Source organism: Panulirus ornatus, chromosome 58 (assembly GCF_036320965.1).
Source record: "Panulirus ornatus isolate Po-2019 chromosome 58, ASM3632096v1, whole genome shotgun sequence".
In the NCBI taxonomy this organism is placed as follows: Eukaryota; Metazoa; Arthropoda; class Malacostraca; order Decapoda; family Palinuridae; genus Panulirus; species Panulirus ornatus.
Window position 1 is genome coordinate 3,321,168 of NC_092281.1, and position 144,179 is coordinate 3,465,346.

Consider the following 144,179-nt stretch of genomic DNA (forward strand, 5'->3'; position numbering starts at 1 on the left):
CTACCTAACCCCTGTTGAACACGACAAAGGAGGCTGCTTTACCCCTGCTGAACACGACAAAGAAAGCCTGACCCCTGCTGAACACGACAAAGGGAGGTTGCTTGAACACCTGGTGAACACGACAAAGGGGGGCTACCTAACCCCTGTTGAACACGACAAAGGGGGGCTACCTAACCCCTGTTGAACACGACAAAAGGGAGCTGCTTTACCCCTGCTGAACACGACAAAAGGGAGCTGCTTTACCCCTGCTGAACACGACAAAGGGGGGCTACCTAACCCCTGTTGAACACGACAAAGGAGGCTGCTTTACCCCTGCTGAACACGACAAAGAAAGGCCTGAACCCCTGCTGAACACGACAAAGGAGGCTGCTTTACCCCTGCTGAACACGACAAAGGGAGGCTGCTTTACCCCTGCTGAACACGACAAAGGGAGGCTTCCTAACCCCTGTTGAACACGACAAAGGAGGCTGCTTTACCCCTGCTGAACACGACAAAGGAGGCTGCTTTACCCCTGCTGAACACGACAAGGGGGGCTACCTAACCCCTGTTGAACACGACAAAGGGGGGCTACCTAACCCCTGTTGAACACGACAAAGGAGGCTGCTTTACCCCTGCTGAACACGACAAAGGAGGCTGCTTTACCCCTGCTGAACACGACAAAGGGGGGCTACCTAACCCCTGTTGAACACGACAAAGGAGGCTGCTTTACCCCTGCTGAACACGACAAAGGGGGGCTACCTAACCCCTGTTGAACACGACAAAGGGGGGCTACCTAACCCCTGTTGAACACGACAAAGGAGGCTGCTTTACCCCTGCTGAACACGACAAAGGAGGCTGCTTTACCCCTGCTGAACACGACAAGAAAGGCCTGACCCCTGCTGAACACGACAAAGGAGGCTGCTTTACCCCTGCTGAACACGACAAAGAAAGGCCTGAACCCCTGCTGAACACGACAAAAGGGAGCTGCTTTACCCCTGCTGAACACGACAAAGGGGGGCTACCTAACCCCTGTTGAACACGACAAAGGAGGCTGCTTTACCCCTGCTGAACACGACAAAAGGGAGCTGCTTTACCCCTGCTGAACAGACGAAAGAAATGGCCCAACCCACCCCCATACACATGTATATACATACACGTCCACACACGCACATATACATACCTATACATTTCAATGTATACATATATATACATACACAGATATATACATATATACACATGTACATATTCATACTTGCTGCCTTTATTCATTCCCGTTGCCACCTCGCCACACATGAAATGACAGCCCCCTCCCCCCTCATGTGTGCGAGTTAGACGCTAGGAAAAGACAACAAAGGCCACATTCGTTCACACTCAGTCTCTAGCTGTCATTTAATAATGCACCGAAACCACAGCTCCCTTTCCACATCCAGGCCCCACAAAACTTTTCATGGTTTACCCCAGACGCTTCACATGTCCTGGTTCAATCCATTGACAGCACGTCGACCCCGGTATACCACATCGTTCCAATTCACTCTATTCCTTGCCCTTCTTTCACCCTCCTGCATGTTCAGGCCCCGATCACACAAAATCTTTTTCACTCCATCTTTCCACCTCCAATTTGGTCTCCCACTTCTCGTTCCCTCCACCTCCGACACATATATCCTCTTGGTCAATCTTTCCTCACTCACTCTCTCCATGTGACCAAACCATTTCAAAACACCCTCTTCTGCTCTCTCAACCACGCTCTTTTTATTTCCACACATCTCTCTTACCCTTACGTTACTTACTCGATCAAACCACCTTACACCACATATTGTCCTCAAACATCTCATTACCATCACATCCACCCTCCCCCTGGCATGTACTTGGAAAAACTCAAGTAACAGAATACCTGGCATGTACTTGGAAAAACTCAAGTAACAGAATACCTGGCATGTACTTGGGAAAACTCAAGTAACAGAATACCTGGCATGTACTTGGGAAAACTCGAGTAACAGAATACCTGGCATGTACTTGGGAAAACTCAAGTAACCGAATACCTGGCATGTACTTGGGTAAACTCAAGTAACATAATACCTGGCATGTACTTGGGGAAACTCGAGTAACATAATACCTGGGGTTATCTGGCACGCATATCTACTAGCGGACAATACATGGGTGTAGGTGAGACAACACAGATAAGAGATAAGGTGGTGGTCAAGTACGAAGATATCTGCTCGTGGGAAGGAGAGATAACAGAAGACCTGATGGATGACTGTGACCTTATCTGCTGGATGACACATCCACCAGTGTCTTGTATACCTGGTCACGGTGTGGTGGATTGAACTAGGTGCACATGATGTGTGGGTGTCGTGGGAGCTACAGGTCCTGGTGTGTGGGTGATGTGGGAGCTGCAGGTCCTGGTGTGTGGGTGATGTGGGAGCTACAGGTCCTGGTGTGTGGGTGACGTAATAGCTACAGGTCCTGCTGTGTGGGTGACGGAGATACAGGTCCTGGTGTGTGGGTGATGTGAGAGCTACAGGTCCTGGTGTGTGGGAGATGTGGTAGCTACAGGTCCTGGTGTGTGGGTGACGTGTGAGATTCAGGTTCTGGTGTGTGGGTGATGTGGGAGATTCAGGTCCTGGTGTGTGGGTGACGTGAGAGCTACAGGTCCTGGTGTGTGGGTGATGTGGGAGCTACAGGTCTTGGTGTGTGGGTGATGTGGGAGCTACAGGTCCTGGTGTGTGGGTGACGTGGGAGCTACAGGTCCTGGTGTGTGGGTGATGTGGGAGCTACAGGTCTTGGTGTGTGGGTGATGTGGGAGCTACAGGTCTTGGTGTGTGGGTGATGTGGGAGCTACAGGTCCTGGTGTGTGAGTGACGTGGGAGCAACAGGTCCTGGTGTGTGGGTGATGTGGGAGCTACAGGTCTTGGTGTGTGGGTGATGTGGGAGCTACAGGTCCTGGTGTGTGGGTGATGTGAGAGCTACAGGTCCTGGTGTGTGGGTGACATGAGAGATACAGGTCCTGGTGTGTGGGTGATGTAGTGGCTACAGGTCTTGGTGTGTGGGTGACGTAGTACGCTACAGGCTCTGATCGTAGTAAGATTACACTCTATTGAAATCTTGGTGCTAGAATTAGACTTTGTTCAAATCTGACCGTGTTCAGCCTGGTTAACTCTGGGTGTATTAGAATTGCACTGTTCAAATCTGACAGTGTTCATTGTCCAGGACTGTAATCATCATTCCGGAGCAGCTTTTTATCTCCTTCACCTCTTTAGATTTTACTAAAAATCAATTTCTGGTTATATGAAAGTTACTTATCACAAGCAGATCTCTGAGTGTGGTACAGAGTAATGTACCATTGTCACTGAGGAATATAATCATAGATATTAGTGTTGTCTTTCATTTAGTTTAAGTGTTTTCTGATAGGTTGAGTTTGCACATATTGTATTTTAAGGGTAGCTAAGCATTTGGCTTTGGGCACTGCCTTCTTGCCATTTTTATATTACATATTTGTGCGTAGAGGGAAGGACAATGCTTAACTCTGCTTATTTTCCTTTTATGTAAGTTTTCCTTTGATGTCACATTTTCTTCCTCTTGGCTTCACTTGCAACTTGAGTCCACAATTCAGGGATGTTGGAGAAATTCTTCCTCACTCCCCCGTGTCTCTTGTTTTGGACACTCCTCTTGCAGTAAAGGACTGTCTGTGATATCATGGCTTCTTAGAAATCTAAACATAGTTCTCATTTCTCCCATTACTCCAACTTCTTCCAGGATGGGTAGTTTGAAGGGTTCTTTGTAGTTCATTCCACTCAGGTCTGGCAGCAGTCCTGTTACATTTCTTTTAGGTCCTTTTCAGCAGTTGTATGCAGCTTCTCTTGGTAAAAGAGACCGGACTGTACCCTTATATTCCAGCTCGGGTTGAGTCAACTACTCATCGTGTATATCTTCCTGAAACATATCATTGTACTTGTACATGATAGACATTTTAACATTTGATAAGAAATAGTTTGCCTCCTTCACAGTCCTTTTTACTCAGTGCTCTGGTGACAGAAACTGCTGGTCCCTCTTGTAGAATGGCTCTAAGATCATATCTCTCCACTTGTGGTACTCACCTTTTGGTCTGTTTAAACTGCTTTTCATCTTTATGACTATTAATCCCAGTTGAAATCATTTTACCTTTAGCCCGGCCAATGCTGCACCTTATTCAACCATTTTTCCATGCAAACCTTTGCAGTGCTTGTGGATTTGCACTTCTTTTCATAACTTTAGAGTCAAACTTATTCAGGAATGAGTTCATCTCATTGGGCTGACCATTTACATAAATCAGAAATAGTACTGGTATAATACTAAGCCCTGTGGGACCCCACTTATTGAATTTTCCTAGCTTGAACAGGCTCCTTTTATGTTTCCTCTCAGTAAATCCATTTGAACAGCCTTTGACCCCAGCTTGGACATTTAGAATTGCCATCTGTGATGTCCCTCTAGCACATCAAGATCTTTATAATCCACCTTCTTATCTTTATTTTCAAAGATGTTCCTTACTGTCCTTAGAAATCCAACATTATTCACATTTGTGTAGTCCAACTTGTGTACTAGATCATCCTTTAGCTATGACACTGCCCTAGAATGCTCTTAATGTCTGTATTCCCATGAATATTACAGACTTTGTCATCCTTGGCAAAATTTTCTCATGTTCTCTAACTTTTCAGATCTCATCCAGAGTGTCCACAACCCCGCTCCCACTGTTGCATTGGACGCCCCTGCCACCTTGAGACTGGGAATGCTGTCTTCACCTGTAAGTCAATTGCTGATGCCAAGTTGTTCCCCTTCTCAGCTTTGGTATTTCTCATACTATGAGGTAGTTTCCAGTTGTTTTACATTATCAGCAGTGTTTATTACCGTCCCATTTCTTCACTTGGTTTCTTAATGTTTAATGCTGGAGTTTTCACCAATTCAACTCATCCTTAACCCTAGTTAGCCCTGCCCAAACATTGTGCATACCCTCTCTCTCATTGCCCCTTATGTCATGCATCATCTAGGTGGGTAATATACCTTACCTGGATATCTGCTTTTCGTGTCCTGTTCTTGATAACTGTGGAGGAGATATCTCGTACATGTTTTAGTCTGGTTGATGACATTTGCTGCGTTTTCTCCAGTTTTATTTTTTCAACCATGATGCAGATCTCTTGAAATCTTACCATTTTGTTGACTCATTCAGACCAGTCACGATATTGTATCCAGAGAACATTCCTTTTTTTTTTACTTTCTTTTCGAGACTAGCTCACTAGATTTTGCTTGTGACCGAGTGAATGCCTTGTTAAGCTTTGAACGTGTACAGATCTTTGGCATTGTTGAGGCAGCTATAACTCTTCACCTGCACAGCTCTGGTGACATCAATTAACCATTATCATTTTGCACTGTCTCTTTCCTTGGCATTCGTAGACAATTATGTGAAGACCACATTAGAAATAAGTATAGGTAATTATACTTTGTGCTATCCTCAGTGAAATCAGAAGGCATATTTTATGTAATAGACCTAATTAGTCAATCAATCAGATATATACTTTTGTTCATTTTTTTTATATCAAATCTTATCTATCTCTCACACGTATTTGCTGTTTCCCACATTAGCAAAGTAGTGCCAAGTACAGATAAAGAAAAGGCTTCATTTGCTCATTTTTATTCTCTGTCTTGTGTACTCCACTAAAATCACAGCTTCTTATCCACATCCAGGCCCCGTGGTCCTTTCCATAATTCTCCAGCTTTTCAACATCTATGGTTCAGTCCATTGAAGGCATGTAAACCCCTGTATATCCCATCATTCCAACTCACTCTACCCTGTGCATGTCTCTCACCCTCCTGCACGTTCAGGTTCTGAGCACTCAATATTTTTTTTGATATACTCTGTAATTCTGTCTCCAATTTGGTTTCCTTTTCTTCTTGACCCCTCCACTCCTAACATGTATATCCTCTTTCACAAACTCTCTTTTCTCTCAGTCTCTCCCTATGTCCAAAACATTTCAACACACTTCCTTCAGCTTTTACAATCATACTCTTCTTATCACACTAAACTTTTACCCCATTGTTACTTAATTGACCCTCCTCAAAGCACATATCATCCGCCAACATTTAATGTCCACCCTCTTCTGTACATTATCCTCTGCATCCCATACCTTTCATCTATAAAACATTGTTGAGGCTGTTATACCTTCAAACATTCCTATTTTCACCCTCCCAGATATAGACCAATCTATCCACACATTTCTCAATGCTCCTAGAACCTTCACTCCCTCACCCACTCTGATTCATCTTTGCTTTCATGGTTTCATTTGCTGCTGTGTCTACTCCCTGGTAACTAAAACACTTAATTTCCCCCAGTGATTCTCAGTTTAAACCCACAACCTAACTAACCTGTATCTATGCTCAGCTAAACTTAATAACCTTCCCTTTACTCACATTTACTCTCGACTTCTTCCATTCACATACTCTCTCAGACTCAGACACCAGCTTCTGCATTTTTTCACTGAAACCTGCCACCAGTACTGTGTCATCAGCAAACAAATGACTCACTTCCAACCCCCTTCCCTCACCACTACAGACATCCTCCATGACCCTTACATATACCTCCTCCACCATCTCATCCACGTACAGTTTAAACAGCCATGGTGACATCAAAGACCCCTGCCACAGACCAACCTTCACCTGAAACCCTCACCCTCCTCTTTACCAACTCACATTCATGCTTTACCCTCTTCATAAAAACTCCTTACTGCTTCTAATAGCTTCCTTCCCATACCATATATTCATAACACCTTCCACAGCATCTTTATCAGCCCTATCATATGCTTTCCCCAGATCCATAAATGCTACCTACAAATCCTTCTGTATTTCTCTTACACAGTCTTCAAAGCAAACACCTGATAATCACATCCTGCACCACTCCTGTCATCACATTGTTCCTCCCCAGTCTGATGCTGTGTGCATACCACCACACTCACTGTCACCACTCTTCCATATAACTTACCAGGAATGCTTAACACTTGCACTCCTATGATTTGAACACTCACATTTGTCCTTTTACTTTTTTGTACTGGCATTGTACATGCATTCAGGCACATCCCCACGATCTGATGTTGAAGTTCTACCAAACCAGTTAGCAATACCGTCACCCATTGCTTATGAAATTCAACTTTAATACCATCCACTTCAGCCTCCATGCCACATTTCATTTTAGCAAGGCTTTCACTATCTTTCCTGTCTTCACTGAACAACTTGCCCTGACACTTGCTCTGCATACCTCCTTAACCCAACAACCCTGCCAGTTCATATGTCCCCTTCACCGATTATTTACCTCTTTCCAAAGCATCATTTTATTCTCCCTGAGTTTTGTTGATACTTGTTCACCCCAACTCTTACTTGCCTACTTACTCTACTCCTGCACCTACTACTTAACCTCCCGCCACTTTCATGTACATCTTCCAGTTGTTTACACTCCTTCCCTGTAAGTACTGCCCATACACCTCTTTTTTTTTTCTTTCATTAGCATCTTTACTTCACTATCCCACTTATATATATATTACCCTTTTTCAACCTGCCCATCTGCCAACTTACGAGTTCCTCACACTTCTCTTGCACATGCTAACAGTTCTTCCCTAAATATCTCCTATTCCTCACCCACTCCCCTAGCTTTGTTTAGTATCTCATTTTGCCATTTTGCACTCAATCCCATCTGGAATATACTCACACAAGGGTCTTTTCCAAGCTTATACTTTCACCATGCCCTTCTCATCTCCCATTACTTCTTGTCTTCTGAAAACTCCTTAAGATCTTCATCCTTGCATCCAGTAGGTAATGAAATGCCTTCCCACCAGCTGTCCCTCTCAGCATATTCACATTCAAAAGTCTCTCTTTTGCATGCCTCTTAATTAATATGTAATCCAATATTGCCCATATATCATCTTTCTCAATCATTCATGTATACTTATGGATGTCCCTCTTTTCAATCCAAGTATTGCCAGTCATCAGTCCTTTTTCAGCACAAAACTCCGCCAATTGTTTGCCATTTTCATGCGCCTTACTAAATACCCCTTGCCCCCATGTATATATGTATACTATTTTTCATACATATTCGCCATTTCCCACATCATTGAGGTAGCATTAAAAACAGAGGATTGAGCCTTAGAGGGAATATCCTTACTTGGCCTCCTTCTCTGTTCCTTTTTTTGGAAAAGTAAAAAACAGGAGGGGAGCATTTCCAGCCCCCGGCTTCCTCCCCTTTTAGTCGCCTTCTACAACACGCAGGGAACATGTGGGAAGTATTCTTTCTTCCCTATCCATTAACAACATGTCAACCCCGGTATACCACATTGTTCCAATTCACTTTATTCCTTGCACGCTTCTCAACCTCCTGTAAGTTCAGGCCCTGATCGTTCAAAATCTTTTTCACTCCATCCTTCCAACTCCAATTTGGTCTTCCGCTTCTCCTTGTTGCCCCCACCTCTGATGCATATGTCCTCTTTGTCAACCTTTCCCCACTCACTTTCTTCATATGTCAGAGCCATTTCAGTACACCCTCTTCAGGCCTCTCTGTTATATACATAATTTCTTTTTTTCATACTTGATTGCTGTTTCCTGCATTAGTAAGGTAGTGCAAGGAACAGAAAAAGAAAAAAATGTCTGAATTCCCTTACACCTGAAACCACAGCCCCTATCCACAACCAGGTCCCACACATGCATGGTGTCCCCAGCTGCTTCAAATGTCCTGGTTCAGTCCATTGATTGGACCCCTCTAAACCACCATCCAACAGTTGTCTCCTTATACCACATATCCTTAACACATTCCATAAAACATTCCACCCGACTTTGTCTTAAACTTTTTCCAGATCCATAAAAGCTGCATATAACTTCTTACTTTTTGCTGAGTACGTTTCCATGGTCATCTTTACTACAATAATCTGATCTACACATCTCCCACCTTTCCTAAAACCCCCTTGCTCTTCACGTATTCTGCATTCAGTCGCTTCCTTCTCTCTACCATACACTTTTCCTGGTATAGTTAACAGACTTATTCCCCTGTAATTGCTACATACATCCTTAGCACCTTTTCCTTTGATTAAAAGGACGAAAATAGCTTTCACCCAATCCTCAGGCACAGCCGTCTGTTTCCATGCTAAATTACATATAAGATGCATCCTCCACTATCACACTTTCTCCTCCATACTTCAGCATTTTAGCTATAATCCCATCCACTCCAGGTGCTTTTCAGCCTCATTATTGTCCTTCTTACCTCCTTTTTTGCTATAGGTTCCTGCACTTGTATCCTATTCCTTCCATCCTTCATACCCATGCATGTAACAACTGCTGCCTTTCCTTCTCCCACATTCATCAATTCTTCAAAATACTCTTTCCTTCTTCCTTTCACTCCCTCCTTTTGATTCAGTAATTCCCCTTCCTTACTTCTCACACCAACATTTCCACTTTTACATCCACCTCTTTCCTTTTTTTACTTCCTCCCAGTATAATTTCCTTTTATCCCAAAACTTCACTTATCTTCCTTCCAAAATCTTCATCAGCTCTATCTTTGCTTTCCTCTCTCAGTTTCTTAACATTCTGCTTACATATTTTGTATTCTTCCCCCTCCATTGCTGAATTTTTCCCGTAGCACATTACTATCAAGCAGTCTTCCGTATGCCTTTCTCTTCTCCTCCACAGCATTTTTAATATCTGCTGTCCACCATGCATTGCCCTTTTTATTCCTGTATCACTACCTTGTATCCAACTGCTGATCCTGCAACCTTTCATAGTATTTCTCTAAACACATTCACACATGACTGCATTCCTGCATTCACTTCAGTTTCATTAAGCTTTCAGTTACCTTCCTTTCATACTCCTTCCTGCATTTTTTCTGATTCATCTTCTCACTTGCCAACACTTTTACTTCTCCCTGATCCTCATCCCCACAAGAACCACAAAATGATCAGTCTCCAAAGAATCCTCTCACGACTCTAACATCTAGCACGGCCTTTCTCAGTCTATCATCCACTGCCATGTTGTCATTCAAAGCCTTTTGCTGTTCTCTTCCATCATTCCTCATACATGTATATCGATGGATCATTGTATGCTGAGCAAAAGGTGTTTGCAAGGAATAAAGTAAGTGTTTCAGATATCTGGGATTGGACTTACCAATGAATGGAACCATGGAAGCAGAAGAGTCATGGGGTGGGGTTGGGGGCAAAGGTTCTGGGAGTGATGAAAAATGTGTGTAAAGCGAGAAGATTATGTGTGGTAGTAAAAAAGTGTGGTTTAGAGGACAGAAGAGGGTGTGTTTAAATGGTTTGGACATATGTAGAGACTGAGTGAGGAAAGGTTGAAAAAGAGGATATTAATGTCAGAGGTGGAGGGAACAAGAAGCTAGAGACAAAATTGGAGGTGGAAGGATGGAGTGAAAAAAATTTTGAGTGATCAGGACCTGAACATTACATTCATACACATGTACATATTCATACTTGCTTGCCTTCATCCATTCCTGTCACTATCCCGCCCCACAGAAAAACAGCATTGCCATCCCCTGCTTCAGCGAGGTAGCACCAGGAATACTGACAAAAAGTCCACATTCATTCACACTCAGTTTCTAGCTGTCATGTGAAATGCACCAAAATCACAGCTCCCTATACACATCCAGGCCCCACAAACCTTCCCAAGGTTTACTTCAGACACTTCACATACCCTGGTTCAGTCCATTAAAAGTACGTCAACCCCAGTATACCACATCATTCCAGTTCACTCTATTCCTTGCACTCCTCTCACCCTCCTGTATGTTCAGGCCCCGATCACTCAAAATCTTTTTCACTCCATCCCTCCACCTCCAATTTGGTCTCCCACTTCTTGTTTCCTCCACATCTGACACATATATCTTCTGTCAAACTTTCCTCACTCATACTCTCCATATACCCAAACCATTTCAACACACCCACTTCTGCTCCATTTCAACACACCCACTTCTGCTCTCTCAACCACACTCTTTTTATTTCCACACATCTCTCTTACCCTTACATTAATTACTCGATCAAACCCCCTCACACCACATACTGTCCTCAAACATTTCATTTCCAACACATCCACCCTCCTCCATACAACCCTATCTACAGCCCATGCCTCGCAACCATACAGCATTGTTTGAACTACTATTTCTTCAAACATACCCATTTTTGCTCTCTCAGATAATGTTCTCCCCTTCCACACATTCTTCATCTTTCAAATACGTTCGTCATTTCCCACATTTGTGAGGTAGTCATCCTCTCTTGGCCCTCTTCTATGTTTCTTCTTTTGGAAAAGTAAAACAGAAGAGGAGGATTACCTCAACAATGAAAACTGTAAGTTAGAAAATTATCCTTTCTGTAAAGAATATTCATACCTTAATGTATTGAAAACTGGTATCCTTATTCCTTGAATACTGAAAATCAAGTTGCGTTCAATATGATTTAATAAATAATGTGGATTTATAATTTGGGCACATTTCTATACATAAATATATGCTATAGGACTAGAAAAAATCAGGGAACAATTCAACTACACCAAAACTCCCAACAACTTCAAACTTAACACAGAATCAGAACTAAAGAAATTATCTTAATTCTAACAACATTGAATTTTCCTCTGATATTAAGAACAAAGACAGATCAGCATCATCAGATAATAAGGAACACAAAAGGATACTTTTATTAACAAGTTCTTTTAAACTCTTATAAGATTACATAGGCAGTTCACATGCATGTCCTTAAATAGGCATTTTTATTTGTTAATGTTATAACTATTTTAAGATGAAATTGCTGAAAATTACTTTCGCATGCTATAATTGTACTGACTGGTAATAGCACAGTTCATTTGTAAGATACATTTGTACTATATGGAGTGTGCATATAGATATACATGTGCACAATACACTCACTATTTGCACTAAATTTTCTTCAACAAAGTTTGTTATTCAAATGTTGAAATTCTAAGCAGTACAACAAATTAAAATCATATAAAAGCTAAATATCCATAACTGGTACACACTTGCTTTGAGACCAAAGAATGATTTAAGATAAAATTGGTGTATTACAGTTGAGTAAATATACCATGCAAAGTCGGTAAAAAATGGGATCTATTTTATTTCATTTTTCGAAGGTGAAATCAGTCAATCAGATAATCCCTTACCCTCTCGTACAACAACATTGTCCCATTAAATCTGGTCATGGCTTCAAGGCCGACTGACAAGCTACCCTAAAAGGGTAATTTCCCAATTTCCTTGTAGCAGTGAGACAAAACTCAAATCCTTAACTGCAACTAAGGTGTACTATCAGCCCAATGAAATGTTAATGGGCTGAACCCAGGTATGTGAAGTGGTTAGGGTAAACCACTGAAAGGATTAAGGGGTCTAATTGTGGATAATGGTCTCTGGTTTTAATGCCTTATATATGTTATAGAGTGGATTTGAGTGAGTGAGGTCTTTTCTTCTTTTATTCCTGGCACTATCTCTCTGACATGGGGAATTGCAATTACACATGACAACTAGAGAATGAGTGTAAACAGATGCAACCTTTCTTCATCTGTTTCCTAGCACTACCTCGCAGATGCAAGGGGTAACAATTGGGTGTGGTGGAGAATAAAATGCATGTGTTATCCTTTCTTCTTTTCCTTCATTCATTTTTGCTGTTTCCTGTGAGCAGGGTGGCCAGCAACTGTCATTGTGGGGAAGAGCAGTGTGGTTTCAGAAGTGGTAGAGGATGTGTGGATCAGGTGTTTGCTTTGAAAAATGTATGTGAGAAATACTTAGAAAAGCAAATGGATTTGTATGTGGCATTTATGGATCTGGAGAAGGCGTAGGATGGAGTTGATAGAGATGCTCTGTGGAAGGTATTAAGAATATATGGTGTGGGAGGCAAGTTGTTAGAAGCAGTGAAAAGTTTTCATTGAGGATGTAAGGCATGTGTATGTGTAGGAAGAGAGGAAAGTGACTGGTTCTCAGTGAATCATGGTTTGCGGCAGGGGTGTATGATGTCTCCATGGTCCTTTATTTTGTTTATAGATGGGGTTGTTAGGGAGGTAAATGCAAGAGTTTTGGAAAGAGGGGCAAGTATGCAGTCTGTTGTGGATGAGAGAGCTTGGGAAGTGAGTCAGTTGTTGTTCGCTGATGATACAGCGCTGGTGGCTGATTCATGTGAGAAACTGCAGAAGCTGGTGACTGAGTTTGGTAAATTGTGTGAAAGAAGAAACCTGAGAGTAAATGTGAATAAGAGCAAGGTTATTAAGTACTGTAGGGTTGAGGGACAAGTCAATTGGGAGGTGAGTTTGAATGGAGAAAAGCTGGAGAAAATGAAGTGTTTTAGATATCTGGAAGTTGATTTGGCAGCGGATGGAACCATGGAAGTGGAAGTGAATCATAGGGTGGGGGAGGGGGCAAAAATTCTGGAAGCGTTGAAAAATGTGTGGAAGTTGAGAACATTATCTCGGAAAGCAAAAATGGGTATGTTTGAAGGAATAGTGGTTCCAACAATGTTATATGGTTGCGAGGCGTGGGCTATGGATAGAGTTGTGCGGAGGAGGGTGGATGTGCTGGAAATGAGATGTTTGAGGACAATATGTGGTGTGAGATGGTTTGATCAAGTAAGTAATAATAGGGTAAGAGAGATGTGTGGTAATAAAAAGAGTGTGGTTATGAGAGCAGAAGAGGGTGTTTTGAAATGGTTTGGTCACATGGAGAGAATGAGTGAGGAAAGATTGACCAAGAGGATATATGTGTCAGAGGTGGAGGGAATGAGGAGAAGTGGGAGACCAAATTGGAGGTGGAAAGATGAAGTGAAAAAGATTTTGAGTGATCGGGGCCTGAATATGCAGGAGGGTGAAAGACGTGCAAGGAATAGAGCGAATTGGAACGATGTGGTATACCGGGGTCGACGTGCTGTTAATGGATTGAACCAGGGCATGTGAAGCATCTGGGGTAAACAATGGAAAGTTCTGTGGGGCCTGGATGTGGAAAGGGAGCTGTGGTTTCAGTGCATTATTACTGACAGCTAGAGACTGAGTGTGAACGAATGTGGCCTTTGTTGTCTTTTCCTAGCACTACCTCGCGCACTTTTGGGGGGAGGGGGTTGTTATTTCATGTGTGGCGGGGTGGCGATGGGAATGAATAAGGGCAGACAGTATGAATTATGTTTTTTTTTTTTTTTTCATACTATTCGCCATTTCCCGCGATAGCGAGGTAGCGTTAAGAACAGAGGACTGGGCCTTTGAGGGAATATCCTCACCTGGCCCCCTTCTCTGTTCCTTCTTTTGGAAAATTAAAAAAAAACGAGAGGGGAGGATTTCCAGCCCCCCGCTCCCTTCCCTTTTAGTTGCCTTCTACGACATGCAGGGAATACGTGGGAAGTATTCTTTCTCCCCTGTCCCCAGGGATAGTGAATTATGTACATGTGTATATATGTATATGTCTGTGTATGTATTTATATGTATACGTTGAGATGTATAGGTATGTATATTTGCGTGTGTGGATGTGTATGTATATACATGTGTATGTGAGTGGGTTGGGCCATTTCTTTTGTCTGTTTCCTTGTGCTACCTTGCTAACACGGGAGACAGCGACAAAGCAAAATAAAATAAATAAATAAATGGGCATTTATGTACATATATATATATATGTATATGAGTGAATGGGCCATTCTTCGTCTGTTTCCTGGCGGTACCTTGCTGACGTGAGAACCCGCAATTAATAATAACAGTTTTCCAAAAGAAGGAACACAGAAGGGGGCTAAGTGAGGATATTCCCTCAAAGGCCCAGTTCTCTGTTCTTAATGCCACCTTGCTAATTCAGGAAATGGCAAATAGTACGAAAAAATGAATATATATATTGCGCGTTGAAAAATATGTAGAAGGCGAGAACCTTATCTTGGAGCAAAAATGGGTATATTTGAAGGAATAATGGTTCCAACAATGTTATATCGTTGTGAAGCATGGGCTATAGATAGGGCTGTGCAGAGGAGGGTGGATGTGTTGGAAATGAGATGTTTGAGGACAATATGTGGTGTGAGGTGGTCTGATCGAGTTAGTAATAAAAGGGATGTGTGGTAATAAAATGAGCGAGGTTGAGAGAGCAGAAGAGGGTGTATTGAAATGGTTTGGTCACATGGAGAGAATGAGTGAGGAAAGATTGACAAAGAGGATATATTTGTCAGAAGTGGGGGGAACAAGGAGAAGTGGGGGACCAGAGTGTAGGTAGAAGGATGGAGTGAAAAAGATTTTGAGCGATCGGGGCCAAAACATACAGGAGGGTGAAAGGCGTGCAAGGAATAGAGTAAATTGGAACGATGTGGTATACTGGAGTCGATGTGCTGTCAATGGATTGAACCAGGGCATGTGAAGCGTCTGGGGTAAACCATGAAAAGTTTTGTGGGGCCTGGATGTGGAAAGGGAGCTGTGGTTTCGGTGCATTACACATGACAGCTAGAGACTAACTGTGAATGAATATGACCTTTCGTTTTTTCCTAGCACTACCTCGCTGGGGGAGGGGGGATGCTATTTCATGTGTGGCAGGAAGGCAAAGGGAATGAATAAAGGCAGCAAGTATGAATATGTACATGTGTATCTATGTATATGTCTGTTTATATATTCTTTCTTCTTTTCTTTCACACTGTTCACCATTTCCAGCATTAGCGAGGTAGCGTTAAGAACAGAGGACTGGGCCTTTGAGGGAACATATATATATATATATATATATATATATATATATATATATATATATATATATATGTATATATATTTTTTTTTTTTTTTTTTTTTTCATACTTTGTCGCTGTCTCCCGCGTTTGCGAGGTAGCGCAAGGAAACAGACGAAAGAAATGGCCCCCCCCCCCATACACATGTACATACGTCCACACACGCAAATATACATACCTACACAGCCTTCCATGGTTTACCCCAGACGCTTCACATGCCTTGATTCAATCCACTGACAGCACGTCAACCCCTGTATACCACATCGCTCCAATTCACTCTATTCCTTGCCCTCCTTTCACCCTCCTGCATGTTCAGGCCCCGATCACACAAAATCTTTTTCACTCCATCTTTCCACCTCCAATTTGGTCTCCCTCTTCTCCTCGTTCCCTCCACCTCCGACACATATATCCTCTTGGTCAATCTTTCCTCACTCATTCTCTCCATGTGCCCAAACCATTTCAAAACACCTTCTTCTGCTCTCTCAACCACGCTCTTTTTATTTCCACACATCTCTCTTACCCTTACGTTACTTACTCGATCAAACCACCTCACACCACACATTGTCCTCAAACATCTCATTTCCAGGACATCCATCCTCCTGCGCACATCTCTATCCATAGCCCACGCCTCGCAACCATACAACATTGTTGGAACCACTATTCCTTCAAACATACCCATTTTTGCTTTCCGAGATAATGTTCTCGACTTCCACACATTTTTCAAGGCTCCCAAAATTTTCGCCCCCTCCCCCACCCTATGATCCACTTCCGCTTCCATGGTTCCATCCGCTGACAGATCCACTCCCAGATATCTAAAACACTTCACTTCCTCCAGTTTTTCTCCATTCAAACTCACCTCCCAATTGACTTGACCCTCACCCCTACTGTACCTAATAACCTTGCTCTTATTCACATTTACTCTTAACTTTCTTCTTTCACACACTTTACCAAACTCAGTCACCAGCTTCTGCAGTTTCTCACATGAATCAGCCACCAGCGCTGATATGAAGTATGAAGTCTGTTGGGGATGAGAGAGCTTGGGAAGTGAGTCAGTTGTTGTTCGCTGATGATACAGCGCTGGTGGCTGATTCATGTGAGAAACTGCAGAAGCTGGTGACTGAGTTTGGTAAAGTGTGTGGAAGAAGAAAGTTGAGAGTAAATGTGAATAAGAGCAAGGTTATTAGGTACAGTAGGGGTGAGGGTCAAGTCAATTGGGAGGTGAGTTTGAATGGAGAAAAACTGGAGGAAGTGAAGTGTTTTAGATATCTGGGAGTGGATCTGGCAGCGGATGGAATAGGGATAGGGGAGAAAGAATACTTCCCACGTATTCCCTGCGTGTCGTAGAAGGCGACTAAAAGGGAAGGGAGCGGGGGGCTGGAAATCCTCCCCTCTCGTTTTTTTTTTGTTTTTTTTTAATTTTCCAAAAGAAGGAACAGAGAAGAGGGCCAGGTGAGGATATTCCCTCAAAGGCCCAGTCCTCTGTTCTTAACGCTACCTCGCTATCGCGGGAAATGGCGAATAGTATGAAAAAAAAAAAAAAAAAAAATATATATATATATATATATATATATATATATATATATGTTGAAATGTATAGGTATGTATATGTGTGTGTGAGGACGTGTGTGTATATACATGTGTATGTGGGTGGGTTGGGCCATTCTTTCTTCTGTTTCCTTGTGCTGCCTCACTAACGCAGGAGACAGCGACAAAGTATAATGAATAAACATAGAAGAGGTAGTGAAAGCTTTGTGGAAGATGAAGGCTGGCAAGGTGGCGGGTTTGGATGGTATTGCAGTGGAATTTATTAAAAAAGGGGGTGACTGTGTTGTTGACTGGTTGGTGAGGATATTTAATGTATGTATGGCTCATGGTGAAGTGCCTGAGGATTGGCCGAATGCATGCATAGTGCCATTGTACAAAGGCAAAGGGGATAAAGGTAAGTGTTCAAATTACAGAGGTATAAGTTTGTTGAGTATTCCTGGGAAATTGTATGGGAGGGTATTGACTAAGAGGGTGAAGGCATGCACAGAGCATCAGATTGCAGAAGAGCAGTGTGGTTTCAGAAGTGGTAGAGGATGTGTTGATCAGGTGTTTGCTTTGAAGAATGTATGTGGAAATACTTAGAAAAACATATGGATTTGTATGTAGCATTTATGGATCTGGAGAAGGCATATTATAGAGTTGACAGAGATGCTCTATGGAAGGTATTAAGAGTATATGGTGAGGGAGGCAAGTTGCTGGAAGTAGTGAAAAGTTTTTATCAAGGATGTAAGGCATGCATACGAGTAGGAAGAGAGGAGAGTGATTGGTTCCCAGTAAATGTCGGTTTGCGGCAGAGGTGCGTAATGTCTCCGTGGTTGTTTAATTTGTTTATGGATGGGGTTGTTAGGGAGGTGAATGCAAGAGTTTTGGAGAGAGGGGCAAGTATGCTGTCTGTTATGGATGAAAGGGCTTGGGAAGTGGGTCAGTTGTTGTTCGCTGATGATACAGCGCTGATGGCTGATTCATGTGAGAAGCTGCAGAAGATGGTGACTGAGTTTGGTAAAGTGTGAAAGAAGAAAGTTGAGAGTAAATGTCAATAAGAGCAAGGTTATTAGTTATGGTAGGGTTGAGGGACAAGTCAGTTGGGAGGTAAGTCTGAATGGAGAAAAACTGGAGGAAGTAAAGTGTTTTAGATATCTGGGAGTGGATTTGGCAGCAGGTGGAACCATGTAAGCAGAAGTGAGTCATAGGGTGGGGAGGGGGCAAAGGTTCTGGGAGTGTTGAAGAATGTGTGGAAGGCGAAAACATTATATCGGAAAGCAAAAATGGGTATGTTTGAAGGAATAGTGGTTCCAACAATGTTATATGGTTGCGAGGTGTGGGTTATAGATAGAGTTGTTCGGAGGAGGGTGGATGTGTTGGAAATGAGATGTTTGAGGACATTATGTGGTGTGAGGTGGTTTGATCGAGTAAGTAATGAAAGAGTAAGAGAGATGTGTGGTCATAAAAAGAGTGTGGTTGAGAGAGCAGAAGAGGGTGTATTGAAATGGTTTGGTCGCATGGAGAAAGTGAGTGAGGAAAGATTGACAAAGAGGATATTATGTCAGAGATGGAGGGAACGAGGAGAAGTGGAGACCAAATTGGAGATGGAAGGATGGAGTGAAAAAAATTTGAGTGATTGGGGCCTGAACATGCAGGAGGGTGAAAGGTGTGCAAGGAATAGAGTGAATTGGAATGATGTGGTATACCAGGGTCGATGTGCTGTCATAGAATTGAACCAGGGCATGTGAGGTGTCTGGGGTAAACCATGGAAAGTTTTGTGGGGCCTGGATATGGAAAGGGAGCTGTGGTTTCAGTGCATTATACATGACAGCTACAGACTGAGTGTGAATGAATGTGGCCTTTCTTGTCTTTTCCTAGTGCTATCTCACACACGTGCGGGGGGAGGGGGGGTGTTCATTTCATGTATGGCGGGATGGCGACAGGAATGAATAAAGGCAGCAAGTATGAATTATGTACATGTGTATATATGTATATGTCTTTGTATGTATGTATATGTATATGTTGAAATTCATAGGTAAGTATATGTGTGTGTTTGGACATGTATGTATATACATGTGTATGTGGGTGGGTTGGGCCATTCTTTTGTCTGTCTCCTTGCGCTACCTCGCTAATGCGGGAGACAGCGACAAAGTATGATGACAATAATAATAATTATAACATATCCATACTTGCTGCCTTCGTCCATTCCCATCACCACCCCACCACACATGAAATGGCACCCCCCTCCCCCTCCATGAGCTCGCGAGGTAGCACTAGAAAAAGACAACAAAGGCCACATTCGTCCATACTCAGTCTCTAGCTGTCATGTGTGATGCCCCACAAAGCTTTCCATGATTTATCCCAGATGCTTCACATGCCCTGGTTCAATCCACTGACAGCATGTCGACCCCGGTATACCACATCGTTCCAATTCACACTATTCCTTGCACACCTTTCACCCTCCTGTATGTTTAGGCCCTGAGAGATCAAAATTTTTTTTCACTCCATCCCTCCACCTCCAATTTGGTCTCGCACTACTCGTTCACTCCACCTCTGACATATATCCTCTTTGTCAATCTTCCTCTTTCATTCTCTCCATGTGACCATACCATTTCAATACACCCTCTTCTGCTCTCTCAACCACAATCTTTTCATTACAATACATCTCTCTAACTCTTTCATTACTTACTAAATCAAACCACCCCACACCACATATTGTCGTCAAACATTTAATTTCCAACACATCCACCCTCCTCCACACAACCCTATCTATAACCCACACCTCGCAACCATATAACGTTGTTGGAACCACTATTCCTTCGAACGTACCCATTTTTGCTCTCCGAGATAATGTTCTCTCACAAATTCTTCAATGCTCCCAGAACCTTCACCCCCTCCCCCACCCTGTGACTCACTTCCGCTTCCATGGTTCCACCCGCTGCTAAATCCACTCCCAGATATCTAAAACACTTCACTTCCTCCAGTTTTTCTTCATTCAAATTTACCTCCGAATCAACATGTCCCTCAACCCTACTGAACCTAATAACCTTCCTATTATTCACATTTACTCTCAACTTTCTTCTTTCACACACTTTACCAAACTCAGTCACCAACTTCTGCAGTTTCTCACCAGAATCAGCCACCAGCTATGTACCATCAGCAAACAACAACTGACTCACTTCCCAAGCCCTCATCCACAACAGGCTGCATACTTGCCCCTCTCTCCAAAACTCTTGCATTCACCTTCCTAACAACCCCATCCATATACAAATTAAACAGCTATGGAGACATCACGCATGCCTGCCACAAACCACCATTCACTGAAAACCAATTGCTTTCCTCTCTTCCTACTCGTACACATGCCTTACATCCTTGATAAAAACTTTTCACTGCTTTTAGCAACTTACCTCCCACACCATATACTCTTAATACCTTCCACAAAGCATCTCTATCCACTCTATCATATGCCTTCTCCAGATCCATAAATGCTATATACAAATCCATCTGTTTTTCTAAGTATTTCTCACATACATTCTTCAAAGCAAAAACCTGATCTGCACATCCTCTACCACTTCTGAAACCACACTGCTCTTCCCCAGTCTGGTGCTCTGTACATGCCTTTACCCTCTCAGTCAATACCCTCCCATATAATACTCAACATAGGAATACTCAACAAATTTATACCTGTGTAATTTGAACACTCACCTTTATCCCCTTTACCTTTATATAATGGCACTGTGCATGCATTCCACCAATCCTCAGGCACTTCACTATGAACCATACATACATTGAATATCCTCAACAACCAGTCAACAACACAGTCATCCCCTTTTTTAATAAATTTCACTGCAATACCATTCAAACCCGCCGCCTTGCTGGCTTTCATATATATATGTGTGTTTCTATGAGTCCATGGGGAAAATGAAACACGAAAGTGCAGTTAGGAACTTATCGTGTTTCATTTTACCCGTGGACTCATAGGAATATACTTGATCATGCGCAAAATTGTGATACTTTCCAACCATATGTGTGTGTGAGTGTGTGTGTGAGTGAATGTATGTATATTTCTTCATCTGTTTCCTAGTGCTACCTCTAATGCACAAAAAACGATTGTGAAAAAATGTAAAAAATAAAAAGATATATCATTATCATCTTTTATTATTATACCTGATCGCCGCTTCCCGTGTCAGCAAGGTAGCATCAGGAAAACAGATGAAGAAAGAATGGTCCATCCACTCATATACATATCAACACATACACATATTCATACAAAGACATATAAATATATACACATGTTCATATTCACTCTAGTGCATGATGATAGTATGAAGGTGAAATCGCACTTCATTAGGAGTTCATACAATTTCATTTAACATGTAATTTTTCTGTACATGTGACACTACATGTCTCGTGGAGACAACCCACCTCATCAAGGGCCAGTACTTAACAAAGTTATTTGAATCACAACATCACACTTGATTCTTGCTGTCCAACACCAATCTTTATAGACCTAGCACTATCTGCTTTGTCTGGCCATAACTGTTGTAAGGGAGAGTGATTAAGGGGGGTCATGTGGAAGGAGTTGGCCTGGGTAGCTGGGTGTGTCTTGAACAACTTTTTTTAAGTTTTCATGTCTTGTCAATTCTCATAATGATTTGGTTGATGCTAAGATGGGCTTTAAAATTGCCTTGGGACAAATAAAAGTTCTTTAGTATGAGCAATTAAGATAGATTCAGTGACATGCATAGCATAATCAGCAGAGGGGCATGAAATAATGGAATTTTCAAGATCTATGGGGTGATTGTTTTCACGACAGTGTTTAGCGATTGCATATTTGTGGTCATCCCTGTGTACTGAATGGCGGTGCCAATAACACCTCTCCATAACAGTTTTTTGGACTGGCGTATATAAATATATTTACATGCCTTGCATTTGATGGAATAACACTCCTAATTAATAAATAGTAGGTCAAATCATGCTGTCAAATGCAAGGCATGTAGATATATTTATATAGGCCAGACTGGAAAAACTGTAATGGAGAGATGTTATAAGCACTGCCATTCAGTATGCAGGGATGACCACAAAAGTGGGATTGCTAAACATTGTCATGATAAAAATCACTCCAAGATCTTGAAAATCCCGTTATTCTATACCCCTTCCAAACATATGTCCCACTCACATACACATACTCAAGTATGTCTTTCTTTTTAAACCAGGTATTCTCAATCTCCAGACCTTTTTCAGCACACAACTCCTCAAGCTGATCGCCATTTCCATTCATAATACTGAATACCCCATGCCCCCCAATTGTACCCACATGTGCCATGTTACACACCTTTGCATTTATATCACCCATCATTAATAACTGCTGACATACTTACTCAGCTGCTTCAAAAACACTTTATTTTTTACTTTCTTATGTTGGCTGAGATGGCACGGGAAACTGAGGCCCTAATCAAGGCCAGCCCATTTAACACTATATGAGAGGACCCAGGAAGTGAGTCAGATATTGTTCGCTGATGATACAGGTGACTCGAGTGAGACTGCAGAAGTTGGTGACCGAGTTTAGAAAATTGTGTGAAAGGAGAAATGTGAATAAGAGCAAGGTGATTAGGTTCAGTAGGGCTGAGGGACAAGTTAATTGGGATGTAAGTGTGAATGGAGAAAAATTAGAGGAAGTGAGGTGTTTTAGATATGTGGGAGTGAACTTAGCAGCAAATGGAACCATGGAAGCAGACATGAGTCGCAGGGTGGGGTAGGGGGTGAAGATTCTGGGAGCGATCAAGAATGTGTGGAAAGAGAGAGCATCATCTCGGAGCAAAAATAGGTATGTTTGAATGGATAGTAGTTCAAACAATGTTATACGGTTGTGAGGCATAGGGTTGTACGGAGGAGGGTGGATGTGTTGGAAATGAAATGTTTGAGGACAATATGTGGTGTGAGGTGGTTTGATTGAGTAAGTAATGAAAGGATAAGAGAGATGTATGGAAATAAAAAGTGTGTGGTTGAGAGAGCAGAAGATGTGTGAAAGTGGTTTGGGCATATGGAGAGAATGAGTGAGGAAAGGTTGACAAAGAGGATACATATGTTAGAGGTGGAGGGAACAAGGAGAAGCGGAAGGCCAAGTTGGAGGGGAAGGATGGAGTGAAGATTTTGAGCGATTGGGGCCTGAACATGCAGGAGGGTGAGAGGCGTGCAAGGAATAGAGTGAACTGGAACGATGTGGTATACCGGGGTTGACAAGCTGTTAATGAACTGAACCAGGGCATGTGAAATGTCTGGGGTGAACCAAGGAAAGGTCTGTGGGGCCTGGATGTGAATATGGAGCTGTGGTTTCAGTGCATTACACATCACAGCTAGAGACTGAGTGTGAATGAATGTAGCCTATTTGTCTGTTTTCCTAGTGCTACCTTGCTGAAGCAGAGGGTAGCGATGCAGTTTCTAGTGGGATGGGGCAGCGCCAGGAATGGATGAAAGCAAGCAAGTATGAATATGTACATGTGTATATATGTATATGTCTGTGTGTGTATGTATATGTTGATATGTATATTTTTTTATTTTTTCTCATACATATTCACTATCCCGCATTAGCGAGGTAGCATTAAGAACAAAGGACTGAGCCTTAGAGAACATATCCTCACTTGACCCCTTTCTCTACTCCTTCTTTGGAAAGGTAAAAATGGGAAGGGAGGATTTCCAGCCCCCCACTTCCTCCCCTTTTAGTTGCTTTCTACAATACACAGGGAATTATATATAATAAATAGATAAAAAAAACGAATTCATAATATTTTTATTACACTTGATTGCTGTTTCCTGGGTCAGCGAGGTAGCACCAGAAAACAGATGAAGAATAGCCCATCCACTCATATACACATATATACACATAAATGCCCATACATACATATATATACATATACATATACATATCAACATATACATAACACATACACAGACATATACATATACATATATACACATGCACATGTTCATACTTGCTAGCCTTCATCCATTCCTAGCACTTCCCCACCCCACAGGAAACAGCATTACTACTCCGTGCTTCAACGAGGTAGACATATTTATACTTGATTGGCGGGCCCCATGTCAGCGAGGTGACACCAGGAAACAGAAGAATGTTCATACAAGTACATACATATACATATCAACTTATACATTTATACACATGTCCATATTTATACTTGCTTGCCTTTAATCCATTCCCAGTGCTACCCCTGCCCCAAAGGAAACAGCATAGCTACCCCCTGCTTCAGCGAGGTAGCACCAGGAAAACAGACAAAAAATGCCACATTCATTCACACTCAGTCTCTAGCTGTTATGTGCAATGCACCAAAATCACAGCTCCCTATCCACATCCAGGCCCCACAGACCTTTCCATGGTTTACCCCAGACATTTCACATATCCTGGTGCAGTCCATTGACAGCATGTCAACCCCAGTATACCACATCATTCCACTTCACTCTATTCCTTGCACACCTCTCACCCTCCCCTATGTTCAGGCCCCGATCGTTCAGAATCTTTTACACTCCATTCTTCCACCGTCATTTAGTCTTCTTCTCTTTATTCCCTCCACCTCTAACCCATATATCCTTTGTCAACCTTTCCTCACTCATTGTCTCCATATGTACAAATCATTGCAACACCTCCTTCTGCTCTCTCAATTACACTCTTTTTATTACCACACATCTCTTACCCTTTCACTTAATCACACCACCTCACACCACATTTTGTTCTCAGACATTTAATTTCCAACACATCCACCCTCCTCCATACAACCCTATCTACAGCCAATGCCTGGCAACCTTTACAATATTGTTGGAATTACTATTCCTTCAAACATACTCATTTTTGCTCTCCAAGACAACGTTCTCTCTTTCCACACATTCTTCATTGCTCCCAGAACCTTTGCCCCCTCCCCACCCTGAGACTCACTTCTGCTTCCATGGTTCCATTCACTGCTATAAGGCCACTTCCAGATATCTAAAACACTTCATTTCCTCCATTTTTTCTCCATTCAAACTTACATCCCAATTAACTTGTCCCTCAACCCTTGCACTTCACATTTACTCTCAACTATCTCCTATCGCACACTTTTCCAAACCCTAGCTTGAGCCAGGTACCCATTTTATCGAACAACCCCAAAAGGTAGATGAACAGCTGGGTTGAGTGGATTGACTGCCGCAACCATGATTCGAACCTATGCACTCGACCCTAGGCGGCCCATGTATGCATCACGGTCAGGTTCATAAGCACTAACAATTGCCGGTCTCTCGCCATCCACCTCCACTTTTATCAACATGAATCAAGAATTCACTCCCTTTCACTCTTTCACACACTCCCACAACTCCTGCTCATACTCTTATCAACCCCTGACTTTACTCTTAAAACATTTTCAAACTTAATTCCTACCCCAAGAGTTCATTCTATATTTATGAGTCTCCTGCAGTGCTCAGGAGGCTGGCCATGTCCACCAAACAAAACCAGAAATCATAAAGTGTAGTGATGTTGTGTATGCTTGTTTATGTGCTGAGAGTGCAGGACAATTAAGAAGTAAGTGCCTGGTGTCTTTGTTATGGTAGCTACATTGTTGACATGAAGGGTCATGGGGTATGCTGAAATGGTATTTGTAGTGTTTTAGGGATGGGTGATGTCTATAACACAGACAAGGAAACAGTGACTCATGCTTATCTGGGGAATGTGTCTTCTAATGGGGTATATCTAATGGGTAGTAGTTGATGATTGAGTTGGGAGGGCATTTGTTTAGTGCTTATTGGGCTATTTCGGTGTGTTGTGTTTTGTCAGAGGTGAGATCTGTGAGTAGAGGTTACTGAAGTGTTAGGCATGGGTAAGCATTCCATATTTACTTGGGGTTTGATGATTAGTTATGGAGTGTATTGGGTGGGAAGCGTCTAGTTTTGCTGAGTAGAAATGAGTGCCGTGTATGTTGAGGTGGGATTGTATTGCGAGGATTTTTGTTTCATTATGGTGTTTAGTGTTTGTGGTTGCTTGAAAGCCAGTGATTGTTCAAAATTTAGTGTGGTATGTAGCTTTGATATATTTGCTTTAGAGAGGACACAAGACCAGGCAGGTGAGACATATAGTTGAGAAGATGAATTGGTCTTATAGGATGTTGATGGATTCTTTTTGTGTTGAAGTTATTGGTGTGCGAGTAAATGTAATTTTTTTGTCGTATGAGATGCCTAGCACGGTTGGTGTTTTGTTCAGTGGGAGTGACTGTCTATTGAAGGTGTGAGCTGGATATGTATCTGTCTGGGGTCAAAAGAGTGGTTGAAGACTTTGGAGTTGCTGACATTCTGTTCTGAGTAAGCCATTATTCCAATTGTGTAATGTAGTGCCGAATTTTCACTGTTGCTAATGTGGTATCAGTGTTGTCAGGTCATCTACATATGAAAGAACCTTCATGTGGCTTGCATGAGGTACTGAGAAGTTGTGAAGGAAGAGACTGAAGAGCTAAAGAACTGTTCCTGGGGAACTCAGCTGAAAAGTTTGTGAGTGACTGCCATGGCAACTCATGAAATAGGTCAACTACTTTTTCCCCTTATTGTGGAGGGTGGTGGTAATAATCTTTGTGAGGATGTATCAAAGGACAGTATCAAATGCTTTGTTTGTGTACTTCCACTAGCATTGTGTGGGAAAGGGTACTGTTGTTGGTCTGTCTTTTAGGATATGTTTTGTGGGGTTGTTATACAGCTTGGTGGTGGAGAGGTTGGGTCTGAAGCTGTGTTGTGTTGTTGAGTGCTGGATATGTTGTTTGATTCTGTCATGGATCAGTCTTTTAAAAGAATTGTATACTGGAGACAGAAGTGATAAAAGGCCAGATGTTTGGGATTTTATTGTGTGGGTAGGAATGGATGGAAATATATGCAAATGCTTGGATAATAAATGGGTCAAGTATTATATATGAAAGCTTAATGTGTTGTCAGGGCTTGTAGCAGAGTTCTTTAAGGTTTTAGTTGCACTGCTTGTATGAGTGGGAGTGATAGGTGGGTAGGCACTTGTTTCTGATGGATTTTGTGCGAGTTTTTCACGACTTTCCTGTTTAAGTGTGTGGTTGGTTTGAGGCTAATTTTGAGTAGTCTCATGAGTATGTTTGTGTGATCTTTGGAAGAAGGAACATCATTGGAATGGATCATGATGCTTCTTAAGTGGAGGTTAGATTGGTTTGGCAAGTGTGAATCTTCAATGACTGCCGGAGTTGGCTGCTGTAGGTCTTGTGGTTCATTGTGGAAACGAATGTGTGCCAGTTTTCAGTTTGCCTTTCAGTGACCAGGTTAGTAATGGTGTTATTTAGAGTTTGGATTTGTTATTTGATTTCTGTCTCTGGTGAGTGGTTTTGTTTCAGCTGGTGTCTTAACTTTATGAAGTGTGTAACTTGTGGGAAGAAATTTGGGTTATACTGCTTTCCATGCCCTTATGGTATGTGCCTTTCGCTTACTTGGCTGATGATGCAGATGAAGTGTGAAACAGCATGTTATAGAGATGGGAAATAAACTTTGATGAAATTTTGTAGCTTGGATCTTATATACTGTATGAAAGCTTGCCAAACTGTATTCCTGTAGTCTGTGAGTCTTTTTGGTGGCTGTATGGATTGGGTGGGCCAGATGGATTGCTATCGGAATGGGTAAGTGGTCAGGGGATAGCTCTTCTAGTGTGATCCAGGTGGTTCTTGTGTGCAAAGCTGGTATGTAAAAGATGATGTCTAGAGAAGATGGCATCTGGAGCAGGTGGAATGGAAGTGTGGCTGGATGGTTGAAAGACTGCACAAGTTTAAGTATGTCACCTGAGAGATCATGGATGAGAGTTGTTGAGCCATGCAGGAAGGAGAGGATTGAAATCTCCAGAGACAGGTGTTTGGGATGTTTGTCAGTTTCTGCAAATGGGGAATGTATCTGGCAGGGCATGCTACGGGGAGTACGTATGTAGGTACCAACTACATTGTGCTTTGTGCCGTAAAGTTTTATGCCAAAGGCTATATTTCTAGAGTAGTGCAACTGTCTACAAGCTTTTTTGTGCTGTAAGTTGTCAAGGAATGGCATGGCTTGGTGGATAAGCATTAAGAGTTTTCTTCCTTGTCCCTGTTATGTCTTGTCTTAGGGTTGCGTAGTTTCAAAAAGGTAGTAGTGTGGATCTGGATGCGAGTCTGGTTTTCTTGTATAAGGGCTATGTGTATGTTGTGTTCTCGGGGTTGGTTGAGCAGTTCTGTGTGTTTGTTTCTGATGTCATAGGTGTCGAGTTTTAGGATGTTTAGGTTGAGGTTGGAGTTCTGGGAAATTGTAGGGTTAGTTTCTGAAGAGCAGGTTTGTCTACATGGTACTGTTTATTTGGTGTTTGGGCGAGGAGTGTCAGGGTTTGCAAGAGTGCTTTAGGAGTTTTGTCTATGCAAGGAGTTTCAGGGTTTGTGAGAGTGCTTTAGGAGTTTCTGTCTGAGTATCTATACATTTCCTTTATGAATGAAAATGATGTGCAATGGAGGTGTATCACTAAAGAAAGTTGTAGTACATGATGGAGTCGTGCTTTTTGGTGAAGGGCATTTGGCACTGTAGGCTCAGATGCATTGGTGATCTGAGGTTACAGTTAATATCAACATCTTGCATTAGTGGTTGAAAGACGATGACTGGCCCATCATCTTCCAGCAAAGCAAAGAAAAATGTAATTGTGTAAGGTATTTGGGAACAGCTCGAGGTTGAATGTTATTGGAATCCACCTTCATGTGATTACACTGCAAGTGAAAAGTCACCTTCAGCAAAGTTGTATCATCTTTAGTGGAAAAGGATGAGCATAACTATTTGGGAACTTAGAACTCCAAAGGAGTCAGTATTTGTTCCTACTACTGATTGTTGCACAGCCTTGAAGCCCCCATGAAAGGGGTCCTAAGGTTATATAATAAAAAAGAATTATTCACATATGTAATGATTTTTTCCAAAGTAAGCCTCCATGTTACGAGTAAAAGAAACAAATAAGAACTGCTAACTATACTTGTATGAAAGACAAAAACTATCCATAACAGTCAATTTTTCTTATATGATGGTGAATCATCATACAAAGCTATCCTAATAAACAAACACGCATAAAATCTTTACAACAGTACATAAAACAATTTGAGATTAATCTGAAAGCATGAAAATGTAGCCTGGAGTCTGTGTGACAGTACTCAGGGGATCTTCTGGAGGAGGACTTGACCGACCACACTCACTCTGATGATTACCCCAGTCTCTTCTTTGGCAAAAGTCATTGCAGTAGGCTCGGTTATGACAACCTGAGCATTCATATCCACTTTCACGGTTGCAGTTAACACACTGTTTAAAAAAGTTTATTATTACAAAAAGTGAATGCAAAATCTAAGTAAAAGTTAAGCATAGTTGACTCTAGAGCAACTTAGGTAAAGAAGTATGCAACATGGATAGCAGTCATAATAACTATATACACATAAAAGTCATTACAAAAAAATTTGATCTTTATTTCACAGCAAATATTCACTTCTTTGAAACAATACCTAACATTTTGCTTCATAATATCTAAACGTTCCATGTTTAAAATTGAGAATGGTGCAAATATGAAGGAATACAAGACACGTTAGAGACAAGGTGTTTGATAGGGATTCTGCATGAGCTACTTTCTTCAATACAAAATTAAAAAGGTTTTATTATAAACAGAGTAAATTCTACACATATATACAAATAAGCTATGATCAAAATGAAATCCAAAAATGATAAACCATAATTTAGTTACATGACAAAATTTTTTAGGGCAATGAGGATAGCTACTGTACTGCCCTAATATTTAATATATGTCAAGCATTTGTAAGGTGCAAAATTCTGATTTTATACCTTAACTCTATCCTATCTATCTGTCTTTCTGTATCTCTGACACATGTTCCCTTCTAGAACTCCCTCAAAGGAGTGGCCATAGCAACAGGGTCTCCATAATTAGTGAACTCCAGTGCCACTTCTCAGCCTTTAGTGCCTCATCCTAAGCAGGTCACTGGCAGAGGGCAAGTTAAGTGCAATGTTCTGACTGACTACTTCTACCTAATGCTCATGCCTAATGTTTCTACTTACTACTTCTACCTAATGCTCCTACCACTTTGCCAAAAGGCATGGCTAGCATATAGTGCTCACCAAAGTATAATCTAGAGTTATGATGAATGAGCTATTTGCATTAAGTGTTGTCGAGCTGTGTGACAAGAAGAGATTGTATGTTTGATCACATGTGGGTGAGACAAAAAGAAAATACAGCTACCTTGGTCAGAGAAGTGCAACTTGACAACCAATGAAGTGCTAGCTCACTACACAGTTGTCACAAAGCCTCCTGATACCCACGCAAGTTAGTACTGGTAATATACCTCCCAGGTCATTGGCTATCTACCAACTACAACCTACCTAACTCAACCCTCACCCTTTACTTACCTTTTTCCTTACACCATTAAGAGGAGGAGCAGGATTAAGTCTGGGTACATTGGAGATCAAAGAATCTAGCATAATGGGTTGTAGGGACTGACTGCCATCATCTTCCCGCACTTGGACAAGAAATCCTTCAGATGACCTATAAATGAGCCAAGTTAGAGTAGCATATCATGAAGGTATCAGAAATAGATTCTTATAATTATCTATAATGACAGATAATGAAGAGAAACTAAGAGATCCCCTGAAATATGAGATCTACAATTTATCAGAATCCATAAGCAACAATAATGATTCCAATAATTTAATCTCCAATCAAAACCCCTGCCATTGCTTAAATTTTTTCTCGGCTGGAAGTAAATGTATCTAATACATTACTAGATATATTCCCCTTGAGTGTCCCAAGTCTTTTCTGTTTTTGTGCCTGGTTGCCTGTCCTGCCTTAGTGAAGTAGCAACATGAACAAACAATGGACTCATTTGTGTAAATACACTTTTGAAACCAAAGCCTACCATCCATAGTCAAGCCCCACAGACTTCTCCATGGTTTACCCTGACCACTTCATACGCCCTGGTTGAGTCCACTAACAGCACACCACTCTCCGTATACCATGTCAACCCATTCATTTCATGCTATACATGCCTCTGACCCCCTGAATGTTCAGGTCTCCTTATCCAAAAGACTTCTTTACTCCATCCTTCTGTCTCTTTCCCAGTCTCCTCCTTAACCTAGTTCTCTCCATTTTGAACTCATGAACCCTCTTGATCGGTCTTTTGCACTCATCCTTCTCATACATCCAAAACTATTTTAGTGCACTTTGGTTGTCCTGTCCTACCTCTATTACAGGGGAAAATGTTTTGTTTAGACCTAGTAGAGGTTGGCACGCTGACCACACCAAACGGGCCGTTGAAGTCAGGGCAGGGCATATTACATGTCACAAATGGGAGGTCGGATCAAATCCCCTCCCCACCCCACCACACTACACAGTGATGTCAAGGATGCAAGTCATGAGGGTTCTTCACAACTAGGTCTAAAAACAGCCAGTTACCAAATCATACCACCAGTCTAATACATAAATCACTCAAAGAAATTAAATGGACTTTACATTTATATACGATCCATCCAAACAAATAGCTGAAGTGCATGGTTTGGTAAGCAGTGAACACATAAATACCATTGGTCTAATAAAAACATTTCTGAACAGAAAAAACGACCTGAATAATTAGTAAAATCTACCAGACAACAAATTATTTGCATGGGACAGAGATGGTCAAGGATGGTACTGCACTGTATGTAAAATCTTGCCTAAAAACCCAATTAAAATTCAAACTAAAACATCTGCTGTTGTGGAACACTTGTGTCTTCAGATTGGCACAGACTCTTCCAAACTTTACATAAACATCATTTATAAATGCCCAAGTCAGCCAGCAGATACTGACACTCTCATGTACAAGACTTTACAATGAGCAATGCAGGATAAAGATGCAATCATTCTTGGGGATTTTAATCTTCCAGAAAGCAACTGATGCTCTATCATAGGTGTAAAGAGTGAATCTTCAAGACTCATCAACTTTGTCGATAATTTTCTCTACTACACCATTACCGAGCTGATGAGGGAAGCCAATATACTTGATTTAGTTCTTGCATCCCAGGAGTTCTTAGAAACTAATACTCACGCTGGATAACATCTCGGCACTTGTGACCACAACATGGCTAGGTTTGACTTAAATATCAAAACTGACTCCCCTAAAACCAGTACTATTACCCCTAACTTTAAAAGGGCTAATTCTAATGGGCTGTGTGACGCATCAAAAAGTCTCGCCCTTGGTTCATGCCCACAGGAATTATGGGCCAGTTCTAAGGGTCAGTTTATGCACCATCAAGTCGTATTCATTCCCATGCATGACAGAAACAATAAAACCAACAACAAGCCTGACTGGTACTTCCAAGATATTGCAGGAGCTATACAGCACAAAAATAAACTCTATAAGTTTAAGAAATTGGACAATGACCCAGATACTGCAACACAGTACAACACAATTAGAAGACAAGTGAAAGCTCTCATAAAAATACCAAGAGAGAATACAAAGTGAATATTGCAAGAGACAGTAATAGAGATCCTAAAAAAGATTTTATAGATATACCAAAAATAAGTTTCCCCTTTTAGAAACTGAAATACAAGAAGGGGAGGGTTTCCAACCTCCCGCTCTTGTCCCCTTTACTTGCCTTCTACAACACGTGGGATGTATTCTTTCTCCCCATCCCCAGGGATAGCGAACGCGGGGAAAAAAAGCAATCAAGTATAATGAAAAAAATATGTGAGAAATATTATTAATAAGAAACACAAGGAGTAGAAGAGGACCCTAAGTAAACAAGAATGGAGAAACAACTGTGGATGATAAAAGCATTGCAACAACCCTGAACAAGATATTCAGTTTTGTATTTACACTAGAAAGCAAAGACATGAATTTTGAGACAGTGATGAATAGCACTCGCACAATACAAGAATTCACCATCACAGCTGGTGACCGAGTTTGGTAAAGTGTGTGGAAGAAGAAAGTTAAGAGTAAATGTGAATAAGAGCAAGGTTATTAGGTACAGTGGGGTTGAGGGTCAAGTCAATTGGGAGGTGAGTTTGAATGGAGAAAAACTGGAGGAAGTGAAGTGTTTTAGATATCTGGGAGTGGATCTGGCAGCGGATGGAACCATGGAAGCGGAAGTGGATCATAGGGTGGGGGAGGGGGCGAAAATTCTGGGGGCCTTGAAGAATGTGTGGAAGTCGAGAACATTATCTCGGAAAGCAAAAATGGGTATGTTTGAAGGAATAGTGGTTCCAACAATGCTGTATGGTTGCGAGGCGTGGGCTATGGATAGAGTTGTGCGCAGGAGGATGGATGTGCTGGAAATGAGATGTTTGAGGACAATGTGTGGTGTGAGGTGGTTTGATCGAGTGAGTAACGTAAGGGTAAGAGAGATGTGTGGCAATAAAAAGAGCATGGTTGAGAGAGCAGAAGAGGGTGTTTTGAAGTGGTTTGGGCACATGGAGAGAATGAGTGAGGAAAGATTGACCAAGAGGATATATGTGTCGGAGGTGGAGGGAACGAGGAGAAGAGGGAGACCAAATTGGAGGTGGAAAGATGGAGTGAAAAAGATTTTGTGTGATCGGGGCCTGAACATGCAGGAGGGTGAAAGGAGGGCAAGGAATAGAGTGAATTGGAGCGATGTGGTATACCGGGGTTGACGTGCTGTCAGTGGATTGAATCAGGGCATGTGAAGCGTCTGGGGTAAACCATGGAAAGCTGTGTAGGTATGTATATTTGCGTGTGTGGACGTATGTATATACATGTGTATGGGGGGGGTTGGGCCATTTCTTTCGTCTGTTTCCTTGCGCTACCTCGCAAACGCGGGAGACAGCGACAAAGTATAATAAAAAAAAAAAATAGTTAGAAAAGTACTAACACAGATAAGCTGAAGCCTAGTAAAAGCCCAGGTCCTGATCATTTGTATCCATGAGTGATTAAAAATATCAAACACAAAATTGCTGAACCATAAACCCAGATTTTCAATAAATCACTCCTAGAAGGAATTGTTCCACAGGACAACATATAAAAAGAAAAGCTGTAAATTGTTTGGTAATTACCATCCTTTTAACCTCACATCAATAATATGTACACTTCTGGAGTCAATTATTTAAGATATATTCGTAGCCTATCTGTAACAACACAGCCTGATCAATAAAACACAACATGGTTTTAGAAGACACAGATCATGCCTTACAAACCTCCTTGAATTTATTGTACATTATTCAATACCTACGACACGGCAAAACCAATACCTATAATATTTCTGGACTTCCAGAAAACATTCGACAAAGTATCTCACATTGAAATGATGCACCAAGTCCAGGACTTGGAGATTACTGGTTGCATAGGAAATTGGATAGAAGCCTGATTATGTGACAGGAAGCAGAGAGTCATAATCAATGGGAAGTCATCGCTGTGGTCACCCATTACTAGTGGAGTCCCCCATGGATCCATATTTGGGCCTATACTTTTCATCATTTATATTAACAATATTGACGTAGGGTTATATAACCTAGTGTCCAAATTTGCAAAGGACACAAAAATCAGCAGTGCCATTATAAATGAAGAAGACAGGCTAAGATTACAAGAGGATCTAGATAAAATTGCTGTATGGTCTAGTAAATGTCACCTGCTACAAGTGGGAAACCTAGACAAAAATTTTTGTTATGAATTTATGGGCCACAAGATATAGGACACCCCAAGTGTGAGTGATCTAGGGGTCATTGTCTCCTATAATCTCAAATTCTCCCAGCACTGCAAAGAAGCTGCCAAGAAAGCAAGGATATGACATTGCCCCTATAACTAAGTCTAGTTAGATCACACCTCAAAATATGCAGTAGGACCTTCTTAAATTGGAAACAATTCAGCAAAGAGCAATTATGCTGCTTCCCTTCTTGTGTAATGAATCATATGAGGAAAGACTGTGAGAATTAAATTTGTTCTCCCTAAGTAAGAGGTACCTCAGGGGTAAATCAATAAAATGCTTCAAAATACTTAAAGCATTCAACAACGTTGAGATTTGAACTTTTCTTTACAATAGCACTAGCATTACTGACAAGAAGTGGATTAAAACTTAGTCACTGAGTTAGTCTGGACTGTACAAAATATTTTTTTCACTAACATTATTGATGCATGGAACAAGCTCCCAGAAAATGTTGTTCAGAGCAACACCCTTAATATCTTCAGAATTAGGCTTAATCATCACTTGTCACTCTCCGATAAAAAATAATTAATCTAATGTCATTAAAACGCAGTGGTGTATCATGCTACCTTCTCAACCACTGATCTCTCCCTGGTCATGTTGCATTATTATACTAATACTGACTAACCCATGTCATCTGCTTTGAGAAAGTGATTGAGAATTAGTCTTATTCTTTATCACGAATAATATAGGCATGGTAAGCTAAATTTATCCTTGGTATAGCCTTTCTAAGAGAAGGGGTGCATGTCATTGATGGGATGCATGACAAATTCATGTTCATTCTACATTATGACATTCCTATAAAATTTCCTTCAGGCTTATTAATCCCGCAAGCTTTTTTCTACTGTTTTCCTGCTGGTTTGTGCCAGAGAGAGTGGAGGGTGGGGGGAGAGCCTCTGCTTTACTAGCCTTTTCTTCTACTGCTTACAAGGAGGGGGCTTATTTTCTTTCTTTCTATTTTTGCATTGAAACCAGACCACCTTGATTGGATCTTGGGTCTCTGTAGCTACATAACTCTTCCTCTCTTTTCCATTTGAGGTATATGACTCACATCCATATAACACTGTCAGAACTACAATACCTTCAAACATACTCATCTTTGCCCTTCCAGACACTGACCTTTCCTTGTACATGCTCCCCTTCAACCTCACAACCCACTACAGTCTCTATGGTTTCACCCCCATGTGCATTCCCATATACATAGAGTACTCCACTTCCTCCAGGTCCTTCCCATTCAAACTTATACTTGAACCATCTCCCTGCACCTTACTTTTTTCTTAGTTTCTGTTAACATTCTCCATTCACACACGCTCCCAAACTCTGTCTAGAATCTGCTACCAGATCAATGTTATCTGCAAACAGCAACTGATTCACTTCTAATTTCCCTCAAACCTGACATATCATAGACCTGTCCCTCGCTCTAAGACCTTTGCATTAACCTACCCTATTGATCAATTTATCCTATGCCTTTTTCTTCTCTTCCACAGCATTTCTAATATCTACTGTCCATCATGCATTGCCCTTTTTATTCCTTATCTTACTACCTTGTATCCAACTACTGCTTCTACAACCTTTAATAGTATTTCCCTAAACATTTTAAACACCTCATTCACACATGGCTGCATTCATATATTTACCTTCCTTTCATACTTCTCGCTTGCCAACACTTTTACCTATCCATTCTTCCTTACACCATATCTCTACTTTTTCCTAATCTTCATCTCCACAAGACCCATGAAATGGTCAGAGTCTCTGAAGAATCCTCTCTTAACTCCAGCATCCAGCAAAGCCTTTCTCAATCTTTCATCCGTTGCCACATAGTCAATCAAAGCCTTTTGTACTGTAGAAAAAACTATATTAATGACATACTTGGCCATGTTAGACAGCTGCGCCTCAAGCTTCGCCTGTGCCACAGCTTCAGCCTTCTCTTGCATCAGCTTCTGCCGGACATCAAGAGTTTCCTGTCTTGTTCTCTCTCTGAGCTCCTCCAAGAGTACTCGCGCTCCAGACACACTTCTCTCTAAACCTAAAAGCACCTGTTGTGAGAATAAAGATATCCTTTCTATTAATATACTGTACCAAGTATTACATAAACACAGGAATATACATACATATAGTAGAGTGCAACAACTTGCAATAACACAAATTAATGAGCATGATGAAAACATCCTAACCTCTCTGTATCTGGAATAGCTTAGCCTTGTGGAAGATGAAATCCGGCAAGTGATGGGGTTGGATGGTACTACAGTGGAATTTATCAAGAATGGGGGTAACTTATGTTGTTGACTGATTGGTAAGGATATTAAATGTATGGATGGATCATGGTGAAGTGCCTGAGGATTGGCAGAATGAATGTATAGTGCCATTGTACAAAAGCAAGGGGGATAAAGGCAAGTGTTCAAACTACAGAGACATAAGTTTGTTGAGTTCCTGGAAAATTGTATGGGAGGGTGAAGGCATGTATGGAGCATCAGATTGGGGAGGAGCAGTGTGTTTCAGAAGTGGAAGAGGATGTGTGGATCAGGTGTTTGCTTTGAAGAATGCATGTTAAAAATACTTAAAGAAACAGATTTGTATGTGGCATTTATGGACCTGAAAAAGGAATATGACAGGGTTGATAGAGAGGCTTCGTGGAAATCCTTAAAAGTATACAGTGTGGGAAGTAAGCTACTAGAGGCAGTGAAAAGTTATTATCAAGAGTGAAAGGCATGTGTATGAGTAGGAAGAGAGGAGAGTGGTTGGTTCCCAGTGAAGGTTGGTCTGCAGCAAGTGTGTGTTGTCTCCATGGTTGTTTAATTTGTTTATGGATGGGGTGGTTAGGGAGATAAATGGAAGAGTTTTCGAGAGAGGGGCAAGTATGCAGTCTGTTGGGGATGAGAGGGCCAGGGAAGTTGTTGTTCGCTGATGATACAGCACTGGTGGCTGATTCGAGTGAGAAACAGCAGAAGTTGGTGACTGAGTTTGGAGAAGTGTGTTTGAGGAGAAAGTTAAGAGTAAATGTAAATAAGAACAAGGTTATTAGGTTCATCCAAAGCCACATATCCATTTTACTGACAAACCCCTAGGGATGGATGAACAGCTGGGTTGATTGTGGACCAACTGCCACAACGAGGATTCAAACCTATTTGTTCAACCCTGGCCCATAAATGCATCACAGTCTGGAGTGCTAACAGCTACAGGTCTCTATGATGTCTATATATTCAGAGTAATTTTCTTTAATAGCATGAGGTTTATGCATCAAGATTCATAAAGTCTACACTAGAGGACGACAAAGCAGACCAGTACTTTTACTTTTTCATTTAAAGTAAATTAGAATAAGAAGCATAGTTACTAATGTTTGTAATCTATTTATCTCTGATACCCTTTCCCTCTGGAAACTCCTATCAAGGGGTGGCCACAGCAAAAGTGTCTGTACTTATTCCTGTCTTTAAATGCCTCCCTTGCAGACACCATTCCACACATTCTTCTGCCATTTCTCTCCCCCCAGTATTCTTCCACTCTATTTGCCCATGTCACAGGAGGGTCTTCCTCTCACACCAACCCCTCTAACTGTACTATCATACTCTCGCCCTGTAAACTCCCAGCCTTGCATTTTCCACATGCCCAAACCACCTCAAAGTATTACATTTCACCCACTCTACCATTCTACGATTCATTCTCCTAGCATTTCCTGCCATATCACATACACTACTCTATTTCTTTCTTCATTCCATCTAATCACGTGTTCTCACGTAGCTCATTTCCACAGCCTGGATTCTTGACCTCTGTAACACATTCCATGTCCATCTTTCGGCTGCATGGTCAAGGTTGGGAGGACTATGCTGTCCCTTAATCCTCTCTTCACTTCTATACTTTCACCTCTACCCTTCATTATTCTATTAAGGGACCCTTCTACCTTGTACTGCTCTCTCTCTCTCTCTCTCTCTCTCTCTCTCTCTCTCTCTCTCTCTCTCTCTCTCTCTCTCTCTCTCTCTCTCTCTCTCTCCTACCTCTCCTTCCATATTACAACACTTACCCAAGACAGCTCCTAAATACTTAAACTCTCTCACCTCTTCCAGTCTTTCTCCTCCCATATCCAAAGCACAATTTCGTACACTTTCTTCTTTTACTCTGTATGGTTTTACAAAATCTATACTTCTACTCTATTTCCTTTCAAACACCATCACTTTACTTTTACTTGCATTTACCTTGAATTACTATGCTTACACACATTATAAAACATGCTTACAACCTTCTGTACCTCCTCTTGACTCTCAGCAACCAACACAGTATCATCCATAAAACAGATTTGCCACTAGTCACCATATCTCACTACCACACTCAGTCTCTGAACCCCTAAAGTTTGGCTTTCATCTTTCTTATCACTCCATCCATATGTATATTAAAAAACCACAATGACATCACACGGCCATGCCTCACACCCAAATGTATGCCGAAACTTTTGCTCAACTCTCCATCCACTCTTAAACAAGCATTTACTCTCAATAGAAGGCTTGTACACCACCCAACAGTTGTCCCCGTACCCCCAAATATCCTTAACTCATTCCATAAAGCATTCCACTCCACTCTTGTCATATGCTTTCTTCAGATCCATAAATGCTGCATAAAACCTCTTACCTTTTTCTAAATACTTTTTAAAGGTAATCTTTACCACAAAAATCTCATTTACACATCCCTTATCTTTCCTAAAGCCTCCTTGCTCTTCATTTATTCTACCTTCAGTCACTTCCATCACTTTATTTTAATTAACACTCTTGGAAACACTTTCCTGGTATATTCAACAGACTTATTCCTCTATAATTACTACATACATCCTTAGCACCTTTTCCTTTGAATAAAAGAACAATAATAGCTTTATCCCAATCCTCAGGTACAACCTTCTGTTTCCATGCTAAATTACATAACAGATGAATCCACTCCAAAACACTTTCTCCTTAATACTTCAGCATTTCAGCTGTAGTCCCATTCACTCTAGGTACCTTCCCTACCTTCAGCCTCATTATTTCCCTGTTTACTCCCTTTTTGCTACTAGCCCTTGCACTTGAATCCTCTTTCATCTATCCTCCATACTCATGCATGTAAATAATGCTACCTTCCCTTCCCCAAATTCATCAGTTCTTCAAAATACTCCTCCTATCTTCCTTTCACCTCCTCCTTTTGACTCAGTAACTCCACTCCCTTACTTCTCGCATTAACATTGCCACTCTTACATCAACTTCTTTCCTTATTCACCTCCTTCCAGTAAAGTTTCTTATTATCCAGAAACTTTTCGCTAACCTTATAGTTTCCTATTATCATGAAACTTTTTGCTCCTCTTTCTCTCAAGATCTTCATCTACTCTTCCTTTGCTTTCCTCTATCAGCTTCTTAACAGTTCACTTACATATTTTAAATTCTTCCCTCCTTTGCAGAGCTTCCACTGGTACATTCCTATCGAGCTAACTACCACGTACCTCTTTCTCCCCTTCCACGGCATTTCTAATCTCTTCCATCCAAGATGCATTGCCCTTTTTATTCCTATATCTCACGACCTTGCATCCAGCTATAATTTTAATACCTTTAATAGTATTTTTCTAAATATTTTGAACACTTCATTAACAAATGACTGCATCCCTACCTTCACTGCTCTTCCATCTAGGTTTTCAGTTACCTCCTTTCATACTCCTCCATGCATTTCTTCTGATTCATATGCTCTCTTGCCTACACTTTTCCTTCTCCTTTCTTCCTTACATCATATACCTCCACTTCTCCCTGATCCTCATCCCCTCAAGAACCATGATATGGTCCGAGTCTCTAAAGAATCATCTCACAACTCTAGCATCTAGTACAGCCTTTCTTATCACACATCCCTACCACACAGTCAATCACAGCCTTCTGTTCTTCTCTTCCATTATTCCTCATCCATGAATATGTGTGGATCATCTTATGCTGAATAAAAGGTGTTCGCAAGGAATAAACCCCCTCTCAAAACAAATATTCATAAGTCAACTTTCATTCTCATTTACTCCAAGCACTCTCCATATGCCAACTATCTCACCAATTTCATCACATCCCACTTTCGCATTCATATCACCCATTACGACCATGTTTCTCTCATTCTCAAAATCATTTATACAGTCAATCAAATTTCTTCTGGGAAGCTTCATTTCATCCTTACCTTATCAAGTCTTCATATTCACAGATGCATATATACATACCTATGCATACTTCACGATTCCAAACTTTCCTTTCACCCACATTAATCCTGATCAATTTCATCCATGCTCTGTAACACCCTCCAACACTCTTGGTGATAGCAGAATTGCAAATACTTCTTTTCCTCTTCCTAAATAATTTTGAATCATTCACGTCCATACCACTCCTCCTTCCACGTCCTCCCATAACTTGCATTCATCTTTTCAATTTTCATTCCAAACTCCCTACCCAAGGATGTGGGTTCCCAATTCCCAGCACATCCAAACAACAACTTTTAAACTTCACTAGAAGCTACTTCCTTTTATTCCCACCAGTCATCCCATTTACATTAAGTGCCATCACCCTCAAGTGCTTGTCTCTTTTGCTCCTCGGCATAACTGGTAAACTCCAGTGCTGCTTCTTAGCCTCTTGTGCCTCACTCTTGAGAGGCCGCTGACAAAGCGTACCTCCAAAGGCAGCGAGGCTCCAAAATTATCCAAAAAACCTAAAAATTATAGCACACTTCTGATGTTTGTCTGTATTTACATGGATTGCCCTGATGGAGTTGGGCAATGCCTCCCTCTTTAGTTCCAACCCTACAAGGTGTATCAAAGACATCATCATGAGTCACTTTTCCCTGCTTCTAACAACTTGCCTCCCACACCATATATTCTTAAAACCTTCCACAGAGCATCTCTATCAACTCTATCATATGCTATCTCCAGATCCATAAATGCTACATACAAATCCATTTGTTTTTCTAAGTATTTCTCACATACATTCTTCAAAGCAAACACCTGATCCACACATCCTCTACCACTTCTGAAACCACACTGCTCTTCCCCAATCTGATGCTCTGTACATGCCTTCACCCTCTCAATCAATACCCTCCCATATAATTTCCCAGGAATACTCAACAAACTTATGCCTCTGTAATCTGAACACTCACTTTTATCCCCTTTGCCTTTGTACAATGGCACTATGCATGCATTTCACCAATCCTCAGGCACTTCATCATGATCCATACATACAATGAATATCCATACCAACCGGTCAACCACACAGTCACCCCCTTTTTAATGAATTCCACTGCAGTACCATCTAAACTCATCGCCTTGCCAGCTTTCATCTTCCACAAAGCCTTCACCACCTTTTCTCTATTTACCAAACCATTCTCCCTGACCCTCTCACTTAGCACACCACCCCAACCAAAACACCCTATATCTATCACTGTATCATCAGACACATTCAACAAACCTTCAAAATACTCACTCCCTCTCCTCACTTCATCACTACTTGTTATTACCTCCCCATTTGCCCCCTTCACCAATTTTCCCATTTGTTCTCTTTTCTTATGCATGTTAATTTACGTCCTTCTATAACATCTTTTTATTTTCCCTAAAATTTAATGATACTCTTACCCCAACTCTCATTTGTCCTCTTTTTCACCTCTTGTGCCTTTCTCTTGACCTCCTGCTGCTTTCTTTTATACATCTCCCTGTCATTTGCACTACTTCCCTGCAAAAATTGTCCAAATGCCTCCCTCTTCTCTTTCACTAATAATCTTAATTCTTCATCTGACCACTCACTACCCTTTCTAATCAGCCCACCTCACACCTTTCTCATGCCACATGCATCTTTTGCACTAGCTATCTCTGCTTCCCTAAATACATCCCATTCCTCCCCCACTCCCCTCATGTCATTTGCTCTCACATTTTGCCATTCTGCACTCAATCTCTCCTGATACTTCCTCACACAAGTCTCCTTTCCAAGCTCACTTATTCTCACCACTCTCTTCTCCCCAACATTCTCTCTTCTTGTCTGAAAACCTCTACAAATCTTCACCTTCACCTCCACAAGACAGTGATCAGACATCCCTCCAGCTGCCCCTCTCAGAACATTTACACCAAAAAGTCTCTCGTTTACACGCCTATCAAAATACACATATCCAATAACGCCCTTTGACCATCTCTCCTACTCACATAAGTATACTCATGTATATCTCTCTTTTTAAATCAGGTATCCCAATCACCAGTCCTTTTTCAGCACACAAATCCACAAGCTCTTCACCATTTCCATTTACAACACTGAAAACCCCATGTCCACCAATTATACCCTCAACTGCCACATTACTCACTTTCGCATTCAAATCATCCATCGCTATAACATGGTCTCGTGCATCAAAGCTGCTAACACACTCATTCAGCTGCTCCTAAAACACTTGCCTCTCATGATGTTTCTTCTCATGACCAGGTGCATAGGTACCAGTAATCACCCATCTCTCTCCATCCACTTTCAGGCTTACCCACATCATCTAGAACTTACTTTCTTACACTCTATCACACTCCCATAACTGCTTCAGGAGCAGTGCTACTCCTTCCTTTACTCTTGTCCTCTCAACAACCCCTCACTTTACTCCCAAAACATTCCCAAACCACTCTTTTCCTTTACCCTTGACTTCATTTCACTCAGAGCCAAAACATCCAGGTTCCTTTCCTCAAACATACTACCTATCTCTCCTTTCTTCTCATCTTGGTTGCATCCACACTCATTTAGACACCCCAATCTGAGCCTTCAAGGAGGATGAGCACTCCCCACTTGACTCTTTCTTCTGTTTCCCCTTTTAGAAGTTTAAATACAAGGAGGGGGTGAGGGTTCCCAGCGCCCTGCTCCTGCCCCTTTTAGTCACCTTCTACAACACGCGGGGAATATGTGGGAAGTATTCTTTCTCCCCTGTCCCCAGTATGAAAATATTCTGGTTATATTTTCTTATATCATAAATTGATAATTGTAAACAGGTATCAATCAGTACAAGGAAGTTAAGGATATCTAACATGCAGTACAGATATATCTTAATTGCTGTATGAAATGTTAGCAAAGAGATGGTAATAACATCAATCTAAAGGTCAGATCCAATTAACACATTTGAGGACAAAGATGCATACCTTGTATTTCTGAATTACTTTCGGTTGTTACTTATTAATAATTGTTAACAAATATCAATTAAAGCAAGAAAATCAGATATCCAACATACTGAAAAAAAGAACAGGGATGTCAGTCTCACAGCCAGGCCCAGCTACTACATTCGTGATTACAAAACACTGTGGTGTTACTATACTCCTCCTGCTCAAGGTCTCATCTTAAGTGAAGAGTCACCTTTGTATCACTGTATCAATGGCAAGGCTGTATCACTGGTAGTACAGTATCATCAAAGAACGTTTTACTCCAAAGGAGTCTAAACTTCCCTGCTACTGGAAGAAGTGCAGTCTTGGGCTGCAGAAGCCTTTAAAATGGTCCTTGGTAACAAAAGGACTCTTTCAAAGAAACTGGTTCTGGGGTAATAATAAGTAAATAGATTTTTTTTTTTTTTTGGTTTGTCGCTGTCTCCCGCGTTTGCGAGGTAGCGCAAGGAAACAGACAAAAGAAATGGCCCAACCCACCCCCATACACATGTATATACATACGTCCACACACGCAAATATACATACCTACACAGCTTTCCATGGTTTACCCCAGACGCTTCACATGCCCTGATTCAATCCACTGACAGCACGTCAACCCCGTTATACCACATCGATCCAATTCACTCTATTCCTTGCCCTCCTTTCACCCTCCTGCATGTTCAGGCCCCGATCACACAAAATCTTTTTCACTCCATCTTTCCACCTCCAATTTGGTCTCCCACTTCTCCTCGTTCCCTCCACCTCCGACACATATATCCTCTTGGTCAATCTTTCCTCACTCATTCTCTCCATGTGCCCAAACCATTTCAAAACACCCTCTTCTGCTCTCTCAACCACGGTCTTTTTATTTCCACACATCTCTCTTACCCTTACGTTACTTACTCGATCAAACCACCTCACACCACACATTGTCCTCAAACATCTCATTTCCAGCACATCCATCCTCCTGCGCACAACTCTATCCATAGCCCACGCCTCGCAATCATACAACATTGTTGGAACCACTATCCCTTCAAACATGCCCATTTTTGCTTTCCGAGATAATGTTCTCGACTTCCACACATTCTTCAAGGCTCCCAGGATTTTCGCCCCCTCCCCCACCCTATGATCCACTTCCGCTTCCGTGGTTCCATCTGCTGCCAGATCCACTCCCAGATATCTAAAACACTTTACTTCCTCCAGTTTTTCTCTATTCAAACTTACCTCCCAATTGACTTGACCCTCAACCCTACTGTACCTAATAACCTTGCTCTTATTCACATTTACTCTTAACTTTCTTCTTTCACACACTTTACCAAACTCAGTCACCAGCTTCTGCAGTTTCTCACATGAATCAGCCACCAGCGCTGTATCATCAGCGAACAATAACTGACTCACTTCCCAAGCTCTCTCATCCCCAACAGACTTCATACTTGCCCCTCTTTCCAAACCTCTTGCATTCACCTCCCTAACAACCCCATCCATAAACTAATTAAACAACCATGGAGACATCACACACCCCTGCCGCAAACCTACATTCACTGAGAACCAATCACTTTCCTCTCGGCCTACACGTACACATGCCTAACATCATTGATAAAAACTTTTCACGGCTTCTAACAACTTGCCTCCCACACCATATATTCTTAATACCTTCCACAGAGCATCTCTATCACCTCTATCATATGCCTTCTCCAGATCCATAAATGCTACATACAAATCCATTTGCTTTTCTAAGTATTTCTCACATACATTCTTCAAAGCAAACACCTGATCCACACATCCTCTACCACTTCTGAAACCACACTGCTCTTCCCCAATCTGATGCTCTGTACATGCCTTCACCCTCTCAATCAATACCCTCCCATATAATTTACCAGGAGTACTCAACAAACTTATACCTCTGTAATTTGAGCACTCACTCTTATCCCCTTTGCCTTTGTACAATGGCACTATGCACGCATTCCGCCAATCCTCAGGCACCTCACCATGAGTCATACATACATTAAATAACCTTACCAACCAGGCTTTCATCTTCCGCAAAGCTTTTACTACCTCTTCTCTGTTTACCAAATCATTTTCCCTAACCCTCTCACTTTGAACACCACCTCGACCAAAACACCCTATATCTGCCACTCTATCATCAAACACATTCAACAAACCTTCAAAATACTCACTCCATCTCCTTCTCACATCACCACTACTTGTTATCACCTCCCCATTTGCACCCTTCACTGAAGTTCCCATTTGCTCCCTTGTCTTACGCACTTTATTTACCTCCTTCCAGAACATCTTTTTATTCTCCCTAAAATTTAATGATACTCTCTCACCCCAACTCTCATTTGCCCTCTTTTTCACCTCTTGCACCTTTCTCTTGACCTCCTGTCTCTTTCTTTTATACATCTCCCACTCAATTGCATTTTTTCCCTGCAAAAATCGTCCAAATGCCTCTCTCTCTTCTCTTTCACTAATAATCTTACTTCTTCATCCCACCACTCACTACCCTTTCTAATCAACCCACCTCCCACTCTTCTCATGCCACAAGCATCTTTTGCGCAATCCATCACTGATTCCCTAAATACATCCCATTCCTCCCCCACTCCCCTTACTTCCATTGTTCTCACCTTTTTCCATTCTGTACTCAGTCTCTCCTGGTACTTCCTCACACAAGTCTCCTTCCCAAGCTCACTTACTCTCACCACCCTCTTCACCCCAACATTCACTCTTCTTTTCTGAAAACCCATACAAATCTTCACCTTAGCCTCCACAAGATAATGATCAGACATCCCTCCAGTTGCACCTCTCAGCACATTAACATCCAAATAGATAAACAGATAAAAAAGTACCAAACATAGTAATTTCTTTTTTTCGTCTGTTGCATATCCATTATTGTCAACAACAGTCAACTGTTATTCAAAAGTTAAAGATATCCAACATATGGTGCACTACTATCCCGATTAGTGCTAAGCATGGGTTCTTGCAAAATGGAGCGCTAGCAAAACAGCTCTCTATGGGGTCATTATATATGGAGATGCATTCCTGATGACATCATTTTTTTACGTATGAGATATTTATTTTTCTATATTTTGCTTTGTCACTGTCTCCCGCGTTAGTGAGGTAGCACAAGGAAACAGACGAAAGAATGGCCCAACCCACCCACATACACATACACGTCCACACAGGCAAATATACATACCTATACATCTCAATGTACACATATATATACACACACAGACATATACATATATACACATGTACATAATTCATACTGTCTGCCTTTATTTATTCCCATCGCCACCCTGCCACACATGGAATAACAACCCCCTCCTCCCTCATGTGTGCGAGGTAGCGCTAGGAAAAGACAACAAAGGCCCCATTCGTTCACACTCAGTCTCCAGCTGTCATGTAATAATGCACTGAAACCACAGCTCCCTTTCCACATCCAGGCCCCACAGAACTTTCCAAGGTTTACCCCAGACGCTTCACATGCCCTGGTTCAATCCATTGACAGCACGTCGACCCTGGTATACCACATCGTTCCAATGCACTCTATTCCTTGCACGCCTTTCACCCTCCTGCATGTTTAGGCCCCGATCACTCAAAATCTTTTTCACTCCATCTTTCCACCTCCAATTTGGTTTCCCACTTCTCCTCGTTCCCTCCACCTCTGACACATATATCTATGAGATATATATAGTATTAAAAACAAAGATTATGACAGTAACTTATCTTTACTAATCAATGAATAACAAATAACTGTGAAATACTGTACCATGAATGGCAGTCATTTGATAAATCATTTGTAGTAGAATGAATGACAGAGGTAGCGTGGTGAAAAGACAAGGTCGGTGAAAGGGAGTGAGGAGACGGTGGATATTGTAGAGTTCTGCTACGGCTGAAGCAAATCCATCTCTGCATTACTAAAATTATGAATTAGGTGGTGTTAACAGAGGTAGTGGCAATGACGGGGGCAGTGATGATAGAGGTGGTGCTGGTAGTGAAGGAGATTGTTGTAAGTAGCGAGGATATGATGCATCTATCAGTTTCTTTGGTAAAACCGGACGCAGCACCGCCAGATACTGTTGAACAGCTAATGTCTACCCATAAAACTGACAGTATAAATGAGCAACAATGTATCCCTTTAACATTACATTACATAACATTTTAGATTATGAAGCAAGAAAGCAGAAAGTGGGAGTGATTAACAAAGTAGAAGGGTATGTTAACATGCACCGGTGTGTTGCCAAACACTCATCACTTAGCCTACCTCACTTAGCTACCTTCCATTTTTTTTTAACAAACTACTTTTTGAACAAGTAACTTCACATTTGTCATGACAGAAGCTTTTATCATATCCAGTTTCTTAGTAATAGTTTCAACTGTTGATGTAGCCAATTTGAAATCATCATCAACATCAACCTAACACTCACTAGCTTCCAACCTCCTAAACACTTGTAATTTTACATCCAAGGAGAAGCTATTTCTCAACACTTTAGATGCACTAGTAGCACTAAAACTTGTAGGCTGCCTTCCAGACATGATGGCTAAGAAACAGTCAAAGTAATATAAAAAAAATTGGCACTAAGAAATAGTCACAGTAATATCAAAAAATTGGCAAGTCAGCAAGAATGGGTGCAGTGTAAGCATAGCAAAAATTCATATAGTACTAAATGTTTGAGAGCACTCAGCACTGACTGGATGTGAGCCTATGTGTGTACAGTGCTCTGTTTGGTCAAATGAAAATACACAGCTACTCTCGGCATGTTGCAGATGTTTGGACTTATGACTTTTGAATTCTTTTACGGATTTTCATTGATTGTTTTTCTAAGAAATTAGAGCTCCAAGATACAAGCAAGAACACTATAATGAAATAGCACTCTAAGGGGAAGTGCTAATCTGGATATGAGTAGTGCTAACTGGAGTACTAGTGTACACATTTTTCTTAAATGCTGTATGAAATGTTACCATTCATCTGTTCCTGGCGCTATCTTGCTATTGCAGAAAACAGCGATCAAGTATGAAAAGAAATTATTATTATTATACTTAACCACTGTTTCCCGCATCAGGGAGGTAGCGCAAGGAAACAGACAAAGAATGGCCTAACCACTCATAGACACACACACACATATATATATACATAAATGCCCATACACGCACAAATACATACATATACATATGAACGCATACATACATTTACATATACAGAGACATACATATATACTATAATTTTGCTTTGTCGCTGTCTCCCGCGTTAGCGAGGTAGCGCAAGGAAACAGACAAAAGAATGGCCCAACTCACCCACACACACATGTACATACAAACACGTCCACACAAGCAAATATACATACCTATACGTCTCAACATATACATATATATATACACACACAGACACATACATATATACACATGTACATAATTCATAGTCTGCCTTTATTTATTCCCATCGCCATCCCGCCACACATGAAATAACAACCCCCTCCCCCCTTATGAGCGCGAGGTAGCGCTAGGAAAAGACAACAAAGGCCACATTCATTCACACATATATACACATGTATATATTCATACTTGCTGCCTTCATCCATTCCTGTCGCTACCCAGCCACACAGGAAATAGCGGGGTAGAGCCATGATAAGACAAAAAAAGGCACATTCGCTCATAGTCAATCTCTAGCTGTCATGTGTAATGCACTGAAATCACAGCTCCCTTTCCACATCCAGGCCCCACAGACCTTTCTATGATATACCCCAGCGTCATATTTTCATTTGTTGCACATCATTTATTTAGGTAAAAGATCATTTTGGTTCACATTACTATCAGCTCTGGATATTGAATGATTTTTTTCTACAATGCAAATCTAGTGATTAGAGAACACAATAAGTGTTGCTGAGCATGATTTATAGCACAGGTTCCCAACCTCAGGTCATGACCCATGTCAGGGTCATGTGAGGTCCTCAGCAGGGTTATGGAGAGCCTTTAAATAATTCTTAAAGTGCAACTTTTCATAGATAGATTGTGCTGAAGGTTCAACATCGTAATGTTGTAATCATCATAATAAATCATGATAAATAATATTCAACTAAAATATCTTTAAACTAGAATATTGATGATTGGCATTTATGCACACCTAAAACTTGTACATGTCCAGCAAAGGCTGATCGCCAGAGGCATAATTGCATAAGAAATCCATCTGACTCAAGCATCAGTTAAATTGAGAACGATGCTTATAGATTCTAAGAAGGATTCACTGACCATCAAAGAAATCAAGTGTTACGAGAAAAATCTATTCATTTTGTTGTCACAGTTTTCGGTACAGCTGCAGGGAAACCTATTCTGTCTCACAAGGTAGAGAAAATCCTGCTCCCTTTTCCAACAACCTATCTCTGTGAGGAAAGGTTTTCTAGTCTAGTAATCATGTATACAGCAAGATCCCATCTTGACTTGCAGCATGACCCATGCCATACCCTGGCTACCTATATTCAACCCAAGATATTTTTTGCTGATCAAGAAACTACTACATCTATCTATTTTTACGCATTTATATTTAAGTTGGTCAGCTTTGGTGTTGAAAAATATATGACTATTGTGCGTGAAATTTTTTTCTATCAATACTTCCATGTGGTTTTTAAGTTTTATAGAAAATTAATAACTTTTTTACCTATATAATTGCTTCAGATTTTTTGAAAATGTACCATACATTATCAATTATGGAAATAATTAAAAGGTACAGATTACATATTAACCTGGACCTTGTAATACGATAATGATATCAATTTGCAAATAATTACATATTTGAATATTTATCATATGCCTGAGGGTCAAAAAGTGTGTAGGCATTAAATTTAAGTTAAAAACCACCGAGTTACAGCATAATACTTCATTAAATGGCACTAAATAAGGCAACAGTAATGAGAACTCTTTATATTCATATGAGGAAAAATATGGTGTTCATACCATCAATGATAGAAGCAATAGTTCTCATACAGTAGTAATCTCCTGGATGATGAGGCAAACTGATCTAATACTATACTGCAATGAAATATGGTTTGCAGATTTAGAAGTGTAGTTTTAGTGCTCTTCAGTCATCACCGAATCAACACTGCAAACTAGAAATCAACAAAAAATTGATAATCCTATCTTATGAAAACATCAGTGTTTAAAATGTTGATACCTCATTCATGCGTTCCCAGGCTTTGTCAAGGGGTAGATTGGCGAGGTTTACTGGAGTGGGACTGCTGGCAGTGCTGGCGATAGAGGATGTAGCAGGTGCTGTAGTAGTTAACCCTCCTCCTGATGATGCAGCACCACTTCCTAAAACTATTCCTGGCACCACTGTCAACTCGCCTAGGCCCGACACTGGCAGAGTCACTGGCAATGACATTTCACGTTCAATGAATTAACTCTACTATCATGAAGATTAACAGAAATTAAATCTACAATGGGGAGGCAGAAGAATAAAAAGTATCAACAAAATAAAAAGTTTTAAGCATTACCAAGCCTATCATTAGTCTGAAAGAGATAAAAGAGTTGAAGGTTATTGTAACCATTATTCTTAAAACCAAAATAAAGCCATTAGAAAACATTACACATATAAACTCTAGACAATAGAACAACTTTAGAAAAAACAGGTTAGTCTGCGGCAAGGGTGTGTGATGTCCCCATGATTGTTTAATATGTTCATTGATGGGGTGGTTAGTGAGGTAAATGCAAGTTTTTGGAGGGGTGGGTATGCAGTCTGTTGGGGATAAGAAGACCTGGGAAGTGAGTCAGTTGTTGTTCACCAATGATACAGCCAATTCAAGTGAGAACCTGCAGGAAGTTGGTGACTGACTCTGGAAAAGTTGTGAAAGGAGAAAGATGAGAGTAAATGTGAATAACAGCAAGGTGATTAGGTTCAGCAAGGTTGAGGGAAAAGTTACTTGGGATGTATGTTTGAATGGAGAAAAACTGGAGGAAGTGAAATGTCTTAGATATCTGGGAGTGGACTTGGCAGCGAATGGAACCATGGAAGCTGAAGTGAGTCATGAGTGGGGAAGGGGGCGAAGGTTCTGTGGGTAATGAAAAATGTGTGAAAAGAGAGAACATTATCTTGGAGAGCAAAAATGGGTATTGGAATGAATAGTAGTTCCAACAATATCATATGGTTGCAAGGCATGGGTTACAGATAAGGTTGTGCAAAGGAGGGTGGTTGTGTTAGAAATTCAATATTTGAGGACAATATGTGTTGTGAGGTAGTCTGATCAAGTAAATAATGAAAGGGTAAGAGAGATGTGTGGTAAAAAAAAAAAAGGGTGTGTTTGAGAGAGCACAAGAGGGCATGTTGAAATAGTTTGGATATATGGAGTGAATGAGTGAGGAAAAGTTGACAAAAAGGATATATGTGTCAGAGGTGGAGGGAACAAGGAGAAGCAGGAGAGCAAACTGGAGGTGGAAGGACAGAGTAAAAAAGATTTTGAGTGATCAGGGCCTGAACATGCAGAACGTTGAAAGGCATGCAAGGAATAGAGTGAACTGGAATGATGTGGTATACCAGGGTTGACTTACTGTCAATAGAATGAACCAGGGCATGTGAAACATCAAGGGTAAACCAGGGAAAGGTCTGTGGGGCCTCAATGTGGATGGGGAGCTGTGGTTTCAGTGCATTACTCATGACAGATAGAGACAGAGTGAACAAATGTGGCCTATTCTGTCTGTTTTTTGGCACTACCTCGCTGATGCAGGGGGTGGAGATGCTGTTTCCTGTGAGGTAGAGAGTCGCCAGGAATGGATGAAGGCAAGCATGGATGATATGTACATGTGTATATATATATGCATATGTATGTATATTTATTAACTTTTATTGTATTAACTTTCTAAAATGGGAAACAGAAGAAGGAGTCACGCGGGGAGTGATCATCCTCCTCGAAGGCTCAGAGTGGGATGCCTAAATGTGTGTGGATGTAACCAAGATGTGAAAAAAGGAGAGATAGGTAGTATGTTTGAGGAAAGGAACCTGGATGTTTTGGCTCTGAGTGAAACGAAGCTCAAGGGTAAAGGGGAAGAGTGGTTTGGAAATGTCTGGGGAGTGAAGTCAGGGGTTAGTGAGAGGACAAGAGCAAGGGAAGGAGTAGCAATACTCCTGAAACAGGAGTTGTGGGAGTATGTGATAGAATGCAAGAAAGTAAATTCTCGATTAATATGGGTAAAACTGAAAGTTGATGGAGAGAGGTGGGTGATTATTGGTGCATATGCACCTGGGCATGAGAAGAAAGATCATGAGAGGCAAGTGTTTTGGGAGCAGCTAAATGAGTGTGTTAGCGGTTTTGATGCACGAGACCGGGTTATAGTGATGGGTGATTTGAATGCAAAGGTGAGTAATGTGGCAGTTGAGGGAATAATTGGTATGCATGGGGTGTTCAGTGTTGTAAATGGAAATGGTGAAGAGCTTGTAGATTTATGTGCTGAAAAAGGACTGATGATTGGGAATACCTGGTTTAAAAAGCGAGATATACATAAGTATACTTATGTAAGTAGGAGAGATGGCCAGAGAGCGTTATTGGATTACGTGTTAATTGACAGGCGCGCGAAAGAGAGACTTTTGGATGTTAATGTGCTGAGAGGTGCAACTGGAGGGATGTCTGATCATTATCTTGTGGAGGCTAAGGTGAAGATTAGTATGGGTTTTCAGAAAAGAGGAGTGAATGTTGGGGTGAAGAAGGTGGTGAGAGTAAGTGAGCTTGGGAAGGAGACCTGTGTGGGGAAGTACCAGGAGAGACTGTGTACAGAATGGAAAAAGGTGAGAACAATGGAAGTAAGGGGAGTGGGGGAGGAATGGGATGTATTTAGGGAATCAGTGATGGATTGCGCAAAAGATGCTTGTGGCATGAGAAGAGTGGGAGGTGGGCTGTTTAGAAAGGGTAGTGAGTGGTGGGATGAAGAAGTAAGAGTATTAGTGAAAGAGAAGAGAGAGGCATTTGGACGATTTTTGCAGGGAAAAAATGCAATTGAGTGGGAGAAGTATAAAAGAAAGAGACAGGAGGTCAAGAGAAAGGTGCAAGAGGTGAAAAAAAGGGCAAATGAGAGTTGGGGTGAGAGACTATCAGTAAATTTTAGGGAGAATAAAAAGATGTTCTGGAAGGAGGTAAATAGGGTGCGTAAGACAAGGGAGCAAATGGGAACTTCAGTGAAGGGCGCAAATGGGGAGGTGATAACAAGTAGCGGTGATGTGAGAAGGAGATGGAATGAGTATTTTGAAGGTTTGTTGAATGTGTCTGATGACAGAGTGGCAGATATAGGGTGTTTTGGTCGAGGTGGTGTGCAAAGTGAGAGGGTTAGGGAAAATGATTTGGTAAACAGAGAAGAGGTAGTAAAAGCTTTGCGGAAGATGAAAGCCGGCAAGGCAGCAGGTTTGGATGGTATTGCAGTGGAATTTATTAAAAAAGGGGGTGACTGTATTGTTGACTGGTTGGTAAGGTTATTTAATGTATGTATGACTCATGGTGAGGTGCCTGAGGATTGGCGGAATGCGTGCATAGTGCCATTGTACAAAGGCAAAGGGGATAAGAGTGAGTGCTCAAATTACAGAGGTATAAGTTTGTTGAGTATTCCTGGTAAATTATATGGGAGGGTATTGATCGAGAGGGTGAAGGCATGTACAGAGCATCAGATTGGGGAAGAGCAGTGCGGTTTCAGAAGTGGTAGAGGATGTGTGGATCAGGTGTTTGCTTTGAAGAATGTATGTGAGAAATACTTAGAAAAGCAAATGGATTTGTATGTAGCATTTATGGATCTGGAGAAGGCATATGATAGAGTTGATAGAGATGCTCTGTGGAAGGTATTAAGAATATATGGTGTGGGAGGCAAGTTGTTAGAAGCAGTGAAAAGTTTTTATCGAGGATGTAAGGCATGTGTACGTGTAGGAAGAGAGGAAAGTGATTGGTTCTCAGTGAATGTAGGTTTGCGGCAGGGGTGTGTGATGTCTCCATGGTTGTTTAATTTGTTTATGGATGGGGTTGTAAGGGAGGTAAATGCAAGAGTCCTGGAAAGAGGGGCAAGTATGAAGTCTGTTGGGGATGAGAGAGCTTGGGAAGTGAGTCAGTTGTTGTTCGCTGATGATACAGCGCTGGTGGCTGATTCATGTGAGAAACTGCAGAAGCTGGTGACTGAGTTTGGTAAAGTGTGTGGAAGAAGAAAGTTGAGAGTAAATGTGAATAAGAGCAAGGTTATTAGGTACAGTAGGGGTGAGGGTCAAGTCAATTGGGAGGTGAGTTTGAATGGAGAAAAACTGGAGGAAGTGAAGTGTTTTAGATATCTGGGAGTGGATCTGTCAGCGGATGGAACCATGGAAGCGGAAGTGGATCATAGGGTGGGGGAGGGGGCGAAAATTTTGGGAGCCTTGAAAAATGTGTGGAAGTCGAGAACATTATCTCGGAAAGCGAAAATGGGTATGTTTGAGGGAATAGTGGTTCCAACAATGTTGTATGGTTGCGAGGCGTGGGCTATGGATAGAGATGTGCGCAGGAGGATGGATGTGCTGGAAATGAGATGTTTGAGGACAATGTGTGGTGTGAGGTGGTTTGATCGAGTAAGTAACGTAAGGGTAAGAGAGATGTGTGGAAATAAAAAGAGCGTGGTTGAGAGAGCAGAAGAGGGTGTTTTGAAATGGTTTGGGCACATGGAGAGAATGAGTGAGGAGAGATTGACCAAGAGGATATATGTGTCGGAGGTGGAGGGAACGAGGAGAAGAGGGAGACCAAATTGGAGGTGGAAAGATGGAGTGAAAAAGATTTTGTGTGATCGGGGCCTGAACATGCAGGAGGGTGAAAGGAGGGCAAGGAATAGAGTGAATTGGAGTCATGTGGTATACAGGGGTTGACGTGCTGTCAGTGGATTGAATCAAGGCATGTGAAGCGTCTGGGGTAAACCATGGAAAGCTGTGTAGGTATGTATATTTGCGTGTGTGGACGTGTGTATGTACATGTGTATGGGGGGGGGGGGGCCATTTCTTTCGTCTGTTTCCTTGCGCTACCTCGCAAACGCGGGAGACAGCGACAAAGTATAAAAAAAAAAAAAAAAAAAATGTATATTTATGTGTATGTATATATATGTGTGTATGTGAGTGGATAGGTCATTCTTCGTCTGACCTACCTCATTGATGCAGGAAACTGCGATCAAGTACAATAAATAAATACATGTGTATATGAGTGGATGGGTCTTTCTTTGTTTCCTGGCACTACCTCACTAACGTGGGAAACAGCGATCAAGTATAATAAATACATTGCCCATGCACCTGGTCATGAGAAGAAAGATCATGAGAGGCAAGTGTTTTGGGAGCAGCTGAATGAGTGTGTTAGCAGCTTTGATGCACCAGACCAGGTTATAGTGATGGGTGATTTGAATGTGAAGGTGAGTAATGTGGCAGTTGAGGGTATAATTGGTGTACATGGGATGTTCAGTGTTGTAAATGAAAATGGTGAAGAACTTGTAGATTTGTATGCTGAAAAAGGACTGGTGATTGGGAATGCCTGGTTTAAAAAGAAAGATATACATAAGTATACATATGTAAGTAGGAGAGATGGCCAGAGAGCGTTATTGGATTACGTGTTGATTGATAGGCGCGTGAAAGAGAGACTTTTGGATGTTTATGTGCTGAGAGGGCCAACTGGAGGGATGTCCGATCATAATCTTGTAGAGGCGAAGGTGAAGATTTGTAGAGGTTTTCAGAAAAGAAGAGACAATGTTGGGTTGAAGAGAGTTGTACGTAAGTGAGCTTGGAAAGGAGAATTGTGTGAGGAAGTACCAGGAGAGATTGAGTGTAGGATGGAAAAGGGTGAAAGCAAATGATGTAAGGGGAGTGGAGGAGATATGGGATGTATTTAGGAAAGCAGTGATGGCTTGCACAAAAGATGCTTGTGGCATGAGAAAGGTGGGAGGTGGGCAGATTAGAAAGGGTAGTGAGTGGTAGGATGAAGTAAGATTGTTAGTGAAAGATAAGAGAGAGGCATTTGGACAATATTTGCAGGGAAAAGTGCAAATGACTGGGAGAGGCAAAAGGTCAAGGGAAAAGTGCAGGAGGTGAAAAAGAGGGAAAATGAGAGTTGGGGTGAGGGAGTATCATTAAATTTTAGGGAGAATAAGATGTTTTGGAAGGGGGTAAATAAAGTGCATGAGACAAGAGAACAAATGGGAACATAAGTGAAGGGGCAAATGGGGAGGTAATAACAAGTAGTGGTGAAGTGAGAGGGAGATGGAGTGAGTATTTTGAAGGTTTGTTGAATGGGTTTGATATTAGAGTGGCAGATATAATGTGTTTTGGTCGAGGTGGTGTGCGAAGTGAGAGGGTCAGGGAGAATTACTTGGTAAGCAGAGAAGAGGTAGTGAAAGCTTTGCGGAAGATGAACGCCAGCAAGGCTGCAGGTTTGGAAGGTATTGCAGTGGAATCTATTAAAAAAGGGGGTGACTGTGTTGTTGAGTGGTTGGTGAGGATATTCAGTGTATGTATGGTGCATGATGAAGTGCCTGAGGAATAGTGGAATGCATGCATAGTGCCATTGTACAAAGGCATAGGGGATAAAAGTGAGTGTTCAGATTACAGAGACATATGTCTGTTGAGTATCCCTGGGAAATTATGTGGAAGAATATTGATAGAGAGGGTAAAGGCATGTACAAAGCATCAGATTAGGGAAGAGCAATGTGGTTTCAGAAGTGGTAGAGGATGTGTGGATCAGGTGTTTGCTTTGAAGAATGTGAGAAATACTTTAGAAAAACAAATGGATTTGTATGTGGCATTTCTGGATCTGGAGAAGGCATATGATAGAGTTGATAGAGATGCTCTGTGGAAGGTATCAAGAGATTATGGTGTGGGAGGCAAGTTGCTAGAAGCAGTGAAAAGCTTTTATCGAGGATGTAAGGCATGTGTACAAGTAGGAAGAGAGGAAAGTGATTGGTTCCCAGTGAATGTCGGTTTGTGGCAGGGGTGCATAATGTCTCCATGGTTGTTTGATTTGTTTATGGATGGGGTCGTAAGGGAGGTGAATGCAAGAGTTTTGGAGAGAGAGGTAAATATGCAGTCTGTTGTGGATGAGGGGCTTCGGAAGTGAGTCAGGTGTTGTATGCTGATGATACAGTGCTGGTGGCTGATTCAGGTGAGAAACTGCAGAGGTTGGTGACTGTGTTTGGTAAAGTGTGTGAAAGAGAAAAGCTGAGAGTAAATGTGAATAAGAGCAAGGTTATTAGATTCAGTAGGGTTAAGGGACAAGTCAACTGGGAGGTAAGTTTGAATGGAGAAAAACTGGGGGTATGGAAGTGTTTTAGATATCTGGGAGTGGATTTGGCAGTGGATGGAACCATGGAAGTGAAAGTGAGTCACACGGTGGGAAGGTGGAGAAGGCTCTAGAAGTGTTGAAGAATGTGTGGAAGGCGAGAACGTAATCTCGGAGAACAAAAATGGGTATGTTTGACAGAATAGTGGTTCCAACAACGATAAATGGTTGCAAGGTGTGGGCTATAGATAGGGTTGTGTGCAGAAGGGTGGATGTGTTGGAAATGAGATGTTTGAGGACAATATGTGATGTGAGGTGGTTTGATCGAGTAAGTAATGAAAGGGTAAGAGAGATATGTGATAATAAAAAGAGTGGTTGAGAGAGCAGAAGAGGGTGTATTGAAATGGTTTGGTGACATGGAGAGAATGAGTGAGAAAAGATTGACAAAGAGGATATATGTGTCAGAGGCAGAGGGAACGAGGAGAAGTGGGAGACCAAATTGGAGGTGGAAGGATGGAGTGAAAAAGATTTTGAGCGATCAGGGCCTGAACATACAGGAGGGTGAAGGGTGTGCAAGGAATAGAGTAAATTGGAACGATGTGGCATACCGGGGTCGATGTGCCATCAATGGATTGAACCAGGGCATATGAAGCGTCTGGGGTAAACCATGGAAAGTGTTGTGGGGCCTGGATGTGGGAAGGGAGCTGTGGTTTCGGTGCATAACAAATGACAGCTAGAGACTGAGTGTGAATGAATGTGGCCTTTGTTGTCTTTTCCTAAAGCTATCTTGAGCTCATGTGGGGGGGGGTGCCATTTCATGTGTGGTGGGGTGGCGGCAGCATGTATGAATATGTACAGGTGTATATATGTATATGTGTGTGTATGTATATGTATGTATACATTGAAATGTATAAGTATGTATATGTGCGTGTGTGGGCGTTTATGTATATACATGTGTATGTGGGTGGGTTGGGCCATTCTTTTGTCTGTTTTCTTGCGCTACCTCGCTAACGCGCGAGACAGCGACAAAGTATAATAAATTAAATGATAAATAAACCTTAAAAAGGTCAATTTCTTTTTTCTTTACTCAGCATGTAGCTGTCACTCAGTTAGTTACTCTTGATTTGGGTAAGATCTATGTTCAACAATTTGTTATAAAAGAGATGCAATAACAACAGTCTTTCAAATAGCTTGATTAATTTTAACAAAAACAAGTTTAAATTTCCACAAGAAATCATATTCCATAGGATACTTATCATCTTTATAAGAAAATCAACACCTTATACAAGAAATCATAAAATGGCTATGTAAGTGCAGTAATCCAAAAGAGTAGTATATCCTTGAAATGTCAATCTTCATTCACTGCTTATTCTCCTGATAAGATGTACTATACTTCACAATTACTTTTTAAAAAATTGCTAAAAGTATAAAAACATTCATAACTAAATTCTCAGGTAGGTTTCATTTAGATTAAGGAAAAGAATTCCAATGTTTTTCACGAAGGTAAGCAAAAAGTTGATGAGGGTGTTATCCAAAAAGATGACCCAATCCTCATCCAAGATTTTTCTACTAAAATACTGTCAGTGACATGGACTTACTAAAATCTAATAGAGTGTATTCTTGTACCATAACTGAAATTTCAAACATCATTTCATTGATATGTAAAAGAAAGGAATAAATCAAGAGGAAGAGATAGATGCAATTAAAGTGAGGTACTATTATGCGTTCCTGTTGTATTAATATTTTAGGTAGTTAGTGAAAAATACTAAAACAGAAATTAAGCTGAATAAACCTGTACACTAGAAATGGCATTAAAACTGAGAAGGATTTACCATACTTAAAAGCGATTGGATCAATATGCCACATCACACTAAGCCAACTTAGAGACCCCCCTCTACATAGCCCATCTACAGCAAATCCCCTCCCCCTACTTCTCCACTTGTATTATTTGGTTACCTCTCCATGTAGTCCCACTAATCTGAATCACACATATTTTTCCCTTCCCATATCTATGCAGTACTGCCACATGCCTTAATGGCTTTATCAAACTTTTTTTTTTTTTTTTTTTTGCTTTGTCGCTGTCTCCCGCGTTTGCGAGGTAGCGCAAGGAAACAGACGAAAGAAATGGCCCAACCCACCCCCATACACATGTATATACATACGTCCACACACGCAAAATATACATACCTACACAGCTTTCCATGGTTTACCCCACACGCTTCACATGCCCCGATTCAATCCACTGACAGCACGTCAACCCCGGTATACCACATCGCTCCAATTCACTCTATTCCTTGCCCTCCTTTCACCCTCCTGCATGTTCAGGCCCCGATCACACAAAATCTTTTTCACTCCATCTTTCCACCTCCAATTTGGTCTCCCTCTTCTCCTCGTTCCCTCCACCTCCGACACATATATCCTCTTGGTCAATCTTTCCTCACTCATTCTCTCCATGTGCCCAAACCATTTCAAAACACCCTCTTCTGCTCTCTCAACCACGCTCTTTTTATTTCCACACATCTCTCTTACCCTTATGTTACTTACTCGATCAAACCACCTCACACCACACATTGTCCTCAAACATCTCATTTCCAGCACATCCATCCTCCTGCGCACCACTCTATCCATAGCCCATGCCTCGCAACCATACAACATTGTTGGAACCACTATTCCTTCAAACATACTCATTTTTGCTTTCCGAGATAATGTTCTCGACTTCCACACATTCTTCAAGGCTCCCAGAATTTTCGCCCCCTCCCCCACCCTATGATCCACTTCCGCTTCCATGGTTCCATCCGCTGCCAGATCCACTCCCAGATATCTAAAACACTTTACTTCCTCCAGTTTTTCTCCATTCAAACTCACCTCCCAATTGACTTGACCCTCAACCCTACTGTACCTAATAACCTTGCTCTTATTCACATTTACTCTTAACTTTCTTCTTTCACACACTTTACCAAACTACCTAATAACCTTGCTCTTATTCACATTTACTCTTAACTTTCTTCTTTCACACACTTTACCAAACTCAGTCACCAGCTTCTGCAGTTTCTCACATGAATCAGCCACCAGCGCTGTATCATCAGCGAACAACAACTGACTCACTTCCCAAGCTCTCTCATCCCCAACAGACTTCATACTTGCCCCTCTTTCCAAAACTCTCGCATTCACCTCCCCAACAACCCCATCCATAAACAAATTAAACAACCATGGAGACATCACACACCCCTGCCGCAAACCTACATTCACTGAGAACCAATCACTTTCCTCTCTTCCTACACGTACATATGCCTTACATCCTCGATAAAAACTTTTCACTGCTTCTAACAACTTGCCTCCCACACCATATATTCTTAATACCTTCCACAGAGCATCTCTATCAACTCTATCATATGCCTTCTCCAGATCCATAAATGCTACATACAAATCCATTTGCTTTTCTAAGTATTTCTCACATACATTCTTCAAAGCAAACACCTGATCCACACATCCTCTACCACTTCTGAAACCACACTGCTCTTCCCCAATCTGATGCTCTGTACATGCTTTCACCCTCTCAATCAATACCCTCCCATATAATTTACCAGGAATACTCAACAAACTTATACCTCTGTAATTTGAGCACTCACTCTTATCCCCTTTGCCTTTGTACAATGGCACTATGCACGCATTCCGCCAATCCTCAGGCACCTCACCGTGAGTCATACATACATTAAATAACCTTACCAACCAGTCAACAATACAGTCACCCCCTTTTTTAATAAATTCCACTGCAATACCATCCAAACCTGCTGCCTTGCCGGCTTTCATCTTCCGCAAAGCCTTTACTACCTCCTCTCTGTTTACCAAATCATTTTCCCTAACCCTCTCACTTTGCACACCACCTCGACCAAAACACCCTATATCTGCCACTCTATCATCAAACACATTCAACAAACCTTCAAAATACTCACTCCATCTCCTTCTCACATCACCACTACTTGTTATCACCTCCCCATTTGCGCCCTTCACTGAAGTTCCCATTTGCTCCCTTGTCTTACGCACTTTATTTACCTCCTTCCAGAACATCTTTTTATTCTCCCTAAAATTTAATGATACTCTCTCACCCCAACTCTCATTTGCCCTTTTTTTCACCTCTTGCACCTTTCTCTTGACCTCCTGTCTCTTTCTTTTATACATCTCCCACTCAACTGCATTTTTTCCCTGCAAAAATCGTCCAAATGCCTCTCTCTTCTCTTTCACTAATACTCTTACTTCTTCATCCCACCACTCACTACCCTTTCTAATCAACCCACCTCCCACTCTTCTCATGCCACAAGCATCTTTTGCACAATCCATCACTGATTCCCTAAATACATCCCATTCCTCCCCAACTCCCCTTACTTCTATTGTTCTCACCTTTTTCCATTCTGTACTCAGTCTCTCCTGGTACTTCCTCACACAAGTCTCCTTCCCAAGCTCACTTACTCTCACCACCCTCTTCACCCCAACATTCACTCTTTCTTTCTGAAAACCCATACAAATCTTCACCTTAGCCTCCACAAGATTATGATCAGACATCCCTCCAGTTGCACCTCTCAGCACATTAACATCCAAAAGTCTCTCTTTCGCGCGCCTGTCAATTAGCACGTAATCCAATAACGCTCTCTGGCCATCTCTCCTACTTACATAAGTATACTTATGTATATCTCGCTTTTTAAACCAGGTATTCCCAATCATCAGTCCTTTTTCAGCACATAAATCTACAAGCTCTTCACCATTTCCATTTACAACACTGAACACCCCATGTATACCAATTATTCCCTCAACTGCCACATTACTCACCTTTGCATTCAAGTCACCCATCACTATGTTTCAGTTTTCTAAATTGTTTCTTACATTTTTCATATGTATATATATGTATGTGTGTGTGTGTGTATATGTGCGTGTGTGTGTGTATGTGTGTGTATGTGTATATATATATATATATATATATATATTTTTTTTTTTTTCTTTTTTTTTTTTTTACTTTGTCGCTGTCTCCCGCGTTTGCGAGGTAGCGCAAGGAAACAGACGAAAGAAATGGCCCAACCCCCCCCCATACACATGTACATACACACGTCCACACACGCAAATATACATACCTACACAGCTTTCCATGGTTTACCCCAGACGCTTCACATGCCTTGATTCAATCCACTGACAGCACGTCAACCCCTGTATACCACATCGCTCCAATTCACTCTATTCCTTGCCCTCCTTTCACCCTCCTGCATGTTCAGGCCCCGATTACACAAAATCTTTTTCACTCCATCTTTCCACCTCCAATTTGGTCTCCCTCTTCTCCTCGTTCCCTCCACCTCCGACACATATATCCTCTTGGTCAATCTTTCCTCACTCATTCTCTCCATGTGCCCAAACCATTTCAAAACACCCTCTTCTGCTCTCTCAACCACGCTCTTTTTATTTCCACACATCTCTCTTACCCTTACGTTACTTACTCGATCAAACCACCTCACACCACACATTTTCCTCAAACATCTCATTTCCAGCACGTCCATCCTCCTGCGCACAACTCTATCCATAGCCCACGCCTCGCAACCATACAACATTGTTGGAACCACTATTCCTTCAAACATACCCATTTTTGCTTTCCGAGATAATGTTCTCGACTTCCACACATTTTTCAAGGCTCCCAAAATTTTCGCCCCCTCCCCCACCCTATGATCCACTTCCGCTTCCATGGTTCCATCCGCTGACAGATCCACTCCCAGATATCTAAAACACTTCACTCACTTCCTCCAGTTTTAACGCTACCTCGCTAATGCGGGAAATGACGAGTGTGTATGAAAAAAATCTTGTTAGGGAGGTAAATGCAAGAGTCCTGGAAAGAGGGGCAAGTATGAAGTCTGTTGGGGATGAGAGAGCTTGGGAAGTGAGTCAGTTGTTGTTCGCTGATGATACAGCGCTGGTGGCTGATTCATGTGAGAAACTGCAGAAGCTGGTGACTGAGTTTGGTAAAGTGTGTGGAAGAAGGAAGTTAAGAGTAAATGTGAATAAGAGCAAGGTTATTAGGTACAGTAGGGTTGAGGGTCAAGTCAATTGGGAGGTGAGTTTGAATGGAGAAATATATATATATATATATATATATATATATATATATATATATATATATATATATATATATATATATATATATATATTATCCCTGGGGATAGGGGTGAAAGAATACTTCCCACGCATTACTCGCGTGTCGTAGAAAGCGACTAGAGGGGACGGGAGCGGGGGGCCAGAAATCCTCCCCTCCTTGTATTTTTTAACTTTCTAAAATGGGAAACAGAAGGAGTCACACGGGGAGTGCTCATACTCCTCGAAGGCTCAGATTGGGGTGCCTAAATGTGTGTGGATGTAACCAAGATGTGAAAAAAGGGGAGATAGGTAGTATGTTTGAGGAAAGGAACCTGGATGTTTTGGCTCTGAGTGAAACGAAGCTCAAAGGTGAAGGGGAAGAGTGGTTTGGGAATGTTTTGGGAGTAAAGTGAGGGGTTGTTGAGAGGACAAGAGTAAAGGAAGGAGTAGCAGTACTCCTGAAACAGGAGTTGTGGGAGTACGTGATAGAATGTAAGAAAGTAAATTCTCGATTAATATGGGTAAAACTGAAAGTTGATGGAGAGAGATGGGTGATTATTGGTGCATATGCACCTGGGCATGAGAAGAAAGATCATGAGAGGCAAGTGTTTTGGGAGCAGCTGAATGAGTGTGTTAGTGGTTTTGATGCACGAGACTCAACAAACTTATACCTCTGTAATTTGAGCACTCACTCTTATCCCCTTTGCCTTTGTACAATGGCACTATGCACGCATTCCGCCAATCCTCAGGCACCTCACCATGAGTCATACATACATTAAATAACCTTACCAACCAGTCAACAATACAGTCACCCCCTTTTTTAAATAAATTCAACTGCAATACCATCCAAACCTGCTTTATCAAACTATTTTTTTTATTTCTTTCCTAATATCATATCTCTTAAAATTCCATGGGGGGTCATGGAGTACTGAAGTACCTTGCCTAGGATGGTTTAGCCGACCACAATTCTGAGTAATTCCTTTCCTAATATGGCACCTTAAATTTCCATGGGGGGGTCATGGAGTACAGAGGTGCCTTGCCTATCATGGTTTACCCAACCATAATTCTGAGTATACATATTTACACTAACATACACCAGTTTACCAACCACTGCATCAAGTTTCAAGTATCCATGGTTTACCATGGCACCATCAAAATTCTATCCAAGCATTGGGCAAATGTGAAATGGCCTTAGGCTGCCTGTAAATCTGCTCAGCAGACCAACGTTTCTAGGAAGAGACGGGAGAAGTGTCATAATCAAGCTGTGTTGCTATGACAAGTGTTAGGACAACTTTTTGTGTGGTGAAGCTGACTGCATGCTTGTAGGAATACATAGGCACAGCATCACTGGTGACACTCTGCCATTGTATTATTACTTTTCAGTTTTGTACATACTATCTTTGCAATTTTATGGCAAAAGCGTGTTGTTGTTTCTCATATACTTTGCTTATTTTCAACCATGAAGTTTTCATTATAGGACTTATGGCTTGTATCCCAAGGGTCACTGTCCCTAACCCTCCATTTCCTATAGGCCCTGTACCTTGCCAACCATGGGATCTTCCAGGAGTGTAACCCTAAAGGTCAGTAAGGGACCTCTGCATTCAAGAGGGTGGATGCAAAGGTGAACAGTTTGTGGAGATGAATGTCGAAAAAGACCTGTGATTGGGAATACCTAGTTTAAAAGGAGGGACATATGTAAGTATAAGTGAGAGAATAGGAAATATGGTAAGAGGGCATTATAAGATTACATATTAACTGATAGATATGCAAAAGAGAGAGACTTAGACGAAAGTATACTAATAAGGGCAGCTGGTGGGATGTACGATCATTATCTGATGGAGGAAAGGGTGATGGTTAGTAAAGGTTTTTGGAAAAGAGGAAGTAACAGGATGATACGAAGGTGGTGAAAGTGACGTTGGAAAAGACAAGTGTGTGAGGAAATACTACAAAAGAATGAGTGTAGAATGACAAAAGATGAGAATAACCAAAGCTAATGGAGTGGGTGAGGAACAGATGATAATTAGGGAAGGAGGGCTGGCATGTGTGAGAGAAGTAAGCATCAGTGAAAGGTGGGCAGTTGAGAGAGGGTAGCTAGTGGTCGGATGATAAAGCAAAGTTGCTAATGGAAGAGGAAGTACTTACAGGGATGGATTGAAAGTAATTGGGATATGAACAAAACAGATTTATAGGAGATCAAGAGGAAGGTTCAGGGTTAAAAAAAAGGGAAAACGAGAGTTAGGGTGAGCAAGCACCAGCAAACTACAGGGAGAGTAAAATGATGTCATGGAAGGATTAACAATGTGACAAAAATTAATAAAACACATGGGAACATTGGTGAGAGGGGGTAAAAGGTGAAGTGGTAACAGGCACAGATCAGGTGAAGAGCAAATGAGTAAATACCATGAAGGAGTGTTGAATGTTTTTTATGATAAGGTAACAGATGTCGGGCGCTTGGCTTGAGGAAATAAATATAGCAAGACAGGGTAAGTGGTTTGGTTAATAAAGAAGAGGTGGTGAAAGCCTTGTATAAAATGAAATGTGGCAAGGCTGCTGGAGTGGATGGAAATAGTGATCAGAGTTGAATTTCTTAAGGAAGGGGGTGACGGTGTTGTTGACTGGTTAGTTAGGATTTTCAGTGTATATATGGATGATGGTGAGGTGCCATAGGATTGGCAGAACACATGCAGAGTGCCCTTGTTTAAAGGCATGAGGGGCAAAGCTGAGTTTCCAAACTACAAAGGTATAAGCTTGTTGAGTATACCTGGCAAGCTGAATAAGAGTGGTGATTGAGATTGTTGTAGTATGCACAGATAATCGGTCTGGGTAGGAAGAATGTGGTTTAATGAGTAGAATATGAGTGGATTAGGGATCTGCTTTGAAAAATGTAAGAAATACATAGAGAAAGAGAAAGGTTTGCTTATGGCATTTATGGATTTGGAGAAAGCAGAGATGCTTTGCAGATGTTACAAGTATATGGTGTAGGAGAAAAGCTATTAGAAGCAATGAGATGTATTTATCAAGAGAGTATGCATGTGTGTGGGGAAGCAAAGAAGAGGGTGAATGATTCCAGGGTCTCTGGCAGGATTGGGTTATATCACTATGGCTGTTTAATTTGCTTATGGATGGGTGGTAAGATAGATAAATTGCACAGGTCTTGGAGATAAGGGCAGGTATGAAGTCTCTAGGGAATGAGGGGATCTGGGAAGTGAGCAAGTTGTTTGCTGGTAACACAGTAATGATGGCAGATGTAAATAAGAAACAGCAGAAGTTGGTGACTGAGTCTGGGAGAGTGTGTGAAAGGATAAAGTTGAAAGTAAATGTGAATAATAGTAAGATTATTAAATTTAGCAGTGCAAAGAGACAGGTTAGTTGGGATGTGAGTTTGAAAGGAGAAAAATTCAAGGAAGTGAACTGTTAGTTTTAGATACCAGGGAATGGACATGGCAGCTAATGGGACCATAGAAGCAGAGGTGAGTCATGAGGAGGGTAAGGAGATGAAGGTTCTGGGAGCATTGAGGAATGTGTGGAAGAGAAGTCACTATCTGGGAGAGTGAAAATGGTTATGTCTTGAAGGTGCTGAAGTCCCAACAATGTTGTATGGATGTGAGGCATGGGCTATAGATGAGAATGGACAGCAGAGAGTGGTGTTGAAATGAAATGTTTGAGGACAATATGTGGTGTGAGATGGTTTGATTGAGTATGTAATATAAGGACATTAGAGAGGTATGGCTATAAGAAGGGTATGGTTGAAAGAGCTGAAGAGGATGTGCAGAAATTGTTTGGACATATGGAGAGAATGAAAGAGAAAAGTTTAACAAAGAGGATATATGTGTCAGAAGTGGAGGGGTCAAAGAGATGAGGGTTAGACCTAATTGAAGATGTAAGGATAGAAAAAAGATTTTGAAAGCTCAGGGCCTGAACACACAAAAAGGGTGAAAGGCATGCACGGGATAAGAGTGAATTGGAGGGATGCACTATACATGGGGCAACGTGCTGTCAATGGAGTGAACCAGGGCATGTGAAACAGCCAGGGATAACCATGTGGTTTCAGTGCATTACACATGACAGCTAGAGAATGGATCCAAGTGACTCAGGCATTTTTTTTAATCAGTTCCTGGTGCTACCTCCTAACACAGGAAACACTGAACAAGTATGAAAGAAGACAAATTAAAATATTGTGAATTATCTCAGTCATTTCTAAAACCGTCAATCATTCATTCCTAATCTGTGTTCATAGTATACTCCTGAAAATACCCTCTTTACACCAACAAACAGGCACTCACACTCGTACTTTTCTTAATATACGATAGTCAGCTTCTTACTCAAAAATAAAATTCTACCTTCTTAATTTCAACCTTTCTAAATGTGTGCCCTACCTATGAAAATTCCAACCCTAATATCAGTTAGTTCAATGAAACTTCAAATTAAGATTTCTTTTTCAAAGAACAAAGCCAGATTAACATTTCCCTCCAACACAGAATATGTTCATACTTTCACTTACTGACCAAAGCTGCTACTCCTCTACACCATCAAATCTCCAACTAAAATCTCTGCTCTTGTTTATACTGCTCTAAGGGCAGTGTCTGTGGCTATTGTAGAACAAAAACACCTATTGCTCAACCAAAGGAGCTTAAATTTTCCAACACTGAGGCCATTTTGCTCATAAACTTTTTTCATACTTGATCGCCATTTCCATTAGTGAGATAGAGCCAGGAGACAGACAAAGAAAGGCCACATCAGCTTACAGACACATATATTTACATATATGCACATACACCTACACATACATCCATACATATACATTTACATACATACATACATATATATACATACATATACATACTCATGTACATATTCATACTTATTCACCGTTATCCATTAACAACACCCCACCCCACGGGAAACGGCATAAATGCATGAAAGAAAAAATTATATATTTACATTCTTTTCTTCTCCCCCACACCGGATTGCTACACCCTGCATCAACGAGACAGCACCAGGAAATAAATAAAGAAAGGCCAAACCCACTCACATCCATACTCAAGCTCCCAATCCACATCCTAGCCCCACAGACCTTTCTATGGTTTACTTTCTCCTTTCACTTTAGACTTTTCTACTGTCTACCTCCTATAATTTTACTCTTGATTTGTACCCCCCGACCCACCCAATTCCTTCAACTATGTATAGTTCTTCAAATATTTGTCTTCCTTTTTTCTTATTTCTTTTACTTTTCAGCCAAGATGACCATGACTAGAGCATGTGTGCTATAAAAAAAATCCAGCCTTCCATTACCATAAACTGTCTGCAATCCAGCCTTCCATTACCATAAGCTATCTGCCAAGATATTAAGGATGTCAGAGTCAACATCATTAAAGTCATCATTATGAACTTATAATCCCAAGACAAAAAATCAAACATTTCCCTCAGGAGTTCAAGAGAGAGATCATACACACTTCTACCGCAGACACTGTATTTGGCAGTTGAAAAATACTAACTCTTTAATTTTTCTGCAACTCTTATGGTGACTTAATATTTCAAACATATCAAGTGTAAACATACCATTTCATCTACAACAATCTGTAACCACTCTAGTATTTACCCATTAATGTAAGAGCAGTACATACGCTGTTTCCACTTCATTTTATTCCTCTGTGTGATTTTTCCACCCAAACAATGAATCACCATATCCATCAATAAATGCTACAGTCAACATTAGCCTTTTCTACCTCTTCACTAAGAGCCCTCACAATAAATATCTGATCCACGTATTTGTGGCTTACAAGATATTCCCCTACTCACTTCCCATGGTATCTTTCTATCTACCTTATCAACTACAATGAACATGTTCATACCTCCTTAGTTTAACTTCATTTATATACACCTCTCCTTTTACACAGTTAAATACTTGCAGGACACATCTATTCAGTTAAGAGACATTCTTCACATTAAGATGTGTATATGACATACCTGTGGGTGTAGCTGAGCCATGGGTTTCTGAGACACTGTGCTTCAGGGCTTTTTCAGTATCCAGAAAAAATCTATCCCTTCGTTTCCGCTTGTATGGACGATGGAGGCGAACTGAGCCAGCCTAAAATCCAAGTCAAAATGTTTCAAAAACTCATTCCAGTTTATTACCTTAAAACATATGAGTAATAAAGTGACATGGGGAAATAGAGTGGAAGAGTGCTGGAGGTAGAGAAATGGTGAAATACATTGATTGGTGTATGTCAGGATTTATCACAGGGAACAGGCATCAAAGATAGATAGGTGAGGAATAGTAAAACTATCTCCAAACAATTCAGTTGATACACTTTCTATGTATTCATCCTAAATAAAACATTTTCATCACTTCTTTCTTGTTACTCCTAAATATATACCCATTCAATACATAGCCTTATGGATATTTTCACCTTATCCATTTTCTTTAAGAATCCAAATAACATGGCTATTTCCCCCTTTTCTTGTCAACAGTTCAGTTGATACACTTTCTCTGTACTCATCCTGATCAAAATACTTTCATCACTTACTTCTTTCTTGTTCACTTGTTACTCCTGAATACATATCCATTCAATAACATCCCCCTCCCCCCTTATGTGTGCGAGGTAGTGCTAGGAAAAGACAACAAAGGCCCCATTCGTTCACACTCAGTCTCTAGCTGTCATGCAATAATGCCCGAAACCACCGCTCCCTTTCCACATCCAGGCCCCACAGAACTTTCCATGGTTTACCCCAGATGCTTCACATGCCCTGATTCAATCCATTGACAGCACGTCGACCCCGGTATACCACATCGATCCAATTCACTCTATTCCTTGCCCGCCTTTCACCCTCCTGCATGTTCAGGCCCCGATCACTCAAAATCTTTTTCACTCCATCTTTCCATCTCCAATTTGGTCTCCCCCTTCTCCTCGTTCCCTCCACCTCCGACACATATATCCACTTGATCAATCTTTCCTCACTCATTCTCTCCATGTGCCCAAACCATTTCAAAACACCCTCTTCTGCTCTCTCAACCATGCTCTTTTTATTTCCACACATCTCTCTTACCCTTACATTACTTACTCGATCAAACCACCTCACACCACATATTGTCCTCAAACATCTCATTTCCAGGACATCCACCCTCCTGCGCACAACTCTATCCATAGCCCACGCCTCGCAACCATACAACATTATTGGAACCACTATTCCTTCAAACATACCCATTTTTGCTTTCAGAGATAATGTTCTTGACTTCCACACATTCTTCAAGGCTCCCTGGATTTTCGCCCCCTCCCCAACCCTATGATTCACTTCCGCTTCCATGGTTCCATCCGCTGCCAGATCCACTTCCAGATATCTAAAACACTTTACTTCCTCCAGTTTTTCTCTATTCAAACTTACCTCCCAATTGACTTGACCCTCAACCCTACTGTACCTAATAACCTTGCTCTTATTAACATTTACTCTTAACTTTCTTCTTTCACACACTTTACCAAACTCAGTCACCAGCATCTGCAGTTTCTCACATGAATCAGCCACCAGCGCTGTATCATCAGCGAACAAGGGAGCAAATGGGAACTTCAGTGAAGGGGGCTAATGGGAGGTGATAACAAGTAATGGTGATGTGAGAAGGAGATGGAGTGAGTATTTTGAAGGTTTGTTGAATGTGTTTGATGATAGAGTGGCAGATATAGGGTGTTTTGGTCGAGGTGGTGTGCAAAGTGAGAGGGTTAGGGAAAATGATTTGGTAAACAGAGAAGAGGTAGTAAAAGCTTTGCGGAAGATGAAAGCTGGCAAGGCAGCTGGTTTGGATGGTATTGCAGTGGAATTTATTAAAAAAGGGGGTGACTGTATTGTTGACTGGTTGGTAAGGTTATTTAATGTCTTTCACGTATGATTATATTATTTCTTACCACATACAGACTTTACTCAAGAAGTTATGGAAAATCATTACATCAAATTAGAATTTCATTCATGATACTTTTCCCTGAAAAATTAGTGGCTCAATTTTAAAAACATTTCACACCATTAAAATCAGTAATATATAATTCATGATACATCAATAATATACAAAATTAGAAAATCATTATTATGTCTTAAAAGTGGGAGCTTATAGATAAACATACAACATAAAAGTGCCCATGTGATCTTAACCCACTGTAAGTGGCTTTATGACGGAACTAAAGTATAGCCATGATCAACATGATGCTAATTCAAGCTACTTACAGCAGCATCATCATCCAGACAGGCACCACAGGAACAGGATGTAGCATGGACCTGAAGGTAACCCTCTTTTATTAATGTCTGTAAACTCTGACCCTGGAATCTGCAGAAAGTGGAAAATTTAATTATACCTCAAAACATCTAAGCAAACTTGAGTGTATGTGCCTCATCACTTAGCATCCCCCAAAAACCTTGTCCGCCACAATATATATAAAAAGGCAATTAGCAGCTAAGGTTTATCTTGAGTACAAGCATATGACACTCTCAAAGTGAAATCATCATACATCTGGTGGCTGAGACTATTGTTTCTAAAGGTGTGAGCACCAGCAACCTGCCTCAGTGTGCCTCAGGCTATCTTTAGGGAAGGATGTTTTCTTTAATCTTCTTTGCTACCACTTTAATTTAGGGATTTAGCTTCTGGGTGCTGTTTTCTTTCACCTTTGCTTCAAGATGATTGGTTCTTAACTTTGTATGGAGGAAAAAACTCAAATTCTCTCCAGGAAGCAAGAAAATGCAGGTGTACATGAGATTTCAAAGTGCACTGGGTGCTCAGAACACAATATCAGATAGCTGCTTGCAAGAGCTTGTGGCCCTCCTGATGTCATCCCATAACCAAGATCTATCCCTGATTGCCCAGGGAAAACCTCTTGATCTACAAATAACCTCTTAAGATAAAAAATAAATGAGAAATCCCACATTTCAGCAACCAAACTCGGAAAAGCCATCTAAGACTTTTAGGAAACGTCACTCAAAGAACCATCTAACATAGCACGCAAAAGGACCTTCACATTCCCTCCTGCAAGCCAGCAGTCAAACCCATGCTTATGAAGGAAATGAAACACAACTAACTCACCCTTGCAAAGAAATATAAAGACTGGAGTGAGCAACAGTGGAGTAAGGAGAGTGCTGGCCAGTATGACTCATTTCAGAATGCAGACAGTGAAACACCAAGACAGAGTGATGGTCTGGGGTTGCTTTAGAGGCGCAACAGGTAGGGGAGGGATGTGCTTCTCACCTGAAGACATTATGATGATGGAGAGTGGTAAATTAAGTTGCAAAAGAGCTATCTGCTTCCTATTTATGAGGTTCTGAGGTGTACTCACTTTAGGTGGGATAATGCCCCCTGTCATTAGGCTACAAAGGTGTTGCACTGGTTATCAGAGAAAAATATTCAACTGCTGGAGTGGCCTGGGATCTTCCCAGACCTTGACCCAATCAAGAACTCCTAGAACCACATGAGAGTCAAGCTTGCTTTCTGGAACATCTCAATAGTGCCTTGCCTCATTCAAATCAAGGCCCTGTGCATCCAAAACCTGGACGTAGAATACTGTGGAAATGTTGCTAATTCCATGCCCAGACATCTTCAGATGGTAATCAAAGCCAAAGGGGAAATGACAGAGTACTAAAATGTAAGTGTGACATTGCTTTTGAAATATATCGGGGTGGACAAGGTTTTTGTGTACACTGTATATATAAAATGAGCCTTCACTTAAAAGCACACATTCTATATATGAGAAAATTAACAAACTCCATATTGATTATGAAAAATTAAGCAAACATTACAAATATTTGAATGAAAATTATGGAATAGCATAAGTCAACAAAATCAACCAAAGATACTAATGCACACATAATGTACACTGTACTGAAAGACTATGGCCCAGTCATCATCTCCCAACTACTAATGCAACCCAGTGACAATAACCTTAACCCTGGACCACCAGTGAACCTCTGCCTGCAGTGCAAAGGCCCATCACCAAAAAGCTTTACTCCGTCAAATTCTACAATTGTCTTAAGTGGTACCACCTCCAGTGCACTTCACTTCCATCCATAGAAGACTACTCAGAGCACTGGACATGTAACAATCACTGAGACAGCAACTCCCAGAGGATCCTTACTCTCCCAGCACAAATACCCTACAAATTGTACAATTCCACTCATCCACCAAGCCATACCATTCTCTAACACTGAGAGTACAAAACAGCTCACAAGCAATGACAACACCACAGGAATACACTTTTAAGGATAAAACTCCACAGTTCTAACTCCACCATACTCAACATATACATACCTACCCACATCCAATTATAGACCCACCTACAAAACCTGACCAGCACATCTAGCACCTCTCTCTGCAAAAATTTTAATGCCCGCCATTGGGCTTGGATCAACATTCACACTTTAAAACCCCAAAAGAACTTCTCGTAAACCAACTTTCAATAACCTCAACCTCTACAAACAGCCTACCAGACTCCTAACCCACCACCATCAGCAGCCAAACTAACTATGCAAAATGACAACCTCAAGGATGATATACATACTGTCCTCTGACCATCCTATTAACACTTCATCTGACCTATCAAACTCGCAGAGCCATCAAAAAGACTTACTTAAACTACTGACACACATAATGGCTAGTTTTATCACAGTATAAGGAATCTAAACTCCAAAACTCCCCTGTAAGTGATTTCCCATCCCTAAATAAAGCAGTCTTGCACAACATCTACATCAGCAACCATGCCAGAAAAAGCAAATATCACATGGACATACAGCAGTTTAACCAAAACTTTTCACAGGTCCCAAACATAACAAAACGAAGAAACCAGCTCAGACAAAACCCACACATCATCACCAGAATGCACTTAAGAAATACAAACACACAGCAACATCATTACTCACCTAATTACTTAAAGAAAAAACTTCAAACTGGCACTTCAGCAGTACACTGAACAAAATGACCTACAGTAACCAACTATTGTGCACCCTAAAAAAGATCCACACTAACCCAGCCCCCAAACTCATGAAACACCTCTGATCCAATCCAATGAAATCCCTTCTCCCACAGAACACAAACTCATGTGGCACTTCTCAATAATCAGCCATAAGCTGGTCACATCCCAGAAAAAGGAAATTCACAATAAACCTCCATAAAATCCGTCTAAAAATAACTACTCAACCACCCTTCACTCCCAGAGATACAAACAATGCCATTAAAGCCTAATAGCAATCTAAGCACTTACAGATGTCTTCAACCAATCCTGGCTTCACAACAAAGTCCTTAATGCCTGGAAACTTGCCAACACAATACTGATCCTAAAACCCCTTCCTCTTACTGCCTTGTATCACTAATGCCGTTGAAATGTATAGGAATGTGTATGTGCATGTGTGGACGTGTTTGTATGTACATGTGTATGTGGGTGGGTTGGGCCATTCTCTCGTCTGTTTCCTTGCACTTCCTCAATAATGTGGGAGATAGTGACAAAGTATATTAAATAAACATATAAATAAAGTACTTATCTCCTTTCCCATGAGTCCCTTCTGTTTTAATTAAGCTCTTGCAGCACTCAGAAGGTGGTTCACATAAAAAAATGGTCATAATGTGTGCCTCTATGTGCAGAGAGTGCACAGCAATACAGTAATAAATGTTCCATGTCTTCTTTACGGTAGTTGCATGGTGGGCAGGGAGAGTGGTCAGCTATGCTGTAAGGGTGTTTGCAGTGTTGTAGCACAGATGAGAAAGTCTGACTCGTTCATGTCTGGAGTGTGATTTCAAGTGCATGCACAGCTGTTGGGACTGGGATGGCAAACATTTAGTGCTTGTTGGGCCAGTTCAGTGTGTAATGTGTATATATTTTGTCAGTGTAGTGTTTGCTGGGGGTAGAGGAGTCTGTTCATAGAGGTTGCTTAAGTACACTTGGCTAAAGGAGTTGGTGAACACTTCCTTAGTATATGTTAATTGAGATGGCACTGTGGAGGAGTAAGGAACGGGTACTTTGAATACAGCAGACAGGCATAAACTTAAATAGATGGCCATTAATACCTAATTGTTCTTGCAGAAATGTCTGGTAGTATGTTCTGTATTATTGATAATGGTCAGACATGTCAAAAACACCCATGAATATTAATGAACGTAATATTTCATGGTGTTGCTAATGTCTGTTGTTGTCTGCACGCGCAGCACCCATCAATCATCATATAATATGTTAGATGTTACTTTATCAGCAAGTGTCTACTGTTGAAGTCCATGCAGGATTCAGTATGTGTCAAAGAGTTGTAAATTTTACATGTTATGCGAATACTTAACAAGCAACCAAAGGGGAAGAAGAAATAAGTTGGTGAACTCTAGTTATGATCATTAGACATGTCTACACCTTAACACAAGGAGAACATAACATCCTTATCATATAACTTACTCCAAAATAACGTTACAGCAATGATTTTATACGATGATCAGTGTGGATTGTGTCTCGTGAATGCCATCCCAAGTTCCACCCTTGAATGCATAGTTTGGAGGAGGGATGGATGGGAAGTACGAATCTTGGTGTCTAAGTTTTCGGGTAGATAATGATGAGAACGAGTTAGCACATTTTCAAGAGTAATTTCATATCCTTTGTCGATCTGCATGGTCTGAGGTATGCGGAATGGGTGTTTGAAATGCACTTAGAAGTTTTTGGAGGAAATAGTAGGGGCCCGTCCAGGAGACAGGGAAGGTGGTGGGGTATCTAGAAGTCACATTCAATAGCAGCTGTTCTTGACACCATCACCAAATATTATGTTCATGAACATTTAATGACCGTTTTTGACATGCCTTGTTCTTATCATTTATACAAAGCATTCAACCAGACCTATCTGCAAAAACAATTTAACTTTTATTAGTGGCCATCTAGTTAACAGTTCATGTCACTGCTATGTTCCAAATACCCTTGCCTCTCCCCCAATACAATGGTGGCACTGCCAGCTCATTTACAAATTTCTACCTGGGAGCTGGTGGTTAGTTAGGGAGTGGTTTGGGTGGGAGGATTCCAGTGTTGTTCCAGAGAACAGTGTGCCGCATGATAAGGTGGAACCTTATTTAAGATCTTTGTTACCTTAAGGTTTGAGTATTGGGGCTAAGCAACCTGTGATTGTTCTGAGTGCTCTGTATTTTGTGGTTTAAAGCTTTGTGCTTTGTTATATTTGCTTTTGAGAGAGCTGAAAGACCAGGCAGGTGAGGCATAGGTTACAGCAGATGAATTGTGTGTAAAGGATATTGAGGGGTTCATTTTTCATATCCAAATCTCTCGTTAATTAGTGTTCTGAGGCATTATGTGTGTGTCTAGCTGATGTGTTGGGCTTGAATGTCATGTGTCATATGTGATGCCCAGAATACTTGGTGGGAATGCTTGTTCATTCATTGTGACTGGAGGGGGCAAGTTTGGCTTAATGACCGTCTGGGGTTAAAAGGGTGACTGAAGACTTTTCTTCGGAGATGCAAACATTCTTTTCTTGGTGAGCCATTGTTTCAGTTTTGTAATATAGTGTGCATATTTGTTTTTGCTACTGTATTGCTGTGTCAGGGAGATATGATTGTGGGGCCATACATATATGAGGTTTACTGGAGGTAATGGGAGGTCATGTTGGACGAGATTGAAGAAGGCTGGAGAAGAATTGTTTCTTAGGAAACTCCACTGTAGAGATTAAGGGTTTTAAGATGAACCCATTATGAGTGACTCTTGAATGACAGCCACCTATGAAGTTGGCCACCCATTTTTTTGTCAATTGCGGAGGGTGTTGTCAAGTACCTTTTGTTGAGGGTGCATCAAATGCTTTGTTGATGTCTGTTGCCACAAGTATTGTGAGATGGGGGTTGTGATCAGTTGAAGCCATCTAAGACGGGTGAGGTGTGTGCTTGTCGAAGGCATCCAAGACAGGATATTTTGCTTGGAAAACTGAGGGCATTAGATACAAGGCAGTAAGAGGAGGGGGTTTTTGGATCAGTATTGTGTTGGCAAGTTTCCAGGCATTAAGGACTTTGTTGTGAAGCCAGGAGTGGTTGAAGACATCTGTAAGTGCTTAGATTGCTTTTAGGCTTTAATGGCATTGCTTGTATCTCTGGGAGTGAAGGGTGGTTGAGTAGTTATTGTTAGAGGGATTTTCTGTAGGTTTATTGTGAATTTCCTTTCTCTGGGATGTAACCAGTTTATGGCTGATTATTGAGAAGGGATTTCATTGGATTGGATCAGAGGTATTTCATGAGTTGGGGGGCTGGGTTAGTGTGGATCTTTTTTAGGGTGCACAAGAGTTGGTCACTGTAGGTCATGTTGTTCAGAGAGAAACTGCAAATGTGGTAGCTGAGTTTGGAAAAGTGTGTGAAAGGAGAAAGTTGAGAGTGAATGTGAATAAGAGCAAGGTTATTAGATTCAGCTGGGTTGAGGGACAAGTTAGGTGGGATGTAGTTTGAATGGAGAAAAATTGGAGGCAGTGAAGTGTTTTACATATTTGGGAGTGGACTTAGCAGCAAATGGAACCATGGAAGTGTTAGTATGTCATGGAATGGAGAAGGGAGCAAAGATTCTGGGAGTGATGAAGAACGTGTTAAAAGAGAGTTATCTTGGAGAGCAGAAATGGGTATGTTTAAAGGAATGGTAGTTCCAACAATATTGTATAGTTGCGAGGGATGGGAAATGGCGATCAACTTTTCCATAGTTTACCCAACACATTTCACATACTCTGGTTAAGTCTATTGACAGCATATCAACCCCGGTATACCACATCATTCCAATCCACTCTATTCCTTGCACGCCTTTCACCCTCCTGTATGTTCAGGCCCTGATTGCTCAAAATATTTTTCACTCTGTCCTTCCACCTCCAGTTTGGTCTCCCAGTTTTCCTTGTTCTTTCCACCTCTGACATATATCTTCTTTGTCAACCTTTTCTCATTCATTCTCTCCATATGTCCAAACCATTTCAACATACCCTCTTCTGCTCTCTCTACTACACTCATACTATTACCACACATCTCTCTTACCCTTTTATTACTTACTTGATCAAAGCTCCTCACACCAAATATTGTCCTCAAACATTTCATTTCCAATACATCCACCCTCCTCTATACAACTCTATCTAAAGCTCATCCCTCACAACCATACAATATTGTTGGAACTACTATTCCTTTAAACATACCCATTTCTGCTCTCCAAGATAACTTTCTTTCGACAAATTCTTCATCGCTTCCAGAACCTTCGCTCCCTTCCCCACCCCATGACTCACTAACTCTTCCATGGTTCCATTCGCTGCTAAGTCCACTTACAAATATCTAAAACACTTCACTGTCTCCAATTTTTCTCCATTCAAACTACATCCCCACTAACTTGTCCCTCAACCCTGCTGTACCTAATAACCTTGCTCTTATTCACATTCACTCTCAACTTTCTCCTTTCACATACTTTTCCAAACTCAGCCACCACATTCAGCAATTTCTCACTTGAATCAGCCACCAGTGCTTATCATCATCGAACAACAACTGACTTACTTCCCAGGCCCTCTCATCCCTAACAGACTGCATAATTGCCCCACTCCCCAAAACTTTTGCACTTACCTCCCTAACCACCCCACCCATAAACAAATTAAACAACCAGTGGGACATCATACAATCCTGCCGAAGACTGACCTTCACTGAGAACCAATAACTCTCCTCTCTTCCTACTCATACACATGCCTTACACCCTTGATAAAAACTTTCACCACAAGCAGCTTATTTCACACACCCTATACTCTTAAGACCTTCCACAAAGCATCTCTGTCCACACTGTCATATGCCTTCTTTATGGATCATAAATGCCACATACAGACCCATCTATTTCTCTAAGTATTTCTCACACATATTCTTCAAAGGAAACACCTGACCCACATGTCCTCTACCATTTCTGAAACCATACTGCTCCTTCCCAATCTGATGCTTTGCACATGCCTTCACCCTCTCAATCAGTACCCTCCAATACAATTTTCCAGGCATACTCAACAAACTTATGCCTCTGTAGTTTGAAAACTCAAATTCATCCCCTTTGCCTTTGTACTGTAGCACTATACATGCATTTTGTCAATCCTCAAGCACTTCACCATGATCCATACATACATTCAACATCCTTACTAACCAATCAACAAAACAGTCACCCCCCCTTTTTTAATAAATTCAGCTGCAATACCATCCAAACCCACCATCTTATTGGATTTCATCTTCCGCAAGGCTCTCATCACTTCGCCTCTCTTCACTAAAACACTCTCCCTGACTCTCTCATTTTGCACAACACCCTGACAAAACACCCTACATCTGCCACTCTATCATCAAACAAAATCAACAAATCTTCAAAATACTCACTCCATCTCCTCCTCACTTCATCACTACCTGTTATCACTTTCCCCCTTGCCCCCCTTCATCGATGTTCCCATTTGTTCTCATCTAATGCACATTTTTTACCTCCTTACAGAATATCTTTTTATTCAACCTAAAGCGCTTAATGATACTCTCTCACCGCAACTTTCATTTGCCCTCTTTTTCAACTCTCGCACCTTCTTCTTGACCTCCTGCCACTTTCTTATATACATCTCCTGATCATCTGCACTTCTTCCTTGCAAGTATCCTCCAAAATGCTCTCTTTTCTCTTTCACCAACAACTTTACTTCTTCATTCCACCAATCATTACCCTTTCTAGTCTGCCCACCTCCCACCTTTATCATGCCACATGCATCTCTTGCACATGCCATCACTGCTTCCCTAAATACATCCCATTCCTCACCCACCTCCCTGAAGTCATGTGCTCTCACCTTTTGCCATCCTAAACTCAATCTCTCCTGGTACTTCCCCACACAAGTCTTCTTTCCAAGCACTTACTCTTACCACTCTCTTCTCCATAACGCTCTCTCCTCTCTTTTGAAAACCCCTACAAATCTTCACCTTCGCCTCCACAAGAGAATGATCAGACATCCCACCAGCTGCCCCTCTCAGCACACTAACATCCAAAAGTCTCTCTTTTACACGCCTATCAATTAACATGTAACTTAATAATGCCATCCGACCATCTCTCCTACTCACATATGTATACTTGTGTATCTCTCTCTTTTTAAACCAGGTATTCCTAATCACCAGTCTTTTTTCATCACACAAATCCAAAAGCTCTTCGTCATTTCCATGTGATTTAATAATGCCATCTGACCATCTCTCCTACTCACATATGTATACTTGTGTATCTCTCTCTTTTTAAACCAGGTATTCCTAATCACCAGTCTTTTTTCATCGCACAAATCCGAAAGCTCTTCATCATTTCCATTCACAACACTGAATACCCCATGTACACCAATTAAACCTTACCTGCTACATTACTCACCTTCGCATTTTAATCATCCAAAATTGCTGACACACTCACTCAGTTGCTCCCAAAACACTTGCCTCTCAAGCTCTTTCTTCTCATGACTAAAAGCACCAAAAATCACCCACCTCTCTCATTCCACTTTCAGTTTTACCTGCATCAATCTAGAATCTACTTCCTTACACTCTGTCACACACTCCCACAACTCCTGCTTTAGGAGCAGTGCTACTCCTTCCTTAGCTCTTGTCCTCTCATCAAACCCTGACTTTACTCCCAAGACTTTTCCTGGAACAGACAAATAAAGTCCATATTTGTTCTCGTCCATTCTCACCAAAACCACAGCCCCCTATCCATAACCAGGCCCTAAAGACCTCTGCATGGTTTACCTTGGCCTCTTTCATGCATTGGTTCAGTCCAGTGACAGCACGTGATCCCTTATATACCATATCATTCCATGCACACCTTTCACCCTCCAGCATGTTCAGGCCCAAATCATTTAAAATCATTTTCACTCCACCTTCCATCTCCAATTTGGTCTCCCCTTCTTGTTTCCTCTATTTCTGTCACATATATCCTCTTTGTTAACCCCTCCTCACTCATTCTCTCCATATGTCCAAACCATTTCAGCACACACACTCTTCAGCTCTCTCACCCAGTCTTTTTTTTGTTACCACATCTCTCTCTTACCCTTTTATTACAGACTCGATCAAACCACCTCACACCACATATCATCCTCAAACATTTCATTTCCGACCCATCCACCCATCTTCTCCATAGCCCATGCCTTGTATCCATATAATATTGCTGGGATTACTATACCTTCAAACATACCCATTTTTGCTCTCCCAAATAGCAACCTCTATTTCTACATATTCTTTAGTCCTCCAAGAACCTTGCTCCCCCCAACCCACCCAATGACGCTTGTGCTCCTGTACTACCATTTGCTGCCATGTCTACTTCCAGGTACCTCAAACATTTCACTACCTCCAATTTTTCTTCATTCTTACTTACATCCCAAGTAAAGACCTCTGAAGTACTTAAATCCTTGGACCAATTAAATCCTAACAAATCCAACGGCCTAGATTCTTAAAAGAGGTCAGGAAACAGCTGATATACCCCATAACAAAAATATTCAACAAATCTCTATCAGATGATCAAGTGCCAACTGACTGGAAAGTAGCAAATGTTACTCCTGTATATTTAAAAGGTGACAAGTGTGCCTTGAACTACCACCCAATTTGCCTTATGTTAGTGTTGGATAAAATGATGAAAAAATAATACAAGATGAAATTGTCATATTTCTACATAAAATTATATTGGACAACTAACACAGTTTCTACAATAGAAGATCCTGCCTGACAAATTTGCTGGAAGTTTTTAATGTTATTTATCAGAATTGGAATGAAAAAGTATCATCTGATGTAGTATGTTTAGATTTCCAAAAAGCTTTCGATAAAGTACCTCGCAAGAGAGTTTTACAGAAACTCAAAGCACATGGAATCGGTGAAGAATTCTGTGCATGGATCAGAGACTGGCTTCCTGGAAGAAAGCAGCTTGCAGTATTAAACAGCAGAGCCTCACATTGGCTGGATATAAGAAGTGGTGAGCCACAGTGGTCGATCCTAGGCCCAATTCTTTTCATAATATACATTAATGACCTACAACTCGGTCACATATCTAAGATCTCCAAATTTGCTGACAATACCAAACTTGGAGGCAGAGCTGTAATTAGGGAGGACTGCAAAATTATTCAGAGATCTAAACTTGTCAACAGAGTGGTTAGACAGATGGTAAATTAAGTCTAATGTAGACTGGTGTAAAGTTATGCACTTTGGAGACAAAAATATACGTTATGATTACAAACTTTTCAGCAACTCTCAAACTAAAGTAAGTGAAGGAAAGGACCTGGGAGTTGTCATAAGCAACAATCTGAAATACACTAAACAGTGACAAGAAACAAGTAAAAAAAAAAAACAAATGTTAGGTTTCATAGCCAGGAACAATTCTCACACTTTAAAATTCTCCAGTAACACCACAACTTGAATATGCAATCCAGTTTTCATCCCAAAACTATAAAAAAGACAAGGAAAAATCAGTGCAAGTACAAAAACGTAATAAATGATCCCATCACTTAGACATCTAGCATACAAGGAGAGGGTAAAATGATTGGATCTGTTCTCCCTTAAAAAACAAAGACTTCACAGCAACTTAATCCAAGTGTTCAAAATTCTGAACATGTTCAGTAAAGTAAATCACGAACATCTTTTCGAAATACAAGAAAATACAGTTACTAAGACAAATGGAATAAAACTCAAAGCTAAAAGATGTGGTAAAGGACATGGGAAAAGGCTTCTTTTTCTATAGGAATGTTGAGCATTGGAATAAGTTACCATCAGATGTAGTGAATGCTAAGACTATAAATACCTTAAAAGTCATTTAGACAAATATTTGATAAATTCAGGTATACTCTGAGAAAAATGCCAGAAATAAACTATAAACAAGAGTGGTAACACGGACACTATAAGGCTAATGTGCAGCGGCAGGGAGTCGGTGATAGCTTAAGAAACTGCTGAGCAGAATTACATTTTCTTGTCAAGTTAAACTCCCTTTTTTTCCAGACAACCCAGTCGTGGGCCAATCAGGCCTCCTGTAACTTTATCAACCCTCTCATATGCTTTCTCCAGATCCAAAAATGCTACATACAAATCCATCTGTTTCTCCGAGCATTTATCACTAATTCTTTACAGCAAACACCTGATCCACACATCCTCTACCACTTCAGAAACCATGCTGTTTCTCCCCAGTCTGATGTTCTTTACACAACTTCACCCTCTCAATCACTAATCTCCCATACAGTTTATCCAGTACATTTGACAAACTTATACCTCACTAGTTTGAACAATTATCTCCCTTACCTTCATACAATGGTACTATCCATGCATTCCACCAATCCTCAGGCACCTCACCATGACCCTTACATACAATGAAAAATACTAACTAACCTAACTGATGAACAACACAGTCACCCCATTCTTTACGAAATCTAATTGCAATACCATCCAATTCTTCTGCTTTGACATGTATCATCTTCCATAAGAATACCTACAATTCTTAAATATTATCAGTGATATTCATATTCAAGCTTTTCCAAGATAACTATACCTGTGGCTGCATATATAATTTTTTCAGGTATTAGTCTTTGTTTTTCAATATTTTACACTGTGCAAAGGATAAGTAAGAAAAGTACTGTAAAGCACTGGTTCCCAAACCCAGGTCTGCAACCCAAAAGAGGGTTGCAAGGATGTATCCAAAGGTTGTGGTAAGGTTTTGGGAGAAAAACTGATTAGAGCTGAACTTTATGAAATATCAATCTAATAATTGCATAATGAAACTGGGGAATTAGGAGGAATTATGGAAATACTAACAAAAATAAATTTGGTTTTAATAAAGCCTCCATATGTACTTAGTACATGTTCAAGACAGTTGTGTCTAATCTTCAAACTGGTATGAAAAGTCACCCAGTGTGAACATGGAGCCTAATGCTTGTCTCTCAGTACCAATAATGCCACATCCAAGGATACAGTGGCGTACTGTAGAAGGTTGTGATCGTAGTTATTAGAAACAAAATAAGTTTTTGCCTGCATCTTTCCCATTAAAGCTGCGAAAATGACAAACTGATGTGGAGCAGTGCCTGTCCAGACAATGTATGATTGTATGGCCTTAAATGGGATGATGTGGTCATTGGCAAGAATATGTTTGACCTTGAAGGGGAAATGCTGCTACTTCCCCATTCATGGCCATATAACCATACAAATTTCCCAAGATTGCCACTTGTTTTCCTCAGTTTTTGTAATAAATGCCTGCTTACATGTGCTGTGTCTGCATGTGGAATGTTGTATGAACAATATAGTGTAGTGTACATGGTGTATTATATGTCAGCCCTTTGGGTCATCAGGCTGGGGAGAGATTGTACTTAGGATTGCTATCAAAAATGTTTGACAAACACTTCTGTACAAGATAAGTAAAAACGATACTGTGTCACCTAACATTTAACCCTTTTGGTGTCACTGTCCTCAATTGAGTTAGGTGTGCAGTAGTAGGAGGATACTGCCCTCAATCAAGGTACAGGCTTTCTCACCAAAAGTTGAATTCCATGCACTGCATGATGGCCATAGACGACAATGCAAACAAAGCATGAACCATTGGAACTGCACGAAGAACTCTGTAACCAATTGATAACCACAGTGTGGGTGGTTGCATACATTTTCAAGAGACTTATGACCTTTGCAGCACCCACTACCCCCCCCCCCACTGTCCTTATTTACCATTGGTTAATCCTGTAAATAATGCTTTTTTTTCTAACCAATCTATCAATGCTTAGCACATAATTGAAAAAAAAAATTATTTTGATAATTTTTCTGCAATTTTCTGCACTTACTCATCAAATAAAAAAGTTATGAAATGTAAGTGAATGTTAACTTACGTACACAAGACTAGCCAGTCTAGGAAATAATGTGGTTCTCCTAAACTTGGAAAAGTTAAGTCCTAAGTCATAGGAAAAAATATTTTTTGAGCACCTTTTCATAAATTAGGAGAAAAAGTATTTTGATATGATTTGCACAATGAGTGGAGGCATAAAAAACTGCAAACCAAGAGTGTTAACAACATAATTTTTGTTTCAAGTAGAGATGCAAACACACCCTTCTATTTTAATAATGTGGCCAATACACCCTCATGGTAAAAACAATTACCTGATGCTTCTTTTCCAGTCCTTACTAGCTGATCTTCCACAGTGCGCCTCAAACTCAGTTGGGGTAAACCACTGCTTACCCAATTGAATACACTTTCCACGGGAGCCAGATCCAAACCTGCTCTTCACCAACTCTGCAACAGTTTTCTGAAATGAAAATGAAAGATATTGAGGCATTACTGGCTGTACAAAGATAAATGGTATTAACAATGTAGGTGAGGGAAAAATGACAGTAAAACAAACATCCCAAACATTGTGTTTAGGAAATTGAATGAAAGTAATTCCTTAACAGACAAGCTATTGGTACAAGCTATTGTTTCACTTGGTTTTTGCCTAAATGAATAGTATTCACAAACTGATATTTTATTCTGTTTTTTATTTTACTTTGTCGCTGCCTCCCGCGTTAGGGAGGTAGCACAAGGAAACAGATGAAAGACTAGCCCAACCCACCCACATACACATGTATATACATATACATCCACACACGCAAATATGCATACCTATACATCTCAACGTATACATATATATATATATACACACACAGACATATACATATATACACATTCACATAATTCATACTGTCTGCCTTTATTCCTTCCCATTGCCATCCCGCCACACATGAAATAGCAACCCCCTCCCCCTTCATGTGCGAGAGGTAGCACTGGGAAAAGACAACAAAGGCCACATTCGTTTACACTCAGTCTCTAGCTATCATGTAATAATGCACCGAAACCACAGCTCCCTTTCCATATCCAGGCCCCACAGAACTTTCCATGGTTTATCCCAGATGCTTCACATGCTCTGGTTAAATCCATTGACAGCACGTCGACCCCAGTATACCACATCGTTCCAAGTCACTCTATTCCTTGCACGCCTTTCACCCCCCTGCATATTCAGGCCCCGATCACTCAAAATCTTTTTCACTCCATCTTTCCACCTCCAGTTTGGTCTCCCACTTCTCCTCGTTCCGTCCACCTCTGACACATATATCCTCTTGGTCAATCTTTCCTCACTCATTCTCTCCATGTGACCAAACCATTTCAAAACACCCTCTTCTGCTCTCTCAACCACACTCTTACCCTACTATTACTCTCTTACCCTACTATTACTTACTCGATCAAACCACCTCACACCACATACTGTCCTCAAACATCTCATTTCCAACACATCCACCTTCCTCCACACAACTCTATCTATAGCTCATGCCTTGCAACCATACAACATTGTTGGAACCACTATTCCTTCAAACATACCCATTTTTGCTTTCCGAGATAATGTTCTCGACTTCCAAACATTCTTCAAGGCTCCCAGGATTTTTGCCCCCTCCCCCACCCTATGATTCACTTCCGCTTCCATGGTTCCATCCGCTGCCAGATCCACTCCCAGATATCTAAAACACTTTACTTCCTCCAGTTTTTCTCCATTCAAACTTACCTCCCAATTGACTTGACCCTCAACCCCACTGTACCTAATAACCTTGCTCTTATTCACATTTACTCTTAACTTTCTTCTTTCACACACTTTACCAAACTCAGTCACCAGCTTCTGCAGTTTCTCATACACACACATATACATATCAATATGTACACATAAACATACACATACACAGACATATACATACATACATATGTACATATTCATACTTGCTTGCCTTCAGCCATCCTTGCCCCACAAGAAACAGCATTGCTACCCCCTGCTTCAGCAGCACCAGGAAAACAAACAAAAAGGCCACATTCATTCACACCCAGTCTCTAGCTGTCATATGTAATGCACCGAAACTACAGTTCCCTGTCCACATCCAGGTTCTACAGACCATTCCATGGTTTACCCTGGACAATTTATACATGCATACAAGAGAAAAACAAAAGGTAAATGTGTAGTTTTCAGTTACTTCATTATTTTTTTTATTATTTTGCTTTGTCACTGTCTCCCGCGTCAGCGAGGTAGCACAAGGAAACAGACGAAAGAATGGCCCAACCCACCCACATACACATGTATATACATACACATCCACACACGCAAATATACATACCTATACATCTCAACGTATACATATATATACACACACAGACATATACATATATACACATGTACATAATTCATACTGTCTGCCTTTATTCATTCCCATTGCCACCACGCCACACATAAAATACCAACCCCCCCATGTGCGTGAGGTAGCGCTAGGAAAAGACAACAAAGGCCACATTCGTTCACACTCAGTCTCTAGCTGTCATGTAATAGTGCACCGAAACCACAGCTCCCTTTCCACATCCAGGCCCCACAGAACTTTCCATGGTTTACCCCAGACGCTTCACATGCCCTGGTTCAATCCATTGACAGCACATCGACTCCGGTATACCACATCGTTCCAATTCACTCTATTCCCTGCACGCCTTTCACCCTCCTGCACGTTCAGGCAACGATCACTCAAAATCTTTTTCATTCCATCTTTCCACCTCCAATTTGGTCTTCCATTTCTCCTCGTTCCCTCCACCTCTGACACATATATCCTCTTGGTCAATATTTCTTCACTCATTCTCTCCATGTGACCAAACCATTTCAAAACACCCTCCTCTGCTCTCTCAACCACACTCTTTTTATTACCACACATCTCTCTTACCCTATTATTACTTACTCGATCAAACCACCTCACACCACAGATTGTCCTCAAACATCTCATTTCCAACACATCCACCCTCCTCCGCACAACTCTATCTATAACCCACGCCTCATAACCATATAGCATTGTTGGAACCACTATTCCTTCAAACATTTCCATTTTTGCTTTCCGAGATAATGTTCTCGACTTCCACACATTCTTCAACGCTCCCAGAACTTTCGCCCCCTCCCCTACCCTATGATTCACTTCCACTTCCATGGTTCCATTCGCTGCCAAATCCACTCCCAGATATCTAAAACACTTCCCTTCCTCCAGTTTTTCTCATTCAAACTTACCTCCCAATTGACTTGACCCTCAACCCTACTGTACCTAATATTATTACCTTGCTCTTATTCACATTTACTCTCAGCTTTCTTCTTTCACACACTTTACCAAACTCAGTCACCAGCTTCTGCAGTTTCTCACACAAATCAGCCACTAGCACTGTATCATCAGCGAACAACTTCATATCTAACTATGAAATATCACTGATTTCTTTTTGTAAAGTCAGTGCAAAGCAATTTTTCTAATCCTGTTATAATATACACTAAAATAGTGAGAAGGGCTGTGATAATCAGGGAAAATATGGGATTAATATAAGTAAAAGTAGGTAAAATAATTATAAGAATCAACTGAATCTCTGAAAACCCCACTTAACTTCCTCTAGTGGCAATGGTAATTGTCGAATTATGTCAATGTTGTTCTTTGCTATGTATTATCACTTGGTGAAAAATACTCATTTGAACGGGTACATGCACTAGAATATGTTTATGTGTGTGCATTAATACACAGCACAAAAATTGATTTAAACAAAAGACCACAATAATCACATACTTGACAAGTAAGACTGATAATAAGGTAAATCTTGCTGCTTGGGGATGTTCGATGAGTTTATGTAGGTCCTACTGACTCTTCTAAGTTCTTCATTTAGTTTTACAATAATCGACCCCATATTTTCTCCTAATAAGACTCCCCATTATTACCTAATCTATCACTGAAGGATAAAGAATTAATGTTCCAAATCATGCCCTTCCAGTCTTATTTCATTCTTCATTAAGTACCACAGCAAAATATAAAATCCCCAAATACACATGTAATTCTTACATTTCACTTTGCACACAAAGTTGACTTTAAGTGGGACCATCTTACTTTATGCCATACATCAATAACAATTATGCATCGTATGTGCATGCTAAAAAAAAAAAATTGGATCTTGTATAAAACAAATGGAAAAGATCATTAAATGTGATATCTATGTATGTGCAATGCTAAGAATTAAAACTTTGCTCAAATTAAATGTTGTGTTTTGGAATACAGACATTAAAAAGATTTTATTATATTAGATATGATCCAAAAAATACTAAAAGTAAAAACTTCTAGTTCTTGAGCTTGTGCTGAAAAACAATTTGTACCCACCTATAATTAAATCATTTGTCACTCTTACTGATATCTTGCTAGACCAAGGAGTTTATGATGAATACCTTGATTGTTTTGGAAAAAAGTTATTGCATATTAACGTAAAAACTACATTAAGAATATATCTCATATTCCTAAAGACAAGAGCAAAGTTTAAATATTTTCCACATTCAGTGAGATAATGGTGACTGGGGCTCCACAGTGTAGAACTCTCATCCAATACTTAGAACAGGTGATTACAAACAGGAAATTACACTCCATTTTCTTTTTATTACATGACAGAAGGTTGCATACTTCTCTGACAATCAGTACTGGTGTATCCTTCAATGCATCCCTAGTCTGAAAGGCAAAGACCATAATCACAACTTCTTTGGGTATCAGTAACATCACATAGAAATACAAATATCTCTTAAATAAGTATGCAATGCCAAGTGGACTGACTACGCCTTCTTTTCCTTACCTTGCACCTAATTGTTAGCACTGGCTCTCGTGCAGCCTCCCGCCAATCAGGCTCCAGGTGGAAAGTGGTAGAGGCTTTGGTCTCCCCAAGGGAAGATGTGGTAGTGGATGGTGTCATGGGGCTGGTGGCAGGAGTACAGCCCTCCTAGGATATGGAAAAAAGAAACGAGAATACATTACACGTTCTAAAAGAAAAGGATACTTCCGTAGGTGAAGAGTAAGGAGGAAATCTTGGGGAATAAATATCAGAGAAATATAAGATGCAGGTCAGTAATATATGTAGGAAGAAGTACAGTAATATATATAATCCAAGATAATATAAGATACAGGCCAGCGATATTTATATATATTTTTTATTTTCTATTATACTCTGTCGCTGTCTCCCAAGTTCGCAAGGTAGCGCAAGGAAACAGATGAAAGAATGGCCCAACCCACCCACATACACATGTATATACATACACGTCCACACATGCACACATACATACCTATAAATCTCAACGTATACACATATATACACACACAAACGTATACATATATACACCCGTACATGATTCATACTGTCTGCCCTTATTCATTCCCGTTGCCACCCCGTCACATATGAAATGACAACCCCCTCCCCCCGCATGTGCGCGAGGTAGCGCTAAGAAAAGACAACAAAGGCCACATTCGTTCATACTCAGTCTCTAGCTGTCATGTATAATGCAACGAAACCACAGCTCCCTTTCCACATCCAGTCCCCACAGAACTTTCCATGGTTTATCCCAGACACTTTACATGCCCTGGTTCAATCCACTGACAGCACGTCGACCCCAGTATACCACATCATTCCAATTCACTCTATTCCTTGCACGCCTTTCGCCCTCCTGCATGTTCAGGCCCCAATTGCTCGAAATCTTTTTCATTCCATCCTTCCACCTCCAATTAGGGTCTCCCACTTCTCCTTGTTCCCTCCATCTCTGACACATATATTTTCTTTCTTAATCTTTCCTCACTCAATCTCTCCATGTGACCAAACCATTTCAAAACACCCTCTTCTGCTCTCTCAATCACATTCTTTTTATTACCACACATCTCTCTTACCCTTTCATTACTTGCTCGATCAAACCACCTCACACCACATATTGTCCTCAAACATCTCCATTCCAGCACATCCACTCTCCTCCGCACAACTCTATCTATAGCCCACGCCTCGCAACCATATAACATTGTTGGAACCACTATTCCATCAAACACATACCCATTTTTGCTTTCTAAGATAATGGTCTCGACTTCCACACATTTTTCAGCACTCCCAAAACTTTCGCCCCCTCTCCCACCCTATGACTCACTTCTGCTTCCATGGCTCCATCTGCTGCCAAATCCACTCCCAAATATCTAAAACACTTCACTTCCTCCAGTTTTTCTCCATTCAAACTTACCTCCCAGTTTACTTGTCCCTCAACCCTACTGTACCAAATAACCTTGCTCTTATTCACATTTACTCTCAGCTTTCTTCTTTCCCACACTTTACCAAACTCAGTCACCAGCTTCTGCAGTTTCTCACATGAATCAGCCACCAGCGCTGTATCATCAGCGAACAACAACTGACTCACTTCCCAAACTCTTTCATCCACAACAGACTGCATACTTGCCCCTCTTTCCAAAACTCCTACATTCACCTCCCTAACAACTCCATCCATAAACAAATTGAACAACCATGGAGACATCACGCACCCCTGCCGCAAACCGACATTCACTGAAAACCAATCACTTTCCTCTCTTCCTACTCGTACACATGCCTTACATCCTCGATAAAAGCTTTTCACTGTTTCTAACAACTTACCTCCCACACCATATATTCTTAATACTTTCAACAGAGCATCTCTATCAACTCTATCATATACCTTCTCCAGATCCATAAATGCTACATACAAATCCATTTGCTTTTCTAAGTATTTCTCACATACATTCTTCAAAGCAAACACCTGATCTACACATCCTCTACCACTTCTGAAACCACACTGCTCTTCCCTAATCTGATGCTCTGTACCTGCCTTCACCCTCTCAATCAATACCCTCCCATATAATTTACCAGGAATACTCAACAAACTTACACCTCTGTAATTTGAGCACTCACTTTTATCCCCTTTGCCTTTGTACAATGGCACTGTGCAAGCATTCCTCCAATCCTCAGGCACCTCACCATGAGTCATACATACATTAAATAACCTTACCAACCAGTCAACAACACACTTACCCCTTTTTTTAATAAATTTCACTGCAGTGTAAGAAAGTAAACTCTAGACTGATATGGGTAAAACTGAAAGTGGATGGAGAGAGATGGGTGATTATTGGTGCATATGCACCTGGGCATGAGAAGAGAGATCATGCGAGGCAAGTGTTTTGGGAGCAGCTGAGTGAGTGTGTTAGTAGTTTTGATGCACAAGACCAGGTTATAGTGATGGGTGATTTGAATGTAAAGGTGAGTAATGTGGCAGTTGAGGGAATAATTGGCGTACATGGGGTGTTCAGTGTTGTAAATGGAAATGGTGAAGAGCTTGTAGATTTATGTGCTGAAAAAGGACTGGTGATTGGGAATAACTGGTTTAAAAAGAGATATACGTAAGTATATGTATGTAAGTAGGAGAGATGGCCAGAAAGCGTTATTGGATTACGTGTTAATCAATAGGCTTGCAAAAGAGAGAGTTTTGGATGTTAACGTGCTGAGAGGTGCAACTGGAGGGATGTCTGATCATAATCTTGTGGAGGCGAAGGTGAAAATTTGTAAAAGTTTTCAGAAAAGAAGAGAGACTGTTGAGGAAGAGAGTGGTGAGAGTAAGTGAGCTTGGGAAGGAGACTTGTGTGAGGAAGTACCAGGAGAGACTGAATACAGAATGGAAAAAGGTGAGAACAAAGGACATAAGGGGAGTGGGGGAGGAATGGGATGTATTGGGAAGCAGTGATGGCTTGCACAAAAGATGCTTGTGGCATGAGAAGCATGGGAGGTGGACCGATTAGAAAGGGTAGTGTGTGGTGGGATGAAGAATTAAGATTATTAGTGAAAGAGAAGAGGGAGGCATTTGGATGACTTTTGCAGGGAAATAATGCAAATGACTGGGAGATGTATAAAAGAAAGAGGCAGGAGGTCAAGAGAAAGATGCAAGAGGTGAAAAAGAGGGCAAATGAGAGTTGGGGTGAGAGAGTATCATTAAATTTTAGAGAGAATAAAAAGATGTATTGGAAGGAGGTAAATAAAGCGCATAAGACAGGGGAACAAATGGGAACTTCAATGAAGGGCGCAAATGGGGAGGTGATAACAAGTAGTGGTGATGTGAGAAGGAGATGGAGTGAGTATTTTGAAGGTTTGTTGAATGTGTTTGATGATAGAGTGGCAGATATAGGGTGATTTGGTCGAGGTGGTGTGCAAAGTGAGAGGGTTAGGGAAAATGATCTGATAAACAGAGAAGAGGTAGTAAAAGCTTTGTGGCAGATGAAAGCCGGCAAGGCAGCGGGTTTGGATGGTATTGCAGTGGAATTTATCAAAAAAGGGGGTGACTGCATTGTAGACTGGTTGGTAAGGTTATTTAATGTATGTATAACTCATGGTGAGGTGCTTGAGGGTTGGCGGAATGCTTGCATACTGCCATTGTACAAAGGCAAAGGGGATAAAAGTGAGTGCTCAAATTACAGAGGTATAAGTTTGTTGAGTATTCCTGGTAAATTATATGGGAGGGTATTGATTGAGAGGGTGAAGGCATGTACAGAGCATCAGATTGGGGAAGAGCAGTGTGGTTTCAGAAGTGGTAGAGTATGTGTAGATCAGGGGTTTGCTTTGAAGAATGTATGTGAGAAATACTTAGAAAGGCAAAAGGATATGTATGCAGCATTTATGGATCTGGAGAAGGCATATGATAGAGTTGATAGAGATGCTCTGTGGAAGGTATTAAGAATATACGGTGTGGGAGGCAAGTTGTTAGAAGCAGTGAAAAGTTTTTATCGAGGATATAAGGCATGTATACATGTGAAAAGAGAGGAAAGTGATTGGTTCTCTATGAATGTAGGTTTGCGGCAGGGGTGTGTGATGTCTCCATGGTTGTTAAATTTGTTTATTGATGGGGTTGTTAGGGAGGTGAATGCAAGAGTTTTGGAAAGAGGGACAAGTATGCAGTCTGTTGTGGATGAAAGAGTTTGGAAAGTGAGTCAGTTGTTGTTCGCTGATGATACAGCGCTGGTGGCTGATTCATGTGAGAAACTGCAGAAGCTGGTGACTGAGTTTGGTAAAGTGTGGGAAAGAAGAAAGCTGAGAGTAAATGTGAATAAGAGGAAGGTTATTAGGTACAGTAGGGTTGAGGGTCAAGTCAATTGGGAGGTAAGTTTGAATACAGAAAAACTGGAGGAAGTGAAGTGTTTTAGATATCTGAGAGTGGATTTGGCAGCGGTTGGAACCATGGAAGCGGAAGTGAATCATAGGGAGAGGGAGGGGGTGAAAATTCTGGGAGTGTTGAAGAATGTGTGGAAGTCGAGAACATTATCTCGGAAAGCAAAAATGGGTATGTTTGAAGGAATAGTGGTTCCAACAATGTTATATGGTTTTGAGGCGTGGGCTATGGATAGAGTTGTGCGCAGGAGGGTGGATGTGCTGGAAATGAGATGTTTGAGGACAATATGTGGTGTGAGGTGGTTTGATCAAGTAAGTAATAATAGGGTAAGAGAGATGTGTGGTAATAAAAAGAGTGTGGTTGGGAGAGCAGAAGAGGGTATTTTGAAATGATTTGGTCACATAGAGAGAATGAGTGAGGAAAGATTGACAAAGAGGTTATATGTGTCTGAGGTGGAGGGAATGGGGAGAAGTGGGAGACCAAATTGGAGGTGGAAAGATAGAGTGAAAAAGATTTTGAGTGATCGGGGCCTGAACATGCAGGAGGGTGAAAGGCGTGCAAGGAATAGAGTGAATTGGAACAATGTGGTATACCAGGGTAGACTTGCTGTCAATGGATTGAACCAGGGCATGCGAAGCGTCTGGGGTAAACCATGGAAAGTTGTGTGGGGCCTGGATGTGGTAAGGGAGCTGTGGTTTCAGTGCATTATTACATGACAGCTAGAGACTGAGTGTGAATGAATGTGGCCTTTGTTGTCTTTTCCTAGCGCTACCTCACACACATGAGGGGGGAGGGCGTTGTTATTTCATGTGTGGCGGGGTGGCGATGGGAATGAATAGAGGCAGACAGTATGAATTATGTACATGTGTATATATGTATATGTCTGTGTGTGTATATATATGTATCCGTTGAGATGTATAGGTATGTATATTTGCGTGCGTGGATGTGTATGTATATACATGTGTATGTGGGCGGTTTGGGCCATTCTTTCGTCTGTTTCCTTGCGCTACCTCGCTAACGCGGGAGACAGTGACAAAGCAAAATAAATAAACAAATAGCGAGGTAGCGCAAGGAAACAGACGAAAGAAATGGCCCAACACACGCACATACACACGTATATACATACACGTCCACACACGCACACATACATACCTATACATCTCAATGTATACATATATATATGCACACACAGACATATACATATATTTTATTTATTTATTTTGCTTTGTCGCTGTCTCCTGCATTTGCGAGGTAGCGCAAGGAAACAGAAGAAAGAAATGGCCCAACCCACACACACGTCCACACACGCAAACATACACACCCATACATCTCAATGTACACATATATATACACACACAGACACATACATATATACCCATGCACACAATTCACACTGCCTGCCTTTATTCATTCCCATCGCCACCTCGCCACACATGGAATACAATCCCCCTCCCCCCTCATGTGTGCGAGGTAGCGCTTGAAAAGATAACAAAAGGCCCCATTCGTTCACACTCAGTCTCCAGCTATCATGCAATAATGCCCGAAACCACAGCTCCCTTTCCACATCCAGGCCCCACACAACTTTCCATGGTTTACCCCAGACGCTTCACATGCCCTGATTCAATCCACTGACAGCACGTCAACCCTGGTATACCACATCGATCCAATTCACTCTATTCCTTGCCTGCCTTTCACCCTCCTGCTTGTTCAGGCCCTGATCACTCAAAATCTTTTTCACTCCATCTTTCCACCTCCAATTAGGTCTCCCACTTCTCCTCGTTCCCTCCACCTCCGACACATATATCCTCTTGGTCAATCTTTCCTCACTCATTCTCTCCATGTGCCCAAACCATTTCAAAACACCCTCTTCTGCTCTCTCAACCACGCTCTTTTTATTTCCACACATCTCTCTTACCCTTACATTACTTACTCGATCAAACCACCTCACACCACACATTGTCCTCAAACATCTCATTTCCAGCACATCCACCCTCCTGCGCACAACTCTATCCATAGCCCACGCCTCACAACCATACAACATTGTTGGAACCACTATTTCTTCAAACATACCCATTTTTGCTTTCCGAGATAATGTTCTCAACTTCCACACATTCTTCAATGCTCCCAGGATTTTCGCCCCCTCCCCCACCCTATGATCCACTTCCGCTTCCATGGTTCCATCCGCTGCCAGATCTACTCCCAGATATCTAAAACACTTTACTTCCTCCAGTTTTTTCCATTCAAACTTACCTCCCAATTGACTTGACCCTCAACCCTACTGTATACACATATATACACATGTATATAATTCATACTGTCTGCTCTTATTCATTCCTGTCGCCACCCCATCACACATGAAATAACAACCCCCTCCCCCCCATGTGCATGAGGTAGCACTAGGAAAAGACAACATAGGCCACATTCGTTCACACTCCGTCTCTAGCTGTCATGTATAATGCACCGAAACCACAGCCCCCTTTCCACATCCAGGCCTCACAAAACTTTCCATGGTTTAAACCAGACACTTCACATGCCCTGGTTCAATCCATTGACAGCACATCGACCCCGGTATACCACATCATTCCAATTCACTCTATTCTTTGCACGCCTTTCACCCTCCTGCATGTTCAGGCCCCGATCACTCAAAATCTTTTTCACTCCATCTTTCCACCTCCAATTTGGTCTTCCAATTCTCCTCGTTCCCTTCACCTATGACACATATATCCTCTTTGTCAATCTTTCTTCAGTCATTCTCTCCATGTGACCAAACCATTTCAAAACACCCTCCTCTGCTCTCTCAACCACACTCTTTTTATTACCACACATCTCTCTTACCCTATTATTACTTACTCGATCAAACCACCTCACACCACAGATTGTCCTCAAACATCTCATTTCCAACACATCCACCCTCTCCGCACAACTCTATCTATAACCCACGCCTCATAACCATATAGCATTGTTGGAACCACTATTCCTTCAAACATTTCCATTTTTGCTTTCCGAGATAATGTTCTCGACTTCCACACATTCTTCAACGCTCCCAGAACTTTCGCCCCCTCCCCTACCCTATGATTCACTTCCACTTCCATGGTTCCATTCGCTGCCAAATCCACTCCCAGATATCTAAAACACTTCCCTTCCTCCAGTTTTTCTCATTCAAACTTACCTCCCAATTGACTTGACCCTCAACCCTACTGTACCTAATATTATTACCTTGCTCTTATTCACATTTACTCTCAGCTTTCTTCTTTCACACACTTTACCAAACTCAGTCACCAGCTTCTGCAGTTTCTCACCACAAATCAGCCACTAGCACTGTATCATCAGCGAACAACTTCATATCTAACTATGAAATATCACTGATTTCTTTTTGTAAAGTCAGTGCAAAGCAATTTTTCTAATCCTGTTATAATATACACTAAAATAGTGAGAAGGGCTGTGATAATCAGGGAAAATATGGGATTAATATAAGTAAAAGTAGGTAAAATATTATAAGAATCAACTGAATCTCTGAAAACCCCACTTAACTTCCTCTAGTGGCAATGGTAATTGTCGAATTATATCAATGTTGTTCTTTGCTATGTATTATCACTTGGTGAAAAATACTCATTTGAACGGGTACATGCACTAGAATATGTTTATGTGTGTGCATTAATACACAGCACAAAAATTGATTTAAACAAAAGACCACAATAATCACATACTTGACAAGTAAGACTGATAATAAGGTAAATCTTTCTGCTTGGGGATGTTCGATGAGTTTATGTAGGTCCTACTGACTCTTCTAAGTTCTTCATTTAGTTTTACAATAATCGACCCCATATTTTCTCCTAATAAGACTCCCCATTATTACCTAATCTATCACTGAAGGATAAAGAATTAATGTTCCAAATCATGCCCTTCCAGTCTTATTTCATTCTTCATTAAGTACACAGCAAAATATAAAATCCCCAAATACACATGTAATTCTTACATTTCACTTTGCACACAAAGTTGACTTTAAGTGGGACCATCTTACTTTATGCCATACATCAATAACAATTATGCATCGTATGTGCATGCTAAAAAAAAAAAATTGGATCTTGTATAAAACAAATGAAGAATGTATGTGAGAAATACTTAGAAAAGCAAATGGATTTGTATGTAGCATTTATGGATCTGGAGAAGGCATATGATAGAGTTGATAGAGATGCTCTGTGGAAGGTATTAAGAATATATGGTGTGGGAGGCAAGTTGTTAGAAGCAGTGAAAAGTTTTTATCGAGGATGTAAGGCATGTGTACGTGTAGGAAGAGAGGAAAGTGATTGGTTCTCAGTGAATGTAGGTTTGCGGCAGGGGTGTGTGATGTCTCCATGGTTGTTTAATTTGTTTATGGATGGGGTTGTAAAGGAGGTAAATGCAAGAGTCCTGGAAAGAGGGGCAAGTATGAAGTCTGTTGGGGATGAGAGAGCTTGGGAAGTGAGTCAATTGTTGTTCGCTGATGATACAGCGCTGGTGGCTGATTCATGTGAGAAACTGCAGAAGCTGGTGACTGAGTTTGGTAAAGTGTGTGGAAGAAGAAAGTTGAGAGTAAATGTGAATAAGAGCAAGGTTATTAGGTACAGTAGGGGTGAGGGTCAAGTCAATTGGGAGGTGAGTTTGAATGGAGAAAAACTGGAGGAAGTGAAGTGTTTTAGATATCTGGGAGTGGATCTGGCAGCGGATGGAACCATGGAAGCGGAAGTGGATCATAGGGTGGGGGAGGGGGCGAAAATTTTGGGAGCCTTGAAAAATGTGTGGAAGTCGAGAACATTATCTCGGAAAGCAAAAATGGGTATGTTTGAGGGAATAGTGGTTCCAACAATGCTGTATGGTTGCGAGGCGTGGGCTATGGATAGAGATGTGCGCAGGAGGATGGGTGTGCTGGAAATGAGATGTTTGAGGACAATGTGTGGTGTGAGGTGGTTTGATCGAGTAAGTAACGTAAGGGTAAGAGAGATGTGTGGAAATAAAAAGAGCGTGGTCGAGAGAGCAGAAGAGGGTGTTTTGAAATGGTTTGGGCACATGGAGAGAATGAGTGAGGAGAGATTGACCAAGAGGATATATGTGTCGGAGGTGGAGGGAACGAGGAGAAGAGGGAGACCAAATTGGAGGTGGAAAGATGGAGTGAAAAAGATTTTGTGTGATCGGGGCCTGAACATGCAGGAGGGTGAAAGGAGGGCAAGAAATAGAGTGAATTGGAGTCATGTGGTATACAGGGGTTGACGTGCTGTCAGTGGATTGAAGCAAGGCATGTGAAGCGTCTGGGGTAAACCATGGAAAGCTGTGTAGGTATGTATATTTGCGTGTCTGGACGTGTGTATGTACATGTGTATGGGGGGGGGGGTTGGGCCATTTCTTTCGTCTGTTTCCTTGCGCTACCTCGCAAACGCGGGAGACAGCGACAAAGTATAAAAAAAAAAAAAAAAAAAAAAAAAAAAAAAAAAAAAAAATAAAACAAATGGAAAAGATCATTAAATGTGATATCTATGTATGTGCAATGCTAAGAATTAAAACTTTGCTCAAATTAAATGTTGTGTTTTGGAATACAGACATTAAAAAGATTTTATTATATTAGATATGATCCAAAAAATACTAAAAGTAAAAACTTCTAGTTCTTGAGCTTGTGCTGAAAAACAATTTGTACCCACCTATAATTAAATCATTTGTCACTCTTACTGATATCTTGCTAGACCAAGGAGTTTATGATGAATACCTTGATTGTTTTGGAAAAAAGTTATTGCATATTAACATAAAAACTACATTAAGAATATATCTCATATTCCTAAAGACAAGAGCAAAGTTTAAATATTTTCCACATTCAGTGAGATAATGGTGACTGGGGCTCCACAGTGTAGAACTCTCATCCAATACTTAGAACAGGTGATTACAAACAGGAAATTACACTCCATTTTCTTTTTATTACATGACAGAAGGTTGCATACTTCTCTGACAATCAGTACTGGTGTATCCTTCAATGCATCCCTAGTCTGAAAGGCAAAGACCATAATCACAACTTCTTTGGGTATCAGTAACATCACATAGAAATACAAATATCTCTTAAATAAGTATGCAATGCCAAGTGGACTGACTACGCCTTCTTTTCCTTACCTTGCACCTAATTGTTAGCACTGGCTCTCGTGCAGCCTCCCGCCAATCAGGCTCCAGGTGGAAAGTGGTAGAGGCTTTGGTCTCCCCAAGGGAAGATGTGGTAGTGGATGGTGTCATGGGGCTGGTGGCAGGAGTACAGCCCTCCTAGGATATGGAAAAAAGAAACGAGAATACATTACACGTTCTAAAAGAAAAGGATACTTCCGTAGGTGAAGAGTAAGGAGGAAATCTTGGGGAATAAATATCAGAGAAATATAAGATGCAGGTCAGTAATATATGTAGGAAGAAGTACAGTAATATATATAATCCAAGATAATATAAGATACAGGCCAGCGATATTTATATATATTTTTTATTTTCTATTATACTCTGTCGCTGTCTCCCAAGTTCGCAAGGTAGCGCAAGGAAACAGATGAAAGAATGGCCCAACCCACCCACATACACATGTATATACATACACGTCCACACATGCACACATACATACCTATAAATCTCAACGTATACACATATATACACACACAAACATATACATATATACACCCGTACATGATTCATACTGTCTGCCCTTATTCATTCCCGTTGCCACCCCGTCACATATGAAATGACAACCCCCTCCCCCCGCATGTGCGCGAGGTAGCGCTAAGAAAAGACAACAAAGGCCACATTCGTTCATACTCAGTCTCTAGCTGTCATGTATAATGCACCGAAACCACAGCTCCCTTTCCACATCCAGTCCCCACAGAACTTTCCATGGTTTATCCCAGACACTTTACATGCCCTGGTTCAATCCACTGACAGCACGTCGACCCCAGTATACCACATCATTCCAATTCACTCTATTCCTTGCACGCCTTTCGCCCTCCTGCATGTTCAGGCCCCAATTGCTCGAAATCTTTTTCATTCCATCCTTCCACCTCCAATTAGGGTCTCCCACTTCTCCTTGTTCCCTCCATCTCTGACACATATATTTTCTTTCTTAATCTTTCCTCACTCAATCTCTCCATGTGACCAAACCATTTCAAAACACCCTCTTCTGCTCTCTCAATCACATTCTTTTTATTACCACACATCTCTCTTACCCTTTCATTACTTGCTCGATCAAACCACCTCACACCACATATTGTCCTCAAACATCTCCATTCCAGCACATCCACTCTCCTCCGCACAACTCTATCTATAGCCCACGCCTCGCAACCATATAACATTGTTGGAACCACTATTCCATCAAACACATACCCATTTTTGCTTTCTAAGATAATGGTCTCGACTTCCACACATTTTTCAGCACTCCCAAAACTTTCGCCCCCTCTCCCACCCTATGACTCACTTCTGCTTCCATGGCTCCATCTGCTGCCAAATCCACTCCCAAATATCTAAAACACTTCACTTCCTCCAGTTTTTCTCCATTCAAACTTACCTCCCAGTTTACTTGTCCCTCAACCCTACTGTACCAAATAACCTTGCTCTTATTCACATTTACTCTCAGCTTTCTTCTTTCCCACACTTTACCAAACTCAGTCACCAGCTTCTGCAGTTTCTCACATGAATCAGCCACCAGCGCTGTATCATCAGCGAACAACAACTGACTCACTTCCCAAACTCTTTCATCCACAACAGACTGCATACTTGCCCCTCTTTCCAAAACTCCTACATTCACCTCCCTAACAACTCCATCCATAAACAAATTGAACAACCATGGAGACATCACGCACCCCTGCCGCAAACCGACATTCACTGAAAACCAATCACTTTCCTCTCTTCCTACTCGTACACATGCCTTACATCCTCGATAAAAGCTTTTCACTGTTTCTAACAACTTACCTCCCACACCATATATTCTTAATACTTTCAACAGAGCATCTCTATCAACTCTATCATATACCTTCTCCAGATCCATAAATGCTACATACAAATCCATTTGCTTTTCTAAGTATTTCTCACATACATTCTTCAAAGCAAACACCTGATCTACACATCCTCTACCACTTCTGAAACCACACTGCTCTTCCCTAATCTGATGCTCTGTACCTGCCTTCACCCTCTCAATCAATACCCTCCCATATAATTTACCAGGAATACTCAACAAACTTACACCTCTGTAATTTGAGCACTCACTTTTATCCCCTTTGCCTTTGTACAATGGCACTGTGCAAGCATTCCTCCAATCCTCAGGCACCTCACCATGAGTCATACATACATTAAATAACCTTACCAACCAGTCAACAACACACTTACCCCTTTTTTTAATAAATTTCACTGCAGTGTAAGAAAGTAAACTCTAGACTGATATGGGTAAAACTGAAAGTGGATGGAGAGAGATGGGTGATTATTGGTGCATATGCACCTGGGCATGAGAAGAGAGATCATGCGAGGCAAGTGTTTTGGGAGCAGCTGAGTGAGTGTGTTAGTAGTTTTGATGCACAAGACCAGGTTATAGTGATGGGTGATTTGAATGTAAAGGTGAGTAATGTGGCAGTTGAGGGAATAATTGGCGTACATGGGGTGTTCAGTGTTGTAAATGGAAATGGTGAAGAGCTTGTAGATTTATGTGCTGAAAAAGGACTGGTGATTGGGAATAACTGGTTTAAAAAGAGATATACGTAAGTATATGTATGTAAGTAGGAGAGATGGCCAGAAAGCGTTATTGGATTACGTGTTAATCAATAGGCTTGCAAAAGAGAGAGTTTTGGATGTTAACGTGCTGAGAGGTGCAACTGGAGGGATGTCTGATCATAATCTTGTGGAGGCGAAGGTGAAAATTTGTAAAAGTTTTCAGAAAAGAAGAGAGACTGTTGAGGAAGAGAGTGGTGAGAGTAAGTGAGCTTGGGAAGGAGACTTGTGTGAGGAAGTACCAGGAGAGACTGAATACAGAATGGAAAAAGGTGAGAACAAAGGACATAAGGGGAGTGGGGGAGGAATGGGATGTATTGGGAAGCAGTGATGGCTTGCACAAAAGATGCTTGTGGCATGAGAAGCATGGGAGGTGGACCGATTAGAAAGGGTAGTGTGTGGTGGGATGAAGAATTAAGATTATTAGTGAAAGAGAAGAGGGAGGCATTTGGATGACTTTTGCAGGGAAATAATGCAAATGACTGGGAGATGTATAAAAGAAAGAGGCAGGAGGTCAAGAGAAAGATGCAAGAGGTGAAAAAGAGGGCAAATGAGAGTTGGGGTGAGAGAGTATCATTAAATTTTAGAGAGAATAAAAAGATGTATTGGAAGGAGGTAAATAAAGCGCATAAGACAGGGGAACAAATGGGAACTTCAATGAAGGGCGCAAATGGGGAGGTGATAACAAGTAGTGGTGATGTGAGAAGGAGATGGAGTGAGTATTTTGAAGGTTTGTTGAATGTGTTTGATGATAGAGTGGCAGATATAGGGTGATTTGGTCGAGGTGGTGTGCAAAGTGAGAGGGTTAGGGAAAATGATCTGATAAACAGAGAAGAGGTAGTAAAAGCTTTGTGGCAGATGAAAGCCGGCAAGGCAGCGGGTTTGGATGGTATTGCAGTGGAATTTATCAAAAAAGGGGGTGACTGCATTGTAGACTGGTTGGTAAGGTTATTTAATGTATGTATAACTCATGGTGAGGTGCTTGAGGGTTGGCGGAATGCTTGCATACTGCCATTGTACAAAGGCAAAGGGGATAAAAGTGAGTGCTCAAATTACAGAGGTATAAGTTTGTTGAGTATTCCTGGTAAATTATATGGGAGGGTATTGATTGAGAGGGTGAAGGCATGTACAGAGCATCAGATTGGGGAAGAGCAGTGTGGTTTCAGAAGTGGTAGAGTATGTGTAGATCAGGGGTTTGCTTTGAAGAATGTATGTGAGAAATACTTAGAAAGGCAAAAGGATATGTATGCAGCATTTATGGATCTGGAGAAGGCATATGATAGAGTTGATAGAGATGCTCTGTGGAAGGTATTAAGAATATACGGTGTGGGAGGCAAGTTGTTAGAAGCAGTGAAAAGTTTTTATCGAGGATATAAGGCATGTATACATGTGAAAAGAGAGGAAAGTGATTGGTTCTCTATGAATGTAGGTTTGCGGCAGGGGTGTGTGATGTCTCCATGGTTGTTAAATTTGTTTATTGATGGGGTTGTTAGGGAGGTGAATGCAAGAGTTTTGGAAAGAGGGACAAGTATGCAGTCTGTTGTGGATGAAAGAGTTTGGAAAGTGAGTCAGTTGTTGTTCGCTGATGATACAGCGCTGGTGGCTGATTCATGTGAGAAACTGCAGAAGCTGGTGACTGAGTTTGGTAAAGTGTGGGAAAGAAGAAAGCTGAGAGTAAATGTGAATAAGAGGAAGGTTATTAGGTACAGTAGGGTTGAGGGTCAAGTCAATTGGGAGGTAAGTTTGAATACAGAAAAACTGGAGGAAGTGAAGTGTTTTAGATATCTGAGAGTGGATTTGGCAGCGGTTGGAACCATGGAAGCGGAAGTGAATCATAGGGAGAGGGAGGGGGTGAAAATTCTGGGAGTGTTGAAGAATGTGTGGAAGTCGAGAACATTATCTCGGAAAGCAAAAATGGGTATGTTTGAAGGAATAGTGGTTCCAACAATGTTATATGGTTTTGAGGCGTGGGCTATGGATAGAGTTGTGCGCAGGAGGGTGGATGTGCTGGAAATGAGATGTTTGAGGACAATATGTGGTGTGAGGTGGTTTGATCAAGTAAGTAATAATAGGGTAAGAGAGATGTGTGGTAATAAAAAGAGTGTGGTTGGGAGAGCAGAAGAGGGTATTTTGAAATGATTTGGTCACATAGAGAGAATGAGTGAGGAAAGATTGACAAAGAGGTTATATGTGTCTGAGGTGGAGGGAATGGGGAGAAGTGGGAGACCAAATTGGAGGTGGAAAGATAGAGTGAAAAAGATTTTGAGTGATCGGGGCCTGAACATGCAGGAGGGTGAAAGGCGTGCAAGGAATAGAGTGAATTGGAACAATGTGGTATACCAGGGTAGACTTGCTGTCAATGGATTGAACCAGGGCATGCGAAGCGTCTGGGGTAAACCATGGAAAGTTGTGTGGGGCCTGGATGTGGTAAGGGAGCTGTGGTTTCAGTGCATTATTACATGACAGCTAGAGACTGAGTGTGAATGAATGTGGCCTTTGTTGTCTTTTCCTAGCGCTACCTCACACACATGAGGGGGGAGGGCGTTGTTATTTCATGTGTGGCGGGGTGGCGATGGGAATGAATAGAGGCAGACAGTATGAATTATGTACATGTGTATATATGTATATGTCTGTGTGTGTATATATATGTATCCGTTGAGATGTATAGGTATGTATATTTGCGTGCGTGGATGTGTATGTATATACATGTGTATGTGGGCGGTTTGGGCCATTCTTTCGTCTGTTTCCTTGCGCTACCTCGCTAACGCGGGAGACAGTGACAAAGCAAAATAAATAAACAAATAGCGAGGTAGCGCAAGGAAACAGACGAAAGAAATGGCCCAACACACGCACATACACACGTATATACATACACGTCCACACACGCACACATACATACCTATACATCTCAATGTATACATATATATATGCACACACAGACATATACATATATTTTATTTATTTATTTTGCTTTGTCGCTGTCTCCTGCATTTGCGAGGTAGCGCAAGGAAACAGAAGAAAGAAATGGCCCAACCCACACACACGTCCACACACGCAAACATACACACCCATACATCTCAATGTACACATATATATACACACACAGACACATACATATATACCCATGCACACAATTCACACTGCCTGCCTTTATTCATTCCCATCGCCACCTCGCCACACATGGAATACAATCCCCCTCCCCCCTCATGTGTGCGAGGTAGCGCTTGAAAAGATAACAAAAGGCCCCATTCGTTCACACTCAGTCTCCAGCTATCATGCAATAATGCCCGAAACCACAGCTCCCTTTCCACATCCAGGCCCCACACAACTTTCCATGGTTTACCCCAGACGCTTCACATGCCCTGATTCAATCCACTGACAGCACGTCAACCCTGGTATACCACATCGATCCAATTCACTCTATTCCTTGCCTGCCTTTCACCCTCCTGCTTGTTCAGGCCCTGATCACTCAAAATCTTTTTCACTCCATCTTTCCACCTCCAATTAGGTCTCCCACTTCTCCTCGTTCCCTCCACCTCCGACACATATATCCTCTTGGTCAATCTTTCCTCACTCATTCTCTCCATGTGCCCAAACCATTTCAAAACACCCTCTTCTGCTCTCTCAACCACGCTCTTTTTATTTCCACACATCTCTCTTACCCTTACATTACTTACTCGATCAAACCACCTCACACCACACATTGTCCTCAAACATCTCATTTCCAGCACATCCACCCTCCTGCGCACAACTCTATCCATAGCCCACGCCTCACAACCATACAACATTGTTGGAACCACTATTTCTTCAAACATACCCATTTTTGCTTTCCGAGATAATGTTCTCAACTTCCACACATTCTTCAATGCTCCCAGGATTTTCGCCCCCTCCCCCACCCTATGATCCACTTCCGCTTCCATGGTTCCATCCGCTGCCAGATCTACTCCCAGATATCTAAAACACTTTACTTCCTCCAGTTTTTTCCATTCAAACTTACCTCCCAATTGACTTGACCCTCAACCCTACTGTATACACATATATACACATGTATATAATTCATACTGTCTGCTCTTATTCATTCCTGTCGCCACCCCATCACACATGAAATAACAACCCCCTCCCCCCCATGTGCATGAGGTAGCACTAGGAAAAGACAACATAGGCCACATTCGTTCACACTCCGTCTCTAGCTGTCATGTATAATGCACCGAAACCACAGCCCCCTTTCCACATCCAGGCCTCACAAAACTTTCCATGGTTTAAACCAGACACTTCACATGCCCTGGTTCAATCCATTGACAGCACATCGACCCCGGTATACCACATCATTCCAATTCACTCTATTCTTTGCACGCCTTTCACCCTCCTGCATGTTCAGGCCCCGATCACTCAAAATCTTTTTCACTCCATCTTTCCACCTCCAATTTGGTCTTCCAATTCTCCTCGTTCCCTTCACCTATGACACATATATCCTCTTTGTCAATCTTTCTTCAGTCATTCTCTCCATGTGACCAAACCATTTCAAAACACCCTCTTCTGCTTTCTCAACCACACTCTTTTTATTATCACACATCTCTCTTACTCTTTCATTACTTACTCGGTCAAAGAACCTCACACCACATATTGTCCTTAAACATCTCATTTCCAGCACATCCACGCTCTTCCACACAATTCTATCTATAGCCCACGCCTTGCAACCATATAACATTGTCAGAACCACAATTCAACATACCCATTTTTGCTTTCCAAGATAATGTTCTTGCCTTCCACACATTTTTCAACACTCCCAGAACTTTTGCCCCCCTTCCCCACCCTATGACTCACTTAAGCTTTCATGGTTCCATCCACTGCCAAATCCACTCCCAGATATCTAAAACACTTCACTTCCTCCAGTTTTTCTCCATTCAAACTTACCTCCCAATTTACTTGTCCCTCAACCCTACTGTACCTAATAACCTTCCTCTTATTCACATTTACTCACAGCTTTCTTCTTTCACACACTTTACCAAACTCATTCACCAGCATCTGCACTTTCTCACCCAAATCAGCCACCAGCACTGTATCATCAGCGAACAAAAACTGACTCACTTCGAAAGCTCTCTCACCCACAACAGACTGCATACTTACCCCTCTCTTGAAAACCCTTGCATTCACCTCCCTAACAACCCCATCCATAAAAAATTAAACAACCATCGAGACATCACGCACCCCTGCCGCAAACTGACATTCAGTGAGAACCAACCACTTTCCTCTCTTCCTACTCGTACACATGCCTTACATCCTCGATAAAAGCTTTTTCAATAAAAGCTTTTTACTGCTTCTAACAACTTGCCTCCCACACCATATATTCTTAATACCTTCCACAGAGCATCTCTATCAACTCTATCATATGCCTTCTCCAGATCCATAAATGCTACACACAAATCCATTTGCTTTTCTATGTATTTCTCACATACATTCTTCAAAGCAAGCACCTGATCCACACATCCCCTACCACTTCTGAAACCACACTGCTCTTCCCCAATCTGATGCTCTGTACATGCCTTCACCCTCTCAATCAATACCCTCCCATATAATTTCCCAGGAATACTCAACAAACTTATACCTCTGTAATTTGAGCACTCACCTTTATCCCCTTTGCCTTTGTACAATGGCACTATGCAAGCACTTTGCCAATCCTCAGGCACCTCACCATGAGTCATACGTACATTAAATAACCTTACCAACCAGTCAACAACACAGTCAACCCCATTTTTAATAAATTCCACTGCAATCCCATCCAAACCTGCTGCCTCGCTAGCTTTCATCTTCCGCAAAGCTTTTACTACCTCCTCTCTGTTTACCAAATCATTCTCCCTCACTCTCTCACTTTGCACACTGCCTCGACCTAAAACACCCTATATCTGCCACTCTATCATCAAACACATTCAACAAGCCTTCAAAATACTCACTCCATCTTACATCACCACTACTTGTTATCACCTCCCCATTAGCCCCCTTCACTGATGTTCCCATTTGTTCCCTTGTCTTATGCACTTCATTTACCTCCTTCCAAACATCTCTTTATTCTCCCTAAAATTTAATGATACTTTCTCACACCAACTCTCATTTGCCCTCTTTTTCACCTCTTTCACCTTTCTCTTGACTTCCTGCCTCTTTCTTTTATACATCTCCCAGTCATTTGCATTATTTCCTTGCAAAAATCATCCAAATGCCTCTCTCTTCTCTTTCACTAATAATCTTAATTCTTCATCCCACCACTCACTACCATTTCTAATCTGCCTACCTCCCACGCTTCTCATGCCACAAGCATCTTTTGGGCAAGCCATCACTGCTCCTCTAAATACATCCCATTCCTCCCCCACTCCCCTTACGTCCTTTGTTCTCACCTTTTTCCATTCTGTACTTAGTCTCTCCTGGTACTTTCTCACACAAGTCTCCTTCCCAAGCTCACTTACTCTCACCACTTTCTTCACTCCAACATTCTCTCTTCTTTTCTGAAAACCTCTACAAATCTTCACCTTCGCCTCCACAAGATAATGATCAGACATCCCTCCAGTTGCACCTCTCAGGTGCAGCATTATATATAACCCAAGATAATATACAGGTCAGGAATATATATATTACCGAAGATAATATATGATACAGGTCAGTAATATATATATATGACCCAAGATGATATACGATACAGGTCAGTAATATATATATATCCCAAGATAATATATAAGATACAGGTCAGTAATATATATATAATACATATAACCCAAGATAATATACGATATAGGTCAGTGATATATATAACCCAAGATAATATATAAGACACAGGTCAGTAATGTATACATATATATATAACCCAAGATAAAATGAGAAATTCATTCCCAGTACAGTGACACTGCAAATATGTGGTGTAGATATCTATGGAAAAAATATACACGGACTACAAAAATATTCTGTTAAGTACGAGTAACAAATGGGAACTCTTGTTAAAAGCAAAATTTGTTCGAGAAACTTGAAAAAGAAAAGATTAATTGAGGTTTAAATGAACTCTCAAAGGTTATACATTTCTAACTACACTTATATTTGTTGGCAACTCTTACATTACTGTTACTATTAATGAAAATCAAGTTTGGGTGTCATTAAAGAAATTACTGAAAATATATAAGAGGATAACAAGGTAATATTATGTGGATATAGTCATGGTGAAAGTCAAGAATGGAGGAAATTATTTTTTGTAAAAGGAAAAAAAATTAAAATTTCATGGAAGTGATACTAAAGTTGCTACAAAATAATATGTCTTATAAAGAGAAAATGCAATAAATAATAAAGTGGATCCCAGATGAAAGTAAAAGTTTCAGAAATAATTAATAATAATATTATCATTAAGTAATATTAGTAATATTGGAAATAATATAATTATTAATTAATATTGGTAATATACACAAGCATTAATGAAATCATTGTTAGCAGTTCTCTTTAACCGTGTTCCTTGAGAACTACCAATAAATTATGCCTAAAAATAGAATTAAAAAATGTACTTAAAATGAAGTCATTTTCAAATTTTGGATTTATTCCATTAACTATCATAGAATGGCCCTTGACCACGACCTTACAACCCTTTGGAGATGGTGTACGAATATGTAAGGGTCGTACCGTCGTGGTCAAGGGTCGTACTGGTAGTGGTCAAGGGTCGTACCCGTAGAGGTCAAGGGTCGCACACGTAGAGGTCAAAGGTCGTACCATAATCAATGGTCGTACCCGTAGTGGTCAAGGGTCGTACCGGTAGTGGTCAAGGGTCGTACACGTAGAGGTCAAGGGTCGTACCCGTCGTGGTCAAGGGTCGTAACCGTCGTAGTCAAGGGTCGTACCCGTAGTGGTCAAGGGTCGTACCCGTTGAGGTCAAGGGTCGTACACGTAGAGGTCAAAGGTCGTACTATAGTTATCAAGGGTTTAAAGTGTATATTTTTAACTTAAACTACAGTCATGATGGCCAACTGCCAATCAAAGACCACTCCAGACGAGGCAATTTACCCTAACGACTATAGATGTGGCGGGCGACAAGGTGACATCATCGGCATGGATGGTGACATCACCGGAGGTGTTGATGACGTCACCGAGCGGGCTATGGATGACGTCATTGAGCGGGTCCTGGGTGGTGGAGGTGACGATCTTGACGAGAGGGACCGAGTGCTGCCGAGCTAACCCGACGGCTCCCAGCTCGGGCACGGCCACCACTCCGTCAGGTGATTCCCCTAAACGACCGTCCATGTCTCGGCACGCCACAGACACTTCACCAGCCTGACGAACGAGGCCATCCGCGAGTTACCGGGAGAGAAAGATTCCCCCACTATACCATCTGATGCTTACAAAAACATGGCCATCGAAAACTGCTGCGAAATCCGGGTTCCAACGATGAAGATGGCGTGATTTATATTTTGGCCCGATATATTAGATTAATATTATAGGTTACGTCAGGGAATGAATTAGGCAAATACTGAAATTATATGGAATGCTATAGTGCATTTGTTATTTAACGTACGGTAAAGGGAATGATTTTAAAACAATTTCTAATGTTTACATCTGACAGTTTTCTATGAAGGCTGAGCGGATATTTCATGGGTGACTCGACTAAATTAAAAAGTTAAGAAATTAGTAGTTTAATTCATTAACTTTGTGTACAAAATAGTTTTATGTGACATTTATTCATATTCTCTTTGATCAAGATACTTGTATGACTAGAACTGAATTAGTATCGCCTTTTGGACTCGTTTATTCAACCACAGACACGTACTTCCCCTCACCTCATTGTACTTTATATAGCCTCTTCTCTAACTTCAAAAATATCTAACACTATTGGGCAAGTATGTCATATATTACTCTTTCAGATAGATTAGGATTAGATGTCCATATCTCCCTAAATAATGGCCTTTTTCTTGCTTTCATTTGTTCAATGAGTTTGATTTCCCTTGAAACACCTCACAAAATGTACTTCGTTCTATTTTCTTACATCATCATACCATTTCGTCTTCCATTTATTTCCCTTATGACCGATAAGAAACTATATAATCATTCCAAAAGGCTTCATTTTGTCTATATAAATTGTTTCTGTGGCAATGTGGTTGAAAAGGCAGATGGGTAGGTAATGGCGGGGCATATAGTGGAGGATGACTTAGAACTCTGGTGGTCCACATGGGAGGATGACTGAAAACTCTGGTGGTCCACATGGGAGGATGACTTAGAACTCTGGTGGTCCACATGGGAGGATGACTGAAAACTCTGGTGGTCCACATGGGAGGATGACTTAGAACTCTGGTGGTCCACATGGGAGGATGACTTGAGTACTCTGGTGGTCCACATGGGAGGATGACTGAGAACTCTGGTGGTCCACATGGGAGGATGACTTAGAACTCTGGTGGTCCACATGGGAGGATGACTGAGAACTCTGGTGGTCCACATGGGAGGATGACTTAGAACTCTGGTGGTCCACATGGGAGGATGACTGAAAACTCTGGTGGTCCACATGGGAGGATGACTTAGAACTCTGGTGGTCCACATGGGAGGATGACTGAGAACTGTGTGGTCCACATGGGAGGATGACTTAGAACTCTGGTGGTCCACATGGGAGGATGACTGAAAACTCTGGTGGTCCACATGGGAGGATGACTTGAGTACTCTGGTGGTCCACATGGGAGGATGACTTGAGTACTCTGGTGGTCCACATGGGAGGATGACTTGAGTACTCTGGTGGTCCACATGGGAGGATGACTTAGAACTTTGTGGTCCACATGGGAGGATGACTTGAGAACTGTGGTGGTCCACATGGGAGGATGACTGAGAACTCTAGTGGTCCACATGGGAGGATGACTTAGAACTCTGGTGGTCCACATGGGAGGATGACTGAGAACTCTGGTGGTCCACATGGGAGGATGACTGAGAACTCTGGTGGTCCACATGGGAGGATGACTTAGAACTCTGGTGGTCCACATGGGAGGATGACTGAGAACTCTAGTGGTCCACATGGGAGGATGACTTAGAACTCTGGTGGTCCACATGGGAGGATGACTTAGAACTCTGGTGGTCCACATGGGAGGATGACTGAGAACTCTGTGGTCCACATGGGAGGATGACTTAGAACTCTGGTGGTCCACATGGGAGGATGACTTGAGTACTCTGATGGTCCACATGGGAGGATGACTTGAGAACTCTAGTGGTCCACATGGGAGGATGACTGAAAACTCTGGTGGTCCACATGGGAGGATGACTTGAGAACTGTGGTGGTCCACATGGGAGGATGACTTAGAACTTTGTGGTCCACATGGGAGGATGACTTAGAACTGTGGTGGTCCACATGGGAGGATGACTGAAAACTCTGGTGTGGTCCACATGGGAGGATGACTTAGAACTCTGGTGGTCCACATGGGAGGATGACTGAAAACTCTGGTGTGGTCAACATGGGAGGATGACTTAGAACTCTGGTGGTCCACATGGGAGGATGACTTAGAACTCTGGTGGTCCACATGGGAGGATGACTGAGAACTCTGGTGGTCCACATGGGAGGATGACTACACCATTGCCTTAGTTTAGCACTTACAACATCATGTCATCTGCTAATGTAATTATTACTTTTTTCTCCCATATGTTTTACTTTATACTTTTTACTGTGATGTAAAGTGTGTCTACTTGTACTTATCTGACCTCGTCTTTGCGCTTCAAAGAGGTTAATTAGTTTCCTTTCTAATTACAGTTTTGGTAGAGGCTTCTGATTAAGAACCCAATGTTGTTTTTTGATGTCGTCTTTACTAAGTTCAAGTTTGGCTTTGTCGTGCTCACAGAGGCCTATATATATATATATATATATATATATATATATATATATATATATATATATATATATATATATATATATATGTATATATATATATATATATATATATATATATATATATATATATATATATATATATATATATATGTGTGTGTGTGTGTGTGTGTGTGTGTGTACGTGTAGGAAAGAGGAAAGTGATTGGTTCTCAGTGAATGTAGGTTTGCGGCAGGGGTGTGTGATGTCTCCATGGTTGTTTAATTTGTTTATGGATGGGATTGTTAGGGAGGTAAATGCAAGAGTTTTGGAAAGAGGGGCAAGTATGAAGTCTGTTGGGGATGAGAGAGCTTGGGAAGTGAGCCAGTTGTTGTTCGCTGATGATACAGCGCTGGTGGCTGATTCATGTGAGAAACTGCAGAAGCTGGTGACTGAGTTTGGTAAAGTGTGTGAAAGAAGAAAGTTAAGAGTAAATGTGAATAAGAGCAAGGTTATTAGGTACAGTAGGGTTGAGGGTCAAGTCAATTGGGAGGTAAGTTTGAATGGAGAAAAACTGGAGGAAGTAAAGTGTTTTAGATATCTGGGAGTGGATCTGGCAGCGGATGGAACCATGGAAGCGGAAGTGGATCATAGGGTGGGGGAGGGGGCGAAAATCCTGGGAGCCTTGAAGAATGTGTGGAAGTCGAGAACATTATCTCGGAAAGCAAAAATGGGTATGTTTGAAGGAATAGTGGTTCCAACAATGTTGTATGGTTGCGAGGCGTGGGCTATGGATAGAGTTGTGCGCAGGAGGATGGATGTGCTGGAAATGAGATGTTTGAGGACAATGTGTGGTGTGAGGTGGTTTGATCGAGTAAGTAATGTAAGGGTAAGAGAGATGTGTGGAAATAAAAAGAGCGTGGTTGAGAGAGCAGAAGAGGGTGTTTTGAAATGGTTTGGGCACATGGAGAGAATGAGTGAGGAAAGATTGACCAAGAGGATATATGTGTCGGAGGTGGAGGGAACGAGGAAGTGGGAGACCAAATTGGAGGTGGAAAGATGGAGTGAAAAAGATTTTGTGTGATCGGGGCCTGAACATGCAGGAGGGTGAAAGGAGGGCAAGGAATAGAGTGAATTGGAGCGATGTGGTATACCGGGGTTGACGTGCTGTCAGTGGATTGAATCAAGGCATGTGAAGCGTCTGGGGTAAACCATGGAAAGCTGTGTAGGTATGTATATTTGCGTGTGTGGACGTATGTATATACATGTGTATGGGGGTGGGTTGGGCCATTTCTTTCGTCTGTTTCCTTGCGCTACCTCGCAAACGCGGGAGACAGCGACAAAAAAAAAAAATATATATATATATATATATATATATATATATATATATATATATATATATATATATATATATATATATATATATTACATTTCCATTTGAATCAATTGAGCATTAATGTCTGAGTTTATGTGTCTGGCTTCAGAGAACAGTATGTTACATTTTGATCTCAGTAAAGTACAATTAGTAGTAAAGATAAAAAATGAATGAGATATTTTAAGATGTCTGTGTGGCAGTGATTTAAGATGTCCGTCTGTGGCAGTGATTTAAGATGTCTGTCTGTGGCAGCGATTTAAAATGTCTGTGTGGCAGTGATTTAAGATGTCTGTGGCAGTGATTTCTGTGGCAGTGATTTCTACCTGCTGAAGAGCGATGAGCACAGCAAACAATGCAATTTGTAAAGTAGATGGCCCAGGTGTTTATTCTAATATTTTTCTCCCATCTATTACCATCTATTCTAATCTATTCTAACATTTTTCTCCCATCTATTACCACTGGGTTTTGATCACAGTGGCACCTCTGTCTCCCCCTGCCAGTGGTAGAGTGGCGAAAATAGATGAACATTGAACTGGGCTCTGTTGCTATTCTTCATGTGGAGTGCTTGTGTATAGGTTCAAAGAGCAATGACTTTGCCAGAGAGTTGAACTTATAAGTAATTCGATTATAAGTAATTAGCTTCTTGGGTGGCTAAAGTAGGTGTAGTGACCTTCAAAAGAGAGGCATGAAATGCTGTTAATTCTTAATTTTAGACTAATTATGTACACCAAACATTTTCCAGTGGTTGGGTGGGTTTTTGAGATCCATTGAGATTCACTTGTGCCAATGGCGTATATAGGGTTTAATAATTGTTTTGAGACAACACAATGTGGGTCAACAAGGAGAAGTTTCAGTTCTAAAATGGATTTCAATTATTATTCTATCTTCTGTTGCTGGGAAGACCATGTTCTTCCTCCATGTTTGAGTCCTGGAGTGGGACTTTGGGGTAACCCAAGTGTTTGGTTTTCAAGATTTCCATTTTTCCAGTTTTATTCAAGTCTTTTGGATACTTTTGCTCTCGTGTCGGACCCCAAAACTGGTGCTTGGACATTTTAGACCCTAATATAAATTACATCATTATTAAAGATGCTGATATTGGCTTCATAATTAGGGTTAATTAAGGTTTGTCTCCTGCAGCAGCTGTAGGAGCAGTGAGTCTATCTGTCCATTGTCCATCTATTTGTTTCTTTTCTTCACACTAGCTGCTGCCCATGGGGGCTAAGACACCAAGATATTTAAGGGAAGGACACATAATTAATGGAGTTACCAAGATATTTAAGGGAAGGACACATAATTAATGGAGTTATCAAGATATTTAAGGGAAGGACACATAATTAATGGAGTTACCAAGATATATAAGGGTAGGAACGTAATCCATCGAGTTTCCACCAATGGTCCACTAAGATGGTCTTCTGCTGCCTTGACCAATTGGTTTCTTGAAGACCTTAGTTCCATCTGAAGATATGTTGAAGCCAAGGCTTCCACAGGCTCTGTGTGTGTGTGTATGTCGTGAAGAGCAATTTGCATTTCACAATAATGTTTTTGCTATGTACAACAATATCATGAGCATAGCTAATTGTGATATATATATATATATATATGGTCCACCGTGGATCTTAGCAATGCAGTGATTAGCACGTTTTTCTTTAAAAGAAAAAACTGTTTATATAGATTGGGGTATGATTTCTGTACCTCTTGTTTGTATTTTGAGTGGACTCTGTTCATAAAAGCTAGCCACACACACTCTTGGATATGATTTCTATACCACTTGGCTAATATTTCGAGTCTAGTATTTTCTGTCATTCGTATTTAGGTTCATCCTCTTCCTCCCATGTCTCCCATGTCACTTCCCTACATAGCTAAAGAATACATAATACATAGCTAAATGAACACTTGATTACCTTCCCTCCTGCAATCTCACATTTTCCCCTGGTTTCCTTGTCTGTGTACCATCATCTGGCATTCCTCCTTCCACTCCCCTCTACCCATTTGGGTCATTCTGTTAAAACTTCCATTTTTGTTTGTTTGTACAGTTATGATTAAATTTCCCCCATTGTTTACTACAGTCAAAGTCTGTCCCAGTAAAATACAATCCAGCAAGGAACAGATATCAGTGTATTAATGTATCAATGTATGTAAATATACACCAAGTTCAAATTTTCTTTCCTCCCAAAATTGATTTATATTGACACTTCATACTCTTGAAATTATCTCGGGTTTTCAATTCGTTATCAATTATTTCTTAAACGTATGTTGAAACTTCCTCGAATATGTAGCCATAAATAGAAATGAACTCTCATATATAATTTCAGTGTCACCAAATCACCATTATTGCCCCATCTTCTGAAGTTTAATAATGTCAATATAATTCTTTAAGGTAATTTCTTTGAATCTGTAACTCTCTTTTTTCTTTTTTGCAGACCATTTAACATTTCAGGACATTATCATAAGCCTAAGTGGATCCATGATTAATTTTATATATTAATTTTTATCCTTCTCAATAAATTTGAGGAAAGCATATTATTTTTACATAGTCTTCCATTTTCTAAATTTTTTCTCTTCCTGTTCATCGTCTTCACACTTCTAAGATCTCAGTTCTCATGCCATATATATATAATAATCTTTTTCCTTTTCTTTGATAACTATGATGTTCTTTGATAACTATGATGTTCTTTGAACTCTTGGAAAAGAAAAAAAAAAACTTTTGAAACGTATTCACAGCTTTCATTTTCCTATATTCATCCTTTTATCAAAGTTATTTCTCTATCCCTTCTGTTCTGTGCTGCCCTAAATTTTACTTGAAAAAGTAGACACAATCTTACATGCACTTGACCACATAAGAATGACTTACACATCTTTATCACAAGTCGTTATTTTGAGGTTCTTTTGGCCATTATAATTACCTTTCCAGCAGCCAAATTGCCCCAGTCATCTTGACAGGTCAAAGTCCTTCTAACAATTCATGTAGTTCCCTCTCGTTAGTTCTACAGTGCTTGTTAAGTATGAACTACTGGTTTAATATGTAGTCCATCATGTTTCTGTATGAGGTTTTCATTCATATATATTCTTGTTTAATTTGTGAGTTAACGTAGAGGTTTATGCTGTAACCTACTATAAACCCCTTGAGCATGGAGTGAGTTGAAGGTGAGGGACGTTCATATGAAGTGAGTGGGTCAGGGAGTGAGTTGAAGGTTGAGGGACGTTCATATGAAGTGAGTGGGTCAGGGAGTGAGTTGAAGGTGAGGGACGTTCATATGAAGTGAGTGGGGTCAGGGAGTGAGTTGAAGGTTGAGGGACGTTCATATGAAGTGAGTGGGTCAGGGAGTGAGTTGAAGGTGAGGGACGTTCATATGAAGTGAGTGGGTCAAGGAGTGAGTTGAAGGTGAGGGACGTTCATATGAAGTGAGTGAGTTGAAGGTGAGGGACATTCATATGAAGTGAGTGGGTCAGGGAGTGAGTTGAAGGTTAGGGACGTTCATATGAAGTGAGTGAGTTGAAGGTGAGGGACGTTCATATGAAGTGAGTGGGGTGAGGGATTGAGTTGAAGGTGAGGGACGTTCATATGAAGTGAGTGGGGTCAGGGAGTGAGTTGAAGGTGAGGGACTTTCATATGAAGTGAGTGAGTTGAAGGTGAGGGACGTTCATATGAAGTGAGTGGGGTGAGGGATTGAGTTGAAGGTGAGGGACGTTCATATGAAGTGAGTGGGGTCAGGGAGTGAGTTGAAGGTTGAGGGACGTTCATATGAAGTGAGTGGGGTCAGGGAGTGAGTTGAAGGTGAGGGACGTTCATATGAAGTGAGTGGGTCAAGGAGTGAGTTGAAGGTGAGGGACGTTCATATGAAGTGAGTGAGTTGAAGGTGAGGGACATTCATATGAAGTGAGTGGGTCAGGGAGTGAGTTGAAGGTGAGGGACGTTCATATGAAGTTAGTGAGTTGAAGGTGAGGGACGTTCATATGAAGTGAGTGGGGTGAGGGATTGAGTTGAAGGTGAGGGACGTTCATATGAAGTGAGTGGGGTCAGGGAGTGAGTTGAAGGTTGAGGGACGTTCATATGAAGTGAGTGGGGTCAGGGAGTGAGTTGAAGGGTGAGGGAAGTTCATATAAAGTGAGTGGGGTCAGGGAGTGAGTTGAAGGGTGAGGGACGTTCATATGAAGTGAATGGGGTCAGGGAGTGAGTTGAAGGGTGAGGGACGTTCATATGAAGTGAATGGGGTCAGGGAGTGGTTGAAGGTGAGGGACGTTCAAATAAAGTGAGTGGGGTCAGGGAGTGAGTTGAAGGTGAGGGACGTTCAAATGAAGTGAGTGGGTCAGGGAAGACAAGACATCATAGCCAAGCTCAAATGAAATTGAAAAAGAAAATAGGTTAATATTATCATGGCTTTGACCACCTGTAACTGTCTATTTTTTGGAAGGTGTCAAGAACTGTGTTGACCACCTGTAACTGTCTATTTTTTGGAAGGTGTCAAGAACTGTATTGACCACCTGTAACTGTCTATTTTTTGGAAGGTGTCAAGAACTGTGTTGACCACCTGTAACTGTCTATTTTTTGGAAGGTGTCAAGAACTGTATTGACCACCTGTAACTGTCTATTCAGGTGTCAAGAACTGTATTGACCACCTGTAACTGTCTATTTTTTGGAAGTTGTCAAGAACTGTATTGACCACCTGTAACTGTCTATTTTTTGGAAGGTGTCAAGAGCTGTATTGACCACCTGTAACTGTCTATTCTTGTGTCAAGAACTGTATTGACCACCTGTAACTGTCTATTCAGGTGTCAAGAACTGTATTGACCACCCGTAACTATCTATTTTTGGAAGGTGTCAAGAACTGTATTGACCACCTGTAACTGTCTATTCAGGTGTCAAGAACTGTATTGACCACCTGTAACTGTCTATTTTTTTGGAAGTTGTCAAGAACTGTATTGACCACCTGTAACTGTCTATTTTTGGAAGGTGTCAAGAACTGTATTGACCACCTGTAACTGTCTATTCTTGTGTCAAGAACTGTATTGACCACCTGTAACTGTCTATTCAGGTGTCAAGAACTGTATTGACCACCTGTAACTGTCTATTTTTGGAAGGTGTCAAGAACTGTATTGACCACCTGTAACTGTCTATTCAGGTGTCAAGAACTGTATTGACCACCTTAACTGTCTATTTTTTTGAAAGTTGTCAAGAACTGTATTGACCACCTGTAACTGTCTATTTTTTGGAAGGTGTCAAGAACTGTATTGACCACCTGTAACTGTCCATTCAGGTGTCAAGAACTGTATTGACCACCTGTAACTGTCTATTCAGGTGTCAAGAACTGTATATACCACCTGTAACTGTCTATTCAGGTGTCAAGAACTGTATTGACCACCTGTAACTGTCTATTTTTGGAAGGTGTCAAGAACTGTATTGACCACCTGTAACTGTCTATTCAGGTGTCAAGAGCTGTATTGACCACCTGTAACTGTCTATTCGGGTGTCAAGAACTGTATTGACCACCTGTAACTGTCTATTCAGGTGTCAAGAATTGTATTGACCACCTGTAACTGTCTATTCAGGTGTCAAGAACTGTATTGACCATCTATTACTGTCTATTTTTTTTGGGAAGGTGTCAAGAACTGTATTGACCACCTGTAACTGTCTCTTTTTTGGAAGATGTCAAGAACTGTATTGACCACCTGTAACTCTATTTTTTTGGAAGGTGTCAAGAACTGTATTGACCACCTGTAACTGTCTATTCAGGTGTCAAGAACTGTATTGACCACCTGTAACTGTCTATTCAGGTGTCAAGAACTGTATTGACCACCTGTAACTGTCTATTCAGGTGTCAAGAACTGTATTGACCACCTGTAACTGTCTATTCAGGTGTCAAGAACTGTGTTGACCACCTGTTACTGTCTATTTTTTGGGAAGGTGTCAAGAACTGTATTGACCAATCATGGCTGCCTCTTTCTTGTACGAATCTCTTGTTCATATGATCTTTTTTCTTTAATCAAAGTTCTTGTGATGTTCCTTTGTAAACTTAGGGTTCTGTAGGGCTTCGTGTGTGCTGTTTTGTTCCCTTCCTTATACCCTTATTACTTCTACAATTGATACATGTTTATTTTCGTCTTTGATATTCCTCTTCTTCTTTTCGAAGTTGTTTCGTCTGTCTGCGTCTCTCTCTGTTACAAACGAGTGTATTGTGGGATGCTGTGACGAACGAGTGTGTTGTGGGATGCTGTGACAAACGAGTGTGTTGTTCTGGGATGCTGTTACAAACGAGTGTGTTTGTGGGATGCTGTGACAAACGAGTGTGTTTGTGGGATGCTGTGACAAACGAGTGTGTTGTGGGATGCTGTGACAAACGAGTGTGTTGTGGGATGCTGTGACAAACGAGTGTGTTGTGGGATGCTGTGACAAACGAGTGTGTTGTGGGATGCTGTGACAAACGAGTGTGTTGTGGGATGCTGTTACAAACAACGAGTGTGTTGTGGGATGCTGTGACAAACGAGTGTGTTGTGGGATGCTGTGACAAACGAGTGTGTTGTGGGATGCCGTGACAAACGAGTGTGTTGTGGGATGCCGTGACAAACGAGTGTGTTTGTGGTATGCTGTGACAAACGAGTGTGTTGTGGGATGCTGTGACAAACGAGTGTGTTGTGGGATGCTGTGACAAACGAGTGTGTTGTGGGATGCCGTGACAAACGAGTGTGTTGTGGGATGCCGTGACAAACGAGTGTGTTTGTGGTATGCTGTGACAAACGAGTGTGTTTGTGGGATGCCGTTACAAACGAGTGTGTTGTGGGATGCTGTGACAGACGAGTGTGTTGTGGGATGCTGTGACAAACGAGTGTGTTGTGGGATGCTGTTACAAACAAGTGTGTTGTGGGATGCTGTTACAAACGAGTGTGTTTGTGGGATGCTGTTACAAACGAGTGTGTTGTGGGATGCTGTTGAAAAACAACGAGTGTGTTGTGGGATGCTGTGACAAACGAGTGCGTTGTGGGATGCCGTGACAAACGAGTGTGTTTGTGGGATGCTGTGACAAACGAGTGTGTTGTGGGATGCCGTGACAAACGAGTGTGTTTGTGGGATGCTGTGACAAATGAGTGTGTTGTGGGATGCTGTGACAAACGAGTGTGTTGTTGTGGGATGCTGTTACAAACGAGTGTGTTGTGGGATGCTGTGACAAACGAGTGTGTTGTGGGATGCTTTTACAAACGAGTGTGTTGTGGGATGACGTTACAAACGAGTGTGTTGTGGGATGCTGTGACAAACGAGTGTGTTGTGGGATGCTGTTACAAACAACGAGTGTGTTGTGGGATGCTGTGACAAACGAGTGTGTTTGTGGGATGCTGTGACAAACGAGTGTGTTGTGGGATGCTGTTACAAACAACGAGTGCGTTGTGGCATGCTTTGACAAACGAGTTTGTTGTGGGATGCTGTGACAAATGAGTGTGTTGTGGGATGCTGTTACAAACGAGTGTGTTTGTGGGATGCTGTGACAAAAGAGTGTGTTGTGGGATGCTGTGACAAACGAGTGTGTTGTGGGATGCTGTTACAAACAACGAGTGTGTTGTGGGATGCTGTTACAAACGAGTGTGTTGTGGGATGCTGTTACAAACGAGTGTGTTGTGGGATGCTGTGACAAACGAGTGTGTTGTGGGATGCTGTGACAAATGAGTGTGTTGTGGGATGCTGTTACAAACGAGTGTGTTTGTGGGATGCTGTGACAAAAGAGTGTGTTGTGGGATGCTGTGACAAACGAGTGTGTTGTGGGATGCTGTTACAAACGAGTGTGTTGTGGGATGCTTTTACAAACGAGTGTGTTTGTGGGATGCTGTAACAAACGAGTGTGTTTGTGGGATGCTGTTACAAACGAGTGTGTTGTGGGATGCTGTAACAAACGAGTGTGTTTGTGGGATGCTGTGACAAATGAGTGTGTTGTGGGAGATGATGGTACAAACGAGTGTGTTGTGGGATGATGGTACAAACGAGTGTGTTGTGGGATGCTGTTACAAACGTGTGTGTTGCGGGATGCTGTGACAAACGAGTGTGTTGTGGGAGATGATGGTGTTTAAGTGGCGTTTGATGGCACAGATGTCTATGTTCATGTCTCTCTTTTATTTCTCCTGTTGAACAGATGGCGCCAGTTCTGACGTGGGTACAAGACCAGGGACGTGTGTGTGGTGTACAGAAAGGTAAAGTAACACGTTACTCTTTAAAGTTACCACGTCTGTTTCTGGGGGGCTGGTAACATGTTACTCTTTAAAGTTACCACGTCTGGGGGTTGGTAACATGTTACTCTTTAAAGTTACCACGTCTGTTTCTGGGGGGTTGGTAACATGTTACTCTTTAAACTTACCACGTCTGTTTCTAGGGGTTGGTAACATGTTAGTCTTTAAAGTTACCACCTCTGTTTCTGGGGGGTGTTGGTAACATGTTACTCTTTAAAGTTACCACGTCTGTTTCTGGGGGGTTGGTAACCTGTTACTCTTTAAAGTTACCACGTCTGTTTCGGGGGTGTTGGTAACATGTTACTCTTTAAAGTTACCACGTCTGTTTCTGGAGGGTTGGTAACATGTTACTCTTTAAAGTTACCACGTCTGTTTCTGGGGGTTGGTAACATGTTACTCTTTAAAGTTACCACGTCTGTTTCTGGGGGGTTGGTAACATGTTACTCTTTAAAGTTACCACGTCTGTTTCTGGGGGGTTGGTAACATGGTACTCTTTAAAGTTACCACGTCTGTTACTGGGGGGTTGGTAACATGTTACTCTTTAAAGTTACCACGTCTGTTTCTGGGGAGGTTGGTTGGTAACATGTTACTCTTTAAAGTTACCACGTCTGTTTCTGGGGGGTGGTAACATATTACTCTTTAAAGTTACCACGTCTGTTTCTAGGGGTTGTTGGTAACCTGTTACTCTTTAAAGTTACCACGTCTGTTTCTGGGGGGTTGGTAACATGTTACTCTTTAAAGTTACCACGTCTGTTTCTGGGGGGGCTGGTAGCATATTACTCTTTAAAGTTACCACGTCTGTTACTTGGGGGTTGGTAACATGTTACTCTTTAAAGTTACCACGTCTGTTTCTGGGGGGTTGGTAACATGTTACTCTTTAAAGTTACCACGTCTGTTACTGAGGGGTTGGTAACATGTTACTCTTTAAAGTTACCACGTCTGTTTCTAGGGGAGGTTGGTTGGTAACATGTTACTCTTTAAAGTTACCACGTCTGTTTCTGGGGGTTGGTAACATATTACTCTTTAAAGTTACCACGTCTGTTTCTAGGGGGTGTTGGTAACCTGTTACTCTTTAAAGTTACCACGTCTGTTTCTGGGGGGTTGGTAACATGTTACTCTTTAAAGTTACCACGTCTGTTTCTGGGGGGGTTGGTAACATATTACTCTTTAAAGTTACCACGTCTGTTACTTGGGGGTTGGTAACATGTTACTCTTTAAAGTTACCACGTCTGTTTCTGGGGGTTGGTAACATGTTACTCTTTAAAGTTACCACGTCTGTTTCTGGGGGGTTGGTAACATGTTATTCTTTAAAGTTACCACGTCTGTTTCTGGGAGGGGGTTGGTAACATGTTACTCTTTAAAGTTACCACGTCTGTTACGTGGGGGGTTGGTAACATGTTACTCTTTAAAGTTACCACGTCTGGGGGGTTGGTAACATGTTACTCTTTAAAGTTACCACGTCTGGGGGGTTGGTAACATGTTACTCTCTAAAGTTACCACGTCTGTTACTTGGGGGGGTATTGGCCATCCGCTGGATCCAAGACACAATAATGGTTACTACAGGTTTCTGTGGTTCTTGCGTCGTAACACAAGGGCGTGTCTCTCTCTCTCTCTCTCTCTCTCTCTCTCTCTCTCTCTCTCTCTCTCTCTCTCTCTCTCTCTCTCTCTCTCTCTCTCTCTCATCTGTCTGGGATGCAGACGTCCCCCTTTGTGGTTGGGTGGGTATGAGGCGAAGGGAGAGTGGGTGTGTGTGGGGTGGCGTGGGTCTTTGGACAGACCCTCCCTCCCTCCTTCCCACAAGCCACTACACCTGTGTTTTAGGGTCTTCTGAAGACGTGTTGTGGGAGTTGGACACAGACGTGTTGTGGGAGTTGGACAAAGAGGTGTTGTGGGAGTTGGACAAAGAGGTGTTGTGTGAGTTGGACAGAGGTGTTGTAGGAGTTGGACAGAGACGTGTTGTGGGAGTTGGACAAAGAGGTGTTGTGGGAGTTGGACACAGACGTGTTGTGGGAGTTGGACAAAGAGGTGTTGTGGGAGTTGGACACAGACGTGTTGTGGGAGTTGGACACAGACGTGTTGTGGGAGTTGGACACAGACGTGTTGTGGGAGTTGGACACAGACGTGTTGTGGGAATTGGACAAAGAGGTGTTGTGTGAGTTGGACAGAGGTGTTGTAGGAGTTGGACACAGACGTGTTGTGGGAGTTGGACAAAGAGGTGTTGTGGGAGTTGGACAAAGAGGTGTTGTGGGAGTTGGACACAGACGTGTTGTGGGAGTTGGACAAAGAGGTGTTGTGTGAGTTGGACAGAGGTGTTGTAGGAGTTGGACACAGACGTGTTGTGGGAGTTGGACAAAGAGGTGTTGTGGGAGTTGGACACAGACGTGTTGTGGGAGTTGGACAAAGAGGTGTTGTGGGAGTTGGACAAAGAGGTGTTGTGGGAGTTGGACACAGACGTGTTGTGGGAGTTGGACAAAGAGGTGTTGTGGGAGTTGGACAAAGAGGTGTTGTGGGAGTTGGACAGATGTGTTGTGGGAGTTGGACAAAGAGGTGTTGTGGGAGTTGGACAAAGAGGTGTTGTGGGAGTTGGACAGACGTGTTGTGGGAGTTGGACAAAGAGGTGTTGTGGGAGTTGGACAGAGGTGTTGTGGGAGTTGGACAAAGGTGTTGTGGGAGTTGGACAAAGAGGTGTTGTGGGAGTTGGACAGATGTGTTGTGGGAGTTGGACAGAGGTGTTGTGGGAGTTGGACAAAGAGGTGTTGTGGGAGTTGGACAGAGGTGTTGTGGGAGTTGGACAAAGAGGTGTTGTGGGAGTTGGACAGACGTGTTGTGGGAGTTGGACAAAGAGGTGTTGTGGGAGTTGGACAAAGAGGTGTTGTGGGAGTTGGACAGAGGTGTTGTGGGAGTTGGACAAAGAGGTGTTGTGGGAGTTGGACAGAGGTGTTGTGGGAGTTGGACAGACGTGTTGTGGGAGTTGGACAAAGAGGTGTTGTGGGAGTTGGACAAAGAGGTGTTGTGGGAGTTGGACAGAGGTGTTGTGGGAGTTGGACAAAGAGGTGTTGTGGGAGTTGGATAGACGTGTTGTGGGAGTTGGACAAAGAGGTGTTGTGGGAGTTGGACAGACGTGTTGTGGGAGTTGGACAAAAAGGTAGAAATGGCTTCGAAAACATTTCGAAAACCTTCGCCAAAAGGAAGTGAAATGGTGTGAAGGGGAGGAATGGGGCACCCTTTTTTTTCTTTTATTTTCCCTGACTACAACATCGGATGCCCCATCTCCAGCTCAGCGATGTTGTGATAAGACTCCTGCTCAGCTGCACTATCTCGTCTCGTGAAGACTCCTGCTCTCAGCTGCACTATCTGGTGCCGTGAAGACTCGAGCTCAGCTGCACTTTCTGGTGCCGTGAAGACTCGAGCTCAGCTGCACTATCTGGTCTCGTGAAGACTCCTGATCAGCTGCACTTTCTGGTCTCGTAAAGACTCCTGTTCAGCTGCACTTTCTGATCTCGTGAAGACTCGTGCTCAGCTGCACTATCTGGTCTCATGAAGACTCGTGCTCAGCTGCACTATCTGGTCTCGTGAAGACTCCTGCTCAGCTGCACCATCTGGTCAAGTGAAGACTCCTGCTCTCAGCTGCACTTTCTGGTCTCGTGAAGACTCCTGCTCAGTTGCACTATCTGGTCTCGTGAAGACTCCTGCTCAGCTGCACTATCTGGTCTCGTGAAGACTCCTGCTCAGCTGCACTATCTGGTCTCGTGAAGACTCCTGCTCAGCTGCACTTTCTGTACTCGTGGAAGACTCGTGCTCAGCTGCACTATCTGGTCTCGTGAAGACTCGTGCTCAACTGCACTATCTGGTCCGGAGACTTTCTCTGGTCAAGTGAAGACTCCTGCTCAGCTGCACCTTCTGGTCTCGTGAAGACTCCTGCTCAGCTGCACTTTCTGGTCTCGTGAAGACTCCTGCTCAGCTGCACTATCTGGTCTCGTGAAGACTCCTGCTCAGCTGCACTATCTGGTCTCGTGAAGACTCTTGCTCAGCTGCACTATCTGGTCCCGTGAAGACTCCTGTTCAGCCGCACTTTCTGGTCTCGTGAGGACTCCTTCTCAGCTGCACTTTCTGTTCTCATGAAGACTCCTGCTCAGCTGCACTATCTGGTCCCGTGAAGACTCCTGATCAGCTGCACTTTCTGGTCTCGTGAAGACTCCTGTTCAGCTGCACTTTCTGGTCTCGTGAAGACTCGTGCTCAGCTGCACTATCTGGTCTCGTGAAGACTCCTGCTCAGCTGCACTATCTGGTCTCGTGAAGACTCCTGCTCAGCTGCACCATCTGGTCAAGTGAAGACTCCTGCTCTCAGCTGCACTTTCTGGTCTCGTGAAGACTCCTGCTCAGCTGCACTATCTGGTCTCGTGAAGACTCCTGCTCAGCTGCACTATCTGGTCTCGTGAAGACTCCTGCTCAGCTGCACTATCTGGTCTCGTGAAGACTCCTGCTCAGCTGCACTATCTGGTCTCGTGAAGACTCCTGATCAGCTGCACTATCTGGTCTCGTGAAGACTCGTGCTCAGCTGCACTATCTGGTCCCGTGAAGACTCCTGTTAAGCTGCACTTTCTGGTCTCGTGAGGACTCCTTCTCAGCTGCACTTTCTGGTCTCGTGAAGACTCCTGCTCAGCTGCACTATCTGGTCCCGTGAAGACTCCTGTTCAGCTGCATTTTCTGATCTCGTGAGGACTCCTGCTTAGCTGCATTATCTGGTCTCGTGAAGACTCATGTTCAGCTGCACTTTCTGGTCTCGTGAAGACTCCTGCTCAGCTGCTCTTTCTGGTCTCGTGAAGACTCCTGCTCAGCTGCACTATCTGGTCTCGTGAAGACCCCTGCTCTCAGCTGCACTATCTGGTCCCGTGAAGAATCCTGTTCAGCTGCACTTTCTGGTCTCGTGGGGACTCCTCAGCTGCACTTTCTGGTCTCGTGAAGACTCCTGCTCAGCTGCACTATCTGGTCTCTTGAAGACTCCTGCTCAGCTGCACCATCTGGTCTCGTGAACTCATGTTCAGCTGCACTTTCTGGTCTCGTGAAGACTCCTGCTCAGCTGCACTTTCTGGTCTCGTGAAGACTACTGCTCAGCTGCACTATCTGGTCTCGTGAAGACTCCTGCTCTCAGCTGCACTATCTGGTCTCGTGAAGACTCCTGCTCAACTGCACTATCTGGTCCCGTGAAGACTCCTGTTCAGCTGCACTTTCTGGTCTCGTGAGGACTCCTCAGCTGCACTTTCTGGTCTCGTGAAGACTCCTGCTCAGCTGCACTATCTGGTCCCGTGAAGACTCCTGTTCAGCTGCACTTTCTGGTCTCGTGAAGACTCCTGCTCAGCTGCACTATCTGGTCCCGTGAAGACTCCTGTTCAGCTGCACTTTCTGGTCTCGTGAGGACTCCTCAGCTGCACTTTCTGGTCTCGTGAAGACTCCTGCTCAGCTGCACTATCTGGTCTCATGAAGACTCCTGCTCTCAGTTGCACTATCTGGTCTCGTGGAGACTCCTGCTCAGCTGCACTATCTGGTCCCGTGAAGACTCCTGCTCGTGCTGATCATCATTTTGTAATGTACCGTGCAGCTGATCATCGATCTCTGTAATGTACCGTGCAGCTGATCATCATTTTGTACTGTACCGTGCAGCTGATCATCGCTCTGTAATGTACCGTGCAGCTGATCATCGCTCTGTAATATACCGTGCAGCTGACCATCATTTTGTAATGTACCGTGCAGCTGATCATCATTTTGTAATGTACCGTGCAGCTGATCATCGCTTTGTAATGTACCGTGCAGCTGATCATCGCTCTATAATGTACCGTGCAGCTGATCATTTTGTAATATACCGTGCAGCTGATCATCGCTCTGTAATGTACCGTGCACCTGACCATCGATCTGAAATGTACCATGCAGCTGATCATCGATCTGTAATGTACCGTGCAGCTGACCATCATTTTGTAATGTACCGTGCAGCTGATCATCGATCTTTAATGTACCGTGCAGCTGACCATCATTTTGTAATGTACCGTGCAGCTGATCATCGCTCTGTAATGTACCGTGCAGCTGATCATCATACTGTAATGTACCGTACAGTTGATCATCATTCTGTAATGTACCGTGCAGCTGATCATCATTTTGTAATGTACCGTGCAGCTGATCATCATTCTGTAATGTACCGTGCAGCTGATCATCATTTTGTAATGTACCGTGCAGCTGATCATTTTGTAATGTACCGTGCAGCTGATCATCGCTCTGTAATGTACCGTGCAGCTGATCATCGGTCTATAATGTACCGTGCAGCTGATCATCATTTTGTAATGTACCGTGCAGCTGATCATCATTTTGTAATGTACCGTGCAGCTGATAATCGCTCTGTAATGTATCGTGCAGCTGATCATTTTGTAATGTACCGTGCAGCTGATCATCGCTCTATAATGTACCGTGCAGCTGATCATCGCTCTGTAATGTACCGTGCAGCTGACCATCATTTTGTAATGTACCGTGCAGCTGATCATCATTTTGTAATGTACCGTGCAGTTGATCATCATTTTGTAATGTACCGTGCAGCTGATCATCGCTCTGTAATGTATCGTGCAGCTGACCATCATTTTGTAATGTACCGTGCATCTGATCATCATTTTGTAATGTACCGTGCAGCTGATCATCGCTCTGTAATGGACCGTGCAGCTGACCATCATTTTGTAATGTACCGTGCAGCTGATCATTGCTATGTAATGTACCGTGCAGCTGATCATCATTTTGTAATGTACCGTGCAGCTGATCATCGCTCTGTAATGGACCGTGCAGCTGACCATTTTGTAATGTACCATGCAGCTGATCATCATTTTGTAGTGTACCGTGCAGTTGATCATCTCTATAATGTACCGTGCAGCTGATCATCGCTCTGTAATGTACCGTGCAGCTGACCATCGCTCTGTAATGTCCCGTGCAGCTGACCTTCAATCTGTTATGTACCGTGCAGCTGACCATCATTTTGTAATCTACTGTGCAGCTGATCATCATTTTGTAATGTACCGTGCAGCTGACCATCGCTCTGTTATGTACCGTGCAGCTGACCATCAATCTGTTATGTACCGTGCAGCTGACCATCATTTTGTAATGTACCGTGCAGCTGATCATCGCTCTATAATGTACCGTGCAGCTGACCATCGCTATGTATTGTACCTTGCAGCTGATCATCATTTTATAATGTACCGTGCAGCTGATCATCAATCTGTAATGTACCGTGCAGCTGATCATCATTTTGTAATGTACCGTGCAGCTGATCATCGCTCTATAATGTACCGTGCAGCTGACCATCGATATGTAATGTACCGTGCACATGATCATCATTTTGTAATGTACCGTGCAGCTGACCATCGATATGTAATGTACCTTGCAGCTGATCATCATTTTGTAATGTACCGTGCAGCTGATCATTTTGTAATGTACCGTGCAGCTGATCATTTTGTAATGTACCGTGCAGCTGATCATCGCTCTGTATGTACCGTGCAGCTGATCATCATTTTGTAATGTACCGTGCAGCTGATCATCGCTCTGTAATGTACCGTGCAGCTGATCATCAGGTCTGTAATGTACCGTGCAGCTGATCATCCTTTGTAATGTACCGTGCAGCTGATCATCACTCTGTAATGTACCGTGCAGCTGATCATCATCTGTAATGTACCGTGCAGCTGATCATCGCTCTGTAATGTACCGTGCAGCTGATCATCATTTTGTAATGTACCGTGCAGCTGATGATCAATCTGTAATGTACCGTGCAGCTGATCATTTTGTAATGTAAAGTGCAGCTGACCATCTCTGTAATGTACCGTGCAGCTGATTATCATATTGTAATGTAATGTGCAGCTGATCATCATTTTGTAATGTACCGTGCAGCGGATCATTTTGTAATGTACCGTGCAGCTAATCATCTCTCTGTAATGTACCGTGCAGCTGATCATCATTTTGTAATGTACCGTGCAGCTGATCATCATTTTGTAATGTACCGTGCAGCTGATCATCATTTTGTAATGTACCGTGCAGCTGATCATCGATCTGTAATGTACCGTGCAGCTGACCATCATTTTGTAATGTACCGTGCAGCTGATCATCATTTTGTAATGTACCGTGCAGCTGATCATCATTTTGTAATGTACCGTGCAGCTGATCATCTCTCTGTAATGTACCGTGCGGCTGATCATCATTTTGTAATGTAACGTGCAGCTGATCATCATTTTGTAATGTACCGTGCAGCTGATCATCATTTTGTAATGTACCGTGCAGCTGATCATCGCTCTATAATGTACCGTGCAGCTGACCATCGATATGTATCGTACCTTGCAGCTGATCATCATTTTGTAATGTACCGTGCAGCTGATCATCTCTCTGTAATGTACCGTGCGGCTGATCATCATTTTGTAATGTAACGTGCAGCTGATCATCATTTTGTAATGTACCGTGCAGCCGATCATTTTGTAATGTACCGTGCAGCTGATCATCGCTCTGTAATGTACCGTGCAGCTGATCATCATTTTGTAATGTACCGTGCAGCTGATCATCGCTCTGTAATGTACCGTGCAGCTGATCATCATTTTGTAATGTACCGTAGCTGATAATCAATCTGTAATGTACCGTGCAGCTGATCATCATTTTGTAATGCAACGTGCAGCTGACCATCTCTGTAATGTCCCGTGCAGCTGATCATCATTTTGTAATGTAACGTGCAGCTGATCATCATTTTGTAATGTACCGTGCAGCCGATCATTTTGTAATGTACCGTGCAGCTGATCATCGCTCTGTAATGTACCGTGCAGCTGACCATCATTTTGTAATGTACCGTGCAGCTGATCATCGCTCTGTAATGTATCGTGCAGCTGATCATCATTTTGTAATGTACCGTGCATTTGATGATCAATCTATAATGTACCGTGCAGCTGATCATCATTTTGTAATGTACTGTGCAGCTTATCATCATTTTTTAATGTACCGTGCAGCTGATCATCGCTCTGTAATATACCGTGCAGCTGACCATCAATCTGTAATGTACCGTGCAGCTGATCATCATTTTGTAATGTACCGTGCAGCTGATCATCGCTCTATAATGTACCGTGCAGCTGACCATCGATATGTATCGTACCTTGCAGCTGATCATCATTTTATAATGTACCGTGCAGCTGATCATCGCTCTATAATGTACCGTGCAGCTGACCATCGATATGTATCGTACCTTGCAGCTGATCATCATTTTATAATGTACCGTGCAGCTGATCATCAATCTGTAATGTACCGTGCAGCTGATCATCATTTTGTAATGTACCGTGCAGCTGATCATCGCTCTATAATGTACCGTGCAGCTGACCATCGATATGTAATGTACCGTGCACATGATCATCATTTTGTAATGTACCGTGCAGCTGACCATCGATATGTAATGTACCTTGCAGCTGATCATCATTTTGTAATGTACCGTGCAGCTGATCATTTTGTAATGTACCGTGCAGCTGATCATTTTGTAATGTACCGTGCAGCTGATCATCGCTCTGTATGTACCGTGCAGCTGATCATCATTTTGTAATGTACCGTGCAGTTGATCATCATTTTGTAATGTACCGTGCAGCTGATCCTCGCTCTGTAATGTACCGTGCAGCTGATCATCATTTTGTAAAGTACCGTGCAGCTGACCATCTCTCTGTAATGTACCGTGCAGCTGACCATCGATCTGTAATGTACATACGAAAGATTACCGTAAACTCAAACTACAAACGAAAGATAATCATAAAATCAAACTACAAACGAAAGATAATCATAAAATCCAACTACAAACGAAGGATAATCATAAAATCAAACTACAAACGAAAGATAATCATAAAATCCAACTACAAACGAAGGATAATCATAAAATCAAACTACAAACGAAAGATAATCATACAATCCAACTACATACGAAAGTTCATCATAAAATCAAACTACAAACGAAAGATAATCATAAAATCCAACTACAAACGAAGGATAATCATAAAATCAAACTACAAACGAAAGATAATCATAAAATCCAACTACATACGAGATAATCGGAAAATCAAACTACAAACGAAAGATAATCATAAAATCCAACTACAAACGAAAGTTCATCATAAAATCAAACTACAAACGAAAGATAACTGTAAAATCAAATTACAAACGAAAGATAATCATAAAATCAAACTACAAACGAAAGATAACTGTAAAATCAAACTACAAACGAAAGATAATCATAAAATCAAACTACAAACGAAAGATAATCATAAAATCAAACTACAAACGAAGGATAATCATAAAATCAAACTACAAACGAAAGATAATCGTAATATCAAACTACAAACGAAAGATCATCATAAAATCAAACTACAAACGAAAGATAACTGTAAAATCAAATTACAAACGAAATATAATCATAAAATCAAACTAGAAATGAAAGATAATCGTAAAATCAAACTATAAACGAAAGGTAATCGCAAAATCAAACTACAAACGAAAGATAATCGTAAAATCAAACTACAAACGAAAGATAATCATAAAATCAAACTACAAACGAAAGATATGAATGAAACTACAAACGAAAGATAATCGTTAAATGAAACTACAATCGTAAGATCAAACTACAAACGAAAGATAATCGTAAAATGAAACTACAAAACGAGAGATAATCATAAAATCCAACTTCAAACGAAGGATTATCGTAAAATGAAAATACAAACGAAAGATAATCATAAAATCTAGCTACAAACGAAAGATAATCATAAAATCTAACTACAAACGAAAGATAATCATAAAATCCAACTATAAAATAAAAGATATGAAACCTTTCGTTAAACGCACGTGAAAGGCATACTTACATGGCACATGAGACACTGGCTGGATCGACTCACACTCATACTTACATGGCACAGGAGACACTGGCTGGATCGACTCACACTCATACTTACATGGCACAGGAGACAGACTGGATCGACCCAGACTCATACTTACATGGCACAGGAGACACTGGCTGGATCGACCCACACTCATACTTACATGGCACAAGAGACACTGGCTGGATCGGCAGGGTTAGCTGGTGCAGGGCCCAGGGTGGCAGGGTTAGCTGGTGCAGGGCCCAGGGTGGCAGGGTTAGCTGGTGCAGGGCCCAGGGTGGCAGGGTTAGCTGGTGCAGGGCCCAGGGTGGTAGTTACGTTTGGGCCAAGGGTCGTTAGTGTGAACTGTGGTTAGTGGATGTCTAATGATTGAAGTTCAGATGTGCCTTCATGAAGTTCAGACGTGCCTTCATGAAGTTCAGATGTACCTTCATGAAGGTCAGATGTGCCTTCATGAAGTTCAGATGTGCCTTCATGAAGTTCAGATGTGCCTTCATGAAGTTCAGATGTGCCTTCATGAAGTTCAAATGTATCTTCATGAAGTTCAGATGTGCCTTCATGAAGTTCAGATGTGCCTTCATGAAGTTCAGGTGTACCTTCATGAAGTTCAGATGTACCTTCTTGAAGTTCAGACGTACCATCATGAAGTTCAGATGTACCTTCATGAAGTTCAGATGTACCTTCATGAAGGTCAGATGTACCTTCATGAAGTTCAGATGTGCCTTCATGAAGTTCAGATGTGCCTTCATGAAGTTCAGATGTGCCTTCATGAAGTTCAAATGTATCTTCATGAAGTTCAGAGTTCAGATGTACCTTCATGAAGTTCAGATGTACCTTCATGAAGTTCAGATGTGCCATCATGAAGTTCAGATGTGCCTTCATGAAGTTCAGATGTGCCTTCATAAGTTCAAATGTATCTTCATGAAGTTCAGAGTTCAGATGTACCTTCATGAAGTTCAGATGTGCCATCATGAAGTTCAGATGTGCCATCATGAAGTTCAGATGTGCCTTCATGAAGTTCAGATTTGCCTTCATGAAGTTCAAATGTATCTTCATGAAGTTCAGAGTTCAGATGTACCTTCATGAAGTTCAGATGTACCTTCATGAAGTTCAGACGTGTCTTCATGAAGTTCAGATGTACCTTCATGAAGTACAGATGTGCCTTCATGAAGTTCAGATGTACCTTCATGAAGTTCAGATGTGCCTTCATGAAGTTCAAATGTGCCTTCACGAAGTTCAGATGTACCTTCTTGAAGTTCAGATGTGCCTTCATGAGGTTCAGATATACCTTCATGAAGTTCAGATGTACCTTCATGAAGTTCAGATGTGCCTTCATGAAGTTCAGATGTGCCTTCATGAAGTTCAGATGTACCTTCATGAAGTTCAGATGTACCTTCATGAAGTTCAGATGTGCCTTCATGAAGTTCAGATATCCTTCATGAAGTTCAGATGTACCTTCATGAAGTTCAGATGTGCCTTCATGAAGTTCAGATGTCCTTCATGAAGTTCAGATGTACCTTCATGAAGTTCAGATGTACCTTCATGAAGTTCAGATGTACCTTCATGAAGTTCAGATGTGCCTTCATGAAGTTCAGATGTACCTTCATGAAGTTCAGATGTACCTTCATGAAGTTCAGATGTGCCTTCATGAAGTTCAGATGTGCCTTCATGAAGTTCAGATGTGCCTTCATGAAGTTCAGATGTACCTTCATGAAGTTCAGATGTGCCTTCATGAAGTTCAGATGTGCCTTCATGAAGTTCAGATGTGCCTTCATGAAGTTCAGACGTACCTTCATGAAGTTCAGATGTACCTTCATGAAGTTCAGATGTACCTTCATGAAGTTCAGATGTGCCTTCATGAAGTTCAGATGTGCCTTCATGAAGTTCAGATGGCCCTCATGAAGTTCAGATATGCCTTCATGAAGTTCAGATGTGCCTTCATGAAGTTCAGATGTACCTTCATGAAGTTGAGATGTAACTTCATGAAGTTCAGACTTGCCTTCATGAAGTTCAGACGTGCCCTCATGAAGTTCAGATGTGCCTTCATGAAGTTCAGATGTGCCCTCATGAAGTTCAGATGTGCCTTCATGAAGTTCAGACGTGCCCTCATGAAGTTCAGATGTGCCTTCATGAAGTTCAGATGTACCTTCTTGAAGTTCAGATGTGCCTTCATGAAGTTCAGATGTACCTTCATGAAGTTCAGATATTTCATGTAGTTCAGACGTGCCTTCATGAAGTTCAGACGTGCCTTCATGAAGTTTAGACGTGCCTTCATGAAGTTTAGATGTTCCTTCATGAAGTTTAGATGCACCTTCATGAAGTTCATGTGCGCCTTCATGAAGTTCAGATGTACCTTCATGAAGTTCAGATGTGCCCTCATGAAGTTCAGACGTGCCTTCATGAAGTTCATATGTACCTTCATGAAGTTCAGATGTACCTTCATGAAGTTCAGACGTACCATCATGAAGTTCAGACGTACCTTCATGAAGTTCAGGTGTGCCTTCATGAAGTTCAGATATACCTTCATGAAGTTCAGATGTACCTTCATGAAGTTCAGATGTGCCTTCATGAAGTTCAGATGTACCTTCATGAAGTTCAGATGTACCTTCATGAAGTTCAGACGTACCATCATGAAGTTCAGACGTACCATCATGAAGTTCAGATGTGCCTTCATGAAGTTCAGACGTACCATCATGAAGTTCAGACGTACCATCATGAAGTTCAGGTGTGCCTTCATGAAGTTTAGATGTACCTTCATGAAGTTCAGATGTACCATCATGAAGTTCAGACGTACCATCATGAAGTTCAGACGTACCATCATAAAGTTCAGGTGTGCCTTCATGAAGTTTAGATGTACCTTCATGAAGTTCAGGTGTACCATCATGAAGTTCAGACGTACCATCATGAAGTTCAGATGTACCTTCATGAAGTTCAGATGTACCTTCATGAAGTTCAGACGTACCATCATGAAGTTCAGACGTACCATCATGAAGTTCAGACGTACCATCATGAAGTTCAGACGTACCATCATGAAGTTCAGATGTACCATCATGAAGTTCAGACGTACCATCATGAAGTTCAGGTGTGCCTTCATGAAGTTTAGATGTACCTTCATGAAGTTCAGATGTACCATCATGAAGTTCAGACGTACCATCATGAAGTTCAGACGTACCATCATGAAGTTCAGGTGTGCCTTCATGAAGTTTAGATGTACCTTCATGAAGTTCAGATGTACCATCATGAAGTTCAGACGTACCATCATGAAGTTCAGATGTACCTTCATGAAGTTCAGATGTACCTTCATGAAGTTCAGATGTGCCTTCATTCCATCGCTGATAATCCACTTTGATCACTCGATCAAAACCCCGAAGAATCTTATTAATAATTTCTATTATAATAACTATCAATAATTGTTTATTTTTACCTAAAGGGTGAGCGAATTGTTTATTTATCTTCGTTTGTTTGTTTGTTTTCGTTATTAGCCCTCCGTTGTAGCGCTACGGAACGTCGCTGGGAGAGTGAGTATGCATGGTGCCCTTTTACGAACGGGTTCGAACGATCCCGTTAGATCGAACCCCACGAAAGGATGAGATAAATACGTTATAAGACGATTCGTTCTACGCTAGAGGCGGCGAGGGGAAGGCGAGAGAGACATAAGCGTATTTTAGCGTATTGGAGCGTATTGGAGCGTATTGGAGCGTATTTTAGTCTCTATGGGTAAAAAAGGGGAAGCCCCTTTTTTATATAGCATCAATGAAAACGAACACGAGGGTAGCGAGGTTCGTTATACGCTAGAGGCCGGGAGACATCAGCGTATTTTAGCGTATTTTAGTGCTTACAGGTAAAACGAAAAGCCCTTTTTTTTTTTATATAGCATCAATGAAAACGAACATAAGAGTAACGAGGTTCGTTATACGCTAAAGGCCGTGAGACATTAGCGTATTTCAGCGTATTTTTAGCGTATTGTAACGTATTTTAGTCGCTATAGGAAATACGAAAAGCAGCGCAACGCGACCTTCTTCTTCCTCCCTCCCTCCCTCGTGACATAGAAAACGAGAGTAGCGAGGCGCAACGCGACCTTCTTCTTCTTCTTCCTCCCACCATGACATAGAAAACGGGAATTTACTTTGTTATGACAGTGTCGGTGTGTTGTGTGCGGCGAGCGGGTGTGTTTTGTGTGTGTGTGTCTGTGTGTTCTCTCGGTTCATCACCACCCCCCCATATCACCTCCTGAAGTTGTGGCCCAAGGGCCCATTGGACCTCCAGCGCCTTTGAACAAGGTAAGGGCCAGCCCTTAGTTTTCGGGGGGGGGGGGGGGGAGGTGGGAGGAGTCCGGTAGTTTAAGGGGGGGTGTGGTAGTAGGGGGGTTTAAGGGGGGTTTTTTTCCTCCCCCCCTTTTGTGTTTGGCGGTGGAAGAGAAATCAATACCGAAGCGGGGCTGGGTGAGAGAGAGAGCCCGGGTCGCCCCCAGAGAGAGAGAGAGAGAGAGAGAGAGAGAGAGAGAGAGAGAGAGGCAGGCTGGCTCACGGGGTGGAGGGACCCCCACCTCCCACCCCCACGCCCCTAGAGTCAACAAAAAACAAAATAATAACAACAACAATTCCTATCTTCGTGTCATTGTCGTGGTGGAGTTCGACTCGCGTTCGAACACCGGTTCGAGACGGCTCGTCTGGAGTTGAACCCTCGCGAGGGTTCGAGGAAGGATGACTGTGTGGGTTCATCTCTGGGGTGATGGGGTGGTGAGGAGGGAGATGAATGGGGGAGGGGTGATGGGTGGTGATGATGGGCTGCTCTCCCAGCATCCCATCACGAGTTCCCATTTAGGGAGTGGGAGTTTAAATCCCATTTAAATAGACCGACATCCCAAAGAGCATCCCAACCGCACGCTGTGGCTTCTTTGTCAACAAAAACAAAACAAAAGAAGTGGGACAAAACAATGTTTTTGTTTGTAAATAAAACACATTAAGGGAAAGAATAAATTCCTCATTTATTACTGTTAATTATCATTATCTAGAGAAGTTCAGAGTCGCTGTAACTTAAATAAATGTTAACTTAACACGATATTAACCACGAAATAACCGAATGAACTAATGTTAAATTTAATCATTAGTTTAAATTTAAAAAAGAAAGAGATAGAATTTTAAAAGGCAATCTTCCTGAGTGGCAGTTTACGATATTTTAAAATTATACATCATAGATGATGTTAATTTGTCATGTGACTTATTTAACTAAAGTTAAATGCGACTGGATCTTAATTAGATTTACTTTCTAAGGTTTTTCTAAGTTATTTAATTTATTTGAGCTTAATTTAGTGTCTCAAAACTAGTAATTTAGTGTCTATCTAGAGAATGATTATGGTAATGTCTGGGGTTGTCAAATTTATTCAAGGATTAATATTAATCATAATTCTTAAAATTTTTGGATCTGGGGATTGTAAGGCTAAGGGTTGTCAAATTTATTCAAGGATTAATATTAATCATAATTTTTGAAATTTTTGGATCTGAGGATTACAGGCTAAAGGTTGTCAAATTTATTCAAGGATTAATATTAATCATAATTTTTATAATTTTTTGGGATTGTAAGGCTAAGGGTTGTCAAATTTATTCAAGGATTAATATTAATCATAATTTTTAAAATTTTTGGATCTGATATAGTCATATGATTTTTGAAAAAAGGGCCAAATTTATATATATATATATATATATATATATATATATATATATATATATATATATATATATATATATATATATATATAAATCCACTGCGTATCTAATAATTTGTTGCTAAGGGGGAAGCGAAGTAGTTTTTATCGCTCGTAAATTTTTTACTTTGAAAATTATTGATTTATTTTGTAATTTGGTTAGACGACCAGGTGTATGTATGCCCGGGTGGGGGCAAGACAAAGTTATATAATGTGATAGGCGCGAAGCAAGCAATATAGTCGTGAATGCAGGCTAAATCTTACCAAATTCACCTCTGGTTTCATTAAAAAAAATTTTCATTTATCTAACTGGTTTAATCTTGTTTTTCCATTTATCTAAAACCATCTTAGGTTTTTTGATGACTATAAATGATGCAATGTTTATGCGATTTTTATAGGAATTCTGTTGTTCAACTTGGAATGTATATATCAATTCCCTGTGCAATGTTTATAGGAATTCTGTTGTTCAACTTGGAATGTATATATCAATTCCCTATGCAATGTTTATAGGAATTCTGTTGTTCAACTTGGAATGTATATATCAATTCCCTATGCAGTGTTTATAGGAATTCGGTTGTTCAACTTGGAATGTCTATATTAATTCCCTATGCAATGTTTATATGAAGTCGGTTGTTTAACTTAGAATGTATATAGTAATTCCCCATGCAATGTTTATAGAAATTCTTTTGTTCAACTTGGAATGTATATATCAATTCCCTGTGCAATGTTTATATGAATTCGTTTGTTCAACTTGGAATGTATATATCAATTCCCTGTGCAATGTTTATATGAATTCGTTTGTTCAACTTGGAATGTATATATCAATTCCCTGTGCAATGTTTATAGGAATTCTGTTGTTCAACTTGGAATGTATATATCAATTCCCTATGCAATGTTTATAGGAATTCTGTTGTTCAACTTGGAATGTATATATCAATTCCCTATGCAGTGTTTATAGGAATTCGGTTGTTCAACTTGGAATGTCTATATTAATTCCCTATGCAATGTTTATATGTAGTCGGTTGTTTAACTTAGAATGTATATAGTAATTCCCCATGCAATGTTTATAGAAATTCTTTTGTTCAACTTGGAATGTATATATCAATTCCCTATGCAATGTTTATATGAATTCGTTTGTTCAACTTGGAATGTATATATCAATTCCCTGTGCAATGTTTATAGGAATTCTGTTGTTCAACTTGGAATGTATATATCAATTCCCTGTGCAATGTTTATAGGAATTTTTACTATTATTATTATTATTATTAGTAGTAGTAGTAGTAGTAGTAGTAGTAGTAGGTAGAAATACACGAACGTGTATGAAAATACAGTGATACGTTAATGCCATCTCATTCGTGGACAAAATACAGCTGTATCATTTTCGATGTTGCGACCTTGAAATACATTAGATAAGCTAATGACCCCAAGTTCCTTACTGTATTTACCCGTGACCTCTTTTGTTGTGACCTGTGACCTTGGCTATGATGCTGTGACCTGTGACCTTGGCTATGATGCTGTGACCTGTGACCTTGGCTCTGATGCTGTGACCTGTGACCTTGGCTATGATGCTATGACCTGTGACCTTGGCTCTGATGCTGTGACCATGGCTATGATGCTGTGACCTTGGCTATAATGGTGTGACCAGTGATGCTGTGACCTGTGACCTTGGCTATGATGCTGGGACCTGTGACCTTGGCTATGATGCTGGGACCTGTGACCTTGGCTATGATGCTGTGACCTGTGACCTTGGCCATGATGCTGTGACCTGTGACCTGTGACCTTGGCCATGATGCTGTGACCTGTGACCTTGGCCATGATGCTGTGACCTGTGACCTTGGCTATGATGCTGTGACCTGTGACCTTGGCTATGATGCTGTGACCTGTGACCTTGGCCATGATGCTGTGACCTGTGACTTTGGCCATGATGCTGTGACCTGTGACCTTGGCTATGATGCTGTGACCTGTGACCTTGGCTATGATGCTGTGACCTTGGCTATGATGCTGTGACCTGTGACCTTGGCTATGATGCTGTGACCTTGGCCATGATGCTGTGACCTTGGCCATGATGCTGTGACCTGTGACCTTGGCTATGATGCTGTGATCTGTGACCTTGGCTATGATGCTGTGACCTGTGACCTTGGCTGTGATGCTGTGACCTGTGACCTTGGTTGTGATGCTGTGACCTTGGCTGTGATGCTGTGACCTGTGACCTTGGCTGTGATGCTGTGACCTTGGCTATGATGCTGTGACCTGTGACCTTGGCTATGATGCTGTGACCTGTGACCTTGGCTATGATGCTGTAACCTGTGACCTTGGCTATGATGCTGTGACCTGTGACCATGATGCTGTGACCTTGGCTATGATGCTGTGACCTGTGACCTTGGCTGTGATGGTGTGACCTTGGCTATGATGCTGTGACCTGTGACCTTGGCTGTGACCTGTGACCTTGGCTGTGATGCTGTGACCTGTGACCTTGGCCATGATGCTGTGACCTGTGAGCTTGGCTATGATACTGTGACCTGTGACCTTGGTTATGATGCTGTGACCTGTGACCTTGGCCATGATGCTGTGACCTGTGACCTTGGCTATGATGCTGTGACCTGTGACCTTGGCTATGATGCTGTGACCTGTGACCTTGGCTATGGTGCTGTGACCTTGACTATGATGCTGTGACCTGTGACCTTGGCCATGATGCTGTGACCTGTGACCTTGGTTATGATACTGTGACCTTGGTTATGATGCTGTGACCTGTGACCTTGGCCATGATGCTGTGACCTGTGACCTTGGCTATGATGCTGTGACCTGTGACCTTGGCTATGATGCTGTGACCTGTGACCTTGGCTATGATGCTGTGACCTTGGCTATGATGCTGTGACCTGTGACCTTGGCCATGATGCTGTGACTTGTGACCTTGGCCATGATGCTGTGACCTGTGACCATGATGCTGTGACCTGTGACCTTGGCTATGATGCTGTGACCTGTGACCATGATGCTGTGAACTGTGACCTTGGCTATGATGCTGTGATCTGTGACCATGATGCTGTGACCTGTGACC

The 144,179-nt window shown here is 41.6% G+C and overlaps 2 protein-coding genes and 1 long non-coding RNA gene across 4 annotated transcripts in view; 2 read left to right on the plus strand and 1 right to left on the minus strand.

Moving 5' to 3' along the window:
• The first annotated feature begins 2,287 nt into the window (after positions 1-2,287).
• On the plus strand, positions 2,288-51,403 carry LOC139766853 (uncharacterized). Its single transcript, XR_011716958.1, has 3 exons — positions 2,288-3,057; positions 4,671-4,756; positions 51,264-51,403. It is a non-coding gene; the product is annotated as an uncharacterized lncRNA (long non-coding RNA).
• On the minus strand, positions 17,265-112,524 carry Deaf1 (deformed epidermal autoregulatory factor 1). Of its 2 annotated transcripts, XM_071695807.1 has the most exons (9): positions 112,164-112,524; positions 101,526-101,669; positions 86,503-86,648; positions 72,630-72,729; positions 70,389-70,509; positions 51,245-51,441; positions 36,831-36,997; positions 30,684-30,819; positions 17,265-29,573 (listed from the first exon to the last, which is right to left on the minus strand). In XM_071695807.1, the coding sequence occupies exons 1-9, from the start codon at positions 112,398-112,400 to the stop codon at positions 29,382-29,384; spliced, it is 1,440 nt and encodes a 479-aa protein (XP_071551908.1). In that variant the 5' UTR covers positions 112,401-112,524; the 3' UTR covers positions 17,265-29,381. The 2 variants fall into 2 exon arrangements, with proteins under 2 accessions (XP_071551908.1, XP_071551907.1); XM_071695806.1 differs by lacking the exons at positions 101,526-101,669; positions 112,164-112,524 and adding an exon at positions 91,037-91,198.
• Positions 112,525-139,563: 27,039 nt separating this feature from the next.
• Positions 139,564-144,179, plus strand: part of tty (tweety) — a 545,142-nt gene continuing 540,526 nt past the window's right edge. The window contains exon 1 of the mRNA XM_071695811.1: positions 139,564-139,700. The gene's annotated coding sequence lies outside the window, so the exon portion shown is untranslated. The remainder of the gene's footprint in view (positions 139,701-144,179) is intronic.

What these genes read in the sequence shown, in the direction of transcription:
- Deaf1 (XM_071695807.1), bottom strand. Translation starts at nt 112,400, where the DNA reads ATGGACGGTCGTTTAGGGGAATCACCTGACGGAGTGGTGGCCGTGCCC. An exon ending in GTCTGGATGATGATGCTGCT is followed by an intron (nt 70,510 to 72,629) that starts GTAAGTAGCTTG and finishes CTTGGATTTTAG; the next exon opens with GCTGGCTCAGTTCGCCTCCA. An exon ending in TTAATGGTGTAAGGAAAAAG is followed by an intron (nt 29,574 to 30,683) that starts GTAAGTAAAGGG and finishes TTTTTTAAACAG; the next exon opens with TGTGTTAACTGCAACCGTGA.